At 35.2% G+C, this 144,179-nt stretch overlaps 1 protein-coding gene across 1 annotated transcript; it reads left to right on the top strand.

Annotated features, from left to right (window-relative positions):
• The first annotated feature begins 34,074 nt into the window (after window positions 1-34,074).
• On the top strand, window positions 34,075-105,650 carry chl1b (cell adhesion molecule L1 like b). Its single transcript, XM_088915691.1, has 30 exons — window positions 34,075-34,171; window positions 54,518-54,715; window positions 57,109-57,217; window positions 57,395-57,585; window positions 58,681-58,803; window positions 59,889-60,059; window positions 60,376-60,423; window positions 60,866-60,977; window positions 61,378-61,559; window positions 62,194-62,325; window positions 62,927-63,067; window positions 63,865-63,976; window positions 66,531-66,700; window positions 66,948-67,113; window positions 67,302-67,426; window positions 67,646-67,747; window positions 67,984-68,181; window positions 69,744-69,814; window positions 74,240-74,462; window positions 75,657-75,772; window positions 77,438-77,642; window positions 78,672-78,791; window positions 82,220-82,399; window positions 83,263-83,304; window positions 85,998-86,069; window positions 89,078-89,191; window positions 90,355-90,516; window positions 91,468-91,599; window positions 92,425-92,497; window positions 102,041-105,650. Exons 2-30 carry the CDS (start codon window positions 54,616-54,618, stop codon window positions 102,243-102,245), a joined length of 3,897 nt encoding a protein of 1,298 aa, XP_088771817.1. The 5' UTR covers window positions 34,075-34,171; window positions 54,518-54,615; the 3' UTR covers window positions 102,246-105,650.
• Window positions 105,651-144,179: the final 38,529 nt, after the last annotated feature.

Genomic DNA, 144,179 nt, shown 5'->3' on the forward strand with positions numbered 1-144,179 from the left:
AGGCACCATAAAAATGAACTTTAATATTGATCTGGAACGATTTCATACAAACCTGACATTCTATTTGAAAAAAAACGATAGGTAATTTAGGTTTTCCCATAGCTATATTTGCTTCTAATTCAGCTGACACTATATTAAAATCACTGAGCATGAAGGTGATTTTCATCTGAAATCCTTTTAGGAGACAAAGGCATTCTTATTTTAGACTGGGCACATTGCGTATAACCCTTAATATCGAATAAACACATGTCAGAAGTCATTCTTCTCTATAAAAGGAGACAAGATTTATAGTTAGATCTTGTTAGTTATTCAAGATGCTCAGCTAGCCATAACCACACAGCTTAGAAGACCATGGGTTTGTGTCCAAGACCAGTCTTGCACTTGTGCTGCATAATGAACTGTATCTGACGTAATGGACCATATATGGAAATAGCTGTCGATAATATGATTTCATCACCTGAAATGCAACCAAGAAACATAGGAGAATCCAGAATTACAGAAGTAATTCCGAGAAATGAATACATACTGTACACAATTTCTCACAACTTACAAAATGAAATGTTACAGCACATTGGTCTTCTAAATGTACAGTAACTACACAGCTACAGGAGATGGAACAAGATACATGTATAAAGCAAGTGTTTTTTACCATTTACAGTACAAATACACAAGAATCTTGTGTTTCTTAAAGCAAAGGTAGATATTTCTTGTATTTATATCACTTAAGATTCCATTTTGAAAGAATGTTGACAAAGATGGCTTTTAATATTTATTGCAATGTAATAAAATGTGAACATTTATTACTTTTTCATTCTTTATGATGATTTTGTATTTTTACACTAGGCATTGTGGCTTAATCAATTTTGACATCTGACAATTTGTTATTGCTGAGGTGCACCACTGGGTACTGCCCCTCTAAAATATTCTATGCTTTACAGAGAATGGAAAAAATAATACTTTGCACCTTAGAGTATCATTAGGTTGACTTTAGTCAATTCACAGTACAAAGCTATTTTTATACATATTGCTCTGGGGCAGTTAGTTCCATGTTGTTTTCTCGTTTTAAACACTATTGACAGTGCATAAAAATTATGCTGTTGCTGTCTAAGGTGCTGAAATATTATTCTCAGCTCAGAGAATAGTCCACATTAGTTGGTTTTCTAGTCTTTATTTATTTTCATAAATTTTCTGGGAAACAAGATTTGCCATTCACACATAGCTGGTGTGTTCACACATAGAACAGTTTGCAAGTTCTAAAACAGAATGATATACAGTACAGTATCACCGGTACTGCTTTAATCCCCCAAATATAAGCCACTTTTTTCAGTCTCATACTTGATCAGTTCATCTTGCACTTCATTTTATCCCCAGAAATGACTTCTCATTTCATGAGTGATGCTGATTACCATGACAAAGAAAGAAAAATAAAAATGTTTATACTTGACGAGAATAACAAGGGAAGGCACGCTGCTTTGCAATGTGTACCACACCATAAGTGGCCTCTGTGAACAGGATACTGTATGATCGTACTTGTTTTGGAAATATTTCATGACGCGTTTTAAAACATTAGCAAAAACATGTTTAATCGCGGATAGCCCTTCACCGTGCTAGAACACGCATTGTATTGTTTTTAACAATAAATGTGAGCCTATTTGTTCATGTTTTCAAATCCACAGAACGAAATAAAATGCATTGTACTTCGTTTTGCAAAGGAAAATCCTCAACATATGTGTGCTTTACACCAGTTCCTATTCTACCCTCTGAACGAGCTGCTCTCTTATGGGAGTGTTAAATCATTGCTGTTGTGAAGTCTGCTTCTCTAGAGAAATTTTGCAGGGTTTGCTTAGTTGCTATGGATTCCGTAAGGCTCTTGATGCTGGTCACGATTGGTGTCCTTCCTCTTAACGTCTTTGTAGGGGGAAACTGATTAATTTTTTAGTGCTAGTGTGATAGCATCTGGGGAGAAGCACATTCATGTGTCATAGCTCCTCCTGCCCAATTGTGTTCATTTTGTAGTTTACTAGTGTTCTGCTACAGGGAGAAAACAGAAGTGTTAAACGTGCTCTCAGTTGCTGCGGTGGAATTAACATTCCCTCAAGGTTAGAAAAGTGTTGTTGTTGTTTTTTTTACCGTTTTACATGTTGTTTTTGTGCTCATTGATTCAAAACTTTTCCTGTTGATCGTTATGTATAATTTCTTTCGGGACTTTGATGAAATCTCGTCTTACAGTATATGCATGATTGAGAAAAGTGATTTCTTTTTAAAAGTTGGCAGTGTTTTTCAGCTGACAGGTATTCAAATTACATTTTTCTTCGGTTCCGTAAGCTTTTGTTTACCTACAGGAAACCTACAGGTGAAAGGTGAAAACAAAATGTATTCCTTGAGAACTGAAGAAAATGTATATCTTAATAGAGAGAGGAAATAATAAATTACGATTTGAATGGTACTATGCAGTTGAAAGCGTTAAGCAGTGTTTGAACGTGTACTTTTGATAATGGAAAACTTGGTGTTTTGTGCTGCATGTGACAGTCGGATTCGGTGATAGATTTTAAAAGTTCATGTTTGCTAAACTCTGTCAGTCACAAGCGCCTCTTCTGTCTAATTTTTTGCCTGATATTTACTTTTTGTGTGTGTACACGCAAATACAATTTTAGAGTAACATCTCAAATGCATTTGCAAAATAAAACTTTATTGTTTAAAAATTGAGCTATAAACATCCTTTTATTGCTTATTTTAAATAATTATATCCATTAAGCATTCCATTTTATAAATTTAGAAGTTACCGTACTGTATGTATTAAGCATTATAATATTTGGCATAATATATGCGTGCATACCCAGAAACGAACGCGATAAAAGTCAATACCAATATGTTGCATAGCAACACCATCTTCAGCCTTATCGGTTTTTGATGTACAGTATTTACAAGAGAAGAAACCGAAGTCTCTTTCAAATGAATTTGGCATGTCAATATTTGGTGTTTCTTGTAGTCTACCCGTGCAGTGGTGTTGTTCTCCAAAATTATGGTAAAATCTATTTTTGTCAGACCAGTAATTTCAGAAACCTAATAGTTAACTGCATAAAAATGTCAAAGCATATTAAGGTAGACTGTCAGGAAAAGCATGTCTGAATAGTAGTGCCAGATCTGTTTTTTTTTCAATGGTGATGGAATCAACTTTTGTGGTGATCATGCCTGTATAGTAGGATTAGGTATTGTATATTAACTTAAATAAGCTGTTAGAATAGCTACAATAATGTAATTAAGAACAGTGATAAAAATCAATGTAGTCTTATGTTATTACATGATAACAGGTTATATAATACAGTATAATATTTTCTTTTATTTTCTACACCTGTGTTTTCTAGATTATTTTGGAACTACATTCTACAATTTAAATTAAATTTAAAAAATGCTCTTGGTGTATAAATTGGATTTGGAGATTTAATATGTGGGAGGAGTGATATACTTCATATGGATGAGTGCCATCCATTTTTCTGCTACTTGGTAACATGTGTACACTTGGTTACACATGTAGAATAATAGAGGCTTCTTATCAACTTTGGGACATTTCAGTGCTAGAAACCATCAAGAAATGAACAGAAAAAGAAAAAAGTAGGTCTGTTGCTTATCTTTTTATGCTGAAATACACTGATTTGGATTTTACTGTATGTACAGTACTGTCTCAAAATAAATCAAGATAGTTCAGGTATAAATTTGCTTATTTTTGAAGATTAAACAACCAGGTGTGTCTGGCATTGTCCATGCTTGCATGTGTACAGTATGTACTGTACATCTGCAAGGTGCACGCAAAAGGCTTATCTACCTTTAAAACGCAAATGTTGTATCAGATTCTTTATGGGATAGTAGTATTGTACAGAGATCAGATCTATTATTAATATTACCTCTTATTGTGCTAATGAAAGTTCTTGCTACCTAAAGGTAATTTTTAAAATTCTACATAGACTGCTCTGTCATACCAAATGAAATGCACAGACACTATTTGGGACAGTGTAGTGTCTTAAGTAAATGCTGAGAAAGGACATTTAACTTACTTCAGATTATTAGATGTTATTTCATCCTCCCACACCACAAATGGGCAACAACATTTATTAGCAAAAATTGTACCCAGTGTTCTTAACCTCCCCATTGTTTGTCAAACACAGTAGCCTAATCATTATAGGCTTAGTGGTACAATACTGTACTTTTGATCTGAAATACACTGAAGATCCAATGAAAATCAGATGAAAAATGATGATACTGGAATGGACTTGCTTGAACATAGATGTTTACCAACACAGCACATAATGACCCTTTCCTCTCTTCATTACTTATATTAACCACACTAAAGTCAAATGAGCTTATAGATGATTTTAAATAACTTTCAATACTTCTGGATCGCAGAACTGTTTGATGATGAGCTCTTTGATCACAGAATTCATGAAGATGAATTTGAATTTGTTTCTGCTGAAAATGTACAGGTGAGCGGATGACAACATGTAATTAGCATTGACAGTATCAACTTGAGAACACATCAAAGTACGTATGAGAAGAGGAAAACGTGAAAAAAACAATTTCTTCTTTAGGTGGAAATGATAGTAATGGCATCTGTGTTCTCTGTGTTTGGTCAATATTGAAACGTTTCAGAACGTGACAGTGACCCGGGCTTTCAGCAATTGTGTTTGTTAAATGAATACATTCCTTCAGCTATTTGATCTGCTTATTTTTTAAATGTTTTTGATTTTAGGAGATATACAGTATTTAACTCGTATAATCTTGATTTAGTATGCTTTTCCCTGCATCCATTGCCCTGCATCATAGAGTGGAAGCTGTCAGAATGGTTTTAGAGGATTGTAATTTAGAAAATGTTTTACCTTTGTCCTGTGATCTGTAGCACCTATCTTCCAGCTTTTTCATATCATTGAGTACCAGGATTTTCATAATCTGATAATAACCTGATGATCTGGAGATTATATGTCAAAATGTCACATTTCTAAAAAATGCCATTGAAAGTGTCTTTCAGCTCACATACTGTAGCTGAAAACAGGAATCCAACAGTATGCAGTGACTACCTTGATGTTTGAATACACTGTCTTGAATCACAGTATCAAGGATTTTTAAAAAGTGTGTGAAGTGTCTGACTGTTAAGGAGACATTAAATATATTTAGAAGTCCCACTACATCCATTCCAGCTCATTAAGATTTTTTTCCTGCATACTGTATAACGAAAAATAAAAATGCAGTTCAATATAGTTATTAGATATACAGTAAGCCTACAGTACATGGCTTTCCATGCTCTGACCTTGCTTGTGAGGTTAAAATGCTGTGTGAGGGTAAACTTGTTTGGCAAGCTGAAAAAGAAATGAAATATTATGCATTAAAATTCAATGTTATCATAGCATAAACGTAACATGGTTACATTCCATTTTAAAATATGTTTAAATGTAATCATGTCATAGTCCATGAATGTTCAATAAATATATAGGACAAATAATCATGGTCATAAGTCATCCTTGATGGGACATGAATGCCATATGTTTAAATTTGCTGGTTTAAATGAGACCTGAGATATATACTGTAAGGACCTCTTCTGTAATGCACAGAATTCTGTCACATTTAAGAAGATGTGATGCTATTAAGTTAGGTATCAAAAAGACTTATGCTGATTTATTACATCATAAATTCATTTTAAATTAATGCTTAACATCTGTTGTTTTTTTACTTGTGTTAAATAGCTTGGAAAAATACTTGTGTACTTCTATACTTAGGAGGGGATGCAGTTTGAGTATTTGTGTAACCCCAGAAATGACAGAAAATGAAGGTCATTATCTTACAAATAATCACATTGTATACCATTTAAGTAACATGCAGTTCAGTCTGATATTTTACTAATTGTGGTGGTCTGAACATGTTAGGAAATAGGGACTCCAGTAGTGCTGAAAAGACTTCTTTGTTTTCAGTGACACAATGGTTCTACGTTACGAGATAGAGATATGGCAACGCTCTGCTTCCAGTGATTCTTCTAAACACTCAAATAAAATCACTTGGAGCACTGGACTACATTTTAACATGTTTTGTAATGTCTTCAAGTACTTTTTAAAATTTCCACCTGGTTTAATTGCATGCCAGTATGTAAATGCTGTATAGATTATGGACAAATGTACAGTAAATGGCACTCATTCTTACTACATCACATTGGAAAGCAGCTTGTTAAATGCACATCATATAAATATATTTTAAGTATTACAAATACATTGAACTGTGGCATTTTTCAGGTTTGCTTTAGCTGAAAATAATTTCACATTGGTTAGGTTTTGTTTGATGTTCAGTATGAATGATGGGGGAATCTAAAAGGTACACTTGGATCTTGCTAAATTGCATGTACTGTATTTTAGAAATTTATTTTTAAAGAAATAACAGGTGGTAAAGGTGTGAAATTCAGGTACATGTAGTAATTATATTTCTGTGTTATAGTAAAGGAATTGAACATTTGTTAAAAGCTTAAGTGTATTATTCTCTGATGGCAAGAGTCTTACTATGATCACTGTGCATGAGAAAGAAGATCTGTGTGATGAATCATATATTGCTTGCTTCTGTGCCCATAATGATGTGATGCAGCTCGTTAATCTTGACAGTCCACTGTAAAATGGTAGCTGGAACACTATAATTTTCAGTGTCAGGAAGTTTATTATATTCTGGAACTGTAGTATCCAAGTTTTTGCTTCAGGGGCAAAATATTTTGAAGGCTGTGTTTCATGCCTTTCACTTTCATATTTTCTTGTATGCCTCATTTACTTTATATGTTGCTGTGTTGAGAATCGGTCCTGCAAGGATACTGTAGTATTTAAAAATGATATACAATGAAAATATTGAATCCTGGGACGGATTTTAAGGATTCTGCTGTAAGTTCTTTGCTTTTTAACTAGTAGATAATATGTGTACTCATAAAGATTATAAATTATTGAGACCCTGGAATATTGTTAAAGTGTTATTTCTTTTTAAAATATAATTTAATTTATTTTTAATATAAAGAATTTATTAACTTTAGAGTTAAAGAAACTGCATCACGTAGGTGCATGCTCCAGTTCCATGGTAAATGAAAAGGGTTCCCTTCCATATGTAAGGCACATTGCAATCTTTTAGGATGGCAACTGCTATAAAAATGCAATGAGTTATTCTAATGTTTATTAAGTATTATTATACTTGCCAAATTAATTTTGGATTCTCCAGATCTTCGTATTATTCTTTCATAATAACCAGTGAGACATTACAATATCTATTTTCAGCAAGTAATCATTTGAACTGTGAAATCGGAAAAAAAATGAAGTCTGTTTTTTTCTTCAGTCAGAGCAACCATAGAGCCCATATAGGTGGTTATGGTTTTCTGTTCCTCATATTGTATAGTCATTACTATGTGTAGGCTCAGAAGAAAAGCGGGAAGGAATAATTGCTCTTGTCTCTATGGCAGAATCTAGATTTTTAGCTCCTCCTAGTAGCAACTTGCATGGACCAAAATGAATATGCCTGTATTTTGGGACTTGCTCTCTGCTACAATACCTAGTGACACATGGTGCTGATGCCACCATCTCTATGGGCAGTCATGGCAGGCCTCCTGATGTGGATCGCCTTCCTTGAGAATGAGTGGGAGCCTTGGGCAATCCAGCAGATCCTTGTGCTCTGGTTGCTGGGCAGGGGATCCTCGTGATATGATGACTATGGTCATTTGCTGTAGCTTGGGCAAAGTTAAGGCCTCATTCTTCTCTCTTACCAGCTGTAGTCCTTTCAAGCACTCGTGTAGACTCAGAAGAGATAAAGGAACTATTGCTATTATGATTTTATTGAACATTAGTTACAATCTTACACTAGTTCACTCCACCTAGTGCAAAATTGCACCAACAATAAATGAATACATCCACTTCAGACAGATTCTCAATGGTAGTAACATTGGTTCCCACCAGCTGCTTGGAAGCGTTCCTTGTATTAGCCAGAGTAAGAGCTTGTTTATAAGTTTAGATTGTGAACCTGGGCTTACACCAGTGAGCTGTCCAATTAAGCAATGCCCCAGACTCACAATTTTCTAGCACTGTACATGTTTGCTGCAGTTGATTCACACCTATTGATTCACATTAATTTAAGTGTTCTAATGTCTCTGTGCAGATGATCACTGATAGTTGATGTTGTACACCATTTCATGAACTGCTTAATAGTTTCCCACCATTTTCTATTAGGATATAGGGTATGGTTTTGTTTGACTAGTTTTAACAATATTAATTATAGGTAAATGAATGAATGACAATGTAACATAGTAAAATTACATGCCTGTTTTGAAAAGCATGTGTGTGGAATGCATGAGCATTTTCTGTGGTTTTCTGTAGCAGTCAGAGATTTCCTGTTTTGCAAAAGAATCCTGTGATCAACCCTGAATTCCGTATTACTCTCTGTGCTGAAACATAATGAAGGCCTGGTGTACAGTACATTGTCAAAACAATTTCCAGTTACACCATCTATTTTCTAATTGCTTTATCCATTAGAGAGTCATGGGGGAGCTAGAGCCTATTTTGGCAAGCAATGGGCACAAGACAGGATACACCCCGAACAGAATACCAGTACATCACAGTGCACAAATAGACACAAAGAAGCACACAATTATACCAGGGCCAGTTTTCCCAGAAGCCAATTATCCCACCAGTATGTCTCTGGACTGTGGGAAGAATCCAGAGCACCTGGGGGAAACTCTTGTAAACATGAGAAGAACATTCAAAACTCCATGCAGACAGCACCCCAGGAATTGAACCCAGGGGTCAGCACCGTGAGGCAGCAGTGCTTAACCACTACACCATTGTTATGCCCTGTCAAACAATTTCCCTGAAGAAAGGGAAAAAATAGATGAAATTACTTTTTTATGATGTTTTTAGTGCTTTTCAGTGAAGGACATTTTATAAAAGAAGTTTGGGAGGAAGGTTAGATCCTAATCTTGCCTGGTTCTGCTCTCTTACATGTACAGTATAAACATCTTGCACCTGGGACTTCCCTTCATGTATCTCTGTCTCACCCCTTCTGGCACCCTGTCTACACCCTGGCAGCAACTCCCTAGCTCACTTCTTGCAGTAGTGAGGGAGGGTTTGGGCAGCCTCATGCTCATAGATAAGCTTCCGTTCTCTCAGCTAGGCAAGTTACATCAAATACCCTCCAAACATTTCACCTCTCTATGGCAGTCATTAGGATCTAAATGAATGACTGAAATAGATGCAGATAATGTGTGTCAAACAAAACTGTGCCAGCAAAGGTGTTTCAAATATGGAGATATTAATTTGATAATAAAACAAATTGTTATGTTATAATTAGTTTTGTAAGGATCATTATCGTTTTTCCTTTTCATAACCATAGCCAAAAATGTATTACAAGCTGAGTTTGGCAACTGAGCTTACATTCTAAAGTCAAACCAAAGTTGGCTTCATGATATAGGACACATCTCTTTAGGCACACAGCATCATTCATCTTCGAAAGCTTCTTTCTTAGGCTGTGGGTCCTACTTTGTGATGCAGAAAGTAGTAGGTTGAATTAGTCTTATTGCTGCTCAGTTGGATTGAGATCTGGTAATTGATCAAGGCAGGTACTGTATCTATAAACTCCCTGCTGTAATGTTTTAGACAATATTTAAACACACTGCCAAGTTATATTACTAATTGTCTTCATTGAAGTGTACACATCATGCACGATAGCAGAATTACTTCAGTTTTTCAGAAATCTGTGATTGTGTAGTTCAGATGATAATTTAAAATTATCTGCACATCCCAAAAGTTTTTGAAATCACTCTATCTGGATCTGCAAAGCCCTCAAATAAACTTACGTTGTAACGGGACTTTTCAATTAAGAGTCCGGGACCAGATAAAAATGCATTCATTGTCATAAAAGTAGGAATTAATTCAAGACTTTGTAACATATACAGTAGATCTACAGTATGTGTTGTGTTAAAACACATCAGGTTAATGTTGTGAAAATTACACTATACCACATTGTATTTAATATGGCCCTTTTAAAATAGAACCTACAGTATGTAGCCGCCTGGCACAGTGAGGCTAATTGCACTTCTCATAAATCTTCACTGGTGCAAGCAATTATAGTGATGAATCCATATCTGCTCCTCTAGGCACTCATAAAAATGCTGCTAAAGTACCTAAGGTTTTAACATTTTTACATCTACTTATGCTTTATGAAAAATGAAAGATATGCATTCTCATATGAGCATGCTTGGTTAGTTACTGTACTGTATGTGCAGTGTTTCTAAAACATTTAAGTATTTTATGCAATTTCCTGTTTTGCTTTTTTCCTCACAAATGAAGATGTTAACTACTGTAACATTTTTAAACGTCTACAAAAAAATTGCATTTCTTTTTTCTTCTGCTCAAAAATTGATTTGCTTTATGTTATATCAGGACAATAATTACTGCAATCATAATGGTTTGGGGTTGAGATTCCCCATCATATCAAATATAACAGAACGGAACATTAGTACAGCCAGTAGTTGAAAATGATCAATTACATTAATGCTGCATGGGCAATTAATTCGCAAAGGTAGGGCTCAAGGACGATCTGGAGGTGAGGTGAATGTTATTCCATGTATTCAAACTAACTGGAAACAAAGGAGGGGGCGATCTTGATTATCACGGATTGTTGATAAGGGACATTTGCGTTTTATATCATACAGTAATTTATACTCTACTTTACAAGAACATGCAGACACCTGTAATGGAATGTTTATTGCTTTGTCATTTTCTTAAATATTTTAATAGATACTTTAAACAAACATGGACTCCAGTGTTCAGTTATAAGTGACAATAGTCTTTGTTTGCAAAAGTAAAGTATTTCAATGTGTTTCATATTAAATAAAATACTTAATGGTACAGTATGATTGTGTTGAACCCAGCAGTTTATGGGTATGTTTTCAGAAAGTAGTCTTAAATTGTGAAAGAGAAAGGTAATATGATATACTGTAGTTAATATAGATTAACTATACTATACATTAGAGTTAATCTATAATGTTAGTATAGATTACTACTAAGATAAAGAAAAAAGAAAAGTAAAATCCGAAGTTCAATATACAGTAGTCCAAGGAACAGGAGGTCAGAGTAGGAGGCTCCTGTGGGACTTCATTAAGGTGTTTGTTGTTCCTGTGGGTGTAGTGAACAGGCTGTTTTGAGCCCTGCTGCATGTAACCTGACAAGCTGGCTTATGTTGGATAACTGATGTTCCTTTTTTTGTGTTGCAGATTTTGCTTGTGCTTTGCATATGACTATAGATTATAGTGTACTAGCACTTCAGCATCACATCTTTAACACAATTATAATATGATGCTCAGATGGCTATTCAGTACATTGTTTTGTTTAACAAAACTATTTTTATGGCATTCGTAGTTGCATTTATTTTTGAGAATCGGAATCATAAGCTGTTGAATTTCAATAATAAGGCAAACCATATCAAACGAATGATCATTACTTCATCAGCGATTTAACAAGAATCTAGTAAGAATGTTGTTAATGTTACTGTAACTAGACATTTCTGCAATGTACTGTAAGTTAGATGAGCTGATTTTGAGCAGTGTAGCACATAAAACACTTATTATGCCCTTTGTTTAAGACCACAGAAGCATGACCAGTTTACTGTAGTCAAATGTCAATAAAACAGTTTATGGATGTAATAAGAGTAGCAGCATAATATGAAAATCATTTTTGATCATTATATTTTTGTATATTTTCTGCTTTTTTTACCTGAGCATGTGAACAGTGGATTGTTCTGCCCTTTGGAATAAAGATATACAGTATGGTGTATGATTTAGACATAATTTAGTTTTGCTTACATTTTGCTAGGAACAGGCATACAGTATTCCAGGAGAAAGGGTGTAAAGGTTTTCTTTGGAACTCAAGTTATTTTTACTCATTATCTATAGGTAGCACAGTATATGCCAAGGTTATATTTTCAATTTAAAACTATATGTTCTGATACTGATTTATTCTTGCTGGAACAGTGTGACCAGACCATGTTTTAAATGACTTTTTGAGAAAGAAAACACTTTTAAAAATCACACCTGATCTTGGCTGAAACACATCGGTCGTAAAAATTGTCCTTGATATTGTGGAAGTGAAAGCTGTAAGAATTCCACATTTTTTTTTATAAATTACAAGTGCTGTGCAAGGGTAATGCCAAACTGTTTGGGGCCCAAACCATCCATCAGTTTTGTGCTAGAAGGCTGTTCTCTTCCCCATCTACTTTAATTTAATTCTAGGAAATGCCCGCAGCACTCTGCTCTTGCCCTTCTTCAATTTAAAATGTCTTGTGTCACTCAATAAGTTTTTATATTTAACAGAAATCTTCTGTAATTCCTTTTATATTTAATATTGCGTTCTAGGATATTGAATGTCTTTGCCTTATGGTTTTTAGGACTTTACTTGAAGTATGATATTTATTTTTAAATAACACTTCATTGTGGTCAGTGGGACTCTCAGAGTCCCACCTTGGCTGTTAAGATTAATCTCACAAGTCATTTCTTTGCTGGGGTATTGTGTATCTTGTTGAGTTCGAGATCATGTGCAAGGAATGCAAGGATAAGATCAGTTTCTAAACCAAATGTACCGCAAAATTTTTTCATCAGGAAATTCGATCTAATTTTGTGTAGCTCACCCTTACTCAGGCTTAGTAATGTAAAATCCAAATAATCAAAATCTGTTTATTTACTAATAATTTTAAAACTCTGTATTGAATGATCCTTTCCATTTGCTCAAAGACTGAGTTTCAGAGAAAACCATATTCCTACCCTAAACATAGCTCTAAACATAATGTACATTTTTAAAAATGTTATGAACACTTATAAGCCTGTTAAGATTTTCAAAATGATAGTTATAAAGGATTATGAATGTTGTTATACAGTTATATCTTGTGTAACCTCTAAGGAGGGACTTACACAAAGCCTAATTCAAAGGAAGCATAACCTTTATTTTTCTATGGACTGAAAATTTTTTTGACTGTCTTCTTTATCATATTATTGATGATTTAGAAAGTACCAAAGAACGTAATATCATATTGTTAGAATATAGAAAACAGCCTCTGATTAATTAGGTTTTCTAGCTAAATGAATGGTTAGTTTTAAGATTCACTTTACAATAAAAAATTACCTTATTTTGTTGTTGATGATCCCCTACAAAGGTGAGAACTGTAATGTGCGAAAGTAACTCTTAATCCAGTTAGCCCAAAATACATGATCCGAATAATAAATAGGGCAGCTCCTTTTTATCACCTGCAGTTTTTAATATAAGGATTACCAACATTTATTATGTGCAGTGATTTATTTTCTAGTGGGCATGTTCAACACTTACAGTACCTATAAACTGGAATATCTTGTTTAGTAAAAAGGAGAATAGCCAATTTAGGACCTTAATCTGGAAAAATCTTGTTTAACTATGAACATTAACATTTTCACGGCTTTTTCCCATACATTTTCAATCCTCCTAGGATTTTGACAGCAACAGCAATGCAATCATATGATCACAGTGTCTGTCAGATACACAGTAGCAATTTTTGCTACCCAATAAACAGTTCTAACATCAGACATTAATGGAATGAAAATTAGCATCTTTCTCTCAAAATGATCCATATTGTTTTATTTTCTTTCAATAAAACATATTTTGCTCTGTAAATTACATTATAAAATTATGTTAAAAATAAAGGTGGGTTTGATGCATTTGAAATTTGATAAAAAACGCAGGTGGATACAGTATGTATGGTCTTTAATAAAAAGATAGACCTGAAAAGGGACTCAGTGTCCTGTAAGAACGACACAAAGATAATATTTCCCATGCATATCTTGTTGGAAACAAATTTGCACAGCGGTAAATCTTCATTGGGTTTTCAGACTAATTCTTCTAATTATAAATCAACAGATAAAGGAACATAATGAAATCTGTCTCCATGATGGGCCAGGCTGCATTAGCTAATCAGTGCGGTGCAGGTTTTAATGTACGCAATAATGCTGAGGTTAAAAGGAAGCCCTAGGGTATAGTTTCTTTTGTATTGCATTCACAAGATGTCTCTTTGACATTTAGAATTGTCTATTTTAAAAATAATACTAGGTTTTAAAGTTAAAGATTTATGTTCTTAAACTGGGTAATCAAGAACAGTTCTCTCATTTTAATACCTAGCATTACTGAAAGTAAACCAAATGAAACAAAAAGCACTGCAGAAAATCAGAAAGTCATCCAAGGACTTGATGCATGAAGGTTTCATGTTGGCTACATGTTTCAGTCTAGCTAATTGTTGTATACTGTATGTGTGGAGATATATTTTGTTTCTTATTAAATAAAACCTAGAATAGCCCTGGTGCCCTGGTGTATTGGGTTTCTGCTAGTTATTTCTCTCACAAAATCTTCAAATGCCCTCATCAATCAAAAAATCACATATCTGATGTTATGATGGAAACCCACTGGGTATTTACTTTACTGTCCGTCTTATTATGAGATAACCCATGAGTTGGCATGTGGGTTCCTGCTGCTACATAAAAATGTGAGATCCCTGGGTTTCATTCTATCATTAGATACCTACTGTATCTGAGTGGAGTTTGCATATTCTCCTCATACTCGCTTGTATATTGCCTGAGAATTATGATTTTCTTTCACCTCTCAAGGCCATGCAGGAAAGATTTGATCAATTACTTCAAAGTGTCCTTCTAGGGGTTAAGTCCCTTGTCCCTGTGAGGAAGGGAACTGGTCGCCCTTTCTCATTAATCTGCCCTGTCAAGAGCAGCTTTGCTGCCCCTCTGTTCTGTGCTCAGAATCAAATACAGGTTCCACAGAAAGATAGAAAGCTAGCATCATGTGCTGATTTACAACGAGGATTGGCAGGCAGGTCAAAATCACAGAAAGATAGAAAGCTAGCATCGTGTGCTGAGTTTACAATGAGGATTGGCAGGCAGGTCAAAATCTTTTACTCAGTCTTGGCTGCTGATAACTAGAACATAAGAAATTAAGAAAGGTTGCAAATGAGAGGTCATTTGACCCATCTGTCTTGTTTTGGTTATTTTGCTATTAGAATTACAATGGGATCATGATTAAAGTGGTATTTGAGATGAGCTGTAAATAATAATTCAAAACTATTTACATGGTACACTCAGAGTAGATTAGTTATACAAAATAAACATTTTTTTTTCCACAAAGACATCACAATGATTTATCTGTTCTGGTCTCTTTATGTCTCTGTCAAGTGACACAATTTAGAAGAATTTTCTATAGACAAATACAAATGTCAACTATAATTAAGAAGGCAGAGTATAACATAAAGGAAAAAAAATATGCTCAAAGACATCTCATGCTGACAATACAGTATACTGTATAAAAGATAGCAAATCACTGCTTTTTAAAGTATTGTTTCTTTAGTATTGCTTCTTTCCACTGTTTATTCCTATCTTTTATACAGACGTTTTAAGGTAATTAGATAACTTGCCTTGTTAGTCTTTAATAGCATTTTGGTGGCGCTGATTTAGCTATTAACTATTTATCTAGAGAGCGTTGAACTCCAAGCACGAAGAAATAAACTGCCTCATGCATGGAGAATAGCACATGTGGGTATTGTCTTGTCTGCTCACTTAAGACATTGGCTGTCTAGAGCCAGAGACAAAGGAAAAGCAAAAAGCAGACAACCAAACAAGCATATTTTGGATTTAAACATTTAAAAATGTTCCACATGATGTCTTTCAGCTTTTATTAAACATTTTTCCTTCCTACTGTCATTGATACAATCTTTGCTTTTTATCATTCCTTTTGCATTCATGCCTTTGCACTGCAAATTAATATGCAGTCAAATGATATCAGTGCATTTCTGTCCAACTTTAGCTTATTTCTATGATCTCAATTTCCTTTGTAACCTTAGCATTACACCAAATCAAATAAGTTTACCAGGCCATTATCTCAGAATCCCACTTCTTTATGAAACATGTGATTGGTGTATACAGTACTTTAAAAATACATTGCCATAAAAAACCTTAGTTTAAGCTTCCAATATATGCAGTCATACAGTACATTCACATTTTATATACAGTAAAATAGCACATTGTATTTAAGAGACCTTTCTAAGAAAACAAAAAAAGGTTTTTGTTGTTAGTTTATGCAGAATGAAATCAGCCACAAATTTTATTAGCTGTATGTCTGCAATAGTTCCTTTTCATTTTAAGAATGTATCCTGCCCATTTTAACCATACTACTGCATTGTTATTGCCAGATCTCTTAGGCTTCTCTGACAGTTTGTAACCACAGTGCTACACTGCACCACACTGAGTTTACTTTGAATTTAATTGAGGAAAAATATGGAAATGTCAATAATATCCACTTCACATTCTTGACAATAATACTGTATGCACAAAGCAGAACACGCAACAAATAATAAAACATAGACTCTGCAAGATTATTTTTGATTCTGTGCAGTTTCAGTACTTTATATTTGTTTTTCTGAAAATGTTTCATTAGCTGAGACTTCTGAAATGATACAGTATAAAGGTTTCAATACTAAACAATAAACTGCTAATGATGCTTTGTTTTCTTTTCATGTCACAACACAGAAATACATTTTGACAAAGACCCCTTCGGTTTTAACAATCACCTTCAAAGGCAGCTGAAGCAAAACAAAAGCTTGTATCTTTTTGATGACGTGGTGAGACATTATATACCATGGGCTGTCAGTCCGCCAGCATTGAAGCGATTTTCAGGTTTGTTGTTGTAGTGTATAAAATGCAAATGGATCCATAAGTAGAATTGCGCTGATCTTCAAAGATCTAAAAATCTATGGGCTGCTGCACTTCCACCTGAAACAAAGTAAATTAAAAATATAAAAATGGTGTTGTTTTTTTGCTTTTTTTGTAAATCAGTAAAGATGTATTTGCTTGCTAAAGGTAAGAAATTCTAAATCACATATGCAAAATTACACAGTCAACAGCATCACACAGTCCTTGCATAGTCCATTTTACTCATATTCCTTTAGACTTCATTGTAACTTCAAGCCTTTAGGCAATTTCTTTCTTAAACGAAGTAAATCAATAAACAATAGAGAAGTTCTTAGAGAAATCTAGCTTTGAAGTCTAAAGCCATGGCAAAGGAAACATTCCCATCAGTGCTTTGCAAGAAGGAATGTTTTTGATAAAGCTGATACTCTTGGTCAGGTCTTTTGACAGCTCTAAAAGTTTCCCATCGTGCTGTTTCTACTGCACTGAACAAAGTAAGTGCCATATTTCATTTTGTAATTGGAACAGTTTGGAACTCTTGCACTGCATGGCTCATTTTGTACATGGTAATAAAGTTAAAAGTAGTCCAGCACTTGTTGTCAAGGTACTCATTTTACTCTCATTTACAAAAAAAACAATTAATACTGTACTTTTCAAGACCAATAATAACATTTTCAGAAAATGTTATTAAATATATGTATTGCTTAACTGCTTTATTGACACATTTAAATTTTTGTTAAATAATTATTAAATTATTGTTAAATAAAGAAGATAAAACAATTACTAGGAAAAAGTAATTGCAAATAATAATAATTGTAATCTGTTTTTTTAAAATGATCACTTACATTTTTGTGTTTTCAGCTTTTTGCCTGTTTATTAAGAATTAAAATATAATCTAAACATTGATTATTGTCAAAATAAAAGCAAGATTTACTGTAAAGCAATAATTAGTGTCTTGAAGTCAATATTTCCATCTGACTTTTGTTGCTGAAAAATGAGTTAGATTTTAGAGAAATCTCTTTTGAAGCAATCCTCCAGCAATGAAATGTACATCAGTCTACGGAGACATTCAAACCTATTGTAGATATTTACAATATAAGCAATAAACCTAGTCTGATTGTAAACTTCAGTTTAGTGTTTAAAACACCTGATATGCTCAGAAATGTTGTAATGTTATTGACTGTACTTCAGAAATACTCTAGCTCAGGTCACAACTTTTAACTTACTTGCCACTAAGTACTTGCAAGCAATACAGCTAGTATGTTATTCTACTATTAATTCTATCCACAGTGCCGTATTTCTAATATTCCATATGGGATTCCGTGATTGAAGCAAATGAAGAGCCCTAGAGTCCACATTCATGTATACCATATGTTTGCTTAGCGTTTATTCCACCCCAGGTCTCTTCAAAATATTCCATTATAATATGCAGGAGTGATATATTATGGTTAAATATTTTTTTATTTATTTCACATGTTTTGTGCCTTAGCCCTCTTTTAGCTTTAAAATATAGTCCTCTTGGCTTGCATTTCACATGAAGGAATTTCTGCTCCCGTGTAAGCTTGACATCTGAGACTGATTTTCTCAATTTCCAGGACATCTTTTATTCACCTACTGTATCTTCATTTCCTTCATATAACGTATCTGTAATCATAAACAAAAGCTGTGAACCTGTTGTCCATCCCTTAATAGAAAGTCATATATTTGTGGCAATTATCACAGTAAACTGAATCCTGTCTCAGAGGCATAGGGCAGGATGATGCCCTAGATGAGAATGAATGAAGCCAGTGAATCATAACATTCATCAGCTTATTTGTTTTAAAATAAAATATTTCCATGTAAAAATATTTTAAGATACTTGTGAATACTTTCTTCTTTCCATTGTTTTGCACTAATGAAAACATTAAATTATTAAATCCTTAAAAGGAAGAATAACACCTTGTATGTGCTTTTGCAGATTAATGAAAATGTGATAAAGCTCTAATTACTGAATATAAAAAAAGGGGCAGTCATTGTATGTTTACTGGCATGTAATCACAGTGATAGTGTTCAACAAAAGGAGTTGTAGTAGATTATGTTTCGATTTCTAAGAAAGGTGTTTAGGAAAGTTAATTTCTATGTGGGAAATTACCCAGGTATAATTTGCAATATCTTAAATTATGCCTCAGTCTTTCCTCATCTCCCCAACCCTCCCAGGTTTGCTGTATTTAACACATTTTCTCTTTTTATTTGCTGAAATGTCATTGGTTAAATCTGCACCAGTTTCCATTGGCAACCTGTATCTCAGGGGGCTTGCTTTGATGAAATCATCCCAGTTTGTGTTGCCTCTGGCACTGGTATACGTGTTCTTACACAAACCTGTCCATGGGCATTGATGTCTCTGGGGCTTGCTTTGTGCTTTTTAATTGTCTTATGTGTGTAAGACTTCTGGATGTAGTGCATTCTTCTTCTTCTCTTGCCTATTTGCAAGATGCGTGCTCAAAATAGCCAATGAGATTTCAAATACAATGTGCTGCTTGCCCTTTGTTGCTTGGATCCTACTCTTAGTATGGTGCCCTAATTTCCTGTATGTCTTAAAATCTCATGACGTTTCCTTATGAGCATGTGTATAGGCTAGAGACATCCACCTTGCCTGCTGTGTCATACAGTATATAATGTCTTTACCATCTCATAAAACATCTTGAAATAGCTTTAATATTTATTTTAAATTAATCAATTAGGGCAGACACTACTGCTCTTCCCTGGGACCACATAATGTATGGCTCCTGAGAACATGCCTTTGAGTTGATCTGAGTATGTATTCTTTCACCAATATGGTGAATTCCTCCAATATGAATGACACTCAGATTCGCACTTCTTCATTCATTAGGGAACAGACTCAATTCTTCCAGATGAATATGGACATGCTTTACTGCCCCTTGAAGTGTGTTTCACTACTTTCAGCTGGGCCTGCTTTCAGAACAGTGCCCTCAGTGTTTCCCCCAAAAAAACAAGTGAAGAAAGTTTGGCAACAGTACAGCAGCATGGACTAAATATGTTTCCAGTTAACAATGCTCCCCCAAAAACATGGACTTGAAGTAAACAAGTACAGTACTTCAGTTCAGTTTTTTTCAAATGTGTTCATTTTGTAGCTTGAATGACATATATTCATGAATGCATCTATTTATAACATTATAAAGCCATTACAGGCAATTGAAATTGAAAGTTATGTAAATGTACATAAACATAATTGTTTTAAATGTTTCATGAGTGAAATAGTATGCATGGAATTGTATTAGTTTGGAGATTTATATAAAGTAATATCTAGTGTTTACAAATGCTATAATATACAGGATATTGACTATCCGTATGCATACAGATTTGACAAGAGAGACCACTGTTTTAGCTATACACACAAGCAATTTTATAAATATGAGATACTGTACATGACAAAGTACTTTGTTTTACAGGGCATTTTTTAACTATAACAAAAGCCTGTCTTTGCAGTGTCGTTGAGTTAAAACATATGCACATTTTTCTTGGGAATCTCAGATAATTGCATCTCATAATAAGAAAGAAAGGAGTAATTAAATTAAAGGAGTGGAAGATTATGTATTTTGTATAGTATGTTGGTTTTAAAGGAGTAGTAGAATTTTGCTAGAGAAGGGACACTCTTCAGATGTGTTGAGATCTTTTAGGGAGGAGTGATATTGTATGTATTCTTGTTATTCTTAAATTTCATTATTAATTATTGTGTCTAAAATGGATGCTAGAGAATGCTCACCATTCAGGGCAGAGCAGTCCCCAAGGTTGGGGGCTGAACTTTAGGATATGTGTAAAAGATCTTAATGAAATAGAAACTGCTGTCATCTTTCAAAATGATCATTACCAAATACATTAAAGTCATTATAATGTACTGTATGACAAACACTAACTAAGATATCCATGTTTTATAATGTTTCCTGTTTTATAAAGTATAAAAACTATTCATTGTAAAATGTATTGTAAGCCATTGCTCTTTTAAAGTATAAGGTGAGGTAAAGTGTGAATGTGTGAGATATTAGATGTCACATATGTAGAATCAAAACAGGAGTACTGTATAATGAAACTGAGGATTTGTTAAAAGAACAGAAATTTCCTTTGCAGACTGAAGCTCTTGAGCTGACTGGTTACGTATTGACCTTTAGATGTCTCATGAGTGTTCTATAGTGTACAAAGCTTTCAATTCTCTGTATTGTGTCAGATAATACTGTGAGGTTGTTCTTATGCTTTCTTTCAAAACTGTTGCTAAGCATGAGTGACACATACAGAACATACTCATAGGGTCATACTGTCAATGCACCGCACCAGACAGCCATCACTGCTGAAAGAGAAAGGGATATTATTATAACGCAGACTGAACTTAGGTAGTAGTCCTTGATTAATGGCACCCTCTGTTTTTCTGCTGTGACAGACTCATTTGTAGATGACATGAAGAGAATAGTGTTTTATTCCTGGGCTAATGACCATGTAAAGTATTTCCTGTTAGAATCGATTGAGTGCTGCCGTTTTGATGCACATTCTACAAAACATACAGATGAAAACAGACAATTCCCATAGCATTCATTGAAAAGGTTACAGTTTTCAAAGAAAAAATCATGCCATCTGTTCAGTTAATAAATTTAATTAATATTTTAATACCTTCTACTTCACATCAGAAGACATTTTAAACAGGGTTTTTAAAGAGTAATATTTTAGTGTAGGGAAATGTGATTTCATTTTTTTCTACAGACTCCCAAAGTGATCTTAATCGTTGTCTCCATCCTCATTTATCTTCATTTAAGGTTGAAATGGGAAATCTATAGCATGGAAATTGTTTTGTTTACTGATACCAAAATTGTGTTGAAATTATGTCAGCAAGCATAATAGGGGTGTGTGGTGGGCAGTTTTGTTATCCCTAGACTCCCAATTAGTCTGAAACAAATCTGGTGTAAAACATCATTAATGTGTAGCATTTTGGGTAGAATTAAGCAGTAAGACAAGTCATACTGCTTAATCTCTATAATCTCTATAATAAATACTCTTTAATTTACAATATCTGTTATTACAATGTAATAATACAACACAAATGTGCTTTCTAGCTCTCTATACAGTACTGTACATGAATGCCACAGAAAATGGTTAGAACGAATTGTCATTTATACTGGCTCTTGAATGATATCCAGTTACTTTGCTCTACTAATTTGCTCCAGCTAATGCAGAAAACATTTTCAAATCAATCAGGCTTTTCTAATCTGTTTATTACCAGAATGCAATGCTCATAACACAATGATGAAGACTTCTTGATTTAGTCATGTGGATGTTAAAGCTTTAATGGCATAGTGATTAGCATTGCCATCTCATGACACTGGGGCCCTGTGTAAATTCCTGTGGTGGATTTTTACATGAAGTTTGTATCCCCCCCTGTGTTTATGTGAGTTTATACCTAGTGTTGCACTTCCTAGCTTCTGGGTAGACTGTAACGGGAGCCGATCCTGACTCCCGTGTAGTGCGTATTAAGGACCCTATACAGACGATCAAATCCAAAAGTGACTGGAGAAGGACTACAGGGAAAACAGAATGAGGAATAGAAGGAATGGCGAACAGGGGCGGTGAAACAGTGATCAGGTGCAAGGGGGGAGCGCTGGCAGACAAGTCCAGTGGGAGTCCAAAAGGGAAAAACAAGCGCAGTCCAAAATCCAAAACCAGGTGATCCATCCAAGATGAGACAAGGTTAAAATCCGGAATGGGATCCAGAACAGGAACGGGGGGTTAAAAACAGAATGACGAGGCCAGGTGCTCCGAGCCCCAGACTCAGCTAGGTCAGGACGCCAATTGGAAGCCTAAGCCTTCAAACCGCGGATGTAGGGAGACTTGATGCTAGGCGGGCCTCCGGGGCATCCGTCTTCAAATGCAGAGCCCCGAGCTTTCGGAGCACTGTATAAATAAGTGATGGAACAAGGGGCAGGTGAATGTGATAATGAAACTAAAATACAAAAGGGTCGGAGCTCCCTCTAGAGGAGGGATGACCATCGTGACAAGACTGGCCCTGGTGCGTGTGTGTTTTTATATGTGCCCTGTCATAGACGGGTATCCCTTCCAGGCTGTATTCAGCCTTTTGCCCATTGCTTGCAGGGATAGGCTCCGGCTCCCCTGAGACCCTGTATTGGATAAAACCATTGGAAAATGGATGGATGGATGTTAAAGCACATGATCCTCTAGGCATTTCTTTTTCAAAATCTTGAGTAGAGACTACAGCAAATTAAACTGGTGCTGTGTATTGGTTGCTGAGAAATGTTCATTTCCAGATTGTCTGAATAATACTTAGCTATAAGGATTTCCTTTGAATAACAAAGCAGTCTGGACTTGCCAATGCCCACAGAAGTTATCATTTCGACATAAAAACGTCCTCTATATCAAATTTTAATCTTCATATTTGCATAAAAGAATGTGGATGTTTGCCTGTTACAAGAAAAACTGCATTAAGCTTAGGTCATGAGAAATTATGTGTGAAGCTTCCTTTACTGACATTTTTATGGTGAACCTCTGATCACAAAGCTCATTTTATGTCACACTCTTTTCCATTATCTGTCAGCTTGATAAATTGTGCCTTGTGTTCCATGGAAATTGATCAGAAAAAAGGAAATAAAATGCTTCACAGATTTGAACATAAGAAAACAGTAAGGTGTTAACATTAAACATTAACATAGTTTAAGATCATATATTTACATTCAATAAACTTTTTAAAATCTAGTAAAAGGTAGAGATTTGGCTTCTACAATGTACTTTAATTTTGAAGTAATCTACATGAAAATTGGAGAGTGTTGTATATTAATAGACTATTTTACATGCGCAGATCTTGAAAGACACTCTCATAGATTTGCTGTTCTTTTATTATTTTAACATATTTGCTAGTCATGGTTCAATAGGTTAAGGAGCTTCTTTTGAAAGAGCTGGTTCACAACCAATATTTAATGGCTACTCAAAATAAAACATAACAAAGAGGTAGTTCTGAATGCACACATTCATATACAGCCATTGTGAAGAATAAGAGCACAAACAAGACTGAAAACGTTGTCTAACAGATTTGTATTCCAGTTGATAGTTTCTGTACTGTAACAACACTGGTTTCAATTAGCATTGCTGTCCACAGTGCATGTAGAGTATACATTCATAAATATTCTATATATTTAAAATCACTAGAAACTGTATAATATATATATACTGTATATAGTTGTATAATCTAAAGCTATACTGTACTTTATCCTTTCTATATACAGTATATACTGTATCAGAACACTTGACCTTTAAAAGGTTGTTTTGTTGTTTTTATTCAATTTTATTCAATTACGTTAGCCAGTTAAAGCATTGTAAGTTTTTGTTATCAGCTAATTAGAACACAACACATTGAAAACATAAAATATAACTATGTGATAACATAATAATGTTACTGAAAATAATGTGATTATATGTATTGGAATTTAATTCATCCAATATTCCATTTGTATTTAGTATTAAAGGTTAATAAATCTTATCATAATTATTAACAAGCACTTACATTTGTCACAGTGATGAAGATTGTAAAATTTCAAATGTATCTAAATGATTATTATTCAGTTTCTATGCTTTGTTTTTTTATTCTGTGTACAAATAAAATATTTAAACTGTGCCTTATATTAGAAATATGTGAGCATGCTTTGATGCTGCTTTAAGTCTGACAGGTTGTCGAAGGATAAAATGGAAGTGCTCCTGTTGGTTAACTTGCTGTCTATGCCTCACCACTTCTGTAGTTCTGCTCTTAAAAATGTAGTAAAGACAAAAGACTACCTATGTGCATAAATTGTCTTTTTGTTTATTTGTGTTGTATTTATTCTATACTATAATACAAATATTTTTGTCTTATAACCTTTGAAGAGAAAGGGGCAGAGTAAAAGGTATGTACTGTACTGTATGTACATCGGCTTTCAGCAGATATCAGTAATGGACAGCTCAGCGCTTTTTTATTTTCCAAAAGCAAAAATAAAACAAATAAAATAGAGCTGTTCTTGTTTGAATCCTCAATAAGCAAATATAAGACAAAACATCCCAAGATTAGCATCCAAACAAAGAGACAAAAGATACTTCAAAAGGCAAATTGCACAATACTGTACATGTGGCTGTAAACATTCCAGTTCCTTCCTTTACCTTGTTCGATTCTGCCATACATCCTCTCTAAAGTCATCAACAACCCAGATGTTTTTACTAATAACTGCTAATAATCTGTCATAAATAATACATCAAAAGCACCCTGTAGCGTTAAGGATGTGCAATTGGTGCAACATAAAATACTGTGTGTCAAACGTGGCTGGCGTGAAAACTATTTGCGAACTGCTGGAAATAGAGAGTTTAAAAAATGCTTGTTTTGCTAATAAGGTACCCGACAGAGTTAGCAGATGTCTGTAGTAAAGAGATCTAAGATCACAATGCTGTGGTAGGGTGAGGACTCATTTTCCTCTGTAAGTAAGGCACTTGAAGTGCCTGAAATGTTCACAACACAAATGGAAAGTAGTGTACTGTAATTATGGAAAAAATCATTATTGTTACAGTCAGGGCTGTCTTTTAAATGTATTGGGTGTAATTCTGAACATGTATATAAGATTTAAAACGTCTGAAACAAAAACAAAAAATCCATTATTGTCTACTGTGAAGTAAATAGTCGTGACTCCTGATACTGATGTATCGATAGCTCACACCTCCATTATCTCCTAGGAGTCTAATGCCCTTATGTCTCTCAACATTGTTTGAAGAGCTCCTGGATTTGAGTGTAATTTCTGTTTTTTTGTTGTTCACAAAATGATTTTTTTTAAATGTGCACTAAACTGTGGCTTGAAATGATGCCAATCTCTTCCCCCATCCCTGGGCAGAAGGATAATTCAAAGAAAAATACCCAATTCCCCCACCTACTCTACGTCTGCTGGTGAATGGTTTATGCACAGAAAGGGCCTTCAACTCCCATCCTTGATCAAATAAGAATACTGTATAAGAATTTGCAAAATCCAGCTAATTCCAATTTAAGTATCAAATCTATCCAGCTCCTGAAAAGAATTCATAGAATAAAACACAATGTCTGCAAAGGACTAATCCATTCAAGGGGATACCCTAACAGACAAGAGTTTTTTATTGCAGTGAGTCTTTGCTGGGAAGCGAGCATGCCATGGCTAGCAATACACAGTATAAAATCCATGTTTATAATGAATGTTATTATTGATAAACTAAACAATTACTTATATTATTCTAATATGGTTTACACCTGGGATTAGTAAAGATCCAGTCTTGATCCAGATCCAGAAAATCTGTTTATGATTTACATTTAATTGACAACAGAAGATCTGCAGGCATGACATAGATTGGGGGAAATGACACCATTCTGCAGTGAAGCTAAAACGTCTGACATGGTGTCAGCAAATATGTCCCACTAATCATGTTGCCATTTAAATGTGAAGTGACAACAAGTGAATTGACTGGGAAAGAAGTTTTTTTAATGTAAGTCACTTCCCACCTGACAAACCTTCAAGCAATCTGATAGGCTACTCTGGTAGGCTACTAAACATCTATTTTAGAAATCATAAAAAGGTAAAATATGACGTCTGAAGAGATCCAAGAGTAACTCACTCTTTTGCTTAAAATTCCTTTCTATCCAGCAGTCTCAATTTTAGAATGACCAAGGGAGAAAGATCTACAAAACTCTCATTAATAGACTCTTTCAGTAGGGCAGGGAGCAGAGAACAAATGGTTTCATTCATCTGTGTCCAAAATGCTAATGCTTCTGGCTCTTAACACTTTTATAGGGGTTCCCATGTCATGCTGCAGCTGATGAAACCACAATGACAGCCACAAGATGGTATACATCTGCATGCCTGAACTTCACATACTATATATTAGCTCTCTGTATTTATGGTTGAAGATATCTTAATTTTATGCATAAAAATTAAAATATTTTGAAAAACATGAATTTAATCCATATAGGCATGTTAAAATTAAATGTATTGAAATCATGCAAACTTTGACAGATTTTTTGTCATACTTACCATTGCAGACGGCTTACCTGCTACTGAAAAACAATTTACATATTCACCTATTTTAGTATGTGTTCAATACAAACGTCAAAATGACACCAACTAAAAAAAATAACTGTGACAAATCTGTAAAGTATTGTCCGTGAATGTAATATGTGTTTTAAATGACGATTACCCAGAGGTTTATTTTCAAATAATAGGTTTGCACTATTTGCCTGTTTTTTTTAGTTTCTACAGTATGTCTAAGTTCACTATATGAAGAACCTATATTTAGACATTCTGAATGTGACTGACATTGTTACAGTTTATAATTTGGGTTTTTTAGTCTGACTTTCATGGGCATTAAAAAATGTACTGTCGCAGCAAAAAAGGAAGTTAGAGATTTAATTGCTTTCTGTCAACAGGGGTCTAATCACCAGTCATCTTCAAATGTTCAATCTCAGCAGTACAGTATGCTTCATTAGAAGGAGTCTAATTATGTCAGTGAATGAAAGTGATAGTGTATTACAAAGCTTAAATTAAAATTACAATTTTCTAAATTGATTTAGTTTCCACAATAAAGTGTTTTACATTGTATTTCAGCAGTATATACTGTATATATTTCCATTCACAATCATAAATCCATTTGTTATTACACAAGAATCTTGGCATTATGAAGTACAGTACAGTATATTGATATACAGTACAGTGCATATTAACCTAAACAAAATGCACACATTACATTAAGACTCACTGAAACATGAACTGATTGATTTATGTCACTTCGTGGAACTTAAAGTGTTCCATTGTAATGCATATCACTTATCAAGACTATTTTGTTAGATCTAATACTGAATAATGAGCAGGTCTGGTCAAGGACAGGCATCAGACCATCCCAGTGAAATGGTTTTGCAATTATATTAATGATTTCAGTCGCTAAGTATCATTTTGAAGCTTTATGATTTTAACCCAAGAACTTTGATTGCTATCTCACATGTAGAATTACAGCTGTGCTGTGCCCTTGATCCTGTTTATGTGCTCAATAGCTGTGGAATCTAGCATTGTTCTAACATGCTGCTGCTGGCAGATGTCATGATATTTCTGGAATGCCATAAAAGAAAATGGTCAAATGGAAGGTGTCAAAGAGCATTTACTCTCGTGCATGCTGGGGCAAGTCTGTGTGAACAAATTTGATTTGCTTGCTTATAGGTTATACTGTAGATTGCAGTTACGAAACATTATGCACTTTGACAGTGATTTCATGTTTGTCTTTGCTAGCCATTTTTAAAAAAATCTTTGAGAGCTTTATTGTTAATAATTTTTCATTTACAATGCATTTTGGCTTACAGTCTCTTATATTTATTTCAGAATTTCAGAAATTTTTGTATTTAATTCTAATAATTTCACAAGATTCCTTTTATTCTTTTATAAGAACGTGTATGGTTTAGAAATGAAGAGTAAAACACATCCACGCTTTAGAGTGAGATAATTGTTGAATGATAGAAGAGTTCCCAGCTTTTCTTGAAATAATGTATATTCATTTATAGACAAAAGACATTTAAACCACTCTATATTCAGATGAAACACCAGATAGTATGTGATACTGTATAAACAGTAGATAGATTGTTGTAACTCTATAACTGCATAATTTTGCTAGCACTTTGGTATGCTTCATGGTGTGGGACTCCTGTGTAAAAGAATGTTAAGAATTGATTTAACTGTAGAAAATACTGAACTGGAAAATCTCAAATAAAAGTTCTCCTTTGTCATTCAGGGGTGAATACATATAGATTAACTATATTAATCCAATAAACTCACCAGTGCTTTCAGTGTTTTTGTTTCCTGTTAAACAAAGAGGGGAGAAAAATGAAATCACTATAGCTGTAACATTTGGCCCAATACATCATACTGACAAAGTTTTAGACTGCTCTCATGGAGAGACGTGTCGCTATAACAACGCCCCTGTTTCAAAGGATTTGTGACCATCTGTGTTGTTTAGAGGGGAACAGGGAACTTCTAGCAAAATTGAAACAGGTGCTGTTGTCATGACTTGAGGCAGTTACCAGGGATAAAATTGAATTCTAGGTTTCCCCATTTCAGTGACTTAATGAGTAAAAAAAGAGAATGTCTGGAGGATAGATTTTAAGCAAACTAATGAGTACAAAGGAACTGGGACAGTAGTAGGAGGCATCTGAAAGTAATTATTTCCTTATCTGGGGCTATAGAAATCCATGGATAAGACTGAAACTGCAGTAATGCTATCTAGGTCATAAGAGGCCTTCCAAAACTGAAGGAACATTAGCCCATGTTTAGTGGCATCTTAGTATTTGATGGAATTTCAAAATATTTATAGTGATCAGACCGTCTTTACATTAAGGATTTAAGACAGATGTTCTACTGGGCAATAAATGTAATGTATTTTTCAGGTTTATAGTTAAAGAGGGTAAAAATGCTTCCATTTTAAATATTTTTATTTGATAAACTGCTTGCTATCCCTTCAGAAACCGTGATATTTCTTGTAGCGTCATTATTATAACTCAACCAAGCAATGCGTGCTCCTGTGTGTGCCTGAGTCTGTTAACATTTTCACTTTACCTTTTGTGCTGATAAACTAAACACAGATGAATGTGGATTTAAGTCATGTAAAAGAATGCATACTCAGGTACAGCAGATGAAAATAAGCCAAACAGTCTAGATTAAATTAATGGCAGCATTTCAACCATTACTGGTAAAAAAGAAAAGTATTGCCTATTGAGAAATGGATCACACTGACAGATCATTTGAAAATCACACTTGGTGAGATGATCCCTAATTGTATCATGAGGTATATAAATCTGTGCCTCTGAATTTTTGTTCAGCACACAAGCCTCAATTGTCAAATATTCCTAAATATACGAATTTTAGGCTTCTTCAATAAATGGAGAACAACATTTTCTTCTAAAATTGTAATTTGAAGTAAGGCTTAATATTTTATAATTAAAGATTTCAAAGGTTTTCTTATTAGCATGCATACATTTTTATGAATGTTATCTTGGGACATAACCCATTTTCATCACCCATCACAGTTCCATCCTGTCTTTTCATGGTATATTCTAACAGAATATTCAGCTCATCTGATTTAGCATATGATTTATGATTCATCACTGTAATATCTATCCATTCATTTTCTAACTGCTTCGTGCTAGAGATGGGAGGGGTGAGATGGAGCCTTTCCTGGCAAGAAATGGGCGCAAGGCAGGATACACCCTGGATTGAGTGTCAGTCCCTTGCAGGACATGCACAGACATGCACACACTCACAACTAGGGACAATTTAAGGGACAGTTTTCCCAGAGGCCAGTTAACCTTCCATTGTGTCTTTGGTGATGCTGCGGTTAGCATTGCAGGCTCACAGCTAACTCCAGATATTACCCACTGTGGTGAAAATGTTTCAGCTTTTAACACGGTTTCTGGAGAGGTTTCCTAAGCCATTTTATAAGCTTTTCAAACTGATTAACATTTACAACATAGATATTACAGTGATAAATTGTAAATATTAAACACTAAAAGAGATGAACAGCACTACAGTAAATACTCAGTTGGAATATGACATGAAATGACAAGATGAAACTGTTGTGGTTGTTGTAAATTCTTTGAGTCCAAAGATATTCTTGCTTTAGTCTCGTAGATTGTCCTGAGGCACATGGCAAACCTGAGAAGGGCAGTGATGTTCTTTTTAGTGAGCAATCATTTCTTCATCGCCATCCTCCCATTAAAACCATTCACATTCAGTGATTTCTAGATGGATGAGACATGAACACCAACATTAGCTGCAGTGCAAGAGGCTTGCAGATCCTTAGATGTTATTGTTTTGTTCTTCGTGACATCTTACAGTAGATGATTTTCTAGGTTGTTCCTCGGGATATTTTGGCAGGAAATTTGGGCAAAGTTACCTTGGTCTTGAATATTTACATATACAATATGTAGACTATCGTTGCGAAGTTGATGGAGTCCCAAAAATTTTAAATGGTTTTGAAACTTAAGAAACTTTAGTAGCCGAAACTAGGAAAATACATTAATTAATTAATATTAATTTATGGATCTAAATATAATCTAGTTATATAGCTGGTAGTGGTACCATATTCAACTTTCTTGTTAACATCTGCATTGATTTCATTAACACATTCACTTATAGTTAGTTTGGAAACGAATTGACGTGTTTGTTTTAATTACATTCATAATAAGTAATAATTCAGTAATAATAAATAAGTCCTATAATTATACTGGGAGTACACAGACCTTTTCTGGGCCCTTTAATTATCTGGTTTACTGCTTTACTTACATACTGTACCTTTTTCTTCCCTGAGAACTAACGCCCCCACAACAAACGAATAGAGAAGGGATGTTGCGTAATCCCAAACTGACATGAATGTTCATGGCCACACAGTCTTTGAACTGGAGCAGCTCACGAAGCACTTGATGCGAAAAAATGATCTTAGCCACTTGTGAAGTGCAAGTTCAGTGCAGTCTTGTTTGTTGAAGAAATCTGCCAAGTTCAAGTTCAATTCAAGTTCTAAAGGTAGAGGGAATTTCAGTCATGCAGCAATCTGGGCTGATATACTGTAGAACTTTTAGAGTATCATCTAATAATTTAATTATTAATTACATATACTGTATATGCACTTTTTACCACAAAAGATCCCAAAGTACTTTATAAATAGTAGGGGAATCACTTCATTTACCACTGAAGTGCGGCACATACCTAGATGATGTGTGGTAACAAGTATGTGGCAGCAGCCCCACTACACAGCAGATCAGGTAGAAAAGTGAGTCAGTGGAAATAAGAGGGAACTGTAGGGAGGCTGGATGGAGCCATTCCATTGTGGAATTGAACTAGGACACCAAGGTTAATTAACATACCCACTCTTGTGAACTGTACCATACGAGTTTTATATATGAATTTCACAAGGAATAAAATAATCAAATAAGAAAATACTGTACATTTATGAATGCTTACTATGGAGGTTGGATATAAAAAGCTTTGGTTTAACCCATTGGACAACTGCTGTACATCAATGTAGTTCAAAGATGTGAGGACCCCATACATAAAGAGAGGTTAAAGGATAACTGCAAAGGTAGCCATGTGATGGAGGAAGGATAAAGAAAGATGAATGCCAGAAAAAGACAGGGTCTTGCTGTGGTGTTTATAGTTTGTTCAGGACATATTGTCATGGATAATTAAGAGATTGAATAGCAGAGGTGAATGAGACCTCCGTTGTTGTCATCCCTTCCGAACATTCTTTAAAAACTCCATATAGTCTGAATCACTGCTTTGATAGTGTACCAGTTGGGCCCAGATGGGATCCCTTTCCTGCATATTTTAATCCTGTTAGCATTGGAATTATACCTACAGGTATGGTATCTGGTAAACAAAATATGGTGAAAATTTGGAAAGATTTTGGTTATTGTTGACATTTGTCAAGTTTCATTTCAATCAGAACAGCTGCTCACAAGATCATTTTTAAATGGTTTAATTTGTGGATGCCATCTCCACTGACCCCACATTTTGACCTCAAACTTTTGATGTATTTGTCCCTTGTAGTAGAAAGGTAATCCAGATTTTGGTAATGCAAAATGAAAAATATTTACAACCAAGCCTATAAATAATAAAATACCAAAATTCACTTTCAGTTGCATGTCTGGAGGCTGTTAATCAGATATTTGTGCAGTGACCTATGCACTGGATAGGTCAAGTGTAGTATTTATGGAGTTAACCTCATTCAATATTTGTCTATCTTCCTCTTCTGAATGTAAGGCCCCACCTTATTTTGCTCATTTAAAAAAGAAAATCCTTATTTACAATCAGATCTGCATCTGGTTGCACACTTTTCTTACAGCTAGGTCCAATTTACCCCGTGTTATAATTTGGAGTAAAATACTTTGATTGTGATTGTTGTATTTTCATAAATGTTCTGAAAGATACAATGACAACATAGAAATTATGGCAGATGAACCAAAACTAGTAAACAACTGTATATAAAGTAGTTCAGATGGGTAGCTGTGTCAGCCTGCGTAGGCTGCAAAGGAGCAAGTAATAGGTTATTCCATGCTGAAAAGAGAAGAAAGAAAACAACGTTTCAGCCGTGGAGACAAAACTTTGGGAAACAAACAAAACTTTTGTTTTGGGAAACAAAACTAGCCTTTCTGTCATAATATTAAGGTATCAAATATAAGATCCTTCCAGGTTAAGTGGGGAAGTAAGAGCAACTCATAATTCATAATATCAATGTAAATGTATTTATCAAAGCAAAGTGTTGATTAATAGTAACTAAGAAACTATCAAAGATTGGTGCCTATGTAGCTTTGAAAAGTATAATAAGATTCCCATACTGTATAACATTTTTAACTTTATTATTTGTTCAAAAAATCTGCTGCAAATATGAATGATCGTGTAAACATAAAACTATTAGCCCTCGTTTGGTTGTGATTTTAATAACAGCACTAGGCACACCTTGTTACTGCAATTTAATAATGAGGTACAAAATTGGTTCCATGACCAAATATGTCACAGCAACAGTCAAACCTCTGCTTCAGGCATTTCAATTACTGCTTCGAGGAAACAAGTCCTAACAGTGTACTTAACCCTGCGAACCTTTCTGTTAGTTCTTGAATTCCCTTGGTATCAGCAATGTATAATACATGTGCTAGACCACTTTGACTGTGTTATTAATTAATTTTATGGATGAAACAACAGGTGGGTGAAAAACTGGGCTTAAATATGTAGTACGTATATTTTATTAAGCTTGTCAAAGCATGTCTAATAAGAAATTAATTTTATGTTTTTTTTCCCCAGATTTTAGAATACATGGTCTGAAATTCAGATAATTGTGGAATTTATAATGATACTGATAAGTAATAATTACATACAGAGTTCTATTAATTAACCACTTACTGTAAGTTGGGACTTATTTTCCCAAAGATTGGAGAGATGCCTTGCAATGGATGATTGGTGCAAATGATTGACAAGCAGTTGCTTCAGCACACCAACTATCATAAGACTGTTGCCAATAAGATGAGCCAGATGTGAAATGATTAAATTATTCTGTACTATGGAGTACTGAAAAACCTTTACTGTAAAATCACTCTAGATGTGTTTCCCATAATATTTTGATTCTCACCTGCCTCTTAGATATTTTACAGACAGTTTTTTAAAATGTCTATTAGCATGCTTCTACTGTATAATCTTTCTGGCTGCTTGTTGGAAATCATTTCATGATACTGGAAATACAGGTTTGGGTGGTTGTGTCTCGTGGCTTGTAGTAAATCTTAGTCCCAATAGTTGCAGTTTTTTACTCCTTCAAGTACTTGAGGAAAATGTGGGATGTGTACTGCTGCTGCCTTAAGAGGTAAGACTGTATTTCAGAATGTTGTTTTCTTGAGCATTGCATTCTTGAAATGAGAATAGATTCTGTAGTAGTAGACTAAGTGAAACAAGAGGTATTTTTAAAATAAAACTCCCAAAGACCTTTCTCTTCATACAGTACAAATCGTTCTGAGCTGAATACAAAATGTTTGATGTACAGTATGCTTGACAAAATTATCACATGAAAAACCCTCTGACTGGGAGTTTAAATGTTGCCTTTTGCTGTCTAGTCATAGAAAGCATAATCTTTCTTCTTTGTAAACAAGAAGTAGTAACAATAATTCCTATTTTGACAGCAGGTAGTTTAGATAAGCTTTGAAAATGTTTGGTTTTCTATGCTAAGTAATGTTGCACTGGTTCTGTATTAAAATATCATTAATCATAAGGATTGCCTAAAATATAGAAAATACAGCTTAAAATAATAATGTTAAGGGTTATTGTTTTATTTTTGGTTTTATGGATTTATGGCATTTATTAAAGTCCATAAATCTACTGTTAGATTAAAGTATTTAGTAAAATAATGAATGTAATAGGGCTATTAATGTTAATATTAATTAATGTTATTTAATATTAATTAGCTATTAATGTAATAGTCTATTACATTCGAGGAAAAACATCTTTATTATTATTATTATTATTATTATTATTATTATTATTATTATTATAATAAAGAGCTTGTACTGTAAATTTGAGGTGGCAAAGGTACATAATTTTAAGTTATCCTTTTAAAACAAAATCCCAATATTTTTACCAATGGACTTTAAGGACTTCTTTGCTTACTCAGAATTATGGACAGTTTCCAGTATTGGTTTTAATAAGGAACCCAATCAATACAGAAGGAAATCTTTAACAAAAAATAAATCCTTTACAGTGGAGTACAATAATGTATAAAATATGATGCGCTTTATTTTATTATTCTACAGGGTTTATTATTCTACAGAGTTTATTATTCTACAGGATTTATTAAGCAATGAGACATTATTGTTGCCTGATATATTACAATCAGTCTCTTTGTTGGTCTACATTGCTTTGTACTGTATGCAATTTTCCTCTGAAAACATTTATTTCAATTTCAGTTTTGTCCCTGCTGTACTCATCCCTACCATTCGCTAATGTGTACTGTCTAACACATTTGTCAAAAGGTGCTCCTGTTTCTCTTGGTGCACCAGAATTGAATCAGTGTAGACCAGTTAAACAAATCTTACTGATCATAGTACAATAAATCAAAGTGGTGTATTTTTGAATGAGCCAAGCCTTACGTCTTGAAATGAACGTATGAACTCGGGGGATCAAGGCAATAGAAAACTTCATGTCTGCGTGTGGGTTCTCATACTATCAAAATAGTGATAGAAGCATTCCTCTGTTTCTGCATCATTTCTGTAGGTATTCATGGTATGTAGTTTCAAAAATCAACAGAAGTACAATAAAATTAAATGTATTATTGCCTTTTTAATATCAGTCAATGCCATTGATGGAATGGAAATGCCATTCCAACTGATAGCAATTTCATTGACATTTCATTTATGTTTTCTTGCATACTTACTGTTTATACTTTTTATGTTATTACAATTTTACCTTTAAGGTGATGATGAGGTAAGTTTTTTGTTGCTGATGACAGATCTGCTCATACTTGCACTTTTCGTGTACTGTTCTCCGACAGCAAAAATACACTAATAGATTTTCGTTACAATACATCGCAGACCACTGAAGCAAAACAGTTTCTTTTGTTATACTTGTTTCTTAAATAATTTACATCCTGCAATGCCTTAATACCTATTTTATAATACATTATAAAACATTTCCTTTAACAAAAAATCAACAGCATGAAATTAATGAATAAAGTAGTAGACAAAGCGTATTGGCGAAAAAGTAGTCTAGCTAAAATAGTTTTACTAACACAGGGTTAAGAAAAAGGATCGTGTTTTCACTTTAACCATGTTTTTGCTTATACTGCAGGCAATATCTACACTCTTGGTTCTGTTCCCATTAGCTTTGTACTTAGGAAATACTCATATTAAAAATTTATTTTTTTATCAGGTGCAGCGTCTTTCTCACTGGAAGAATTTGATTTACATAATCAATCACATATACCCAGAAGTAGCATTTGCATACTAATGTAATTTTCCAGTAGGCTTACAATTTATAGAATTTTGCCTCTGGGCTTCTGTACCTGGCATTGGCTAATTGGCATATAGGAAGTTAAAGCAGCTGCATACTGAGAGCCCAAAGTAAGCAGTTTGTTTTCAGTAGCAGGTACTCAGTAGTCCATGGTGCCATAGTGTTTTTCAAGGTAAATTGCATAGGTGATAATTATGGAAAGGAACATTAAGAAAAAAATAACTGGATATTTATATATAATTAATTGAAGGATTATTTTATTCACTTATGAGAAGTGATAGAAATTATGTGAGGTCTGCCACACCATTGGACCTTTTTAACAGTGTAAAAATAAATTAAAATAAGCTCAAGTTCTTTCAGCATTTAAGCTGAAGAACACTTACATTTTGAATGTGTAACATCCGTCATCAAAATATTCTGGTCAGGAACAACACTGCATTTGCAATTGCTGCAGAAAGGTTTTAATCTCTTGTAACAAAATTTGAATTGTATCTGAATTTATTCAGAATATGACTGACAACTGCAAATTTCCCAAAATGTATTGTATTGATAAAGGCTTCAACTGGACAAAACTCATCTCCATATGTATACAAATGTAAAATGTTTCGTATTTCTGAAATAGTAAAGAAGAGGAATTTGCCGGCAGTAGTTATTCTCTTACTTTTCAATGCAAAGCATGTGCGCTGAAGTGAGGGCAGAAAGAAAATCAGAACTGAGTTATTCTCTAACCCAGGCTGCCATGCTCCACTAGAATTAATGAAGTCTAATAGTGCAGCTTTGAACCTCTTTGAACATGACAGTACCTCATGCTACGCATCACAATGTATGCACCCATCACACATTCCTGCTTCTGGAAGAATTACAATGCCCTGCTTACATGACCATTTTTAGATATTGCATGGCAGGTGCTTTGATCCCTCATTCCTCGATCCAAAGAGGCTGCCTGACTCTTGTGCCTTCCGAAGTGTATCACTTAGTGACATTTTGTGATTGCCAGATTTACACATACTCTAAATTAAGCTAGAAGAGATGAAGCATTAGAGCATTTACAGTACACTGACAGTAGACATGATTTTCCTTAAAAGGATTTGTACATTAATTGCTAGCCACGGTTTAATGACTGAATGACTTCAGAAACACTTAGATTGTCGAAGGAAGTTGGTCTATTTTTTTTCTCAGCTGTGTTCTGTATATTTCATGCAGCAATTCATGGACTTTTAAAACAAAAGTATGAGAGGGGGTCAAATTTTAATCTCGCTCACTTCTGCTCTCCTACTTTCACCTTCTAAGCACCCCTTTGCATATCTACAGTATTCTCACACTGCACCCCCCATCTCACCTCCACACTTGCAGCGGCTCCCTGGCTCATTCTTCACGAAGAGAGGGTGGTCCAGTGAGTTTTGTCCTTACAGTCAGGTTGCCATTTCTACAGCTAGGTGAGTATTTAGGTTTAGTGAGATTCGGCTGAGGGTAAGAGAGTACTGTATATGCATCTATCCATCCATCCCTCTATCCATCCATTTTGTCACAGCTACAATATATCCAATACGGAGTTGCAGGGGAGCCAGAACCTATCCTGGCAACCATCAGTTGCGCACTCACACCATGGCCAGCTTTCCCAGAAACCATTTTATGTACCTAACACAGGGAGAGCATACACGCACACAGATAGCACCCCAGGATTTGAACTCAGGGCCCCACCGCTGTGCGGCCATTTAGTTAGTAGTGCTAACTACTGTGTCACTGTGCTGCCCAAGAGAGTACATACTGTACAAGTTCAAATATTCTATAATTAATGAACTATAATTGGAACGATAAGACATTAGTTTCAATACTCTCTTGAATACCTTATTAATTGGAGAGCAAAATAAAGTTCGACAGGAGACTGATTTCAACTGAAGTTTTACTCGACCAATTATGCCTAAAAATGTAAGTGCTTGTTCTGCAGTTTCATTGTGGATTAGATTAAATCTACGCTTTAATTTAGTATGCTGTGTTTAGTATATCATTAGTATATCAGCATTTGTGAACAAGCACTTGGCTGGGAAAATGGTTTTTGCAATTAGATAGGATCATTATCACATAGAAAAATTGGCACGATCATATTATGTGCCATCTGGGAGTCTTTTTGGTAGTATTTGTGAATGATAGCATTGGTCTGGTATGGAAAAGAAAAGAACTCATTTCTTATTTAGAGATCTTCTCCTCAATGTAGATTTGAGGCACATTTCAAAATTCAGCGTTTGCAATGCTCTTTTTCTTACACTTTAAAATGTTTCAGATGTCAAAATAGAAATACAATGCTGCTAGAGTAGTGAAAGGAAATAATAATGGGTGGCTCCATTCACAGTTATCTGTTTGCCTTCTTAACTTAAAACAAATGACAAATGTGTACTCAAATCCTTCTTTATGTCTCAAAATTGCAAAGCACTGTGGTTTGCAAAAACTCTTTTACTGAAATGTTGCTTGGAAAAATAATATTATGTACAGGTGTAACAGTCCTTGTGGAGCCTCTTACATAGTGATACAAACCCCTAGGAAAAGTAGATGGCATTGTTTTTTCCCAAAGCATGAAGCCTAGCTGTTTTGGCGTAGAGGAATTCACCACTGTTAAAGGAGGCACTGTGTGTCAGTAGCATTCCTGACAGACCTTGAACAAATCCTGGCAGGAGCTGTGCATGGTACACTGGTTTTGTTTTGAATTGGTCCTGTACTGTATATCTTTCTAAAAGTCCACTATTTCTCAATTTATTTATCAATAAACCTGGTATCAGTATGCTTGGTAAAAAAGCACAAAACAGGAAGTAAACCTGATCCAAATTGAAATAACTATCAAAGTGTCAGAGATAATATAAAATAACACATTTTCTTGGAAAATGTGAATAGAGGTATTTCCAAATCGATCTGTTTGTTGTTAGTGGAATACAAAGCATGAAATTGCCCATTAAGTAATTAAGTAGTTCACCATAGACTCAGATCTACACAAACAACATCAAAGCTAAAGCAACATCAAAGGCTACAACTTACTTTTCTTAATCAAAAAGTACTCAGAATTCCATTTCTCTTAGTGCCATCTAATAAATTATATTGACATTACAAAAAATTAAAGGAAATATTGGCCAATAATCAATGGCTTCATGGGTACACATTTTGTCTGCTTTACTGAGACTATTGATTCATAAACCCTTTTTCTCCAAGGCAAAGTTTTCTTCCGCAATATCTTGGCATTTGTTAGAGCCTTTTTCCATTATCTCCGAAACAACTAAGGCAAAAACACCAATCTGTACTTAGGTGAAAAAGCATAAATATTTTTCTGCTCCTCTGAAGTCTGAAAATAGATTTCACCTTTATGGTCTGGTGCAAAATGTAAGATAATTTCATAGTAACTATTGTTGTTTAAATATTGTGAAGAAAGCATGTTTATGAAGATTATGATATCATGTATACTTAGGCATAATTCTAAAAGGTGTTTTATTTTGTGATCTTTAAAAGTTATTTTGTGGTTATTTTCTCACAAAAATCACGTTTCATTTTTAATACTTTTTGGTATGTTAAATAATTCCTGTACATTTATTGTGTGAAAATCCTATAAGACGTACTGTAGCTACATGCAGTATATAAAATGTTTTACAAACATATCACTTGTTTCTGGTGAAGATTCTGTAAATGTAAATGAGAACATCATGATCTTTATCATGTAAAGCTACCCCAACCCAGATATTTCTGAAAGAGGTTTTCTCTACAGGAACTCTTGAATTCCTGTCAAAACATTTAAACTAGGAGGATTAGGTGTGTCCGATGACAAAATAAAATGTATTTCTTGTCAGGTTTATTGTTCTTACCTAAACAAGATATAGCTTGCTTCTTTGAGTTGCTGGCTCAGATGAAATATGCTGTAACATTTTAGCTTTCTAGGCTGTGGTGATTCTGCATCTTGCAAAATTTTATTTATCCCCCTTTTCAACCCTTCAGTCTTAGCTTCAACAGGATTGCCTTATGAATCTCCTCATCTTTCAGTTTTTAATGTTCACTATTTCTTGTTAGGTTATTGATAAAATATGTCAACTGAAACACTCAGAGATGTAACCTGCACACTGCTGTTTCAGTCCTGTGTCATTTGCTTGTGGAATTAGATGTAAATATTCACCACATTATTCTTCACTACATTTTATGTGTCACATGGTGCATGTCCCCTGGTGGATGAAAAAAAAATCATAATTGTTTCTTCAGTTTCATAGCATCACAGATACATATAATATAACAATTAATGTATACTGTATTTCAGACCAATTACAGTAAATGGTCATCACTCTTTCTTTGCTATTAATGCAATACAGTTACCATACAGTACAGTATGTTACAAAGGTATATACAGTAATAACTATATTTATTTCTGTATGTTGTGATTATAATGGTGAGAAATAAATTAATGAAATGAAAAACAAAATGGGCTTTGATAAATGCTTTTCTTTGTTAGCCTTCCTGCTTGAAGGAAACTGTGTAACACTACCAGACATCTTTGACTAACTGAATAAACTGAAGTTGGTGTTAAAATGTTCTGGCAGCATAAGGCTGTTTTTCTTAGTGAAAAGGTGGGATGGCATTACCCTGGTCTTCTGAAGAACAATCTTGGGTCCACAGTGTCTTTATTACCGGAGCTTTCTGGGACTAAAATTGGCAGCTTGCCTCTATACCTCTACACATAGAAAACTTCCCCACAAAACATTCTTATCCCCAACACTAATACTTTGAGCAAAGTTCAAAATGTTTCTGCTTGTTTATACTCCTAATAGGACCACTTTATCCTCCATCTCCTGAAGAAAAGCTCTGCAGGTCTTTGTGAAATGAGAATAGTAACTGTAGAGCAGTGTACTTTAGAGTGCTCAAAGCTTAAATTCTCAAATTTATACAAAACAAAAGCAATTAATTAGAACTTTTATTTGCTTTTTACACAGCAATGGACCTACGTACGGTACATGGTAGTACATTTTAAAAAAGTTCAATATACATTGCTTACTGGATTTTTTTTATTTATATGGGTAGCACAGTCTACTGTAATATTATATATTTGTAAAAGTAGATTACATCTGTCCTCAACTCACAATGTGTTTTTAAGTCAGTTATTAGTTAAAAACATGATCAGCCCAATAGTTTTTGATAATTTGCTAATGATACAATCTGATCATGTGTTACTTATTATTTCTATGGACCATTAGTTAACAAGGACTGGAGAAAATCCTAGAAAAATAAATCCTAAAAAAAAAATAATTCACAGATGATGAAATAAAAAAAAAATAGCTGGAAATGGTGAATCTTGGCAAAATCATCCCTGCTAATTTGCTACAGTAATTGGTAATTAGAATATATGATCTAAGATTAAAACCAATGTGTACTTTGAGTAGTAACACATGTTTTAGTACATGCTAAATCTAAGAAAGAATGCTTAGATCATATTTTAATAAATCATGTACTTTACTGAATTTAAATGCTTGCACTCTATATCTTAGCCTTTTCTTGAAGATGTCAGAATATACTGAAACTATTCCTGTTAAAGTTGCTAATGGTTTTCTTGTAGCAGCTGGTTCAGAACGTGACAGAATGACGTAAAAGTGTGATATTCTAATTGCTTGGACGGTGAGTTTGTTTGTCAAGTCTGGTACTGACCTTGAGTGGTTTAAATATTATCTTGTTGAGTGCCAATATTTTATTTATTTATGTAGTTTTCATTCTAAGGTTGGGATGATTACACCTGGTGTTTCACAAGGCTTAAAACTGGTCTTTCAACTATTCTGCACTTACTCTACATTTCCCCTTTAAACAAATACTCAAATTGTCATTACTATTAAGATTGTATTCAAATCCATGTCCACATTTAACTTCACACAGAGGTGGCTGTTTTAGTAATTTATGATTACATTTCTCATATAAACACTTGGATGACACAACATATTTTGAATCTTGGTTGTGATAACACTATGGTCATTTTATTAGGTCCTCACATAAGTTATGATACCACTGTGGTTAACCTTTCAATTGATACATAGTGCTTGCATTTTAATTCATAAAGTGTTGGGTTGATCTTCGAACCTGGATTGACTTTGAAACCTCATGCGCAAGATACTATAAAGTCTTCCATATGAGAAATATTACCAGATTTCTTCCTCTTCTGGTTATGCCTGTAGCTGAAAAGGTGATAAATGCATTTGTGTTTTTTTCCCAAAAATCCAATATTGTAATATCTTTCTTGCAGAAATCTCTAAAATGTCACTAAACAAGTTTCAATATGTTTAGAATTTAACAGCTAGAAACCTATATAGATTACCTTCAAGTGAACCTGCTTTGGATTCCTTGCACTGGTGGTCATTTGTCAGGTTTCGAGTTGATTTTAAATTCCTCTTTTTTTCTAAGCAGGCACATGGGCCTATGCAGCACAATTCAGAATAAAAGCAATAGCTATCAAGAGGTAAACAATGTGTACTTAAGGAATCATCAATTATAGTAAAAAAGGAATGCCTTTGAGTCGATTGCAGTATGGCTAAGTGATAAAAATTCATGGTACTGTGAGAGACGTCATAGGTGCTGTCTAAACACCTGAGTCTTGAGGAGGAATGGCCGAATAGTGGTCAGGGAATGAGCAATTCTGATTTCAATAGGTAGTTCATTTCACCTCTTAGGAGGGTGAATGCAGATATTTCCCAGATTACTTAAAAACTAATTAACAAAAAATGCAAAGTAGTATAAAGTGTCCTTTCGCATAAATTCCTGAGTTTGTATTTTTTTTGGTATTGCTGACCTATTAACATAATTAGTAATGAGCTGTTGTCTGCTCCACTTCCCTGATCTCCTCCTTTTATTCTCCTTTTGGGGTCCAGAATACTGGACTATATAATGCATCATATTGAGTTTGAAAAAAATATAACTCAGTTTACTGTGTGGGAGCAGGTTCTACACTCCTATTTGACTGTAAGGGTTTTGAAACCTGTCTCTACACTGGGTTCAGTATGTTTAGACTGCAATGCAAACAGTCTTTTGATTCCCATATATGTGATATTTTTAATGGTAGAACTGCATTGTGTTAAGTGCTTACATCCGGTGCCAGAAAGAATCAGTGAACACACTGTTGCAAAAAAATGATAAAGAATAAATTAAAAAATTGCAATGCAAATAAAGTCTCTCCCATTTGTAATTTGGAAAAAGGATTCATCTCATAGTAAATGTTAACTTGTCCAAATACTCCAGTTGAGTGTTTTAACAAATTGTCAGACACATGTACAGTGGCCACTAAAAAAGCCAGTGATTTTTTTTTTAAAGTACGACAATCTGCACATCTGTGAAAAACATGCCAGCATTAGGGATCAAGGAGATTTGTGCTCAGAGAGAGAGGATTTGTTACTGATTTGTTGGTACACTGCAAAAAGGTTGACTGAATAATAGGAGTAAGTAAATGATGACAGTGTAAGCAGAGACAGGATATGTATTTGGTATGAACCTTGAAAAAATTCTGCAACCCTAGTCACTGCCCACAGACTTTTCATCACTAAATGCACAGAGGTAGACCTTAAACATTCTTCCTTGGCATTTTCTCACATTTGTACACAGACCAGTGAATAGTCTTTCATTCTGGCTTTGTTCAAATGATTGTCAGGAGCTTAATGAGCTTTTTTGCCAAGCCAATGGCTTTGGTAACATATGTCTCTGCACTGAATCTCCTTCCTGCTGACTGGTCATGTGCTGATACTTGCTAGGAGTGTTAGATCTGTCACTGTTCTTGAATAAGCTACTGTATCTCCTCAGCCTATACTGTATGTAATACTAAGCAAAGTACATTTAATGATTTTCCTAAAATTGGGCATGACTGCTTACAAGGCAAGAAGTTGAAAGATTGTGTAAACCATGTAGAGGATCTTCTGAAGAGAAGTCAGCTTACTTTCTTGTAAGTAGAAACATTTTATTCATTTATCTCCATGTATATCTATTGTAATGATTTATTTTTAACAATGCAGTACTTTGAAACATTTGAAAATACAATGTATGTAATATAAGGTATACTGTACCTTAAAAGCACAGCTGTTGATCTCTTAAAGCCATCATGACCAGCTTAATAGTTAATGTTGTTCTATACAGTACTTTTTATAGAGGTTTTAAGTAAATCATTTTGTCACTCATTTTACTATAGCTTGATCATGAAACTGCCTCATTGAAAAAGTTATGCAGTTCCTTCATCATCAAGGGAAAAGTTTTCTATTAGGCAGTGTCTATTCTTCAGTTTTCAGTGAAATACAGTACATTTTCAAGTTATTCCTTATTGATTTAAAATAAGCACATTTTGAAATAATTTAGAAGTAAATAAAGTTATAAAACAATATTTGTTAATCCTGCTCAAGGACTTTTTTAGAATATTTTAGTTTTAGAATGCCTTGAAAGGTTCTCTTGGTAATATGCTATCACAAGGGAGAATGGGGAACAGGTTTGAATTTTGGAAATGCCAAAGACAAATGATTTTTTTCTGTCTGAATTTGTGTTGCCTTACTACTGTATATGCTGGAGCTAACTGAACTATGATAATGATGGAGCAGCTGAATTTGTTATTCAGTCTGTGTTTTGAGAATTCTTTTGAGTGACAGTTATACAGCATCCGACATTTTGTATATGCCTTCTTTTTATCATTTTATTATTGATGATAAGCAATTATTAGGAATTATAGTTTAGGATAAGGGTATTAGGTATTAAATAGTGAATCAGATGTTTCACTGATCTTTGAAATTGTTTAAAGAAACATTAGCAACAACAGTGTAATTGTAATATTAGCATGATAAAAAACCTAATATACAGTATAATGTAGTAGATTTAAGAACACTGAAGATTTTATAAGCAGAAAAAAGCTGTGTTTATTTGATACTGCAATAACAGTATATACAGTGTTCTTTGCTTTCATCTGATCTTCAGTATCTTTACTGAATATGGGTTACACATAATTGGAGAATGTGAAAATAAGAATTTGTCATGATATCAGTTTCTAAAGAGGAGCTAGAACATTTCAAAGTATTAATAGTTTCTAAAAAGAAAATACTGTAATTTGTAGTGGAGTTACTGTACCACATAAAAATGCAAACCTTGATTGTGAATGCAGTACTGCCCTTAAAATGAAGTATGTGCATTATGTTGTACCTTAACAGTGATATGAAATATAACTGCCTTGTACAGTATAAAGCTGATTGGTTTGGGTTTTCACCCGACAAATCAATGTGTAATCTTAAGTCATATTCATTAAACCTGCTGTAATACATCATTTTAGAAATTGCTAACATCCGTCAGTCCCCTGTGAATGTGGACATGCTGCTTTAGTTTACTCACATAAAAATCAATTTCTCTGTAGCCCCTAATCAAATACTTAATACATTATTGTATTAGTTTAAATGCTAGTTTAAGACTTAAGACTTCCTAATGTACTAATATAATATGTTTGTGTTCCCTTTAAAGATTTAGGACATGAAATAAATCTTATCCTATTTGCAATTTTCTTTAGAAAACTCATTCAAAATATTTAATTAAGTAGCAAGTAAATTTTTAAAGAGATTTTCACCATCTTACTTGACATTAAATTAGACTTTTTGCATCTTTACTTGAATAACTGGCTATGAGTACATTGTCAATGGAATTTTACTGTACTTTCTGAGTGTCACAGAAACTACTTGTTCACTTTCATAATTATTATGTGCTTAATATTATTATGAACATATTCAGTAATTATGGCATTTTGTAGCAGAACTGCTGATTATGATTTTATACAGATGGACATCTGCAGACAATATTTAAAACCATTTCTGCTATATCAACTTTAAATAACATGCATAGTGTTATCTATGAAAGGGAATTCTCTGCTTTTTAAATTTTGCCTTTGCAGTGAGATTCTGAATTGAGATTACATTTAGTGATTTTTGAAGATGTTTAACTAAGCCAGTATATTAATATTTGATCTAAATTTCAGTACCTATAACATTCACATTACCTTCATGCTGTGCCATAATGAACAAGCACTGCAGGGTCCTAATTTTTCAGAGACAGGGACAAAATGATTGCTGTCAGCAGGCAGTATATTAGCAGCTGCTAGGGACAGGAAGAAAAGTAAATTCATTTTATTGAAAATGAATTAATAAAAGTATGATATCCAGATCCAATATATACATATAGTAGAATCAATGTATAATCGCAACTGCAGAATAATTTTCATTCTCCAACACTGCTTACATTCTAAACAGCTTGAAAAGAGTGCTGTCACACCCTGGATGAAAGCTACCTCATTTTCAGGGCTGAACATATGGCTTCATTATGGGTTTCATACAGCAGAATTATTTCTCATGGCACATAACCGTTTTTCATGACCTGCTGTTTTTTTTTTAAATCTGTATACTATTAATTACAGTTTTTTGTTTAATTACAAATTGGTTATTGTCAATGTTTTCCTGCCAACAGCAGCATTTTGTACACGGCACTTTTTTACTGGAAGCATGCATTGTCCGGCTGAGCTAGCATATTACGTCTGTTACACTAATAGTAATATTGTTAAATGAAATGGGATGTGTACTGTCTCTGACTGGTATCATTTATGTTTAAGGAACCAACAACTACGGTATGTGAAAAATGTGGATCTTAGTTTGAAAAATGGAAAATGACTAATGCGGGAGTGAAATCAAAATTAAATAACAATAAGGCCTTTTAACAAAACAAAGGTTAAATGTGTAACAAGCTCCCAAACTGAAGTCAATCAATCAAAAAGAGATGACATTTATTATAAAACCAAGCAGACCTGTAGACTAAAGAAATGTGTTTCGTTCCACAGCTTAGTACAGCTGATGTCCTGCAACTAATTGACTCATACTCTAACAAATTAAGAATGCTTTCACCAGGCCAGTCATTAGTGTCAGGTTATTTTTTTCAGAAGCTTTGTCTGTACTTCAGCTCATCTACCCCAAAGAGAGGTTTTTGAATGTCTAAAACACAAAACATAAATTGCGGATTTCATTTGAACAACCAACCTCAATTATTCTTGAAAATAATTCATAATTCTTGAGAGAAGCCAAGGTAGACTAAAGAAATGTGTTTCGTTCCACAGCTTAGTACAGCTGATGTCCTGCAACTAATTGACTCATACTCTAACAAATTAAGAATGCTTTCACCAGGCCAGTCATTAGTGTCAGGTTATTTTTTTCAGAAGCTTTGTCTGTACTTCAGCTCATCTACCCCAAAGAGAGGTTTTTGAATGTCTAAAACACAAAACATAAATTGCGGATTTCATTTGAACAACCAACCTCAATTATTCTTGAAAATAATTCATAATTCTTGAGAGAAGCCAAGGTAACAGTTTAAAAATATATTGACACCCAAAGAAGGCTCCACAGCTGAAAAGTTGTGTTTCCTTTCTTCTCTTTTCAGTATGGAATAAACCTATTACTTGTTCCTTTGCAGCCTACACATGCTGACACAGCTAATCACCTGAGCTACTTCAGTTTCAAAAATATGTTTGGGTAGTTTTTTGAAAAACCCTTTATATGAACCCTCTATATTCATCTCCCTGTTCTTCCCACTTGTGTTCTCTGATTGTTATTTCAGTTTTGATTCTGAATGGGTTGACTTTGTCAGTAACCATGAGGATTTTGATTACCTGAATCAAATGTGATCCCCTTTTTATTCTCCTCTGTTCACAAAGATTACATTTTCTTAACCTGCCAGAGTAGGGAGTTCCTTTAAACCCAGAATTGTGTTCTTTGGACTGAATTGAGAAGGACATTATCTGATTTGTGATATTGTAATCAAAAGTGCACATAGTATTATATTGTGGTCTGACTAGTGCTTTGTACAGGTGCATTGAGGAATTCTCTATGGCAAAGTACAGTGTGTTTGTGAATTTTTTTTAAAAAATGAAACATTGTATGATTAGAAATAATCTTTAATTTAAATTGGTGAATAGAATTTCAGTTTTTTTTTGTTTTGCTTCAGTCAACATTGTCTTGTTTCCTAATATCTTTTTTCATTACATTTTGTTTTGGTTGGAACATTTTAATCCTGGTGCCATTTTCACACATTGCATACTGTATGTGATCATCTCACAATATCAAAAATATCATTTTACCACCCACTAATAATTAATATTCTAGCATTTTTCATTGGTTGAATCCATAGAGCAAAATGTAGTATGCAGTCTTCCAGTATAAGGTCTCTGACATATGATGTCATAAAGCTTAATTGAGGTTCAAGGGATCTCCTTATTATGTGTCCTTCAGAATATACCAGCACTCATACAAACCCAGGAGTCGTTGCAAGGGTATTTCAGTTCACTGGGGATTCAAGACAATGACACCACAATGGCTTCTGTGATTCTGGATTTCACTTCCACCTACAGCATGTCCATTTACCAGCCAGTCATTCTTAGCCAATTTAGCTTACTCCAGATATTTCTCACTGCTAGCCAATTAACTGTACCCATTACAATATTCCATCACCTCACTGGTGTTCTAATGAAAACTGTTGACGGTTGAACTTTTATATCAGATGAACCAGGGATCAAGAAGAAAACAGACACTGTTGTAATAGTCTTCTAACATTTATAATAGAACAAAGAAAAAGATGACAAGAATGTTTTTCTAAAGTAGCTGAATGTGTAAAAAAGTAGAGAAGATGCAATTTGGGAGATTATAGGGCCATTTGTATTGTAGAAAATGGAGTCTTTCTCTTGTCAAAGAGTGTACAATACACTGTATGGTGTACAAAATATACAGTATGTGGATTTCTAAAAGAATTATATATAAACAAATTCATACATAATTGTTCTTTACAATCCTTACTGTTAATGTAGACTATAATTTATCATGTTATACCAAAACAGACATTGAATATAATTACTTAAATATTTTAAACAAGGGAATTGACCTGTTCTCTAGCTTTATGTGGTGCTGAGGCACTGAAAAAGAAAACTCCACAGCCCTGAGAACCGAGTTGAAAAATGCAGGATATACTGTTTGGTCCTATAACTAAGCTTTTCAGCTGCCTGCATGAAAGAAAAAATCAAATCGCCATTAGCAGAGGTAATTATTTAACATTGTTTTGGCATTGTAATCTCATTAAAGTTTATTTCAGTGTGTTGGTTGGTACATTTTAATAATACACTTTTAAAACAATACCGAGGATAGTTCATTACCAGTTTATGGTAATGATACTGTTTTTCATACCTTCCTTTTTATCGAAGAGAATAGATGTATCCTGCAGGTCACTGGGAAAACACAAATTATGTGGTAATACTTTTTTATCATTTACAGTACCTGTATTCAGTTAACTGCACTGTACAGCACATTTAACATTGATATGTGTTACTTTCACTATAGCACAATTTTTATACTGTGCAAACTGGAAATTTTAAATAAAGCCTAATAAACTAAACCATTTCTACAGATTGAATCTAAATGATACACAATAGATGAAATTCCTGTTCCAGTGACATCTGAAACAGAGTTCATCAGTATACTCTATACTGTGTCATTTTAAGCTACATTGTGTTTTTTCTTCAATTAATTTTGCTTTGAATTAACAATGTAAATTTTTCCTGAATATGTATAGTACATTACAGTATTATTAAAATCTATCATTACTTGTCTTCAGTAAGGTTGGAGACTGTTTCTTGGCTTTTAATGCAGAACTCTCATGGTGCACTGTAGGATATTTTAATCCTCCCTAACAAGACAGAGTCGCCTTAATCCTATTACAGGCTTGCCGATAAAACTACTGTGCAACATAAGGTGCATAATACTGTAATGGCTGTCGGGAGAGAGCATAATTCTGAAATTACTTTAAATGCAGTGTGACCACCAAAGGTCACGAGACCAAAAAGTAATAATTTTGTCACTTCCTTGGGATGAAGTTACAAAATTATTTTATGAAATACAACTTTTCATGAATTATGCTGCTTTCAAGTATCCCTGAATCTTTTAATCTTAAAAATGTTGATAGTTACAGTAAATTCATTTTACATTTGTCACACACTTACTGTACTCTTAATAATTGAAGGATAAATGAATGGCTTCAATCAATAATTCTGTGACTGTTTCCTCTGTGCCAAATCTAGTATCAAGCATCTGCAGCAGAAAGACAACCAGCAAAGCAAAAGTAACCCATCTTTTACATAAGATTGATAATACCACCATTGTGACAATGACTCATCCTTGCTGAGCGAGTTATTGTTTTCTAGGTTCAATAGGGTGACATTTAGAATTGGGAGGTGTACTTTGACTTTCTTATTTATTTCCATTCATAAGCTACAGTACCATTCTTTACATCAAAAGTATGGATTCCCTATAGCCTTTTCAAGAGGCAGATAAAGTGAAGGTTGTTTGAATTTGTATGACATATCACAAGCAGGTGTGTATCTGGTGCTCTTTTTAGTCTTACAGCTTTGCCTTCACTCACAAAGGATGTAATAAAATGCAGCTGTTGCTAATATATACAAAAACTGTAGTTTATAATTATATTGATCTTTGTGTTTACAGACATTTTGAAAGGATCCCATTAAAAAAAAAAGTGTTTCAGTGCAATAGTCTGGCATATGAAATGCAAGATGGAATTCATTTTAATGCTTAACTGTGCATTACCTTCTGAACTCACATTTTCTTTTATGAGTACACATGATGATGCAAGTCAGATGTCAGTGAAACCCAGTCTTCAGTATGTTGAAACCTGCAGTAAATCTTACAAGTATAATCTGATATACTTATACTAAGATGGCTTAAAGTTCTGCATGTATTTATGGAATTTTAAATGTGTTTCAAGTCATACACATTTATGAATGAAGGACTCTATGCTGAGTCCTCTCTTGTAACTCTCTTGATAATAAAATACAAAAATTTGCAATTTACATTGTATCTGTTTCTGCCTTGGTTTACTAACATATCATTCAGCTGCCAGATACCTAAATTTTCAAAATAAACCTTTTACATCAAAATAATACATTACTCTTAAAGATCCCTGTACTGCTGCACTCCAGTTAAGGTACAGTATATGGAGCTGATAGAAATGTTGAAGCACAACATGCTGTTTAAAACCATGCTTTAACTGTCTTAATCCCTTTACAAAGATTAATCCTATTAGTATTGATGTTTGATTTTAATCTCCAATACAATTGGAATTCAGTGAAATGAATTCAAATGATAAAAAAAAACTGTAGGAAATTACATTTCTACACTGTTTCTTCCGGATTAGTGACACAGAAAATAATAACGTTTTTGGCAAAGCCATACTGCCCATTGAATTAAATTAAGTCATCAAAAAAATATTAATGCAGCGCATGTTTGATATTTTTTAAGTTTTGGAAATCACCTGCAATGTAAGGTAATAGCTAAGCAGGACTGAGACACAAAGCAATGGCAGAGCTACTTCCATTATCAAGATACAAGTCATACCAAACAGTGTACAAATGTAACAAACACAGAATCCCACTGAGACTGATTCTGACAAAAAAGTGAATTGACTCTTTCCCTGGCTTGTCAATTATTCAATTACTAGTCAGGAACAAGCCCTTTGACCTTTCTGTTTTCTGTTGGATATTTGAGTTACACAAAAGGGGAAAAGGGAACACAGACTGTATTATTACAGAGACCAAGCTGCTGAAGAAAGGAAAGCTGTTTGAAAGAAAGCTGGGTAATCATCAAATTAGCTGTCTCTGCTAGTCTAGCGACTAGTAGCAAATAAAGAGCTTAGCACAGATGTTAAGCATGCAGAGATTTTAACCCATGCACAAAAACAAATTCTTTTGAAATGTTAAAGAATTTAGACAAGGTAATCAAAGAAATAGAGTTAAGGTCTACTTTTTTTTACCCAAACCAAAACCTCCTGTTGCTTTTGTAAATCTTTTTTTTGTTTGTTTAGTTCAATAAATAAATGATCAAGACAATATTCTCCTCACTGAGAATGATGGAAATTTAAATATATATATATTTTTACTTTCTGTTAATAAAAATAAACTAACCAATTTACGTCATCTCATTTCATCTTTGTTTTTCCTAAATGTCTGTTCTGCTGCCAGATGGCTGACCATATAAAATAAACGTTTTGCAAGAAAATAGTACCTTTGCCTTGGTAGTGCAGTGCTTAAATGGTGTCAGAATGAGCTGCAGACCTTCTAATTGGCATTGGGCTGATTAAATATGGGGCTGATAGGAATGGGAAAACACAACATGCTTATTTCCTGGGATTGTTTTCATTCTTAAACTGTCTTAATCCCTTTACGAAGTTTAACCGTATCAGTACAAATGTTTGATTTTATTCTTGGATACAGTCGTACTACCACTTGTGTGAAATGCACAAATGATAATCTACCGACAAAGTGACTTAAAAATGTTATAAAAAAAACTTTTAATTTGGTGTTTGTCTAAAACAAAATCAAAAAGCAAAACCACAAAGCAGTGGTAAAGCCATACTGCCACTTAAACTAAAGGAAACAATAGCAGAAAAACATAAAAATATAATCATTTCACATTTAAGTTTGGAATATCATTTGCAATGTCAGCCAAGAAAAACTAGGCAGTGCTCAGACAGGAGGCACTGACTGACTTAATTCCATTATGAAGATACAAAAGATAGGAAACAGAATACAAATGTTACAAACACAGAACCCCAAGAGACTGAGTCATTCCCTGGCTTGTCAATTATTCAATTATAAGTAATTAAGTGATCCTTTGACCCTTATGGTCAAGATACATTTTTTTTGTACTCAAACCAAAACCCTCTGTTGCATTTGTAAAATTTGTAATAGAGTGTAATGCATAAATTAAATGGTCTAGAAAGATTTTCCCTACTGAAAATGAGAGACGTCAAAATAGCTAAACGTTTTTGAAGAAAATGCTACTGTATCAGAACATTTGCTCAAAGAGAAAAAAAAATAACCTGTGTACTGTAATAAAATAAATGCCATGCAGCCAGACTGTGCAGTTATAGATATCCAGTATTCTTTGATGGTAGGGTGAACATGGCATGAAGATTGCGGGCTGTTGGTTACTTGGAGCAGTGTAGCTGATTTCTGACAAGTCCAATATAAAAGGGGTTTAAGAGATTGCAATGTCAGGGCTAGAAGATGTGTGGGAGATGGAAGTATATGTCAACAGCACATCAATCACAGGCGCGGATTTGTAGAAACTTGCTGAGCTTATCTGAAACCGTGCATTATCGTAGGTCTTATGGTGGCTTACAGACAAGCAGAAGGAACTTGAGAAAAAAAAATTAAAAATAGTGTAAGATATTTGTCTGCGTGACAGCTGGCCAAAGGATACAAGATTGGTTCAGTTAAACATACGGTATTGAAGCAAGCATAGCATGTCTGGTAGTGTTCATTATGGGAGATCGCTGACACTTTTACAATAGGGAAATGGGATTGCCATTGCTAATTATATAATCAAGTTAAACTAAAAAATCATTTTTACAGATGTTAGTTTTTGTAAAAAAGTATTTGTTAGCAGTGGCAACACAATCTTACTTTGGAAGAAAGGTTTTGTTCCTGTTTTACACTAAATGCACATGTACAGTACATGTGGCTATTGACCTAACAGTCATAAAAGCTGCTGTTAGAATTCATTTCCCAGGTCAGGTAATATACTGTACAAAGCTGTAGTAGTCTATTGAGCAGTTAAGGCTCTATAATATGATTGGAAATACAGTAATAAAGAACTTCTATCATTTGCACACAGCATGAATTAATAAAACTAATTACATTATTTTTCTATGTAGAAAATTATAGTTTTCTTTGTACTGTAGATAACAAGCACAATTTAAAATTAATACAGGTGTACTATAAAGCATGTTTACTCAGTCATAATATAATACCTAATTTTTTCTTCCATTGTACGGTGCAATGTAAATGTACAGTATATAGACATATAAAGTGACACAAACACTAACATAAATGTAACATTAAATCACAATTTGCAGCAAAAACACACAGTTCAAGGTAATATGACACCTCACACATTGGTTTTAGAACTCTGCACCCTGCAAATGGAGTGAAAATATATACTTTTAAAATGGCCAAAGAAGAAATCAATGTTAGACCTTAAAAAAAGAAACATATTTCTTGTCCGATTGGCACATCAAATTTTACAGCCACTGGGGTTTTCCTTAATTTACATTTCTTAGTGTGGGAGTATTAATGGAAATTTCATTTTTACACTTGCAGTGTCTCTTTCTGGACCCTTTACTGAGATGAACTGAAGCTGGAAAACGAATTGGATTGGCATTTCTTTGCAAATATTTGAGAACTTCAGCTGTCAAGTGATGAAGACGGTGTGGAATACAGGTGTTGCACTTTTAATTACTTTGTACACAGTGGTCAGCTTGCATCAGTGGACTACAGCCCTCGACATTCCGCTGGAAGGTAAGTTATAACTGCATGTTTTGTTTATATTGCTATTATTGATTTAATTGATGTGTTTAGGTAAAATAATACTTGGTTATTCTATTTAATTATTAATGGTAGTCTTTTACGGATAATGTGCATCATGTGAAAAGCAGAATGGCTCCAATGAAGCTTTCTGTCAAATGCTGTTTCATGATGAAGCCTGCACATCATGTTCATGATTGTAGTTCAAGACATGTTCCCACATTTCCAAATTCAGCCGTGTCCACCACATGTACAGTACCATTACCCTTGTTACGTAGGTACCAAATATTTTACCACTTTTTAAAGTAGAGATGATTTACATACCTTAATGTGCAACAAAGAAGCCTTTGTACCAGAAAACTGCATACAATAAAAAAAGATGTGTCTTTGTTAAATGAAACATGATTAGAAAAACAGTAATGTAAATCCCTGTTGGTACTCAAATCATTATAACAGGAGATAAGGGGCTGATATTTTAGTAATGATTTCTTGCCGTCTCCTTGGAAACCAGGGCATTTTTTTCCAGTTTCAACAGTGGATTCATATTTTTATCCTACCATATGAAGAATCAGTTTTTAAAATCTCCAAAAATTAATGTCAGCTTTTCTTGTGTTTTCATTAAAACAGCTGCATTATTCTTTGCCTTCTTCGTCTTCTTAAAAAAATCATCTAAGGCTGCTACTAAATGTTTCATTACCCGTCATGTGTGTGATTGAATATGACTGCTTAATGTCTTTTATAGAATTCTGGTCAATTTAATGAAGGTGAACCATGAGTATGGAATATTCATAAGTAATATATATATATAATTACTATAACATTTTAAAGTATGCATGTAAGTGAACAGAAACAACAATTAATGAAATGTAACACTTTTTCATTTTTTAATGCTTCCTTGGATTTTCTAGTTTTAAGTCAAGTGAACAGTAAGTTCCTTCCCATCTCAATATTACTTCACTTATTTACAATGCAATACTAATTTGACTTCACTAACAAATTAGATTTGGGGCAAATTGATACTTATATCAATAAAAGAAGGTTTTACTGTGGTCAGTTCTTCAATTTGTTTAATCATTTGGAGCATTATAGTGCATTGAACGTCTTGTATTTAGTATGTAAATACATAGTTAATACAAAAAAATATTATCCTCCATGAAAAAGATACTCCTTAAGGATACTCTTTAAGGCAAAGATGTGTAGAACGTAACCCATTTCAACTACATTGCATAAGCATTTAGAAATACATTTTGTGAATAGATTCAGTCTCACGTCATTGCCTCTTTCAGTCTATGTACAGTAGGTATGTTAATATTTTTGAGACATATTCAGGTAATTACTATATTATGGACTATAGGCTATTGATACAAGCATTTTAGAAACGTATTATAGTTCTGAATTATATACCATATACAGTATTAATCACTGCCAGGAGCCATGGAATTACCTGTGCTGTTTTAAATGCTCATACAGTATTTTGCAGGATTAAGAGTCATTATTTCCCTTCAAGATAGCAATTTAGCACATCAACACCACAAAGTATCCTAGCCCATTGAATAAAACAAAATTGTGAGTTACAAATATAATAAAGGTAATTGCATACGTAAAAAAGAAAAAAAGCCATCACACTTCACTTCCATAGATATAAATCAGATGGAGAAAATGTATGACAAATAAATGCACCATAACACAGTAAATCACTTTATAGGCTCTTTTTTTTGATGAAATGCACAAATGCAGATGAGTGGCTCTCACATAGAGTGCTCTTGCACTCTGTGGATATGATTTCAAGCACCCGCTGTGTCGGCTGCTAATGCTACTGTGTTGAACTCCTCAAGGAGCTTGGAAAGTGTTGTCCAATCAGTGCACTGGGACAGCTATTTGAGGTAACCACACACTCTCACCAAGGAATTTTAATACAAAAAATAAACCAGTACTGTACTATGTTACAGGAAATGTAGTTTTATCAGGTTGCTTGTAACAAAATATTAAGTAACTTTGTTTTGCACTCAATTTCTTCTAACAAATTCTGCTATTCTGTAGTCTTCTTGCAGAATGTAGCCTAGTGTACAGTATGTACTGTAGCTTGTAGGATACCTTTAGGCTAGTGTAGGTACTGTAGCTTGTAGGCTACCCTTTTAATCCTTTCATTGGAAGTATGTATATATACAGTACATAACCTTCAATGTGTTTACAGCTGTTTTTCAAGATCTTTATAAGACCAGTGAAAACTGCATGTGTGATGATACCTCTTTTGAAATCCACTGTGCTGGAGAATTGGATAATGTTGTGTGTACAGTATATCATGACACCCACTGATGATGCACTCCTTCTTTTTAAATACATACTTATTGCAAATATGTGATTATTGTTCTATTTGTCTTGTCCAGTTGAGCAACTTCCCACCATCACAGAGCAGTCCCCAACTTCCCAAATAGCATTCCCGTTTGATGAGAGCATTTCTATTAAGTGTGAAGCAAAAGGCAATCCAGAACCAGAGTAAGTATTTCAGTTAGTAAAATACTGTAAAACTCACTTTAGATATGCATATAATACAGAATGGTTTTGTTCAGTTTATAGGGAAATTAGAAAAATCTTTTAAAATTATAAAACCTTTTCTTTTTTAATTTGACTTTATCCTGTTCAATATTTCAAGGCACAATTGTTCTCTTTTAGATTTCAATGGACAAAGGATGGACTGGATTTCTTTCCTGATCAAGACAGCAGGCTGATAACACAGGAGAATTCAGGAACATTTGTCATTGTCAATAATGGAAACATTACGGAATTCCAGGGCAAATATCGCTGTTATGCATCAAACAAATTGGGAACAGCTGTTTCAGAAGAGATTGAATTCATTGTACCCAGTAAGTATTAATTTGTGATGTCAATATAAGTATTCTAGCTCTAAATGTGTGAACAATTAAATTATGTACATTATGTAAACTGTTGTAACAATGGGTGATGTTCTGTGATGGTATATTTTTGTCACAACACTACCTACTCTTTAAAGTTTTAAAGAGTTTAAAGTTTTATGATGTCAAAAACACGCACAATCAGAAATATTCACAGTATACTTATTACTCTGTTTTTCTTTCATAAATTGTCATATCTTATCAACATGTCTATCTTGTAATTCTTTTCTCTTATTTATTCAGAAATACTAAGAATTTAGCATATTGTGTAATCTTGCTCCACAAATCCTGTATATATGTTCCAAAGAAGTTTGAGATTGTTGTCATTTTATGATTCATTACTTAGAGGTAAGGCATTCTGGTAGTTAGTATAATTCTATAAGCTTTGTTTAGTGAGCCCTGTATGCATGTAGTACAGATCAGAGAAGTCAGTTTATTTCTAAGTGTAACACGCACTATATATTATATAGAGTATAAAATCTATATCAGGGGTCTCCTGAATGGCTCAGCTGGTTAAGAAATTCGCCCAAGCGAAGACTGGGCTGTGTGATTGCGGGTTTGAGCCTGGATCATGTCAGTAGCCAATTGTGACGGGGATTCTCCAAGCTGCTGTGCACAAATGGCTGAGCTCCTCTGATCTTGGTGTGGGTTTAGTCAGTCTGGGCTCGGAGATATCCATCTTCCCCAGTCATTATAAAACGTTGAGTGGTTTGAAGGTGGGTGGGTTGGAGGAGTCTGCCTGCACTTCCTTATTCTGTGGTCTTGGTGTTTATTGCTGTGATCTGAGATATGAAAAACACAATTGGCTAGTCCAAATCAGCTGTACTGTATATTACAAAAAAAAATGGTCAATTCCAAATTCTAAAACTATTACAGATTAAAAAAACTCGATTGCTTTAGCTAAGAAGAGCAGTTGAGAATGTTACATGCACTGTTTAACATGTTGATGTTAAAGTCAAGTTAAATTTTACACCTAATTACACTGTTAATAATACAAGAAGCTAAATTGTCCCTTCACGGCACTCTGTCTGCTTGTGCATTTTTTAGGTATTCCAAAATTTCCTAAAGAAAAGATTGACCCATTTATTGTTGAGGAGGGGCAGTCAGTCATTTTGAAGTGCAATCCACCTAAAGGCATTCCTCCTTTGCAAATATACTGGATGACAATTGGTGAGTATTGTCTCAGCACAACTGAATTTCTGAGCATCCTCTGTACTTGTTGTTGGTTAACTCTGGCAATTAGTATATTAACTGTTTTCACCTTTGAATCTCAGAAACTTTTTTGTTGTAATCATAGTGTTGGGAAAGTCCTAGAAGGCTCAATCTGCAGCTATGTGTTTAAGTACATGGCTCACCATCCCATATTGTTTCTAGTCCTTACCCACACCCTTCCCCACCCTCTTCATTGCCAAGAAGAAGGGGAGGGGCTGCTGCCTCACTGACCTTTTGACTGGTGTCTGAATTACTGGCTCAACAGAGGCTTAACCACAAAAGTATTCCAGCACAATCATCCTTACAAAATGCTATTGAAGCTGTGAAGTTTATGAACCTATTAAATGTTAAGGCGTTTTACTTAAAAAGCAGTGATACCGGGTAAGAAATTATAACTTGATGCTGAATCATATCAATAAAAAAAAATCGTTCTTGTAAAGGCTCAGGAATTAAAAAGTGGGAAAAATATGGTTTCAAACTGAACAACTGCACAGCCTTAACTTTCAAAAAGCAGACCTCTGTTGGATGTTACACATGGTCAATGTTTTATTTTGCTAACAGGTTTCAGGACAAAGGCATGTTTTTTTTAATTAAATGTTATAACCTGCTGAACTTGTTTTTGTAGAACATTGTTTTGTCTCAGTTAGTGAAGGGATAGAAATAGATTGGTGGTTATTCGTACTTATTGTATACATTATTTTGAGGGTGCTTACTTGCCTTGATTGTACAGACAAATTGTACTGGACCTTGCAAACTCTCTCAAATATATCAATAGAACTCCAGTCATTGCCAGAAAATCTAGTCAATGGGAAGTCTTGATCAAGGAACAATAAAAGTAATTATGGCTCTAAACCAGTTATAGTATCAATAGCTACTGATTATTTTATATGTTATATGGGTTTTTCAACTTGAATGAGCTTTAACCTGAATTCATTCATACAGCATAATATGGCATCAAGTTATAGAGAGCTATGTTTTATTTTGCACTGACTTCTTTTTGCTTTCCACATTCTTTTTTTCTTTCCTTCTTTCTCTTTCAACAGGTTTGCAGCATATCCAGCAGGATGAGAGGGTATCTATGGGCCTAAATGGAGACCTCTTCTTCTCCAATGCATTGGAGAAGGACAGTAGAAGTGACTACTGTTGTGTTGCTTCTTTTCCAAGAATTCGAACCATTTTACAAAAAACAGCAATGTCTTTAATTGTCAACAGAAGTAAGTTTCATGCTATAAAGATCTAGGCACACAATGTATTGATAATACTTTTGTAAGGACTATGGGAGGAACCTGGAGCACTTGAAGAAAACCCACATAAACATGGGGAAATTATGCAAACTCAACAGGCCAGAATCAATTCCAAGGCTCTACAGCAGCACTAAATACCAAAGCATAGTGACACCCATTATACCAACATAATACTGTTATTTTATTTTTTGTTCTGCATTTTCATATTCATTATCATATATTCATTATTATTTTCCGTGTGCTTTTTTTTCATGTTTGTCATTTCTTTTCCACATTTGTATTTCAGTTAGATCTGTCAATGGTACAGAGTCACGTGATATCACTGATGCTAGTGGTGAGTTAAGTTGTTAACAGCAATCTAATCTTGTTCCAACACATTTATGGAATGAGAATTCTGAACTCCTGTTACAATCAGTAAAAGCAGCATGCTTGACCAACATGAAATTGAATCCACTAAGTTAAAGGTACACCGTAAAACATGTCAAAAACTCAATATGGAAATACTCCTGGTACATAAAGTCACAGATTTCATATTTGGAATTAATAGTTACAGTTTGTAACCAGGTTTATCAAAACTACACATTATAAATCCTGTAGAGTGTAGATTTATTTTTTTAATTAACTGTAGAGCGACATGTTGCTGTTAAAAGTTTAAAAAGGCTTTATTAGTTGATTTACTAGTCAGTATACTTGATACTAAAATATTGTTTGATACTTAAAATAATCAAGATTTTCTTGTGTGTATGTTAATTGTAATCACTCCCCTCTATTTAAAGCAAACGCAATCTCAGAGAGAAAGCCAAGGCTTCTATCCCCCTCTGGTGGTCACTCTGAGATCCAGCTTGTGAAAGGAGATTTACTTCAGCTGGAGTGTATCGCAGAAGGACTGTGAGTAGCATGTTCTCTAATCTTCCATAATACAGCTTGTTATGTCCAAACAAACTATCTGAAATCCCTCTTCTTAAAGTTGTGCTTTTGACCTATAAAACGACTGTAATGTGCTTCCTCTTCATTTTCTTAACTTGCCGCCCTTATCTGTACTCCAGGTCTAAACAAACACTGTAACCCATTGACAGCTTCTTTGTCAACTTTCTTTCGTTGCCACAAGTGATATGGGATACAATTTAGTACAGTAATGGTGTGATAATAAAGTATATAATAAATATTATGAAAATAATTTTGGTGAAAAATGATAAAAAGAGGGTTTATACATTTAAACTGTTTCCCTTCATGTCACTAACAATTGTACAGTAACTGGAAAGAGTTTTTTTTTTGGTGATGCTGTCAGTCCAACTCCTTCGTATGAGTGGGTTAGAGTTGGAGCGGACATGCCTGAACAAGCAAGAAAGGAAAACCATGGCAAACTTCTAAGAATACCTAATGTGCAGGAAGAGGATGATGGTAAATACATGTGCAAAGCTAAGAATTTACTTGGAGAAGTACACCACTACTTCCACGTTACAGTTGAAGGTGAGTGATTCTGCACGTAGGAGTCATGAAATTTTAATATTATTTTGGTTTCCAGCAAATGAAAGCAGTTTAAATTTGAGGTGTATTAAGAAGAAAAAGGAATGACTGCTTCATATGATCGGCTTCATCCATAGCTATAAGCAAAACAGTTCTATAAAAGAGCTTGTACCCCACAATTATAATTGTGATTTATTCTAAACTACCTACAGTACAGTATACAGTAGATCACCTGGGATGTAGAATTTTGTTTGGGAAAACTCACCATCTAGTGGTTAGTGGTTGTAATGGTGTGCCACAAACAGTTTTCAGTTATACACCTTTGCTGCTTCCAACTAAAGATTTGAACTCCACTAAATAACTTAGAAATGATCATTTATGAGAAAAGACTTGCAAACGCAAATGATTAGATTTAACTTAATTTTAATATCATTACAGGGAAACCAGAATACATGTATTTTATCTTACATTATTTTGTAAGATAAAATATTAAACTTTTTATTTGTGTTTAATACATTGGTATTAGTATAGTGTTCTGAAATTGTCACCAAAAACACATACAGTATAGTACAAAATAAGTCTTATTAAGCAATATATTTAATATTTATTACTATGAATTTAATTATTTTCTTCCCAGAACCACCTCAATGGGATTTTAAACCTGAAAGCCAAATAAAAGTCATTGGGTCTGAAGCCCATATAAGGTGTTCTGCGACAGGTAAACCACAGCCAAGTATAAAGTGGACGATAAATGGGTTACCATTACATGGTAAGTAAAAAATAATCTGTAAGACTTGCATTATGAAATATACATGAAAAGTCTACTCTCAGAACTACAATGTTTTCCATTTATCTTGAAACAAAATTAATACCTTAAACAAAGAATAAAGGATAACTGTATGTTTTAATGCAAGGTTAACATTCAGACAGTGTCTGACAGAATTTAAGCTGTAAGTGGTTAAAAGTTAATTTAATCAGAATTTAATGCTTCTGCAAAATACCTTAACATTTGGAGTGTAGACCTTTAGAGCAGGTTTCTTGATGTTAAATTAAAAGGAGTTCAAAGCTTAGGAGGAGGAAAAGCCTCAGTTCCTACCAATCACTGGCTATAGAGTATAAACACAGGGCTCTAGACCACTATGTGCCACGTTTAGCAATGTTAACTCCAATCCATCATAACCTACTCTCTGGCCTTTGCAGCAACCTCTTGGTTTACCAGGAGGGGGCTCCATCTTCTTGATAATATGACCATGCAGTGCCTCAAACCAAGACTGTTAAAGCCAAAATATCAGTTAGGACCCTACAATCATTTTACTGTGGTTTCTCAGTGTATTATAAATTTCCTATTAATTCATTAATGATTATTTCAGATGTACCTGCATCCAACAGAAGAGTTTTAGGTGACACAGTCATACTTCATAATGTAAAGCCAAATGACAGTGCAGTCTATCAATGTCAAGCATCAAACAAACATGGGACCATCCTTGCCAATGCTAATATCATGGTAATGAGTAAGTACACCACTGTATTAATGTACTTTTGGATGTAAGAGTGAATTACTTTGAAAGCATTTCACTTTCAGGCCTAATTACTTTTCAGATGACTAAATGCTATAAGTTCAAGTTCTGTACAATATTGCTATCACTTTTTTAAATGAGTGCCTCTGCTTCTACTGTTTACCATTCTGTCCAACCTTATTGTATTAGCTATGGAGAAAAAAAGAAACGCCAACGTGATCATAAAATAGCTAAAGGATAGTAAACATCTATTTTCTTTGTTAATTGGAAAAAAAGTATGAATTATTTTAATTCCTTGTAATTCCTTAATTTTAAAGTGTAGCAAAGGGTGCCCTTAAATTAATATTACTGCCTGAGGAAAACTGCTGTTTTAGGATACTCTGTTTTAAGCGCCCTTTGTCTCAGTGGAACCTGGATGTGATTACTTTTAAATGCAAACGTGTTTCCACCATTAAACTATTATGCTTCAAGGAAGAAACATGACACTTTCATTCTTAATTTGTGGAGTTTTATGTCTTTCAAATACATAGAACATAGAGGAAAACAACATTTTGTTCATCAGGCATATTTTTTTCAGTGTTGCCCACGGTGTGTCCTGTACAGATCTTGATTATCCCCTATACAGTAAATAACCTTTGTCCCATTTATTTACAGTATCAGCATTTCATAGGTTTGCTCCTGAATACCCCAACACCACTAAATACACGACCATAATCAGTCCTAATTCAATGCACTCTAATAGCTGTATAAAATCCAGATGTCTTATTGTATTATGTTAACTTTCCTGTCAGACCTTCCTCCGATGATACTAACTGAGGATTTTCAGGAATATGCGGCTGTGGTAGGGAAGAGTGTCACCATGCACTGCAAAGTGTTCAGCTCCCCCACTTCGGCGATATCTTGGTAAGTGAGAGTTAAGGTCCATCTAAATTAGTGGAGATCTTCATTGTACTTTCCTTGCATATAAAACATAAACATCTTTTCATTCCCATTAATCTGAAAATGCAACAAACACATAATTGATTTTTTGACTTCATAAAATCTAAAAAACTCCAGTATAGTCCAACTTCTTACAATACATAGCAGTATAAAACAGATGCTTGATAATACAAGCCTAAGTTTTCAATAATATTTACTGTACATTTTGCAGGCATTGAACTTGTTGCAAAGCAAATGCATACAGAATGTCAACCCAATTCACTACGACAAGCAATGGTTATTTTCCAAGATCTGACAAGTTTACAAACAACTGAGTTTTGTACAGGAGATGCTGCAAAAGATTGTGAACTTAATGCAGAACCTGTAATTTTCATTTTCATGAAAGAACCCGAAAATGCTGATGCTTCAGTTCTTCAGTGATGGTTCGAGTGTGAGCATTGTTTGATCAAGTCCATTTGGATATGCATCATTTTGGAATACCATAGTGTGAAACATGTATGATGCAGGCAATGAACAGGTGGCAGTATTCAGCAGTATTAAGTGAAGCCTAAAGTAAAATGCATTGACACAGAAGTAGAACAAGAACAAGCATTGAGTTACCTTATGTTAAATACTACTGAATGGATGAAGATGGGTACTACACACAACCCCTCAGAAGAAACAAAAAATCAGTTAAAATGATTTTCTTAAGTGATGATCATGGAAAAAAACCCCATCAGTGTTAAGATTGAACAGAAGTCCAATGTGTTTGAGAGGCCACAAGCAGAAATCTTTGGGGTAAGGGGGAGAAGAGTCAAGGCCTTACACCGAACCAGTTGGACACCAGAGAAGATGGTTAAAGGGGGAAGTAAGGTGCTCGGGACACGACCTCAGCACTGGTACCAAGAAAGGCAATGGTTGTGAATTAGAAGTCCCATTGCAACACAGACTGATGCTATGCATTTGGGTCCTCGGAGTTGAGTGAACATCAGTAACTGGGTGATGAGGGGTGGGGATTGGGTAGGGAGCTGTGTAACTATGGATTGAGGAAAAAGGGAGTGGAAGGGAGAAAAAAGGGCAATGAGAGAGGAAGCAAATGCAGTTCTTTAGGAGTTCTGGGGAGAGGTGATGATATCTGGAGAACTGGAGAAAGAGCAAAAATTTTGACAGGAAAGACCTAATTGTTTCAAGAACAGACAAGAAGGAGACTCCTATACTGGCTTGGATGAGACGTACTGGCTAGGATGAGACATGTTCAGTTGAAAGAACAGTGACCAAGAGTAGATGATAAGGTTGGAGAGATGCAGGTGGGATAACAGTAAGAATATGAGACACCTTTGACTCGGACTCAGTTTGACAAACATTTTTTGCATGATCACAGGTAATTTTAAGAATATTGGTGTTATCTTTAATTTCATTCTGGAAAAAGTTTATTTTTCTGCTGACACAATGTCAGATTATTAAGATCTTCCCCCTCTTGATTGACCCAGTAATATGTAGTGACTTAAAGCCTGTTGTTTATCCTAGAATTTCTTTGCTTACAGCTATCTGTTTAATAATATTACTAATGTACTGTACTCTGAATTTGACTGTGATACTAATCACCAGGAATTCTTCAGAGCATATTCTTCTTTCTCCAGCTTCGTTTGTAGTAATTCCCACTGAAATATTGGGCTGCTTAAAAATAGCATTAAATTGGTTGATTACATCTTATGGAAATGAGTACCTTTCTGCCTTTATTTTTTATTACATTCTGTAATCTTCACTGGATGCAACGATGCTGCTTGTCTGAGCACTGTGTGGGGATCTGAACCTAAGTTGTTAGGATTGTAGTACACATGAACTACTGCTGTGTTGAAAGAGCTGACCTGCTAAGCTAGGTTACATGCTTTAGGCCACATCTTTTACTTAGTTCTTGGACCTAAATCAATACTGCCTTTCCACAGTCACAGACAATTCTGTTAGGCTTCCAGGTTCATGCTTCTCTTAAAAAACTACCAGAAATACTGAGCCTATTGCTGCTTTTGAATCTTTCTTTTAAAAAAATCACTTTGGCTTTTTGTTGTCATTTTTTATCATGCAAACAGTTCTTCTTAGTATTTTGTAAATATTATTCCTATTATATTTTCTGTCTTTAAAAGCATTCTTTGTAAAGTTATTTCTCCTCCATGTTTTGTAACATTCACCCTTACAGACTATAAAACACACAAATACTTTTAATACAGTAAATACAAATGCTTGACAAGAGTTGTTTAATGTCTTTGTAGGTCAAAGGATGAATCAGTTGATTCTCTTCAAGATGACAAAAGATTTGCTGTTCATAAAAATGGCTCGTTGGAGATTCATAGTGTTGTAAAAAAAGATAGTGGCCAATACATATATTATTCCTATTATATTTTCTGTCTTTAAAAGCATTCTTTGTAAAGTTATTTCTCCTCCATGTTTTGTAACATTCACCCTTACAGACTATAAAACACACAAATACTTTTAAATACAGTAAATACAAATGCTTGACAAGAGTTGTTTAATGTCTTTGTAGGTCAAAGGATGAATCAGTTGATTCTCTTCAAGATGACAAAAGATTTGCTGTTCATAAAAATGGCTCGTTGGAGATTCATAGTGTTGTAAAAAAAGATAGTGGCCAATACATATGCCTTGCTACCAACAACGAGGGAAAATCAGCAATTACTACATTATTAGATGTAAAAGGTATGTTGTAGCATACACTGTCATCCCTATTAGTCTAGTCATTAGCCAAACAAATTCTCATACAATATCAGCTCATTTTATTAAACAAATGTAAAATAATATTACTTTGTTTTCTGTCTAATTGAAGTAGTATCTGTACATTCAAAAGTAAAAAAAAAAAACTAAAACACTAAACACCATCCTTTACAGCTGGGGATTGACAAAATTAAAAATGAAAAAATAATGAAGTAGTTTTATAATTTTACAGATGCAACAAAAATAGTGGATGCTCCACAGCATTTAAAGGTGCTAAGAGGAACCACTGCACAACTGACTTGCCAGGCAGAATATGACAGCACCTTCAAAAGTACCTTTCGAACACTCTGGAAAAAAGATCAAGAGGAAATATCTTTTAACAATACAGAAAGCACTCGGTAAGATACGTGTTTTATAGAAGTTTTTTTGAAAATATTTCTTAAGTATTTGTATTCATTAGTACCAATATACAGTGTATTTTATTTACTTTAAACTGTGATATAAAAAGATAAAAATGTTTAGCAAATTCTAACTTGTTAGTTCAACTGCGAGAGGCATTGTATAATCTTGTCCTCTTAATGTTTAGATATTATGAGGATAGTGGGGTGTTGCAAATTATCAATGTAAACCATGAAGATGAGGCTGTATATACTTGTATAGCAATCACCCCTTTAGACCAAGATGAGGCAACTGCACAACTCATTGTACTTGGTAAGTAAGAAAAAAACTTTTTTATTTGACTTATCCACTATGACTGAAGCTGTGGGGTCCCAACAAAGAAATAATATCAACATTTTTTTGAGAAAGACTAATTATATTTCTATAAAGGAAGAATGGTAGTCAAATTATGAGTGTGTTGTTGTTGTTGTTATTACCACACCAAATCTCTGATCTAAAGATGGAATTATTTGGTATTTGCACAAACTGTAGATGTTCCTGATCCTCCTGTGGAGCTGGCACTTAGTGATCACAAAAACAGAAGTGTAAAACTAAAGTGGGATCCTGGGGATAGCCATAACAGTCCAATAACAGGTACAGTACTTCTACATCCAGGCAATCACATAAAACTATTAATACTCATTCTAATTCTTTGAACTTATACTGTATAAGCATGCTGTATTTTTTATTGGATCCAAGAACCTTTTGAAATAACATGCTCTTTAGGAAGGGTCAAATTTCATTCTGTGTCACGGCTGGAAAGAATTAGAAGGCCCAAAGGGAAATTGTGCTGTGCAGGACTTAATCTTAATATGTAATTCTTTAAATAGAGTTTATTGTTGAATATGAAGAAACCCGATGGGAGCCTGGGAAGTGGAAGGAATTGGTAAGAGTTCCTGGGAATCATGCTTCAGCGCTTTTAAAACTGCATGGCCATCTAGACTACCAGTTCCGTGTGTTAGCGGTTAATGAAGTTGGAAGAGGCCAACCAAGTGAACCAACAGAGAGATACAAAACTCCTCCAGCAGGTTTGTGTTCCTCAGCATCATTAGCATGCTTTTGAATCAACATTTAATTTCCAAATGATTAAATATTTATAATGTTTTTTTTCCTTTTGTACCTTTTTCTACTGCAATTCCATTTGTATACCCTCTTGATAATTGCTTAGAGGAAATACAGTACATACAGTATGTACACAGATCCAGCCATTCAGAATGCGCAGGGGATACTGCAGTAGTTTGTAGTTCAGGGGCTGCGGGCTACTGCAGCTTTTTAGAAATACTCAGTTGTGGGGCTGCACTACTGTGTAAAACCGCCAGGTGGAGCAGTGAAAGCTTAATGTGGTGTGTGGAGCATTTGGGCTATCGCCAGAAAATGCCTGGTTTCAAATCCCAGCCAATGCTGAGGGACAGTCTTTTTCCAATTATAGAACTTAAGTTGTATACTGTGTAGAAATCACTGAATGACCAGGTTCTTGAAGTGAGCAGGAAAGCAGACCTTTATGTATGCATACAGGAGCACAGTGTAAAATACAGTTCTGAATGGAGCTCAAATTGAATACAGCATTGTTTCCCATTTTATATAATGAGAATCACACCAATTTAGTCATACTGTATAAGAGGAAACCAAAACAATAGCAGATATTCCAGCAGAAAAACATAAGATATTTTCTTAGGTAGTTTCAATTGTTTGCATACCAAGAGAACATTTAGTTTCAAAACGGAATGTCTATTACCTGATAAAAGAGAGTCATGTGCAATTGCAGCTATCAACCAGCTACTCACCAAGTATAAGGATAATTATGAGAACAGGGCCTGTTGTTCTTTTCTCAAAGCACAAAATTATTAACCCTTTGGATTTCTTCAACTGTTTAGACTTTTATTAATTTTAAACTGACTGAATGTTAAACATTCAACTAATTAAAAAGTCGGTATATTTTATGAAACCAAGATTACGCAGTTGGATATATAAAAATAGTTTATTATTAAACTATAGCTTGTGAACATGATGTGCTTCTTTCAGGTTACATCCACATACAGAAAATCTAAAGGTAAATTTTGGAAGCTGAAAATAAAAACAGTAGAATAACGTAATACATACCTAATTTACACAAAGTAGATGGTAGGTGGTAGCTCAATATGAAAAAGTACACAACAGTATTCCACCTTCTTCATAAATATTTTATGCATCAAAGTCTTTAACTTGGTGACTTACAGTGGGTTATGGTTTTAATGTGCTTGTTCTAACATTAAAACATTTAAATACCGTACTTCATAAAAAGTTATAATGTTTTATACTTTTCTAAGAATATGTACAGTATATCACTACCTACACTGTATGTGTTCACAACATGCAACTTTTTGTGTATAGTATCTGGCCTTTTACTAACTTTGTCATCTTATTGTGTGGTTCAGTGTGGCAGATAGTCTTTGAGATAACAATAAACAGGAATAACAATAGTTTATTTCCTGGGGGCTTTAAAAAAAATTGAATGGCATACTCTACTTGCATTATATGGGCAATGCAATTTTCTAGTCATGCATTTGCTGCTATGGTGAAACACAAATTTCATATTTTGTTTCCTTTTTAGCTCCTGATAAGAACCCTGAAAATATCAAAATTGAAGGCCATTTGCCTAATGAATTAGATATTAATTGGGAGGTAAGAAAACACAAATGGGTCATTTTTTACTAAATACATTTTCTTCCTATTACAAAAAGTATATCTTATCACAATACATCTATTTACAACTATAATGGTAAGTGATATTTCTGTAGTGAATACGGAAATGTTTTTTTGTAATAATCTAGAAATAACCTTTCTGTAATTGTGTTCAATTTTATAATGTAAGGTGCTTTAACAGAAGATGGGAGCTTTATTTTGAAATTTGTACTCTGCAGAAGTTTCTTACTCCTTTGTGTCAGGTTTGAATACAGAGTGTTTAAAAATTGATGTAAAGTAACTGAATTCTACTTAACACTTCATTGTAGTGCTTTAAAAAGATAAATGGAAAGTGATATGAAGGTGATTTATTCATGTATTCAGTCTGGTCTTACTTCAAAGAGAACCCTTTTTTCTTTATTTCTCAACCCAGAGTGATATTAAAGAACCTACTGGATTTGTCCAGTCTGTCATTGTTAATGGCCAATTTTTGTGGACCATAATTGTATTTTATTATGTTTTCCACTGATATCCCAGTGTGAAGCATGCCAAATGATCTTTTGCTGTGCCTTTCTTCTTTTGATTCATAGAATGCTTTCAATGCTGTAGTAGAATATCACTTTGCTACAGTTCATTCTAATATCTTCAAGCCAGGCTGTACTAGCACAGCTTTCAGCTCACATCCCTGGAGAGCTATAGCTTGTTAGTGTCACTAATAAAAAATAAATAAATAAGAAAGATCCTGAGCTTGAAATAATTGCTTGTTTTAAAATACAGCTCACTTCTCTTACAGTAAATAAAATCTTATCCTATCTCTCTTTGGTAAAGAGGCATGTAGTATTTTTCTATTGAATGTTACATGCACTTTATATAAAATTGTGGTGTGTCATTAGAAGAAAGAAAAAATCCTTATCGTCTTAGTTTTTTTCTACGAAAATGCAATATACTGGGTTATATCTACTTATTTTGCAATAATCAGTGGCTTGTCCACATGGCTTCACAGTATGTTTAATCCCTGTATTGCACTGGGAATTAAAGGGGAACTGCAGTCCCAATTTCTCAGACCAGTTATTAATTTTCAGTAACAAAAATTGACGTTACAGAAAAAATTTACAGAGTTCGAACTAAGCGCAAAAACGTGAACTTTGTGAAAGTACTATGAGGTGCCATGTTATTGCAAACTCACATTCGAGTTCCCATGAACTGCAACATCATTCGGCCCTTCCTCCTCACTAGTCTCTGTAATGACTAATGTACTGTGATGTTCAAGCGAATAAAAACAGGTGGTGCAGCAGCCATTTCACTACAGAAATATTCCAATATGATCTGCACACACAGTTAACAAGTAAGTAGTATTTGTTGGCAAAACCATATTGAAATCGAAAGCAATATTTCTGTTGGATTTAAAGAGATGTACTGTATTCAAAAGCCTGCTTGTTTCCAATGTCATAGAGCTGCACACATCACCAGATGTTTTGTTGACTCATTCTAGGGTGAGTTTCCCAAAAACTATTAATCTTAGAGACTAACGAGCCACTTTACGATGTACGTATGTAACGTACGTGCTACTTTTTCATGTGTTTCCCAAAACCCCTCTTAATCGGTCATTTTACAAGTGAGTATAAAGTACTTCTTTGTTAACCCCGCCCCTGAAGTCGCTTAGCAAAAAGCATCACAAGTCGATTGAAAAACAATTAATTGACAATACTTTTATTATATGGTGTTGGTTTTGGTCCTTCAGTGGGATAAAATAAAGTTGTGAAAAGGAATATGAAGTCAACATGACATTATAATTTAACAACCATTTACTGTAAGTGAAAGCGTATAGACAGGCACAAAATGAGACATATTGTTTATAAGAGAAAATAAAAAAATGACTGACAACCAAGAAAAGAAAACCAAGATTGACTGTGTGGACAGTGTATGTGTCCTGCATGACGTCTTTAAAGCAATATTTAAAGCAATATTTTTTGGTGCACTGCCATTGTTAAGAATCACAGTGTTTCATGAGAAAATACTGTTGTTATTGGGTGTATTGGAACTCCATTTTAATTGGTATTATTAACATGATATCTGGAAAAATTAACTACTAAGCTTGGCATATGTCAATCAACAAATACAGGACCTATAATCACATTTAAAAACAAGTAGGTCTTAGCTTTACCATCAACAATCACGACAGAACATAAAACGGTATTCAAACTTTAAATATTGTATTGACCGCGAGCTTCGGTACGGAATGGAACAGACGTGGGACTCAGGGAATGGGGTTGAACAACACATTTAATAACCAGAAACAAGGAAAGGTACACACACAGGGACAGGGGTTACAGCGCTGCACATACACTAACACACACACACGAAGGGAAGAGACTGTCTCCCAGCCTCCGTCCCACTCTATACAGTTCTGTAGTCCCACACCCAGGGACTGTTCTCAGCCCACCTTGCGTGCGCATGGCTAAAGTGCCCTGCATGGCGTTACATTATAAATACATATTAGATCCAATGATTTAACTTAATGCATTACTGCATTTCATCATGAAAATCATCATCTAGTCAAGTATAAAACTTAACATTTTTTTGTTTTTTTAATTAAATGTATTGTAATGGATTGGGGTTCTCTGGGCATGTGCCCTCGCCGCTCCCATACAAATACAAGTAGAGGAGAAAATGCAGATACTGTAAAAGAAAGAAAACATAAACAGAACAAAAAAAAACAATTAACTGCCAGGGGTAATGAGGTAAATATTTATGTAATCAAGTTATATGTTTACATATATTAAATGTTTCCCTTGCTTTAGCATTTTTTACATTCTTTATGGAATTTAAATAAAATTTAAACTCCACCTCAAAAGTACTAAAGGAGGGAGTATTATTGGACCATTTGACTTACGAATATGAAATTTACCCAGGGTGACTAATAAATTAATTACTGTATAAATAAATGTTCTTTTTCCAAATTTCCTCTTACATGGTACAACAAAATATCAAAATCCTTAATATAAAATCTTAGTATTCTAAATTTCCAGAGAATTGTCATGATGTGAATTTAATGTGCTCTGTCTGGCGATCTCTGTCGCTAAAGTTGGCCCAAGAGGTAGCCAGTTTAAGAAGCACTTAGTGATTAATGAGTGGGTCGGGGAGCACGTAGATTACGAAGGATTTAACATGCTACTTTAGTTGCAATGGATTTTGGGAAACGCTCGTAAATTTACGATAGATCTTAAGATCGAGTTTACGATGTTCATAGCGCTACGATGCTTTCGGGAAACTCACCCCTAAATCGCAAAATCATATGGCACTGTACATTCCTTGAAATTTCATTTATTTTGTGGTGTAAATTGGAGATTTTACAAGTTACTGTATACATTTAACTTTTATTGCGGTTTGAAATGCTATCATCAATGCTGATTCTTTCTAACCCTGAAATCTGAAAATAGCATTGCAGTTCCCCTGTAAGTGGTATTTAAAGCTCTTGCTATGTTTTTTTCAGTATACGGTTCATAAAACCTGATCTGCATATTGGTAAACAACTTAGGGTGGAGTGGTGGCTCTGAGGCTAAGGATTGGAGCCTGTGACTGGAAGGTTGCTGGTTCAAATCCCGCGGCTGGCAGAGGAATCCTACTCTGTTGGGCCCCTGAGCAAGGCCCTTAACCCCAACTGCTCCAGGGGTGCTGTACAATGGCTGACCCTGCGCTCTGACCCCAAGCTTCTCTCTGTGTCTGTGTCTCATGGAGAAAAGCTGGGGTATGTAAAAAGATGAATTCCTAATGCAAGAAATTGTATAGGGCTAATAAAGAAACATTATTATTATTTGAGGCTCTATGCATCAGCTCTATGTATCAGAACAAAAATACATTTGTTTATATGCTTGTTGTTCACAACCAGTCATTTTTTTTCTGGTAGAAATAAATGTTTTGTGTTTTAAATGTTTTAGAAGTAAACCAAAGCATTTCCAAGAGAGTTTTATGCCTGTGAAAAACTGTCAGTATTATATCAGATTTTATGTATGAGCTAAAAAAAAACATTTCTCAGCAAATTTTAGAGGGAGGCAGGAGATAATGAATTGCTGTAACAAACTAATCTTTGAATAAGGTATTGGTGGACCAGAAGGTAGCACTTCTCCCTCTGGCAGTTCTCAACTCTTGAGTTCTCAAGGCAGTCCCCCAAAGTAATCACCAGTGACACTGTGCTCTAGGAGGTGCTGTCTTTCAGATGGGATATTAGACCAAGATCCTGTGGCACTGTCTGGGAAAGTAGGGGTGTCAACCCCAGTCTCCTTGTATAAATTCCAGTAAACCTGAATAATGTAGTCTACCTTAAAGTTCTCCACTTGTGCTATTACTGTAGGTAGTGGGGATGGATGCTGAAAATTTCATTGGAAAAAGCAATAATCCTTTTGTTGTTTTATGTTTTGCTCCTAGCCTCTGAAACCTATTGAACAAAATGGCCCTGGGCTTGAGTATAAAGTGAGCTTCAGGCAACAGGGGAGTGAGGAAGACTGGACAGATCGCTTCATTAAAAGGCATTCCTTTGTTGTCAAAAACACCCCAACATTTGTAGCATATGAAATAAAAATCCAAGCAAAGAATCATTACGGCTGGGGTCCAGCACCCCAAGTGGTAACTGGTTATTCTGGAGAAGACTGTAAGTGCTCTCAGCTTTTTTGTAAAACTATAGAAAGCAACTTTGGCCCCTAGAGGGCAGGCTTTAACGTGTCAATAGCTCACAGTGAGGGACTGCAAAAAAACAAACATTTTGACCAAAATATTGTATTGTGCAATTTCTTGGGGCTATAATAAGTACTGAACTACAGCTATTACATGCCATTTTCCTGAGAGTTAAAAAAGTGAATTGGGAGTTGTTGTTTTTTTAAGGAAAAGAATAAAGAACAAAAATATCAAACACTATTGATCAACCCATGTTCCTTACATTTAATCTCCCTTTCACATTCACCTGCTAAAATGATAACATCTTATACAAAAAATGTGAGTTGCATTTAAACTACCTGTGAAGGAAGGTCAGACAGTTGATTTCAACTGTTTAAGTACCAGCAATTTGATCTACGGTACTCTGCTTGTGTAGATTATTCTCCTTTATTTGGTACCAGACAATGTTGTCTCAAAATGCAATGTGTGACATTAATTAGATGAGCTACTTGAACAAGTCTATCCATAATTTCAGACAGAACAAACACACTACATTAGGTTAAAAACTGTTTTTTTTTAAGTTATACTGTACTGTATATCCTTTTCTTCGGCTTTCTTTTGGAGTTGCCTTCAGGATATTCCCAAGAAGTGTATTTGTGAGATGTAGTCAGCTTAGCTTTGTCCTCAGCCTTGTGCTAGGCTGTCCTGTGTTAGGATATTTTAATACATTTTTTCTGGTGGATTAGATCTCTTAAGTGTCTGGCAATTTATAGACATCGTTAGCATCCACAGTGTAGAAAATACTGTAACATAGTGGTTACCCATGACATTGAGGGTAATGAAAACTTTTAGTTTTGTGTCAGCTGCAGAGATGACTTTTAAACTTGTTTCAAGTTATATTTGTGCAAGACATCTATGAAGAAAATATTAGAAGACTGTTCTGTTCTGTCTAAAATTAGAAGACAATATAGAAGAAGCTAAATTCTTCATTAGTATGTAATGTTACATAGTCTCAAATTGTTTAGCTGTCTTCATGCATGCACAGTAAAGTAAGCTTATTATTAAAATACAAAAAAATCAAATTTAGTATTAAGCAGAATATGAAAAAATGGCATGCAAACCCAGTTACTCTATGAAGGTATCAGTAATATTAATCTACAGTATAATAACTTTTGATTATGATTGTTTTCAGTTCCGTCAGCTGCCCCTGACAATGTGGAAGTAAAAGTTCTTAACAGTACTTTAGCCAAAGTCAGCTGGTCAAAAGTTCCAAAGGACAAGATTAATGGACACCTTGGAGGGTATAAGGTAAAGAACACTGTCCAGCAACTTTTTGGGGCTATGATTATATATATATTTTAGGAATTGTAGAGTGTCTGCGATTATAAAAACATTTAGGTCACAAAATAATTAAGCTTTTTTTGCTTTTCCTGTTTTCCTTTAATTGAAAAAGAAAAGAAGATGATTAGCCATTTGAAATTCTATTTGAGAAACAATTATAACAATTATTAAAACTATAGTACAAACATTAATAACAAAATCATTTAAAGAAATTACTTCCTTGTGTGTGTGCCCACTATAAACCTTTTATACAAGATTAATACAAATGATACAGACACAGTACAGTAAAAGTAACAATCCTATTTTTTCTCATGGTTTTCAAGATGCAATGTATTGTAAATCCGATATAGCAAGAACCCACATATCTCTAATAAAGGAAAAGTATTAGAACATTTTTATATGCTCTAGTTTGTTTTTTGAAAATGTGATAAGCATTTAAATATACCATGCTGCTTTAAAGATAATTGATTTAAAGAACACAATAGTGTGTTACAGAAGCAAAATAATGGTGTATTGCATCAGTAGTAAGAAAACTACTTACCATACTATATTACAAAAAGCACAATCTGCTGTAACAACGATACTATATATAACAAAAATACAGCAAAAACCTGTAAAAGCAGCACCTATTATATGAGAAAAAATACAATCTGTAACAGCAGTACCTACTATGTTATCATAACAATGAGTGTTGACATAGTGTTTTAGTAGGTCAGTGTTGTTAATGTAATAACGGTGTAATAGAGATGTTTGTTTTGGTCTTCTTTGCTGTCCTCTTTATGAAGTTATTCTTTTCATCTTTTATCCATCCCCCCATGATCTGCCAAATTTTAAACTGCAAGCAACATCAACTTGTTCAGCATCATTTTTTGCTTGATCAATAGCTGCAAGCGTCTCTTCTTGAGGCACAACTTTGTTGATATTTTGTACACATACAGTCATCACTCAGCCACTTGTCTTTACTTTGAGCTCCAACAAATGAATCTGGCAATTGTTCAATTTCTATCACAGAGAACAATATTCAGTGGTGTGATTCAATGTACTATAAAAAATAAATGGGGTGATGGTGGGCCACTCCTGAGCTGCAATATAATGTATCTGTAGCTAGGGGCAATATAATATGGGTACTATAGGTATATCAAATAAATTCTTATTTCTGGTTCTTGGAATCCTGTTAGGTTAGATAAGAAATTTTGAAGGCATGGGAGAGCCCTTAACAATCACCAGTAATAACAATAGTAATAATCAATGTAGTTTAAGACATACCTGTATTGTCTAGCAGGGCAGTGCACTTACATATTTATAGGATTGAAATTTTAGAGTGTGAGGGAAGGTAACAGACTGTAAAGTTACAAATGTATTTTACATGAACTCTGCATACTTAATACAATACCATGATTGCTTAGTCGAACACATTTCATTAGAATAGTTACATTCCCAAGTCTGGGTTTCTTAAGTCTTTCTTAAGTCTTCGAAGAAGGGTAAAATGATAAATGTAGAATAGGCTGAGTTCAGGTGAAGATCATGTACATTAACCTTGAATGTTTCCACATGATCTTTATTCTGCATGTTTTGTTTTAAATGTTCTTTTTATTCTAATTGTCCGTATATTTTTTGCCTTCTTCTTTTCAGGTTAGCTGGTGGAGGATGAGGAGCTTGTTAGAATCTAAGAAAAGCCACGGCGAGAAACACATGTTAACATTTCCTGGGGACAGACATCATGGAATGGTCCCAGGCCTGAAGCCTTTCTCTGAGTACACTCTAATTGTCACGGCCTTCAATGGACGGGGCAGTGGTCCAGGCAGCCTCCCTGCCACATTCACAACTCCAGAGGGAGGTAAGAATGATGGTGCTACTGGATTGGCAATGGGTATAATAGCAGAAATAAGCCAGTCCTGCGTTTTAAGAATACATTTGTTGACTGCCCTCTCTAAACAGTTCAAAGAAAGGACAGAACACTTCACAGTCTGTGTTCTTGTGGCAGTCATAAAAGAAAACAAAAAATAACTTTTGAAACATCATTAAATGAATGAGGCTTGATGTATATCTTGTAACTTCAGCAGCCCCAGTGTCTATGTTATATATTTTCCTTTCCGGGGACTTTATAAGTCCCAAACCTCTTTACTCATATGTTTTTTCTTTTTAAAAATAGAATCAGCATTGTTTTCTGTTTTATACCTACTGTGTTTGGAAACACAATTTGGTAATGGTTAAACCTGCTGTGCTACAAAGGAAGAATGATGGTGAAACTCCAACTTTCCAAGTCATTCATAATTCCATACTCTGTGTGGTCCACAGTATCTTTAGATTAGAACCAACACTACAAGCCTGCAGAATTTGGGAGAACAATGAAACACCAAATTGTTCTTCACTGCTTTGCGAATCCCAGTCACAATCATCTAATGGTATGTTCCAATCTGAACGCAGAAGTGTCTCCTCCATGGAACTCAAGCCACACAAGCCTTTACTGCTTGATTCTCTAGGGATTCTTTCTGTGCTCTTCTTTAAAGGATTTTTACATATCCCTTTTTCACCTTGACCTCCCTTCACTCTAAATGCATTCCCACTTTTTTTATTTATGTACACATTGGCCTGAAATCCAGTCAATTACCCAGATATGTCATCTGTTGACCTCACTATTCAGGTCTCCCCTGTGGCCAGCCACATAAGAAAACTCATGGTTCACCAAGAGAAACTTGTAGAATTTCTCAGTACCTCAGTCTCTCTATTGCTTCACATCAAGAGAGTGGCAGTGTGATGGAAAAATAGTTATCTTATTTAGGTTTTACAGGAAATATTTGTGGAAACTTTATGGAAATATTTGTTCCTAACTTATTTGAATTTTTTTATTTTAATTATTTTCCAGTTCCTGAAAAAATCCAAATATTTCGTGGAAGCCCTCAGACGAATTCAGTAACTCTTGTATGGGCCCCACCACTGGAACCAAATGGAATCCTCACAGGATATCTTTTGCAGTATCAGATAAGTATGTAAAAATTAAACAAACCTAATCTCAGTCATTCAGAGCTAAGTCTCTATCTTTTTTCCTGACTATTACTAGCAAGGAGCACAATAGTATTTTGCATTGTAACAGATATGTTTTCAATATTTAAAATACTGTCGTTGTTATTTCATATGGAAGCGCATTGTTGTCATCAAGAAAAAAAATAACGAGTTAGATAGTCATTATGAGAAAATGATCTTGTATTTCAAGATAGCAGACTGTCTCGTAATAATGAGATACCTGTTGCAGATTATCTTGTTATTCTGGGATAGCAGATTATGTTGCAATTCGGAGGTTCTTGCATACTTTACGTGATCATCACGTGATAGCACAATTGTCATAAATACCCACATTATCAATAGCTGACTCAGTTTTAAGTAGTGGAATCGATTCTTCGGAACACTCATTCTTCTTTAAAGATACTGTATACAGTATGTGAGTGTCTTCATTGTTAAATGATGTGCACATTAGGTAGAAATTGTAACATTTCACTTTGAATAAACCCCAGTGGAAAGTAAGTCTGTGCACATTCGGCAGCGTTGAAATGTTTCAGAATGGTAAACCCACAGTTCCAACTGAGTTATCGGTAGCTTCTAGGTGCTGTCATTGCACAATATAACAGGTTGTTCATACACTCAAATGGTTGTTGTTATCTCGTAACTGCAAGATTTTCTTACTTGATAATGATGATCGGGATTTTTTTTCTTGGATGGCAGCAATGCGCTTCTGTAATCTCAAACCTCAGAAGTATTTATTTTTACCAGATACTTGTGGTTTTGTAACTTAATGAAAACAAAACCGGTTTGTGCATACAGTATCTATTTGCATTAATTATGTGACAAGTAAATGCTGGCTGTTATTCTTAAGAATGCTAGTACTGGATGCTAGTAATAATTGTTTTTATTTAATTTTAACTAAAACTTAATTTGATTGATGCAGTATGCTAGTATTGATTTACACAATTAAGAATTCCAACCATTGCTTAGACTTTACCACTGCATGATATTGCTATTTTGTTCTATTTTCTTTCATGTTTCAAATAATGATAAAAATAATTCTATGAAGTGCCCCACCAAACTGGGTGATGTGTGGCACCTTTTATGCACCACCACTTACTTAATTACCACTTACTTAATTATAATAAACAGATATCTTGTTCATCTCTTTAATTTAAATAATTCATTTTCAGAGACAATGAACATCTGTAGGAAAAGAACATTTTGTTTAAGCATGCCATGAAAAAAAAATTGTTTTAGTACAGGAGGCTTATGGGGTGCATAAATAAGCAATATACTTTTTATCATCAATTAAAAATGGATGTACACAGAGTCATAACTTCTTAAACGTAATACTGAAACCATTCCTACTATGATGACTAAGACTATGATGAATGGAATCAGTTTTGTTCTGTTATTTCCTTTTAAGCTTCCAAGCCTGTTTTATATTGGCTTGAAACATATTGATTTCCTCTGAAAACTTTTCAAGGCAGAAGCTACCAGGGAGGAAGTGACATCTCGAGCTGAAAGAGTTGGAGGTTTGCCTTCTGGCCTCTGCTTGTCAATTTTTTATTCTGATCAAAATAAGAGCTACATAAGCAGGGAGCTGGAGAGGGCTGTGCCTGGTTTTCCCAGTGCAGAAATCTCTGCCTCTAGGACAGACTTTCAATGAGAGAGTGAGACAGTGAGTGGAGCCTTCTGTCTCCTGAGACAGTATCAGTGACATCAAACAAGATATAGGGCTTGTTCTATAGCACTTCACTAATGATGCCAGGTCAAAACGTACAGCTCCACTGATTTCCCTTTTTGCTGACCACTGACAGGACACCGACATTTTTGAAGGAGAGGCATATGTTTCAAATTCATAGACAGTTACATTGGGAATTTCAACTTATTTTGCTTTACACCAGTAACAAATAATATGGGACCCATTTGTATATAATCAGCACTCTTGTTGGTGATAATGTAAAGTGAGCTCTTCAGCATTTACATTCAAACTACTTGCAACTGTTTTTCTATCTCACAATACAGTAAAGTACCACTAGACAAGAGCTGCAGTTGGAAATAAGGCAAATTAGTGTTTTAGGAACTGCTTGTAAATTCTCTTAATCATAGAGTTTGCTTTTTATGTTTTGGTTTCATGTAAAAAAGAACAACAGTATACAGTACAGTATATTATAAAACATACAACATGATAGAAAATTCCCAAAACATAACAAAGAACTCCAAAAAAAATATTTGTTTCATATTTTTTACATTACCAGACTCTTTTTAATTAAATTAGATATTGTGCATCACAGCACCATGTACTTTCTAAAGACGTATTTGAACTAGTGACGGCATGATAGCATAGTATCATTGCTGCCTCACAGCTCTGGGCCCCTGACTGGAGTTTGTATGTTCTCCCTGTGTCTGCATGGGTTTCCTCCAGGTCCTCTGATTTCTTCTCACTTAATTGGCTTCCGAAAAAAATTGGCCTTGGTGTGATTTTGTGCATGTCTGTGTCTGTGTACCTTCCAATGGACTTCCTGGGAGAATCCTGTTTTGCGCCTGCCCACTGCTTGCCAGGATGGGCTTTGGCTCCCTTGTGGTTGGATAAAGTGGTTAGAAAATGGATGGATGGATGCTTGAACTAATGAAAAGGAGTCCTGTGTAAAATGTGTACACGTGTCTGTATTGTATCCTAAGTGGCAACGGAATGTAATGCAGACACACAGGTGGTAAAAGACTAAATTGAACAGCTGAAAATATCATTAGATGAACATGGAAGGTGAAATCTCATATCACTGCACCATAATATATACCGTGAGCTTCAGCTCTTCGGATTGATTGAGTTAGTGTCACGACACTGTAAGAAGGTGTAAAATGATAGAATGAAGCTTACTCTGAGGTTAAAGTGAATTTAATTTGAATATTTTAATTGGTTTTAGTTCTGAGTTTTAACATTGAATAATAGATATACTGAGAGACTTCAAAAATAAAAAAAAAATATATTTAGAATCAATTGCATTTGTTGCATGTTAAAGCTTTCCAGTGCATTTGTATCTTTGCAACAAAAATGGTATGCATTTAACTACATCACCATTTTAGAAATGTGTTTAATTTGATTATAATTTCTATAAAAATACTATTCACTGAAAGAAATTATTTTCTTTATGTACATACACTGTAATTCAAACCAGAAATACTGAAAAATGGAGCTACTGTAGCTTAAATACGAACAATACCAGCCTTCAAGCAAACCGATTGTTTAACCTCATAATCGTTTGATCCTCAGGCATAAAGGAGCACTTTGGTTTTACCATCTCATGTTACTATTGTTTTTTTAATATATTAATGCAATATTAATTTAGAAATTAAGGGTTAAGAAAGCCTAACCAGATCAAACTTTTTTATTCTTGTTTTGGGCTTCAGTCAATGACACAGATGATCTTGGCAACCTGTACATAGTCAACATCACCAGTCCGACCACATCAAAGTGGGTGGTCCAGGACCTGCAGACCCACAGCAAGTACAAGTTCTACCTGAGTGCCTGTACCAGAGCGGGGTGTGGCAAAACAGTCACTGAGGAAACCGTAACCTTCATGGAAACACGTAAGTGATGAGTGAATGTGGAAGAGAGGGGGAGAGAGTAAGATCAGTGGTGTGTGCATGTGTACTGGGTCAGGGATTTAAACTCTGCCAAGCTGTTCAGATTATCATCACTGTACCTCTTTATTCATAGACATCTCATAAAGGGAGTGTGTTTGTGGTTCCTTTATCTTTTAATGAAAGTACACATTCATGGATTTGAAAGCAAAAACAAAATTCCAAAGTACTTGGAATGTAAAACACAATACAGTGTTATTTAAAAATACTTGTAATTCTGTGCCATAACGTATACAGGCTCTCTCCCTCTACAACACCCTGTTATTTTTCTTTTGTTCATCCTTATTTTGGTCTTTTTTTTTTCAAGTAGGAGATGTCATTTTTTGTTATAGATGACACAACTTTAAATACGGTTTCTCTTCCTTAAAATACAATAATGGCAATATCTTAGCATCTTGACTGAATGCAGTCTTTTTTTTAAAGGCAGATAAAAATGAAGTCATTTTTTTATAAAGAATTCATATTTGTAAAAGATCTCAAGGGATGTTGCGTAGTGTTGTGCAGTACTGTAATATTGTTGATCTGCCAGCAAGCAGGTTGTGATAGAAGTGAAAACCTGCCCAGTAATACAATGCTTTGCACAAGGAAAAATAAATAAAATATGGCATTTATGTGGAATTCTGTTTAGGTTTTTACATCTTCCATGTATTCAAGCATACTGTCTAGTATTTCTTTACTTTAATTCAAAAATCAGTGCAATGCATTAAAAATGACTGTTATTCTTTCTTGTGAAAATCATCGCATGCTATTAGCCTACAGTATATGCTTGAGAATACAGTATATCATTCTTCACTCTTTTCTTTCAAAAGATGTTACTTCACCTACGGAGGTGGCAGCTGATGTGAACTTCAGTATGTAGTTTTCAGATTCTTTACGATTAAAGTATAAAACAGCTACAACCTTTTTAACCTTTTTTTTACTTTCTGTTTTAATTATATCAACAGACATTATCCAGGGTTAGATATACTGTGTACATGAGCATCAGACAAAGCAAATACACTATCTATGTATCTAAGCCCCAAAGGTTATGAGAACGAATCTGATGTGGTTGTACAATTATATTTTTATATGCATATATTTCAAAGTCCTACTACTGGCACCATAAAGTCCATTAAAAATACTTTATTCACTCAAATTTAGGATGTCCTCCAATTTAAGATGCACCTTTAATTTATGATGAAAAAGTGTGTCCTAAATTTGAAGGAATACTACTATTCATTCAGAAACAGAAATGGGACTATTAAATTGGATCTCTAAATTATTAATGTTTGAGTTATGAAATATGCCTGGTGGTATAATTAAAATAGAATATATCCATTAAATGTAGTCTAGGAATAACATAACAGTAGATAACATCCCAGATTCCTAAGCAACTTTTTTGTTTTTCTGGAATACAGGCCCCTGGTACAGTTCTGCTTTCGTCAGAGATGTCTTATCAAATAAAAAAGGATACTGGCTTTACAGATCGTAATTAACACTAATCCAGGTCTACTTATTAATAATATCAGTAAAACAGTAATAACTGCTTTCTTACACGTTAAGACAATCAATTATTGAGAATCTTCATTGTGAATTAATTTTACAAATGATAGGTAGTGCAGTATAGTATATAAGCACTAGTTTTTGATCATGTATTCACATGTGTGTTCAACTTGGTACTGTATATCGCTGTTAATAGTTGTTCCAGATTGACCATGCTTTCATTGGATTATATGATTTAAAGGAATATCAAGAAATCCTTATTCAAGTGGTTGCCCCAAATTAAAAAAAAAAACTGCTGACTTTTAAGTGCATCTCTGATGAGTGGACTGTCATATTCCACTGGGATGATTAGCAAATGCTCTGATGTGTTCTGCTTTGACAGCAGAAATCACTAGAAAACTGGACGGAACTGCAGGGAAAAATGCATGTACATTTTCTTCAAAAGAAAGCATACTGTATCTCACTTAGGACTGTTACCATTTTAATTTTTGAGATCCAACCCATATTTAATGAAATTTTAAATGTTTTGAGAATTTTGCCTTTTCATTTATTTACATTGTTTTTTTTTTGCTTCTTACATTATAAAGCTATTTATTTTTTATGTATTCTGCAAGAGAATATATTTTAATACAAACATACAGTATATTGCCTGCAAAACAAAACACTTTTTCTATTTCAGAACTGTGCAGAAAATCCCAATAGCATTTGATAAATGCCCTTGAATTATATAGTGACAGTGTCTGTTGTTTCTGTTAAACATATTTGATAATAAATATTAATAGTCAATATTTCTGCCTTAAACATTTGTGGTTATACTGTATATTTTCGTTTTCTAAAATATAGTACAACACAAAATAACACATGAAGTATGGGAGCTTGCTGGCTATGCTTGCTTTTCTATGTGGGAAAATTAAAATAGCAGCTACACAGTTTCACCTTTTAACACATATATATGTGTTTTTATTTTAAATCGAGAATACAATTATGAGCTTTCTTCCAGAACACAGCAGTCTAGACCTTCTGTACTGCCTGTATGCAGGAAACAGGTACTCTTATTTAATCTCCACTTAAACCATGGTGATTTTAAAAGGTCTGAGACACTATTTAAATTATGCTTTGTCATTGGAAGTTGTGTTTCTGAGTTAGGTTACATGTAAGAAAAGTGAGGTTACATCTCAGAAAAGTAAAATGTGTCCTGTGTGACTAAGCTACTATAAGTTTTCACATATTAGAGACATTAATTGTAATAATTATATAAGTAATTTGCTACATGTTACATACAGTACAGTAAGAGCTCAAGATATTTTATTCAGTATATTGAAATGCATGGTCATACATCTAATTTACTTTTAATCTCACAACAAACCTCGATGTTCACCCTGTAGATTCATTTTCAACGAGGACTGCCCTTGAACATACTGTGCATTTGAAAAAGTTAAAATATTCAAAAATACTTACTGACTTTGCTTTAGTCTCATAATTGCTCAAATGTAATTGTGCCAAATGCCCATAGAGGAAATTAAGTTCTTTGACATTGTTTATGCTTGGCTAGAACACATTTCCTTTTTTTTCAAATCCGGTATTAATTTTAACGTAATAACACACAGCTAAATAATAGAATATAAACCACCAGTGATAAGTTTCTAACTCTTGTAGGGAAAAGAAAAAAACTGAAACAACTATAAAAAATTGTATAATGTACCTGTATTTTTCCCCTGTGCTGTATTGTAACTTTTCTTGAAATACATACAGTATTATGTATAAGTCTTCTGTGCAAATAAGAAACTTTCTAAAACTTGTATTTATGTACCTAACCTTAGATATTTTGTATTCAAATTGAACATACCTTGCTGATTATTTTTTCCAGAGTACAATAAGATGTGTGTTTATCCATGCTTATTAGATAAGATACTGTAGATACATTGTGTGGTTGTTAATGATGCCGGTAACACTAACCAATTGGATTAGGAATGGATTTCCATTGGTTCTGACTTTTCGCCATTTCTGTTGTCAAGTCATTCATCTGTGTATGATGCTCAACATATATCTTTCTTTTTTTCAGGGCAGCCCACCACTCTTTCTAGTCCAAGCACTGCTCTTTCCCCTGTTGCCAATGTCACCCTTTCTTCCATAGGTATAAAATACATTCCAAAATTCTACTTACCTATTACAGTTATGCAGCACTTCCACCAGTTTCTCTGTCAGAAACAAACTACTATTAAAATGATTGAGCACACACATACAGTAAATGTGTGTATGATCCCAGATTTTTAGCTAATTATCATGATTCTATGCATAGTAAATAGTACATTCCAGTGTCAATACATGTAAAAGAACGTTTATTAAGTAATTTTAAACTGTATTATTTTATAAATAATGGATCACATGCATCTGAAATGTCTGAAATGAACTGAGCAAATATACAGTACATTTAATATCTTTATGATGGGTTGAATCTCTTTACCACATACTATAAATGTGGTTTGTGTTAAGAACTGCACTGTTGTTAGATTTTACTTATCCAAACTAACAAGGTTGTGTCAAAAAAGTAAATACCAGCCAAGAAATAATCCAAGACTCCATTTGCCATTTAGATAAAAGGCCGGTTTTTAATCTACATTATATTTTCAAGTGGTATAAAATGATATTGAAGAACATGCTCTGTGGAAATCCCATCCTGTTCAGACTACACTACATTTAAATGTGGGCTGCTGAAAGCTGTACATTGGAATATTTTAGTAGTTTCAATTCTCCTATTAGTCAGATTTCTCACACTAGACACTAACATCTTTCATGATGTTGCTTCTTGATAGTGCAACCTGCTGTGCCAGCAGCTGCTTTCAGCAGGATTTAATATCAGTGAGTGCTGGAAGATGATAAACACTTGCTGTGATGGATATTTTTAGTTTTGGTCCTGTATCATAGTTTTGTGTACTTTCTAACTCCCATATGAAACCTATGATGAGTTTAATTATGAATGTTACAGCACCACAAGCTTGTCATTTGTAAATACATGCAATAACTGATTCTGATTCTGATGTACTTCCTTTTGTGTTTCTGCAGTAGTTGTAGTATTGACAGAGGGGTGTTTGTGTCAGTTACACAGAAATGCTTTTATGTTTTATACTGCATTGGTCATTAGATGTATACATTTATATTGCTAATGTTCAAAAGATTTACATCCATAAATGTTAGACATCTATGGATGCTGATGTTTTGAGGCTCCCACATTAAAGTAATCATACATTTATATTTGGCTAAATAAGAAGTTCAATATGTCTTGCAGCTCACCACCATTTGATACACAATTTTAACCATTATGTTTGGCATTTTAAAAATCCTTTGAACACTGTTTCAAGCATTATATTTGCATTCTTTTTGGCTTGGCAGACTTTTTTCATATAGTTGTTCTGAATGAATACTTATGTTTATAAATTAAAATTAAGGGTATTCTTGAAAATGATAAAGTTCTTTGTCTTATTGTACAAGAACTATAAGAAATACAGTCATTATGTATATACTATATGTTTATATACTTGGCAGTGGTGAAATAAACTAAAAAAAAGAAAGCAGTAGAAGTCAGCTGCATTGAACTATTAAAGTTTTTTAATGGTTGATTAGACTGCATGCCAGTGTTTGGGAAGGAATTCTGAAACAACCGTTTAAGCCTGCGTTCAATATGGGAGCAAAGTTTAAGAAAATATAATAAGGTATAGTGCTGCTTTCTGACTCATCCAGTCAAGTCCTTCACTCCAAGTGCAGGCTGTGCCAAGAGGGTCAGGCTGCATTTCACTACTTGTACCTCACTCAGGGCACAGGCTGTGACTGTGAGACTTCACTCACTGTACCGCATGTGACATTGTTACCTCAGGGAGCCAGACAACTAAGAAAAGCACAAAAGGATAGTATTGCTGTTTTTAACTGACACAAGAAACTAGTTTCTGTAATAAGGTAATCTGTACGAATACATTCCTCTGGATGCTAATTTGAAATGTTTGCAATCTGCAATTTCTTATACACGTTTAGTTAATTAAATGTACTTAATGTAATAACTTGTGTATTTGCGAGAGCTGTCAGTTGCATGGTATACCCAAGAGATATGATGAATGAGCTGTAATGTAGTGCATTCATCACCGAATTTCTTTATTAGTCACAAGGTGGTATCATATGTATGTGAGATCTGTAGGCTACACCTACAGTATAAACTTTTCATTTGTAACCTACAGTCTGGTGACCTCCATTTTGAACTTGTGCTGTGTCAATAGCTGAATATGACCAGGACGTCTCAAGGGTGGTATACAATTGAATGAACCAGAGGATACACATACTGTATAAACTAGAGGGACATTAAATTAGAACTGAGGATAGAAGTCACCTTTTTGTAAAAGGGTTGTGGGAATCTGGAGCAAACTACCTAGTCATGTTGCTGAAGCTGACAATCTAGCCTTTTTCAATAAGGCTGGGTGAGATCCTTGCATCGCTTAGAAAACAGCAACCATACAGTCTAAATGGGCCAAATGCCTTCATCATCTTTGTAACCTTCCTTTTGTTCTTAAAACTACAGTAAGTGTCAGGACCATACTGATTTAAGTCAGCAAGGTTATTGTCACCTTGACACTCAACAGTGGCTCCCATGACATGCCAGTTGCATGTGACTTCAAAGTGTTTTCAGTTCTCTATCCATTGTTTAATTCTATTGTTTGTAAAATGCAACCCAAGAACATTAGACAATTTTAAGACTGGGGGTAATATAGACTAAACATTTTTGGGGATAGCACATTTAAACATAAAATAGAGATTGCACTGTTTTTATCATGATTTATCATTTTTAAAGTGAAGATAGTGTCACCTACAGTGAATGCAATTGCACACACATGAAAGGTTGGCACACTATTGATTTTTGTTCTCCCATTGAGCGTAAACTAATGCGATTGTTTCAGAAAATGTTGAAATCTGGAGCTAATTCACATGTATATTAGCCAGAGCAAAACTAACAAATCACTGTAATGGAATTCTTAGTCACTGTGGTTCCTGCTGTGCATTTCTTCTTATTTTAATATTTTAGGATTTAACAGTGTTTATTTACTGTTAATAATGCTGCACTAACACTCTCTGCTTCTTCTTTCTTTGCCTCTTCATTAGTGCCTGCCTTATTCAATATTAGCTCTTCCGTTAATGATACCTATGCCAAAATCAGCTGGATTTCTGGAAACGAACAGAAGGACTCAGAGTTTTATGTTGCATATATTAATAATCGTAAGCTATTCTTCTTGGTAATAATGAAAATTATTGGATTTTATGTTTCTTTGTAAAGCAGCAACACTCCCATGTTTTGTAGTTTTTATTTAAATTTTGAATAACTGTAAAAAAGAAAACTTTACATTTTATAAGCAAAAGGTCAAAATCATAAAAAATAACACAAATCTGTTGCTGTAAATCCAGATGCAGAGATATCAAATTGTACTAACCTGAGAAAACAATATATGCAAACGGACAACATGGCATGTCCCCAATACTGTAGGAGTAAATGTATAAAATATATACAGTATTTAGTGATTTCTATTTAATATTCTAATATTTTTTTCACTTTAAATATTTAATTTGTATTTATGAATTTAAAAACTTACCGTATTTTGTTTAGGTTTTTAAAATGCACTTTGCTGATTTGAAACTATAGCCATTAAAATGTTACCCAGTGTGTTATTTTAAACATATTGGTGCTTGTTTTTTACTTTATCAGTCATTTGGAAGAAACACCTTTATGCCGCTACAGTAGATTAATTGTACAACCTGAAACAACTGTAACATGATTGCTCATAGCTGTTTTACACTGAAAAATGACTGTGCATACCTGTTAATACCTGTGCATACCTGGAAAGTATTTTAGAATGTTAGGTACAGTACAGAGACAGTTTTAGTTTTAAAGGTTTGCCTTTTATGGTAGCCAATGAATGGCATCGCCTCTCAGGCACTAACAATCATGTACTGTAGTACAGTATGTAGCACGTTGAAAACAGTACTACAGTACAGTATGTAACTTAAAATCAGGCATTATTAATATTTTCAATAAACATTTTACATGACACTGTTTGTGTAATAAAAGGTCGGTAATAAAACTGTTTAGGTAATAAGAGAAAAATTCTTAACACGTATAAAACATGAAAAAAGCATTTGAGTTTAATATGTCCAAATTCCAATCTTGATATCTTCAGCAGGTGATGTTTTAATAAACACATTTAAGAAACATCTTCACCTAAAAGACCAGGTTACTGGCACTTCTGTTTTAAAATAGATTGACTGATACATCAAGGATGTTGTTTCAAAAAGCAAAGTGTCATTTGTCCATTTTGTTCTTTAGTGGGGGGACCCAGAAATGTGATCTATGCATAATGACTGAATGAATTATGCACCTTTCATAGGTAAAGGTAACTGGAAGATTTCAGAAGCAGTTAATGCTTCAAAAAATTTCCACATCATTGAGGGGCTTGAGCCTGGATCTGAATACACAGTCCGCCTTTTGACTAAGAACTGGGTTGATAATGCTAGTATTTTTGAAGATGTTATCGAGACCAGAGGGAAAGGTGAGAAGTAAAGCTGCTGAAAAGTTTCAACTGGATTTCATGAATATTTAGACAGTGTACATATATACAGTACTGTATGTGATTCATTAAAAAACAGTTACTAATTATATCATTATGAAAATGAATGAACTATCATTGTTTGTTTTTTATTATGCCTGGGTTCCTAATGAATACAAACTAAAGAAAATATATATTTTTTAAATCTCATGCTTAAGTGCAAAGCAATACAGTACATACTTTTATGGCTCATTCAATGCATGTTAATATGTGTGTAGAAATAAATAGAATCAATATAACATTAAGATAATGCTTGTGCTAAATGTTGTGCTTATGTTGTAAAATGTAAAATATAATGTAAAATGCTGTTATACTGTTTATAAAGTAACTTTTTATATATCTTTTTTTTATATATCTTTTACTTGCCTTACAGTAGTTCCCTTTTCTTTTTCTATGGCATTCCTATTGTGTTAATTATTGAAACTGATGATATTATATCTTTGTATCACAAATGTTGGCATATTTGAATTTTGACTCAGATTGAATATTAGAAAATAGGCAGTTTTTTTTTTGCAATGCTAGCTAATTCAAAGGCAACATGAAATCTTTACATTAAAACTAACAATGTCATCAAAAAACATATTTTATGTAACCTTCGAAAAATTCTTGATTTACTTAACTCAATAACAATATGGTCAGCTATAAATTTTTACAGGCAAAAGGAGCTCCATTTTAATGTATCCACTTGCTATTAAATGCTGGTTTAATGCTCTGTAGGTTTAAAAGCTTTACCTCATGTTATGGAGGCTTTTTAATGAGTTTACATCAGTTCTTAAATGTCACAACAAAAGTTATGGTTACCAGAATCTGATCATTTTGCATATTTGATCACACTTTAATAAGTGTCTTAAAAATAATGCTGGAGGAATAATTGTAGAATTTTATATTCTACAGGTTTTGCAGGCATTTATGAAAGGATTTCTACACAAGGATGGTTCATTGGGCTGATGTGCGCGGTAGCCCTTCTAACTCTAATAATGTTAATCGCATGTTTTGTGAAAAGAAATAAAGGAGGAAAATATTCAGGTAAGTTTGAAGGGTTTCTTTTACAAAAAGAAGGATACCATTATTAACAGTTTTGAGCTTATGTCATTGTAGCACATCAGAAATAGTGGCCAATGACTTTGAAATGAGCGGAAGAGTGGAACTAGTGTTCATTTCACATGAGTTCTCTTGGGAGAAATGGTTTCAACACTATTTTTTTGGCTGATAATTACTTAACATGAAAATTAAATTGAGTTATTTTCTACATTCTCTGCCTTTGTTGTTATATCTGCCATATTCTTCACAAGGTATTAAAATGTAAGGTGAAAACAAGATATTTGTGTTTAATATGCAGCTGGATCTTTCATTATTTTTGCATGACCTTGAAGTAATCTTAAAATATTATCAACTTATCTTAACTCTTTTGTCTTGTTGACACTGGTATTATGTCATTCAAGTCTTAAGTACTGTATAATCATGTAATATAATAAGTCAGAACTGATAAAAAGAGATTAAAATAATTCTGGTGAGCATTCTAGTGGCTATATTGTTAATTTTGAAAAACAAAATTGCATCTCAGTGTGATTAGGTTTCTTGTGAAAATGTTCTTCAAAGTAAGGTGGATAATTCACCAAATAATAAAAAGTAGTTATTTAAATTATTCCTGTTTTTGAGCAAAATGTATAAAAAACAGGTTTGCTTTATTGTGCACTTTGTGAACCACATTGCATTTCTGTTTAATGTTCGTGCACTTGATTTTGTCATTATTTTTCTCTAGTAATACAATTTTTTGGAAAATAAGCTATATACATTTATCTATCACAACTCTATGTATGGATTATGCATGCATGTGTGTTTAATTTACAGTCAAAGAAAAAGAAGACTTGCATCCAGACATTGAATCCCAGGTTATGAATGATGATACTTTCTGTGAATACAGGTAAAAATTACATACATTTTACCCTTTTATGTGCCCTTTTCCTAGACTTTGCCAAGTGTTTCATTTTCTTTGTATAATACTGTTTTATTATTTCTTTTATTTTGAAAGCAAACCTTATATGCATGAATTTTATAAGGAACCTCACAGGCATCATTGATCAAGACACATTTTCAGCTGAGGCGCTGCTGAATGTAGGTGGTAAACAACAACTGATACCCAGGTATAGAAAGTTGTTGTTTAAATATCAGTTTTTAGAATGTGTCTGTTTTGTGCTGTGCAATCGGTAGATAGTGGTAGTTAAAGTCATTGGAAAAAAAAACATGCAAGTTAAAAAAAACATTTTTAAAATTATTTCCAAAATTATGGCTGCCTAAATCACAGCAGATATGGCATCTGTACGATTGTAAACAGTGAACCTTTGGGGCAGTAATATCTGTTTTTATCTAACTGTGTGAGCTATTTACAACACCAACATGGAACAAAGAGCACAGCTGTGAATGCAAAGCACAGCATTACAGTTTTATCACAGCTGGTAAACCACATTTTCTGAGCTCACTTCCAAATATTTCAGTACATTCTTACATGACTCAAAAGGTGTTACTCATTTGCTGGAAAGTGTTTTGGTAACAAATAGAATTGACAACCAAGTTTGGAATATGGATTCCAGATAGCCTCTGAAAGGTTCTCCTGAATAATTTCCTCACATGGATTTTTAGGAATGTGAGCAGGCTTTCTATTTGTCTTAACTAAACTACAAAACACAACTAAACTCAACACGATTTTCTTTGGAAGGCAAAATAGTAACAACATTTCCGTTATTATCCTTTGGTTTTCCCCAGCTTTGTAACTATGCAAAATAAAAGGCAAACAAGTAACTACTGTACAGGACAGAAGATTTGCAGCTAATGGTGTTATTTAGCAGAGGTTCAGGAGGAGGTTTTCTAATTTCACACCACCGCTCTCCACCACACCACCACCGCCCTACATACTGTACAGCTCTGCACCGATCTTTTCTAGCACTGGACATTTTGGTCTTATAGTGACATCTCTCACACTCTGCATTGCTAAGAACTTAACATAATTGTGATCTCCTCTTCCAAGCCAGGACTAGAGTCACTTTCTTGAATAAACAGCTGTTTAGTCTCAAATTCTCCGTGGACAACAACCCAACCGGCTGTGCTCCTGCCATGCTATCTGCTATTTTCTTTTCTTTCAGTTCCATTAATGTCATCAGCCCTCCCTGGAACTCTAAACATCCATTGCAGCTTTGTCACACTTTACCCTTCTCTCTTCTCTTATTTCTGCTCGATCTGCTGGCCCTCTCCCCCTTTATGGTCCTGGCTTCTATTAATCATTTAATCTTTTCCCTTTCTCCAATTCTTCTTTTTGCTGTCCCTGTAGGAGCCTCCCCAGTCTCTAACTCTTACTTTGCCCTATGGGTGTCAATTTGCACAGGGTTTGGGTCTCCTTGTTCATAGCCTTCACTGTCCTTGGCTGCTACAGGAATTGGTCCTCCCCTCCCTTGGTTCCCAACTGTTGTGGTGTCAACCCTCAATTTTCTCCCTTCCCAAAGCTTCCATCCACAAATATAGCTGATATCTGTTCTTCTTTTGGACGTTCAACTTCGAACACATCCTCATACAGTACATTCAGTCCTAGCAAACTTCAGCAAGCAGTAACAGTGTACCCACTGTGCTTTATTCCATGCTATGTGTGTATTTTCCTTGGTCCTGAGAAACTTTGCAGCTGAACCAGCTCATCCGTAGCTCTGTTAGAAGAAATATGCATTGGTGTTCTTTGGGGTTTCAACAAAAAGTGAAAAAATGAATCTGGCAACATTAGTGTGTATGTGGAGGAACAAATAAGGTTTATTCCATGCTGAAAAGAAAGAAAGGAAACACAACGTTTCGACACCAAACCACAGCCAAAACGTTGTGTTTCCTTTCTTCTCTTTTCAGCTTGGAATAAACCTTTACTTGTTCCTTTGTACCTATTGAGGTCCACCACTTTTACGTTTCCTTCTCCTAGCCAGAAACTTGGTTCATTAGTGGGTATGGCCAATATATCATTTAGATTTTGGTCTTCAGTGGGAGGTCTACCTTGAAGCTTGTCCGATCTCTAGGGTCTGGATTTCTCATAATCAATGGGAGCAAAACATTTGCTGTTAAAGCACTTATTTAGTGCCTCAGCTATTGAAGTGACAAACAGAGTTAGCTTCATAATCCCAAATCAGTTATTTGGTCAAATCCTAATAATCAAATTCTAATAATGATGAAACAAACATGCTTAATAATATAGATTTATATATGTCAGCGCTGGGCAAACATCAGACACTCCCCCAAGTTAGAAGGTATGAACCTAGTAGAATTGGATTGGAGCATTGAAGATGCTGATCAACTGGAAGACTACAGTATTTTAATGTGGAAACAGGAAGAGAGCTACCAGTTAGCAGGTACTAGCAAGTTTGAGATTGGAACTCATTGGTGGGCAGGAGAAGACACAGGGTGACTTGAAGAGTGGACATGTAAAGTGGATGAGAGTTGATGCTTGCTGAATTTAGCTAGATGATAAGAACATATTTTGAGCATATTTTGGACCCCAGCTGAAAGAAAGGACAAATGGAGACAGGAACCCATAACGGTAGCTGCCTAGGCCTGACTAGAGACATTGAGGGCGTGAATGAGGAAGCCTGGTGGTGGGTTGAATGCAGTGTGCCTCCAGTCCAGCATGAATGCAATGAAGTAAAGTGTTCCAGCAATGCCAAATGTGAGATGCATCCATCTGCTGCAAAGCGGTATGCAGAGCTCTGGAGAGGGCATGTGGTGTTCAGCTAGTGAGCTTTTGACGTTTTGAAGTGGAAGTGCAACTTTGAATTTGACCTCCGCCCAAATTATTATTATGCATAAAACCTAGTTCCCTCAAATAATTCCTATACAGTAAATGCTGGACCCCTATCCAGGACCCAATCCCAACCAGATATTAAACTCCCATATGAAAATAATTACATTAATTGATGTAAGATTTTTATGGAGTTATAATAAAAAAATAATTTTAAACTAAATGTTAATGTTTATCAGTTTCATGTGAAACATAAAAGGAAGTTGAAGTATTAAAGTTAAATGAAAGGTGGATGGTGTGGAAAATCCATGCGTTACATGTCTTAAGAGGTATCTTGACTGTACTTACAGTATGCACTTTTAAATGACATTTATTTTAAAGTCGCATAAGTAATGTATTTTTTCATTATTTAGGGTTTTAGTTGTTTAGTAACATGATTATTTTTTAATTGTTTTGTTTACTGAATGTTAAGCACAGGCTCCAGCTTTTGAAAATTATGTTTGTGTTGGTTTTTATTATTAAAGAAGGATTAATTAGCAGTAAGAACATGTTGAGGAAAATGTGTTCCTTCACGTTGTGCTCCTGCTAAATAACTGTGCAGTGTTCAGTGAAACAGAATCTCTGTGAAAAAGGGTTATCAAAATGAATTTAGTTTTTCTTAGCAAAAGTTAGCATTACACACAAATGAAACACTTGTCCTTAGACACATTTTACTAGAAACTTGATGATGACAAGGTGTACATGTTTTGAAACCTTTCCGCTACATGAGAAATCTGTCAAATTGTTGTTTTATTCAATAAATTAAGATTATTTTGCTTATTTTGGTGTTTAACAGATATTTAGGGGGATGACAGTTTCTAACATCACACTTTCACTCGCCTATACATAAATACTCCACAACTCTGCATGCATGTTTTCTTGCACTCATCATTGCAGTCTCATCAGAGACATACATGTTTCACACTCAGCATTACTGAGACCTTACCTTTATCTTGTTTACTTCCTAAAAGCAGAACCATTGTAGCTTCATCCCACATTTCCTTCCTTCTCTCTTCTCCTAATCCTGATCACTCTGCTTTTTCCTTCCTATTTTTTGCTCCATTTCTGGTCAGTCATACAGCCCAATGTCCCTTTGGCTTCAGCCTACATTTGTTGTTTTGTCTTTCCCCTTTTTCCCAGTCCTTCTTTCCATTGACCTTCCAGGAGTACCTCCAGTATTCAATTTTTTTTTCAATTCAAGGTGCTTTATTAGCATGACCAATGGGAACAATCAGTGTTGCCAAAGCAAATAAAATAATGAAATTCACATGAAACAAAACAAAAAATAAAAGAAATATAAAATCTACAGACATATTACAGACATTTACAACAAGGACATATTATAAAATATTTACATATAATGTAGACAGAAGGAGCATTATTGGGAGACAGGCTCACTGTTCCTCAGGCTGTGATAGGAGATCACATACTGGAAGTATGCTGACACTGTTACAGTATGTAGCTGAAACTGTTATGCCACGTCCCCAGAGGAATCGGCATTCCACCTCACATTCCAGCACAGTTCCCAATTAGCCCTTTTCCCCAGCCTATTTAATGCTGCCTCACACTCTTCCCGGTGCTCAGTATTAGGGTTTTCCTGGCTAGAGCTACTCCCAGTCTTACTGTTATTCCTTACTTGGTTTTTGGTTTCCTGACCCTGGTTTGTTCTCCGTCTACGTCTCCTGGTTTCGGTTTTGGTACTTTTGCTCTCGTTCTGGTTTTGACTCTCGGCTCCCTTACGGATTATGGCTCCGCCTCTGGTTATTTGTACTTTAGCACCGGCTAGTTTACCTACAGATGCAGCCATTCAAAATGCGCGGTAAAAACCCGCGGTACAGTAACCTACCCACAAGCCACCGCAGGGCACCGCGGTAAGTGATTGGCTGGCCAAAATGACCGACAGGGGCACTCGTGATGCATTGGTTGGTAGTGAAAAGATTTAATCATTTAATGTTTTTACTGTGCACATTTTAATCCGCTTAGTTTTGAATATTTATATGGAATTTTACCACTAAAGGGACATTTTAGTAGCTGAGCATAAAAAGAAGAGGAGCATAACGCATCTGAAGGTCATAAACGATATTAATTTAGGAAAATAAACATTACTGTATGTACATAAACTGTACTGTCTATGGCTGGTCTTGATAGTTTAAAGAAAAAATACACACCAGTCTTCCATTTCTCCCTAAACATTTTAAGCATGAAAGTTTTATGAAATGGTACCCAAATATGCGATTGCTGTATAGAATGAATTTTAATTTTAAAAAATTATTTAACACGAAAATTAAGCTGTTTACATCTTCCGCCTGAGAACAGTCACCCGTTGCTACCCAACGCAGAAACACAGCCACTAACTAGCAAAGAGAGGACATCAGCTAGCCAATATGATAAAGAAATAAATGATTATTTTGTTTATTTCTTTTGCACATTTATTTGAACATTTCCATCGATTGTACAAGCACTTGGAAACTGTCCAATCCCTAGTTCATCAGGCATTTTCTTTTACGCTGCAGGCATTCTCCCGGTCTGGCGCCGGTCTGTGTCTTCTAGGATATATTGCCAGAGAACTCTAGTTTTTATGTCCACTATAACAGACAATCTCCTTTGCTTTTAACCGAGCGTTTAATAATTTACTAAAATGAAAATGATTTACTTTATTTCCCTCACGGGATCAATAAAAGTATCTATCATCTGTCTAAACTATGGGACAGAATTCTGGGGTCTCCCCATACCAGAGATTATGGTAGGGCTTCAGAATGGTGATTGGCTGACACCATCTGACACCCCTCTGATTGGAGAAAAAAGACGTGCTGGTTTGCTATACATACAGTACTGTACCAGGAAGAGGATTTCTTTCTATTCGAAACGTGTATTTTAAAAGTTTAAGAAGTAAAAACCTTACAGCGTACACAGATTTCTAAACTGATCAGGATCGTTATCTTTGTCTTATGCATAATAATGTTCACCACAATGTCCAGCAAATTAAAAATAAACTTTATTTTATATAGCGTTTTAAACGAATAAGTAATTAGATTGCTCATAAACCTAATCACTTATTCTACATAAACACAGTGTAATTGCTCTCTGAAAATGCTTTTTCTTTTTATTTAGGCTCAGATTTCAACTATAGATCGTATTATTAATAACCATAATAACAACCAACCAACAAAAACAACCATATAAAGATAATACCAACCAAAAACATAGATAACAACCACAATACAAAATCAAATATATCAAACCATTATACTCTCGCAAATTCCTCCAATTATCATAATCCCGCCCCTTATGCAAAACCAAACCCTCCTCCCATTCCAGTTTATCCTCTTTATCATAAACAAAATCCACCTCAATTTTCAACATAAAGCATTACACAAAATCAATACCTCAACACTCCATACTCAACAACGATAATTCACAAACAGCCAGAACATGTAACTCCACATTCCCAAACATTTCCATAGCCCCGCCCCTTATGCAAAACCAACATCCCTCCCCTGTTCTCTCTCTCCCCTGGTGTTTGTAATCATTTTTATTTTCAAATAAATTTTAGCAAAGTCATGTATTTTAAAAATCTTAAGATTTCTATATTTATGTCTTTATTTAGTGGTTTCATTAGTGACAAAGGCTTAACTTTCTTGGAAAAATGTCTTTTATGTAAACCATGTTTGCTATTAATTCATTCAGGGCTAAAATATGTTCATTGTCTTCCAATGAAAGAAGGGTTCTTTCGCCGTAGTCGGGTTGACATTAGAAGCTTGCCACGCCCGGACTGTTACACCAACGCATTAGCATGTTAAAGCGATTTCATTGAGGAGCCTACAGTAGCTTTCTTAACTAGTAAGTATTGTACTTACTACTTTGAAAATACCTGTGAAACCGGTTTAATTCGTCACAGCCAGCACTCCCGCAGAGAGGGGGGTTGTACTTGCAGTGTATACAGTAGATGGGAAAGCCAGAGCCGACCTCTACGCCACCCACGTGTTATGCTCTTCGTTAATGTCTAAGCCGGAACACATCATTATATCTCATTTTGTATTTCTTAAAAAAAAAATTGTTTGCCCAGCCTAACTGTATTGTTGTTATTGCGTAAAGCGCTTTGAGGAGCCACCTTTAAAGGCGCCATATACAGTAAAGTTCATTATTATTACTATTGTTAATTTGCTGGACAGAGAGGTGAACATTATTACACAGAAGACAAAGATAGCGATTTACGTTGCATTGTCCATTGTGCTGCTGTAATACAGTTTTAAATAATTAAAAGTCTAAACAGTATCAGCTTTATTTATGGGTTTTAAATAAAGGCGATTTAAACGCGATTTAAATCAATATAAATGTTTATATTGTAACGCCTAGGTGACTATTCATTGTTATTAAAATGACTTAAATTCGATCATGTTGTGATATATAAATTTGTTTGGTGCGAGTGAGGTTTTAATTAATCTCTGACTCAGGAAACGTTTCATTTTTTCAAAGAAATGTTTGTTAAAAAAAATTCATTGCTCCAGTGGGATTCGATCACAGACCATGTGAGGTGGGAGTCAGGAACCTAACCCACAGCACCACCAGCAAGGTCACATGCAGAGTGCTGAAAAAGCACTACAGAAACATTATCAACAGACAATGTACAGCGTGTACTATTCTTGTGTTGTGGCACATTAATATAATTATATCGTTATTAATTTCTTTAGATACGCGATTCCATATTATATTCCCTTTTAATCAAATTCTAAAAGTATGCTTGTTGACTCCGGTATCACGTTAGTTAAAGACTTCGATGCTTAAAATGTTTAGGGAGAAATGGAATACTGTTGTGTATGTTTTCTTTAAAGTACCGAGACCAGCCATATACTGTATGTTTAAGTTCCAAAATTAATATCGTTTATGGCCTTCACACGCGTTGCAGTATGCTCCTATTCTTTTTATGCTCAGGCACTAAGATTTCCCTTCAATGGTAAAATTCCATATAAATATTCAATACTTAAACGGGCACAGTTAAGACATTAAATATACATATACATACTGTATACAGTACAGTTTGCATACGGTAATATGTTTATGTTCCTAAATCAATCTCTTTTATGAGCATGTGAAAGGCATGGTGAATCGATTCTCAAAAATTACTGTACTTTGCATGATTGGAAACAAATGCGTGATTGCGAAATGCTGTGGTGTTACTTTTACAAAGACGGTCAATGAAAAAAAGAATGTGGACCAGGGCAATACTTTGAGTTTACACTTACAGCTTGTCCAAGGTCATTCATTATTAATACTTTTAGTAATATCTTCGTTAAAGACTTTGATGGCGACAGCTCAAACATGAGAGGTTGAGCTTTATTAGCACCACCTTGCGGAAATTCCGGATACTATTATTTTGCTTACGGTAACTAGCGGTATTTACCGGTAACTCGCGGTAGACTGCGTACAGCGCACCGGAAAATAATGCGGTATCGCCCGCGCATTTTGAATGGCTGCATCTGTATGGCTTTCTGAGCTCGGATTGTTCTTTCAACTACGCGTTTTGGAGTTTGCCCTGGTTTTCTGCATAGGGTCCTCACTACTAATTCCTAAAAGACACCCCTTCCACCTTTGTGGAGTGCCTCATCCATTCCATTCTAGCAGCATTCAGCAAGCAGTAGGTCTCTTCCCATTCCTCTTCAGGCTCCTTTTCCAGATCACCACAATGTCTTCCACTGGCCACCACAGAGCTCCAGTCTCAAACTAGTCACTGCTGAGGCTGGTGCTGCCACCTTTCACTGACTTGTGTTCCATCTCCTGCCTCATACGTTCCTCCAAAACACTGCATATCCAAATCTACTGAATCAAACAAGTTCAAGCCTACATCATATGAGCTTTTCATTCATTCCATGCTGCACTCGTGTTCTGCTTAGTTCCTATGAAGCTTAGAGGCTGAACCGACTTGCTTAATGTTCAAAATCTTCATCCTGTTTTGGGGATCCTTTTTGAAAAGCTGTCATTTTCTTAGCCAGGCAAGTTAACACCAAAGTTTGAAGTGTATTTGTTGTCTCGTTTATTTGTTATTAGAATATAACAAATCTTCTGCAATGGTGTTTAAGTTTAGTAGTAGGTCAAATTCTAATGTTGCACTTCCACTTGCTAAGTATAAATACTGTACTCCCATACTTTGTTTTAGGGTTATTAATTTTACTTTTGTTTTATACAATATAAACAGAACATACAGACTAAGACAATAAAAGCTTTTTTATAGATAAACTATAAATACATAATATAATGTACAATGTGAGACAATAGGTGATGAACTGCTGCTGGAAGAACACTGAGACAAACTGTGCAGCTGTCTGTGTGTCAACCAAGTAACTCTATTCATCCTGGCAATCAACTAGGTACACATAATGTGTAACATCTGTGCTAAGAGAAGTGCTGCCAAGAACTACCTTTATTCTTTTCAATTATTATACTCTTATAGCTTTCCCTCTCAGTTTGTTGGGGCCTAGCCACTCCATTATTATTGACTCCTGGCTCATTTTGAGGAGCAGTGTGACAGAAATATTCAAAATATATTCATATACTTAACCTATATATAGTATTATATAGACAAAAAAATCACGGTATATGATATGCTTACTAATTAAATATAATAATCCAGTAAAGTAGTTAAACTATTTTCTCCTTTTTCGTTTGAAGTGACAATGATGAAAAACCACTGAAGGGAAGCCTTCAGTCACTCAATGGGAACATTAAAGCTGCTGACAGTGGAGACAGCCTGGTTGACTACGGAGAAGATGAGCCTGGCCAGTTCAATGAAGATGGGTCTTTTATTGGTGAATATGCTGGGCGCAAAGACAGGGGATCAATGGAAGTAAAAGGAACTAATCAAATTCAAGCATAAGCGAAAGGGAGAAATTTACAATTAAGCGTATAGAAAAAGGACAGCACTGTAATGCAATGAACTGAAGGGAAAAATGGCTTACCTGTATGTAAAGCACAACTTTATTTGAATGAAAAGTGGTGTAGAATTATCAGTCACACTGCCACCTTAACATTGCTGTATGGCAAAGTGCCTGCATACTGTAATGGGATAGTGATTGTTTTCCAATTTTTACATTTGTGGTTGGTTTTCTATATTTTTGGTAAATTTAAGGTACTTGGTAGTGGCTTCTGCCATTTCTGAATATGCAGCACCTGTTTCTATTCTATTCCATTTTACAAAAAAAGATCATTAGCTCCCATTGATATACCTATATGTACAAGAAAAAAACGTGTAATCTTATCATGTCAAGAATTTGTATCTCAAAAACAGGCATTATTTCAGCTTCAGATATCTTATTTCCAACTCATGGCATGTTTGTGTGTGTACAGATATGATGACAGTATTGATCTCTCACAGTATAGTACAACATGGAATGAGACACTGTTAGAACGAAGGGTAATAAAGACAGTATAATAAATACACAGATAAAAAAATACTCTTGAAAGATTTTCCTTTTACGTTTGAATATTGCATTAGCCCGAGGTGAATTGTACAGTACCTTAAAATTGCTTGAAAATCTTGCTTCAGATTTTATTTTGTTTTAGCCAATTTGAGGTAAATATAATCTACTTTAGAGAAAGCAATGCATGCCTAGTGTAAAAGACCAGATAATATTTATCTGAACCACTGTTAATTTTTCTTTTAATTTGTGTCTCTTGTTCTTTTTTAATAGCAATTTTACATTTTACAAAAAATATAATTAGCTATAGTACACATTTAGAAAATTAGAAAACAAATACAAATCACAGGAAAGCTTCCTGTCTTCAGTGGCTTTTCATAGAAAATATTGTATTCCTAAATTGAGACCTCAGGTAATGTAAAAAGTTGTGTTCATCAAGAACAGAAGAATTCCACAACGATTTGACATGACATTTCCTGCTCATTTGTTTCCTGTGTGTTTAAGAAAAGTTTGTATACAGTATGTACCCTTTCTTCTAGACGCATGACAAAGTGTTGGTCAGGTGTGTTTTGCTTTAAAATACAAACCTTAATTTTTATCATTTACAACTTTTACTAAATCAATTTATTCAGGCAAACAGACATGGTATTTCCAAATGTCACTAACAAACTACAGCTGGCATAAATATTAAGAATTTATGTTGGGGAATGACACTTGCACTTCATAAATAAGAAAATCTGAAGTATGCTAATAGTATGCAGTGGTCTTTCTGTTGGTTTTCGTATGTTTTTTATGTTAATTCTCTGTAGTACTGGTGTGCAGAAATCTTGGATCCAATACAGAGAAAGCTTGTTTTCATAAGGGTTGACAAAGGTTGCACTAAATAAAATAATTTTGAATAAAAAATGGAAACTGTATCAAGGAAGCTCTTTAGATTCATGCATATGAATTCAGCATACTTTTTTAAGCCCATACTAGCATCAACAGAATAGCAGATAACAGCATTGTAAAAGTTCAGGTCTGTGCACCCACTTGAAGACATTGTGATCTTTCATGTGTTTTTTCATAGAGTTGAATAAAATCCTGATGCTGAATTCAATAATACAATAATATTTGTTTATATTGTTTGTATTATTTATTTTCAGCTTTGTTTTAAGGCTTTCACTGCAGTTAGTAAACCAAAATTGTGAGAACTGACAATGACTAACGTGGAAACAACACTACTGAGTTAGAAAAAAAAAAGCTTAGGGATTTTTAATACATGGGTAAATTTTACATTTTTGGAACAGTATTTACACAGAAGGAAAAAAATGTAGCACTTTTTCTATATTTGCTTGTTACTTTGTCTTAGTGTAATTTACTTGGACAAATATATGTCTTCATGAATTAGATCTAGCCTGTGTACCATAGCTCATGTTGGAGAGCAAAAAAGAGCTGAGAGAAAAAGGTCACAGCAGCTGAAACTCAAGGTGAATTTCACTCAGAACCATCTACATTGAGATGTGCAGGAACATTTGGAGACAAAGCACTTCTACACTATTTCATCTAAATCTCATAAACTGTTATAAATAATGTAAAACTCAGGTCAAAGCAGGCATTTGACTAAAAGGCCTGATGAAGCCTTGCATAGTATAGGATTGAAATGAATAGCTGCTTTAACCTTAGAAGAAAAATGAGTTACCCCAAGGCATAAATCACAAGATCTTGCCAGTTAGAGGTTGTTTCACGCATTAAAGTTTGAGAGTTAAATGCACACTTCTTTGCTAGAGGATGGCCCTGAATGGGTATCCTCTTTTCAAACATTTCTAGGACTCCACACTGAAGTATGTTGCTCTTGTTCAAGCAATGATGTTAAAATCTGAGTATGCACACAAAATTCTAAATGTTGTGTGCATACTCAGATTTTCAATTTGGGACATCCCAAAGACAAATATTACTAGGTACTCTTCAGTATACAGGGACTGGAAGTCAATAATCTGTTTGGTTTACATTTCTCAAGATCCATCCATGCCTTATTTATTTACAAAATAAATTAATCTTTGTTGGTTTTAATTTAAAAGACCGTTTTCCTAATGGACTTACGTAGAACAAGATGCTAATTTAAAGCGGGAGTTTTTCAAATTATATTTGCTACAGCAGAAATATAAATGTATTGGACTTTGAGATTTCAAAAGAAATAAGTCTCATAATGCTCATAATTGAGACTGAACATTAATGTATTCCCTTTGTGACATTCTGTGCATGATGTGGCTTGAAAATGATAATGTCTTTTTAATTCAGTGTATAATCTGAACAATAAAATTGTCTTGAACATATTATCACTGCTGAATACTTAACATACTGATTACATTTTTGAGCAAGTTATGTTCAATGTTGCACACAAAATACTAATTTCATATTATTTTTTAGGGCTTTCGTATGATAGAACAAATTTATTTTATGACACTTCCTGTATAAACTTTATTTTAAAAGTGATGCAGTTCCATTTCTTTTATGAAGTATTTCACTGGCTTATTACTGTATATGTGAAGCTGCCATTTGGTAATGTAATTATTTTGTGGATGCATTTTGCACACCATTACTACACTGAAAAAAAAAACATATTTCTGTTTTTGAACCAAAGTATGATTTGTGTTATAATTGTACTATATAAATTTTTCATTACCTTGAACTTGCATCAAGTTTACTTTTGACCCATCTTTTTAGAGTTTGTACACTGACATTTGTAAAGTTTCATTGCTGACCATGTCTTTAAACACCCTAAATGTTAAATAAACATGGATGTTACACATTTTCAAATGGTGTCTTTTACCATGAAATGTACTGTGCTGTTATTTACAAAGAAATTAAACTATGTATTTCATTGATAAGCTTTGCCTGTGTTTTTTATGTGAAAGTGTTCAGTGGTTGAAAAAAATATAAAGAAAAGGTTACAAAATCTGATGATGAAACTGGTGGGGAATTGTTCAAGTTGTGGAATGAGGAAACAAATAATTAAACAGAGATTCCAGAACAGGTAGAAAGGGGGGCTATAGAGACACTATCCTGATTTTGTACTTAACCATGGTTTCACACTAACAAGTTGTTTAACAGGTTAGTAACCTTGTAATGAAAACTCTGAGATATGATAGTTACAGCTTAACTGTATTTAACTTTCACCAGTACGTATACTGTACAATTAAGGCTTCCATTATTTTTCACCTAGGCATTCAAGGTGGGGAATAATGCTTCATAGAGCTTGTCAAAGCATGCCTGGTGCAATAGCAATTTCTTTACTATTAGAATACTTTATAACTCTATCAAGGTGAAGTATCTTTCCGTGACGCAGCTTTCAGATATGGAAGTAAAGAAAATGTTATTATTGCCAGGCATACAGTATAACTGAAGAGTGAAAGCTCAAAAGAGAAAATTGGACTAATTTAGCATTTGTCTGAAACATTTTTGATGTCTTTGGTGGGCTGCTACTCAGTCAAAGCTGAAGTACTTTGGCAAATCAAAAGAAATGATCTTACCATATAGTACTTCCTCTGAAAATTAATAAGTGGACTGGTCTCTCATGCTGACAGCAACTCAATTTATATAGGAGGTTAATTTATCAACCTTTCTCCCCCTGTCAAACAACTTAAAATGCTTACAACTTGTATTTAACGTAAAGCCAAAACATATAATTGCCAATGTATAATTCAGTTGTTTGGTCAAACTCTAATTAAGATGGAGAAGGTGTGAATCAAATAGAGAGCTTTATCGTGCCAACGTTCTTGACTGAGGAGAACAACATCCCATCCATAAAGATGGGGCTATTGGAATCCTCTCACATAAGGGATTAGCCAAGTAATAGTTGCAAGGGCAAAGATGGGGCAGAGGCATGGATGCAAAAAGAAAATGAGCAAGCGAGTAAGCATTAAGTGTGATATTTTTTCACAGGTAGGTGGAAGAAGGTAGGATTAGGTTTTGACCTCCTCCCAAATAAAGAGTTTTATTTCAATTGGGGTAACTCATAACAATCTGTAAGGACAGAGCTGTGGCAGCCACCAAAAGAAATAAGACAGACTCCATAATTCTGTTTCAGAATTCTAATGCTATCTATGGATGCCTAAGGATTCAATGGGATGTGTTTGTCATGGTATATCAGTGTTAATATATGTTGTATGCATCTGGAACAAAGGCAGATATCAACATTATAGATTGGTTCTTGAGCATCTTAAAATTAAACATTTATCCATTTAACAAGACAGTGAACTACCTGCACTTCTCACACAACAAGATCTTAAAGGTGCAGTGCATTCAATGAATAAGGGCCAAGCTCCAGCTTTGGGTGGTTTGCATCCATATCTTTTGATTGTGATTTGGCAACAAATTGGCCCAATTCTATTTTGATACGATACAATAATATATCATTGTCTGATTTCTCTGAAATTTGTTTTAAAATAAATATAACACTATAAACAGATATCAACCATACATAGATATTATGCACCACTTCTATAAAAATCCTCACAGCTTATCGAAACCTAAGTTTATTCTCACACAATCACCTTAAGCCCCTATAATTACACAATACACTTTAATTTTTGCACAAAGCAACTAATAGCATTTACCCATTAACTAATGCTAATACTCCTTCATTGTGAATTCATGTATTGAGTAGTTTTATTGAATGTGGGATAAAGGAATTGATCATTTTGTATTGAGGCATTCTAAAACATCTGTTTGAAGTCAGTGGGTATTCTTCATGCATAACGTGTGAGGGATCATAGGAGATACTAACATGTAGTCTCAACATATTCTTAATGTAAGCAGTTTGAAAGCTCTATTCAAGTGGCCGTCCCACTATCTTAGAGCACATCCTTAAGATCCTCCATATCTTGACTTATTTTTGCACAGAAAGATCATTGTACCAGATAGTTGTTTAATACTGCATAAAACTTTGTACCACAGAAATTAAACCAAAGACAAAATCTGACTACTGCACAAAAAACAGTAACCTGTGAAGAATGTAAATTTGCTGTGTACCTTAGTACAAATAAAGTCAATACGTTCTTTCCAAGAGTTTAACATTGATTTATATTACCAGATTTTATCCTGTAGGCTGTAACTTCCTTAATGGACTAATTCCTAATGGATATTCATCCTGTTCAAAACCAAAAACAATTACTTCAATTTTTTTAATATTTAAAATCAAGACATTGCTTATAATATAGTATATTATAATATAGTACAATACTGAATAATAGATTATATTATTATCTAGATATGATATATATATATTGACATTACAATCGATCAATCATTCACTGTACATTGGATCATTTCATAGATACCAGAGAATGGCATTGATATCTCGTTTTCTGAGTGAAGGTAAGCCATCTAGATTCTAGAATTATGCAATGTTTTTGACTCAGCATCTGGATTCCTGTACACCCACTCCCCAGTTTCCCAGTTAATTAAGTCTCAAAATCCTCTCATGGCTCCCACAATAAAATTATTGTGTAATGGAAATTTTACATTAAATACAGTACGTGAAAAGTGAGTAGAGCTGTAATTTCCTTTAGTGGATTAATCTAGTGGAGTAAGCTTGTGTCTTGATTTCTTCACCATTTCCTTTGACAGGTGGCACAGAAAAATATTTTCCTCTCAGCTCCTTACTTTTTGCACAAGCGTACAGTATAAGCATTTCACTGCATTCATTAGAGCACAAGCTATTTGGCAAAGCACTGAGTTACTGTATATACCTACTGAGACTCAGGAATCTAAATTCTGTGTATTGTCAAAATATTGCTCTGTTTTCCAAAGTTTATACTTTACCTCTCTTTCTGGCATATTACACATCTTTTAAATTATAGGCTTTTTCCTGTTACATGGCTAACTGGGCTGAGTCAATCTACATGTCTTTGAAGTAACCTTATTTGGTAGGAGCCTTTGCTTCAGTGTATTCTGTTTTTACCTCTGCTGACACCTTCACATTCTCAGATATGAAAATCTATAACCCAGTTGCTAAGATTAAAAAGGAAAACTTCCAAAGCTGACCAAGATGCAGCTAGCTTTGATTATCAACCTGCACAGTAGGACAATAGTGATTAAAAATGAATGCTTTGCTGTGGGTTGACTTCCTGTTTGCTAAGCTACTGCTATTACTTTGTCCCAAATTCATCTGAAATATTAACTCACAATGTTCTTAATTTGCTTGTAGGGGTAAGAACTCCAGAATTTGATTTACACTTCAATGTCCCACAAAAGCAGAGAGACTTGTCTTGCCAAACTTCAAACATTAATATTGGGACTTTCAACTTAAGGCTGTTATTGTAATGGGAGATGGTTCAGACTCCCGTGTAGTGCGTATTTAGGACCTTATGCAGACGGTAAAATCCAGAAGAGACTGGAGAAGGACAACAGGGAAACACGGCAGGATCAGGACAGGATGACAGACAGGAGGGCGTGTTCCAGTGCTCGGGGGGCATGGCGCAGGTGAACATGTCCAAAACAATCCTGAAGGGGAAACCAGGAAGCAGTCCAAAGTCCACTGCAGGGAGATCCACCCAAACAGACACAGAAATGGGGGCGAGTAATCAGGAACAGGGAAGTTAAAATCATAACAGAGCTGGGTACTCCGAACCCCGGACTCAGATTGCCAGGACGCCAGGGAATAAGACCTGCCCTCGGGCTACCCTCAAGCCCAGGGGATAGGCAGGCCTTGTGGCGTCCATCTTCAAAAACCGAGCCCTGAAGCCCAGAGACACCAAACTTAAGTAGTGACAGGAAAATAGGAGACAGGTGCACGTAATAATGAAACTGAAATACAAAAAGGTCGGAGCGCCCTCTAGAGGAGGGATGAAGATTATGACAGGCTGTGTTTTTGTCCAGGTACACACCTCCATTGGAAACCCATAGAGAATGATATAGTGCGTTCTAATCAATTACAAGATCTTTCCTTCTTCTATAGAAGCATACAAATTTGTTACTGAGGATGGTCCATGTGATTGCCAACACCTTGTTAATAACATAATAGTTCATATACTCTGTCACCAATATGGGTGTGCCTTGAGATTCACCTCTGCTCATTTACCCACTGATGGATCAATTTAAATATACCTCCAATAAAAAAATATATTGTATGTTTGCTTTAGCAATATGCAGTATATATTTCTCTTCATATTATGCCCCTCCCTTTTCATACTGTTATTAATTTACAATGGAGAGCTGATTGATTAAGCGGAATAATTAAGCGGGTGATCAGAAGTAATATGTTAGCATCATCCAAAAACTTGCCATTTTCAACTTTATTAAGGTTCTATAATACTCCAGTTAGGAGAGTTCAGTTAAGGTTCTTTTCGACTATGGTAATGGACACTTATTTACCCGTGTTTCATAAGTGCCCCAAAATAAATGCATTCTGGAAATATGTAAGGTCTGTTTTGAGCTACAGTATATACAGATAAGGTATTATTCTCCCCCAGTTACCAGGAGTTATGTTACTCTCTGATATATCTCAGCTAACATTATAAGTTAGTGTTAGACAAGCAAGTTTTCTTAGTGATGATTGCAGCTACTGTTCAAGGAGTTGGATAAAACCTGCTGTATCTTGGGTTTGTTTATGATTTTCATGATATTTTGCTTCTAGAAAGGTTCATCGCTTGGCTGCATTCAACCTCTAACGCTAGATGGGCAGCTTGAGAAATTGCTATTGATGAAGTAGCTCAGATGACATGATGTTTCTTCTCTTTTTCTTTCTCTTCTGTTTTTGACTATCACAGTTTAATGTACAGTACATTGCAAATTACAATAAAACCTGATTTACATTCTTTATTTTAAAATAAAGAGGTGGGTGTCAACATATAGATTATGAAAAGCTGGCCACCTGAAGTGACTGTAAGTGAAAAATTAGAGAAATTGTGTACACCTTCTGTCAAGCTCTTCCTGCTGGCATCTCTAAACATCAGTTGAATGGCTTCAGCTTGCACAAGAATAGTTCTGCTCAAGGTATTAATGGAATCTTTCTGTTTTAATCTGATATTTTGATGTGAAATTGAGTGATTTTTAGATTTTACTGTTAAATTAGATAAGCCTTTTATTTATTATTTTTTTATCTATAATGTGTATGATTTACTGAGTGAATGATGACAGATTTTGGCTCCAAGTGAAACCCCAAGAAAGAGTAGTGATGACAAGGTTCAATTCACAAAATGCTACAGAGGAAACAGGGAAGTTTAATGTATCAAGGGGGACACAAGCTACTTTCATCTTTAAGACACAAAAGTCTATGGACAGTGTGGTGCTGGGAAAAAGTTTGAGATCTTCAGGATACAGAAGTAGTCATTTTAGAAAAATTATGCCTTTTCTTTGTCTGAAAGGCAGGAGCCATAACTTAAAATCCACCAGGCAGTTGGTGTAAGGGATGACATTAAGAGTACTTGGTTGGACCCTACAGGTATGTGGCACTGAGTCTGTAGGCAGCTAGTGTTTGGTTTCCAAATCTCAAGGGCAAAAGGCAGAAGGCAAAAGTCGTAGTCAAGGTAGAATAGCTAGGTCGGGTATCACAAGAGTCAGGTCGAGAGTCTTCAAATCCAAAATGAGAAACAAGACAAAGTTGAAGCCGGAGGAAAAACAAGGTTGGCTAGCCAGAAATCAGGTCAAGAATAGTAAACATGCACAAAAGAAAGCCAAAGGTTATTCTCAATAGTGAGCGGGCAATGAGTGGAGTGAGTGGGTATAAATAGGGAAGAGCATGAGGAATGACAATTGATTAATTAGTGCACGGGTGTTAGCGGTGAGAGGTGCTCGTAGGAATGTGCTTCGTGACAGTTGGGGTCTGGGTTAACGGGTTGATTTCAAGGCTTTGCAGGAGAACCTTAGCAACATTCACTTGGAAAAAACTGAAGACAGATTTGGCTGCTGGAAAAACTGAAAGTAGACTGCTGTGGCTGGATAGGAATAGCCAGAGGTTGGAGTTGTGACACAAAGACCTTTTGTTTTACTTTCGCTTTCAAATCAGCTGGAGGTCCATGGCTTACTGAGTCAGTTGAAATGCTGTTGAAATGTTGAAATGAAAGCAAAAGAGGAGCTATGGAGAGTAACATGGTAAGGGTTGTCTCTGGTGAGAGCACATGGCAAATGTGAAAATGAAACATGCAGGCCAAATAAGCAAGATACATGATATTTATACTGTATGTAGTGTAATGCCCCCTGAGGCATGGGATGCCAAGTGGTGGAGCTGGACTGCCTCTGAATTAATGCAGCTGTAGAAAGTACAGTATGTGATCTGGTACAGCTGTGGGTGGCCTTACAAGTACAGACTGTGTACTTCCTTGAGAGTTGAGCAAGCCTGAGCGTCAGGCTGAGCTAGCCTCAGGACTGAGAGGAAAAAAAAACATGTCTTCTGTTTGTTTCCCTAGTGAAATGTACTGCAATGAGTAGTTCACCCAGCAAATGCAGGACAAGGTAAAAGATATAGTAAAGGCAGAGCAAATGTATTGCCAGTATGAGTGTAGTTATGTGTCAGTCTGATCATGCAAAGGCACAGCAGTGAGACTGAATGGATCGAAGCTGAGAGAGAGCAGGACTATTTTAGTTTTTGTACAGCATCAGCTCAGCTAGTGACTGCTGTAGTTGTCTGTGTTGTATTGTGAGAGAGCCAGTCTTCCATGTATGAGTGTAGACTGCTATACGTACTGTACTCTATGTAGTGAGTCAGTCTGTAGTTTAGGATCCACTTCAGCATAAGGCTGGCAGCTGCACATTTTGTGGGAAGCCAGCAAGCAGAGCAGATTGCTGCCTCCTCTGAAAGGGGAATGAATTAAGATCTAGGGGATCTGTCTGTGAGAATTTTATAACAGCCAGTTCTGTAGGTGTGCCAAAGGAGCAGGGTTATTGGAGCTGCAAGGTTGCTTATTCTGTTTGTCATGCCTGAGTGTGCTAGAAGTCTATATGAGCAAAGCTCTTTGTTTGAGTAACTGTACAGTAGGTGTTACAAACAGTTCTTTCCGGGCCCTATGCGGACGACACGATCCGGAATGTGAGGATACAATTGGGAAAATAGTCATGCAGGAGAAGGGTCAGGAGTCGGGGGCGTGTCCGAGGAGTGCAGGTGTCCAGGGGGAGTGAATCCAGGGCGAACAATCCAAGAGTAAATCCAGAGGGGGAATCCAAGACGGGAGGTTTAGTCCAAGACCAAGGGATCCATCCGAAGTTAAAACCAGAACCGGGTCAGGACCGGCGGGGCAGGGAATCAGGAACAGGAAACTAAAACCATAACGGAGCCAGACGCGGCAGGACGGCTCTCACGATGCGGAAATCAATGAGAAGCCTCGGGCAAATGCCTGCGTCTGGCTTTAAAGGTGGAACTAAAGAGGGGCTGGAATAAGGAACAGGTCTGGGGAATGGGACAGAACGAGAAAGAGCTGGAGCGCCCTTAAGAGGAGGAGTAACGATCGTGACAGTAGGTTTCTGTGTCATCAGTGTGATTGAGTAAATTAGTGAGTGAGGGCCAGAGAACAGGGGTGTGGTCAGAGAGAGCCTTACTCTTCACATGGAGTACAGGGTGCAATAAGGGTGTTACTTCCCTTTAGGTCATTGTGTGGTTGTAAGCTTGCAGTGGTGATGAGATGAACAGGGGTCATGTCCTATGTTCCCTCTAATGTTTTTTCCTGCTAAGCAAATAAGTTAATAACCTGAGCGGCATAAAAAAGCTGTAGTGCACGATGTACAGGGCTTCAAACGGTTCTGTGTGAGAACGTGGTGATTGACCGAAAAAACCAAAGGCAAGGCCCAAGGGTCATAATGACGTATTGCTGTTGCTGATTTTGTGAAAGTTTGCAATAGTTTGCCAGCTAAACTAAAGGAAGTATCTACAATATGTACTGTAGTTTTTCAAATACTACCCATTGAGTTGACCGATTATTTATTGCAAAATTGTGTTATTTAATGACTCACATGAAGGCTTATTTGTTTTGCCATATTATCAAACACAAGAAAAGCAGTTTGAAACTGCGGATTCATTCATTTCTTTCTTTCTTTACAGACGATCTGCTGAACAACGTACAAACTGTTCTAATAAATGTTTCAATGTCTGCCATTAAAGATACATATTTGCAAGGGTCTTCTATACCTAAATCTTCGCAATGAGCTACAGTACGCAGTGCTGCTCCAGCAGATTTGTAATGCTACGACGAAGCACTGCATCAATGCCATTGTTCTTCCCTAACATAACTGATGCACCATCTGAAGTAAACATACTGTAACCATTTTCTGCATGCTTAATGAATTGTCTTTGTAAAACTTCTCTATTGGTGATGCTATTGAACTGCTGTCACACATAGTTAAACTTAAAATCCCAACAAACTGTCATTTAAAAAAAGTTGTCACGAGGCCAAAACTTTGCATATAAGCATTTTTGTTACTGATATGTTGGTGCTCCTCTACGTGCTGCCTGCAGGTTTTTCTGTCTCAGCTGCCTCTCACCCAGCACTTGGTTTCATTCTAAGCCTCAAGATCCCACCTCTATCTGTGGTGTCAAAGAGTAGGGAGGTTCCCGACAGGGGGACAAGAAAGTCATCGAGGAGGATGGCAAGGCTCCGATCAGTGCTACTGTATGCCAGGCTGCCAAAAAGATAAAGGCGGTTCCAACCAAATGGTTCCAGCTTCCACCGCTACTTCCCAGAAGAGACTTGTGAGTGAAGATTAAGATGGATATAGTTCACTGAGCCAGGATACTGTGAGCAAAGGACTCAGCAATGTTTAGTAGATCCTTGAGCTGATCTCTGGGAGGTCATGGAATGGAGACATACTGTATGTGTACAAGGACATATGGAATGCTGTGGTAGATGGAATGTTTGAAGTACAGGTCTCTGACTTTGGGAATGCATGAGAGAAGGGCTCAGAGAACCTTAGTGAAGTTATAGCTGAGAGGGAATGAGAGGAAGAAAATGTTTCAGAGGTTATCTGACCCAAGCGTTGTACTCCTTGAGTCCAAGATGTTCCCTAATGAAGGGGCAAGAGACAACACTACCCTTGGAGGAGAGTATGTGAAAAAAGGAAAAGATATTGTGAAAATGCTTCCCCAGTGGACTGTGACATGTCAATTGCCATGGGCCTGCCTGGATCATGCCTTTTAGTGGTTGTCAATGTACAGTAGATAGGTAGAAGTGGAACTCCTCTTTAACTTTTGAAATTTGGATGAGCAGCTGCCGTTGAGAATCTACTTTGTTTCTAGTTCATTGAGTGCTTGATACTTTGGCTATATCTCTGCTAAGAGAAAGCAGATTGTACACATAAAGCAAAGATGTTGCTTTATTTATAAACAACTATGCGATTACTGTACATCATCTTCATTCTTTTTGATGTTTTTGATTTAGCTTGGTTATTTGCCTTATGTACTGTATAATGCACAAACACATTCATAGGCTAAGGGTTATTATATTAGTGAATAACAGAATTAAACCGCAGAATATTTTTTCTTGCTCCAGTAATCAATAGAAATGCTAGACATTTCCTACTTTTTAATAATGAAAATGTCATGCATTTCTGTTTGCGGGATTAGTTAATCCTAATATTATAATGAAGTAGAAGGGCAAGTGTCTGCGATGACTGATGTTGTAAAGAATGATTGATAACACCATACCGCTCTAGAACTTTTTTTGCTTTCCATGTTTCTCTTCAGACCTGGCAGCCCTGTCTTGGCTTCATTTGTAGCAGCAACGGTACAACCACTTCAGTACTGAAAATTTAGGCCACAGAGGATACATATTGCTAGCCAAAGATGGGACAACTCCCTTAGGGCAGAGACAGATGGAGTAGTGACTCTGTATGTGTGATCATTCCAAATGACTTCAAAAGCAGGTCGAGATGCATTAATACGAGGTCAGCCTGGTATGGAATTTTCACAAGTCATACACAAAATAACCAGTGTACCACTAACCAGCAAAGGTGGATGGTCTCAGATACAGGTCTTTACAGGTCTTTCTTAAACTGAAATCAAGTACATCATTTTTCTATCTTTATGTTACAGTCCATATTTTAGCAAAATGTCACAGGCTGCCAGGTTTTCAAGTATGATCAATAAATGCATAATATAACAAATTTGAGAACAATAAATCCTTATTTACTTGGGGGTTAATGACAAACAAGTGGTTTGTTAACTATAGAGAAACATGAACATCTCTGCTATAACAATGAATGGTTCTGCCCCAATCCATCCTAGTAAAAACAAAATATTTTAGTAAAAAAATTGTAATACCCTAAAACAATTCTATTGTTAATGATTTCAGAAACTATCTGGGAAAAAAAACAGCTGATTCTGAATTCAGTTTACAAAATTCTAAATCAAAGTTTAATTTCTTTCATAAAGAATTAAAAAAATAGACTGATTTGAATGTCTCATTAAAATATACATTTAATCTTATGTTTATCTAGAAAAAGAATGTTCTGAATGGAATAAACAATATTATGAAATAAATATAACAACATTTTTATTAAATCCACAGGCCAGAGCATTGCTTAAAAGGAAGCAACTTCCATTGTTATTTGTTAATATATAAAACTCACGGAGAAAATACATTTTCTTCAGATGTGCTTGAAGAGGTATTTAATTGTTTAATCACCAAAATCAAAATGCAATTTGCTACACACTGTAACAGAACCACATATGGACCACTCCTGGTTCAAGGAATGGATCCTGACATCAGTGCAAGATGCACTGATGTGCTTAGTACCCCTTTTTTAAAACAGTAAAATATACATACAGGCAGTAATTCTTAGAGAAACAATTTATGATTTAAATTTTATGACCTAATCCAACAATCCTGCAGGGAATTTGAAAGTATCATTTGATCATGTGGGCAGCATTCCACCCTGCTGAATAAATTGCAGCACTGCCTAGAGCTATGAATGTAATGAAGTAAAGGCAATTTTAAGAACTGGTGAATTATTTAAGAGTTATCCTCTTTAAACATCCTTGTAGCATTACTTTGGTTGAATGTTCCCATGACACTTTTAGAAAGAATAGGTTCTGAAAGAGTTAACTCCCGATTTCTGGCATTATTCCACACTGGGATTACACAAGCTATCCTTTCAAAAGTTACCCCTTAGTTTCTCAGTTCTTCTCCTGATCTACTGTGTAGTTGGGCTGATGGCACATAAAAGTTGCTGCAAATCTCTGGCATGGGTGCTACACAGCAGTGGTAGATTAAATGGATTCCCTTCTATGTGTAAAGTGCTTTGGGATCCTTTGGGATGAAAAGTGCTATAAACATGTAAGGATTATTACTAAATCAATAACTTCACCTAACTATCTTGTCAATAGTCAAAAATTTTCCTTATCATTTAACAAAATAAATGGTGTATAGGCGGACAAAACTGTTATCACTGAAAGTAATCAGTACTGGCTTTTTCATGGCTGATAATGACCAATTCAAAATACTACACTATATTTTACCCCCTGAATGTATGTGTGAATACTCTATATGCATTTAATAATTTACCACCAACAAATGAAGATGTTATTACTTTTTTTGCTGCATATTGACCGTGAATTTTAAGAAGTTCATTACACTGCCATAGATGCTAATGGGCATAATATATAATCTTTGAGTACTCCAGCATTTTTTCTCATGTTGATTTACTGCAGAGATGGAAAAAAATGAGATGTCACATATCAATAAAACATGTATGCTGCATTAATTTAAAGTGTAGGATAGGCAGTATGGTGGAAAACACTATTATGTAGATAAATAGAGTTAATTGAGCAAAACAGTGCCAGGATTTATTGAACAATTTCTATTTCAGCATTTCAAAAGTGCACATCCAATGCAAAGAGTTGCATAGCTAAGAGTATAAGGGAATTAAGTCTTTTTGCATCTCTGAGTCTCGGTGACATTCAGTGATGGTGAAATTAAGGTTTTCTTATTTATGACTTGTTTCCATCATGATGTAATGTAAATCATTGACTTTCATGCGTGTTAAAGAACACTAGTAGTACAACTCACAGTAACACAGAGTGCGCAGATGTTCATGAATTCCATTGGTCCTTTCAACCAGCTCAAACTCTATTTACCAATGCCTGCAGGATGAATACAAGACTTGAAGATTTATGGTAGATGCTATTTCAGTATGAGGAGATAAGTAGCGGCTGTTGATCATGAAGAATTCTCTTTGCATCTACACCTGGCATCCTGGAATGCAGTCTGCTCTAACCAAATGCACTGTGAGTCTCAGATCTTTGGTATATCTCAATACCATACACACTTTTTAGATCTGTATGGTATACAGTGCATTTATACATACTGTACAGGAGGATTTGTGAAGAAAAAATGAATAGCATTCAGAGCTAAAACTGCCTGAAGTGCCTGAAGTCAATTAAAAAGTATGAATTCCATTGTTCAGGCTGCGCCAATAAACTGTTTTAATCTATTTAAATAAAAACATATTTGATTTGCTTCAAAGCTTAATTGCCATATCTGCGATTCTAAATTAATCTTGTACTGTTACAGCTAAGGGCGTTACCACAGGAAACAACTATTTCCTAAGAAAACAAAATAATATAGACTTCTCATGCTTCTGACTTAGATGTGGAACACTGATAATGATGAAAATGATAATGATGATAATGATATCATTGGTCATAATATCAGAGGTGGTAGTAACAGTAGCAGTGTTAGTATAGTGTCATTTCCACTAGAGGTCACTGCAACCAATACAATTTAAATTAAATAATTATTTTTCAAAGTTAAAAAGTATCCAAACCTCAATTAAACTTAATTATCAGCTCGAGTTGAGGGAAAAGGTAAGAGGCAATCAGGTTAATTGCTCATGAAACTGATATCATCGTGTGACACATATCAGGTGGTAGTTCAAGGCATCTGTCAGCCTGTTCAAGAGAAACACATGCCTCCACATTCCAGCATGAGTCTTTTGCTACAAAAGCATCTGAATTAAAAAAGGTACTAATACATACAGGCATGTATGCATATGCATACTTCATAGCTATGCATGAAAATATTCAAGAAAAGGATGCAATTGATGGGGATAAAATGTAATAGAATATTCTTTCCTTATATGTACAGTACCTAGATTTGTGCTATTGCACCACTTATTTCCTGCTCTTTTGAAAATCTTGTTTTTTCTTTTCTGGAACACAGCTGCAGAGAGTTCATTAGTCTGAGCAGAGCAAGACAGGTGTCACCAATCAGTGTTATGAGAAGACAGTATGACCCCACTCGACAAGTCACAGTAGATATGTATGGCAAGGAAAGGTGCACATTATTATCCTTGGTTTAGAAAAAAAATGTCACCTAAGATTATTAATAAACCTCATGGTGTTTCCTCTCCAGTCAGGTATTGGGTGTTGTAAGTTTTCTAGATATATTGCATAAATCTGACAACATTTGACAATGGCTGTTTTAATCATAGATGTTAAAGGCAAAATTTTGATTAAATGGAATGCAAACACATGTGTTAGGTATCTGTATCTGTATTTTACTTTCTGCAGATGTATTTGTAGAAAAACATTCACCCATTTTTAAGAATCATTTTTAAATTCTTTTTTTTGGATAATGCCAATTATTTTTCTGAGGATGAAAAGGATAGCTTATAGCTTGTGCGTGTACAGATGCAGCCATCTAGAATGTATGTCAAAATTCATATTAGCAGAAAGCAATCTGCAGTAATCTTCAGTTTTGTTCACCATGCTGAATTCTGACGTTCTCTGCTCAACAAAGATCAATAGATGGTACAGTATGTGTTGTGTTAGAGTTGTGTTACTGAAACAGTAGCTTCATTTCATTTGTTTTTTCTTAATCTAATAATCATATTTCTTGACAATATAACTTATAAAATATATCGGAACAAGTAATAGGTTTATTCCATGCTGAAAAAAAAGAAGAAAGAAAACACGATGTTTCAGCCGTTGAGCCTTCTTCAGGTGTGAGAAAGACAAGGCAGTAAGCAAAGGTAATGTAGCTGGAGAACAAAGGCTGGGAGAGAGGAGGAGCGAGAGGTGGGAGCAGGGGACAGAAAGAGAGGCCAATCAAGAGGTGTGATGTCAGAATAGGTGTAGAGAAGAGTGAAATGAAACCTCCAATGGAGAAAATTTAGAAGAAAAGTAGTCTGTCATTAAGAGAAGGGGGAAGGTGTGATCCTAGCTGCAGGATAATTTTGGTTTCTGTAGTCCTTCTGATGTATGAGTTTGGAAAACCGTCTTTGAGAACGCAGACGGAGAGATTAGAGTGGTCATGGCCATCAGAGGTGAAATGGGAAACAATGGGCATGGAGAAATCTTTAATCTTCACAGCCCTGTCATGTTCTCTGAAATGGTCTCCGAATCTCCTTCCTGTTTCCCCAATGTAGATGGCTGGGCATTTACTGCAAGAGATACAGTAAATAAGGTTTCTGGAGGTACAAGATGTCATCTGAGTGATCTGGAATTTTCCTGAGGGGCCTTGAATGAGTGTGGTGTTAGATATGTACTTGCAGATGATACAGCGAGATCTGTTGCAAGGGAAAGTGCCTGGTGTGGATGGTTGATGAGGGTGGTCAAGGGAGTTGTGAACAAGAAGATTACGCAGATTAGGTGTTCGGCAATATGAGATGATGGGGTGGTCAGAAAAGAGGGCCCCAATGGAGGGATCATCCTGTAGGATGGAAAAGTTGTCATTAATAGTCCTAGGGATAGGAAGTGTGTTGGGGTGGTAGGGAAGCACCAAAGGAATGCGGTTGTTACAGCGGGAGTTGGTCGAGTTGATGGTCCAAGGGGTGTTTTTGGCTCGGGCAAGGGCCCTGTCAATAATACTGTTAGGGTATCCTCTGTTGATGAAAAAAGAGTACATTTTGAGGGCTTGATTCTGGAAATCTCGCTGCAGAGTCATCGTAGCCAAAGGAACTGTGAAAAAGGGAGAGAGTTTTTAGTGTGTTTGGGGTGAAATGAGCTATACAGGAAATACTGTAGTTGTATGTATCAGTGGGTTTGTAATAGACTAAAGTAAAGAGTTGGGGGTAGTTAATAGAGAAGTTGATGTCTAGAAATGGAAGAGTAGTGGAAGATATGTTAACTTTATATTTGAGGGACAGGTGGAAGTGGGTAAAATGATGCAGAAAGTGCTCAAGCTGGTCGTTAGAGCATGTGGCAGCACCGACGCAGTCATCAATGTATCGCTTGTAGAGGTCAGGGACAAAACCAATGTAGGAAGCGAAGAAGCGTTCTTCTACCCAGCCTACAAAAATATTGTTATAGGTGGGTCCAATTCTGGTGCCCATGGTGACTCCACTAACCTGTTGATAAAAAAGGTTATTGAATGAGAAAGCATTCAGCATGAGAACCAATTCTGCAAGGCATACCAGGGTGTGGGTGGGTGGATCAAGTACTGTGTGTTTGTCCAGCGTGTAGTTGAGGGCTGTAAAACCGTCATTATGGGGAGTGAAGGTGTAAAGAGATGTGATGTCCATGGTAAAAATGTAGCATTTGGGGCCCTGAAATTGTAAATCATTAAAAAGTTGGAGCGTGTGGTTGGTGTCCTTGATGTAAGAGCGAAGACCTTCAACCAGCGGTCTCATAAGGTTGTCGAGAAAGGCCGAGATGTAAGTAGTTGGACAGTTGCATGCTGATACAAAGGGGTGTCCAGGGGTGTCCAGTTTGTGAATTTTGGGGAGGAGGTAAAATTGAGACACCTGGGTTCAATCCTTATTGCTGATAAGAAGGGAGATGGTGGATACCACTTCCTTTTGGTAGTCAGTGGTAGGGTCCTGTTGGAGAGGGAGGTAGGCAGAAGTGTCAGTTAGTTGTCTAGAGGTTTCAAAAATATATACAGTAGGTATTTACACCACACCACAACACCTGTAAGGTGAAGTTTAATGTACTGTATATAAGACAAGGTTTTGTAAGCAGTTAGTAAACTATAAACTGAACTATAAATACAAAATGGGAAATGCAGAGGATACTTATAAAAAATATTATGTTTACTAAGTTTTGGGGCAGTTATTTTAAATAATCATGTTTGTGAGTTATAATATGCTGTTTTGGTGTTTTCTGAGTAATTTCACTATAAATTTTCATTCTTTTCATTGTAATTTTAAAATCTGATTCGTTTGGTTTGGTGAAATCAATTACAGTATAACATCAGTAATCTTAATTATTTGTTGTGCATATATACTATTTATATATAGTATATATAATGTTTCTTTGCAATGAAAAAGAAAACTGCATTTTAAATAAACCCAGCACTAAGACAAACTTGTAGTTTTTAAGATATTTAATATAGCTCATGGCACGGAGTATATACCTCCTTCTTACCTCCCACAAATTTAGTCATTCAATCAAAATGATGCATTACTGCAATGATGTGTAGTGTACAGATCCAGCCATTCAAAAAGGGCGAGGTACGCTGTGTTAATATGCCGTGGACGTACTGTAGTGCAACATACTGCAACTTACCGTATGTTTTTTGAAATAGGATAATAGTACCCTGAAGTACTTTGTTAAACCGCCAGGTGGAGCTAATAAAGCTTAACGTCTCATGTACAGCATTTGACCTGTTGCCAAAAAACAAGGTTTCAAATATCAGTCACTGCTGAGGGACATCTTTTTCCAATTAAGAATTAGTCATATACTGTTTAGACTTTTAATAATTTTAGACTGTGTATTACAGCATGTTAAATATTAAACATTAAAAAGTCAGTATATTTTATAAAAGCAAGATTTCTCAGTTGGACAAAAGTACACAACCTTCCACCTTCATCATAAATAATTTAATTATGCATATATATTTTATGCATTAAAGTCTTTAACTTGGTAAATTACAGTGGGTTCTGGTTTTAATGTGCTTGTTCTAACATTATTAAGCTTATATTCTGTACTTCATAAAAAGTTATAAGGTTTTATCCTTTTCTAAGAATACATAGAACACCACTTGCTTTTATTGTAAAAAGGTAAATGTTATAGTGATTTAACATGACTAGAGAGTTATATTAATATTAATATCTAAGCAGCTAAAGTATCACAAGTGAATGTTTTGGAAACATTTTGAGATTTGTTTCTTTTAAAAAAAATTATATTGTCCTTGTAGTGGTAATGAGCACTGTAATGTAGCAAGCTGCACCCAGGCGGTTCAAAGCGCAATCAGAGCATTATGTTTGGTTTGTTTCTCATATAGCCGAATGCATAAAAATAGTCCAGTATTATAGCTTATTGTGACCATGATGTGTCTCTTTCAGGTTTACATCCGAATTGAGAAAATCTATTTTTTGTCTTAATCCAAATGTCAGCAGCCAGCAATTAAAAACAACAATTTTTGGAATTAAAAAAGCTGTACTATATAGTACACCACCTGTCCAACAGAGGCATTCAACAGGGAACTAGCTGGATGAATTATTATACATGATGGTTTTGTGTTTAAGGATTTCTTCACAGAAATCTTTCAATTAAACTAGGGAGGGGGGAAGGGTTATTTTTTACAATTGCCAGTAATCGGGGAGCGGCTTATCAACACAATGGGCAAATGATTTTTTAAAATTTTTACAAATGAAATAAAAAATAAGATACAGTGATGTGTTCCTGCCAAAACTCAAACATTGCATGACTTTAAAAGCTGTAAAAACTGGTTTAAATACAGGTAAAAACCACTTTTTACGCGCGACAAACAGGTGATTTTTTCTTCCTCGTGATCAGCTTAGAATCTTTGTGGACGCTGTATGATTTTTACTTTTAAATTAAAAGTTTAAAATACTTGAATTTCATAAAAGTTGTACCGATTTAATACCTCTTGATAGTAATATTAATATGGAGTTGTGTAACTAAACAGCTAAAATATCACAAGGGGACATTTTGGAAACATTTGATGTTTGTTATAAATTATTTAAATGCAGTACAGAATATGTTATTAATAATATCGTAAGAAATTCAGGTTCTTGGGCTTGTGCTCTCGCTGCTCCTGTCCCAGTTCATCCTTCACCACATGGGCTCAAAACCAGGTCTCCTGCGTCGCTTGACAGAGGTTTTTCCAGCTGAGCTACAGAAGACCTTCAGCCTAGGCAACCGACATCCCTGTTATGCGCAGGAGTAGAGGGCTGTACTGTCACCGCGCTACAGCCGGCTTGTACCATTTGTATGCCTGCCATTCGTTAAAATATTAATAACAAATTACCATGGACGAGCTTTAAACTGAAGAGTTAGAGAAGACACGTTGAGTCTTGTCTTTTCAGCTTGGAATTTAACCTTTACAGTGATCCTTTTGGCTATATTTTTTTACATAGCCGGATGAGTAAAAATAGATTGGGTTAATAACTGGAGTAAGAAAAGATATTTCACACATACTTTGAAACCATATGGCTTTGGCGAGACCCGGCAGGGATGGGGGGGGTGGGTGGTATTTTGATTTTCCTGCGTGAACCGTATTTGCTACAATGCAATAGGCATTTCATTCAAATTTCGGAATTATAAAAAATATATACTATTTGCACAAAAGACAAAAGGTACCTTCTGAGAAGGCATGTACTGCTTGCAAAGTAGCTGATTTTGACAAACAGCTCATTTTGCTTGAAGAATTTAAAATCTGTTTGTACTGTAGCTTTATTTAATTGAGCAGAAAGTCACCTTGCTCTTACAGCCTTCTTGCTGAGACCAAGCCAACATGCACCATCAGGGTGAACTTCAGGGGCACTCCAGATATCCGAGCTGAGAGAGTCATCTGCTGAGTTTGGATCCGAAGGCTTCTCTTATGTGCTCAGAAGCCTGAACGAGCTCTGTACAGCACAGGCAAGGGCAGAGCTCCCAGGTGGAGCCCAGGGGAAGCACTGAAACTGGAAGCCAGGAACAGGAAGGGCTCCACTAGGATACTGTTAGGTGACTCAGGAGTGAAGTGATGTTAACATCAGTGGCAGATCACCAAGAAGAGACTGAGCAGGATTTCACTACCCTAGAGACTTCTCACTACAGCAAGGTGCTCTGCATATCCTGTCTCTTCAGTGGTCTGGGCAGAGCAGAAGCATGGCCGGCTGTGACATACCCTACTGTGGTATAGTGGGCGAGCATAACAACACCCCACTGTGATACAGCAGGGCAACTGTAACAGTAATAAAACAAAAACAGAGGCTTAAATCGAACATTATATAAACTAAAACACAAACCAAGAGATATTTCTTCTGCAAAGCCAGCTACAGTATACGGCTTTGGAGCAGTTTGCAACCATGTTTGTTTTCTTCAAAATGCAAAAATGAGGTGTAATGGAAAATGCAACTTAAACCCAGTACATTTCATGCAATACATTGTACTGTAGATATATGATGATTTTTAAAAAATGTTTTATTCTCTGTGATATACAGTAAAGTAAGTATCTGATATGTCCCCAATACAAACTATGATTCACAACAGCTATCGGTGGAGAGGTGGACAGAGCAATAAAGCCAATTCATAGATGGGGATTATTAGGAGGCCATAATTGATAAAGGCCATGTAAAATTTGGCCAGGACACTGGGGTATCACCCCTACTCTTTTAGAAAAATGCCCTGGGATGTTTATTGACCACAGAGAGTCAGTACCTTGGTTTTACGTCTCATCCGAAGGATGGCACCATTTTACAGTATAGTGTCCCTGTCACTCTACTGGTGTGTTAGGACCCACACAGGCCATAGGGTGAGCTACCCCTACTAGTCCAACTAATACCACTTCCAGCATCTGCTTAGCTTCAGTAGGTAGCCAGTTGTGAGTTGCAGGGTGATATGGTTGCTGGCCAAATATCATTAAAAAAAAGCCATGACACGTAGCTGTCCATGATATTACAGGGCATACAGCAGTATAGCGACTGACACCTCACACATTCTAGATGGCTGCATTTGTATGGACAAAGTTATCTAAAAAACATCCTTACCAAGGTTAGATAATGACAACTTTTTTTGTTTTCTCTGCCTTAGCAACATACAAACCTGCTGACAGTGTTCCAAAGCCTGGGTTTAGCTCATAGCCTTTATAGCCTCTCAGTTGGGCACTCAGCTTGCTGTTTTCTAAAAGCCCCAAGTGTGGCTAATAAGCTAATCAAACTCACTGTTTGAATGACCACAGCTTCAGTTACTTGCATCAGTCACAGTTGGTATGGGGCTCTTCATAAAAACAGCAAGCAGACAGATTTTCTCAGATGCAATCAAGGAAGAGCCCTGTTATCTGTTTTATTCGACCCTTCAACAGAGCACATTCAAGAGGACTCAAGAAGGTCAGGAAAGCAAAGGAGAAATAAGGGTTCTGTCATTTGTTTTTATGTGCTTTCATGATTCACTCATCTGGAAACTGAGTAACAGGAAACAAGACGTTTGCACTGATACTGCAACGTGTTCCTGCTTGATGCAATTCCTTGAGGCAAGCAAATTTAATTTGTTTATCTCTATCACAACTCGCACACAAAAGAAGGCGTGTGAGGTTTAAATTGGCACCAAAAAGCATTGCCAAAGCATTGTTTTAGGTATTGCTTTTAAGAAAATTACTGTAAGAGGTATTTATTTACATAATAATATTTGGCACATCATGGATAGCAAATGTGTAAGTATGAGTCTTCTTTCAAGAAACAGCTGGATAAGATCCTCAGATCAATTAGCTGCTAAAAACCTAATAAGCTACTGAAGATGGTTTGAATGGCCTCCTCTCATTTAAAAGTCTCAAACACTTTTACTGTTTATAAGATTTATTTGGTTTTATACCTGTCGTCTTTAAAATATAGTGTGTTTAACTTTTGAATTTGCTCATGCTTCATACAGTATATTACACATTCACAGAATAAATAACAAGCAGTAATAAGCAGATATAATTTTCCAGTAATAAGGGGCTCATGATACCTTATAAATGATATATAAAGTAATGTGTTGCAAAAAGGTTAGCTTTTCTTAAAACGAAGAAAACTGAAAGTTTGCTATAAGTAAGATGTTCTAAAGGAATTATTCACATATTTTGAGTACCATATTGCTTCAATCAGCCCATTCTGTTATGCAATCAGTTCTGCCCCCTTCAACAGCACTTCTGTACTGCACTGAATCATTTCAAGATTCATAATTCTTTAAATCAGCTTTGCAAACCCCCTCAATAATGTTAATCTTAGACAATCACTATCACACTACTTAAGGATTACAATTCAGTTAGAAGAATACAGTTTCCATAATTTTTTTGTGGACTTACAATATTTAATCTTTCAGAGACCCTTCAAAAGACAGTCTCAAAGACAATACAAGACAATGTCTAGTATTAAAATCTTTAAATATAGTACTTCCTTCATGTGAAAAATGTGCCTGACAAAAAATACACGTATTTTTTAAATGATGTGTATTCAGTACTGCTCTTCATAATCAAAGTAAATGGACCGTCTTCCCAATCTATTTCTCTGTGCAGTAGGGATGGTGAAATCATTTCTCTTTCTGTGCAGTAGGGAAGCTGAAGTCATTTCCCCACAGATCTGCAAATCCACCAGGAGTTTTGCATTTGGTTTGATTTTTCTGGGTGTTCTGGGACCAAACTTTTTAATCAGAGGAGCATCATAAACAGGTGTTCTATCAAATACAGATTTGTGTCATTGGACTCATTAGAATGCATTTTTGGCATGAAATTGAGACTTGGCAAGCCCTGGTTCCATTTGGAGTGACATTGTATGCAGATTTAAAAAATAGATTAAAAATGAAAGAGGTGATGTAGACTCAAGTTACCAATGATTTTATTTCTCATTTCCTTCTTGTCTCGGTGCAACAAAACGCAATCTTTAATTTAACATTCACAGTATTGACCACAATAATAGCAATATAAAAATTTTAATAAAATTCTCATATCTGGGGGGTGGAATCTACTTGTATTACCTGTGTTAGTTGGATGGCTGACTCTCGTCTTGTGTAACTTGACTTGTGCTTAGGCTGTACAAGACTGTATCTGATACCCCAAGAGATAAAAGCATTAGGTCAAAGCTTTTAAAATTTGGAAATAAAAACTTAGTATTCTTTTCTTTTTGACTGAAAAAGATAAAATATAGGTATAAAATATAGGAACACACATGTCCTCATGTGCTCTGTTTTGACTCTATTTCCATTCTTCTCCAAAACGTTTTCTGTTTAATAATTTTTAGATTTTGAGTACTTTTGCGTATATTTTCAAACACTGCAGAATACTCATGGTGATAATTTTAAGCTTTTGAATGTTTTTAAAAAAATTAATATGATAAAAATGAAGACATGACCAGAACTGACCAGAAAGATTCATAATATAATTTCTTTAATTCGTCATGCAGTCTTGTAATCCCACTATAGTCATGAAGCAGGAGGAAGTAGATTTCACAAGCTTTTGTAATCTTCACTGGATGTCACTTCACTAGAGCATGACATTGAGTTTGAGTTATTACAAAGTGCTCTAAGTATTAAGCATTCTGTCATTTATGACACTTTGTGTGGAAAATAGTAATATTCTGTAGTCTTTCATAGATTAATGATATAATAAATAATGAATCTTCTATTAGAATGTTTAGCAGCACAAGGCAACTAAAACCCAGTATGAGCACACAGACATATTGTGACATTACACTAATTTAACAAGATTATTTTCTTCTTTTTTATGAAAAATTATGGAAAAACAAGTATCCAGTCACCAATTAATTTGAGACAATAACCTAGAGCAAGTTATATTTTTTCCTTGGAAATGTAAATATATTACAGGAATAAATTCTTGTGATCCTTGTGTAAAAAAGCAGATTTTGTCCTTCACCTGTTATCGAAAGAGTTCAAAGAAGATCAGAAATAATAATTCCAGTGCTAAAAGCAGTGTCACACACATCAGTACTTAAAGGAACTGAATGTTTACAGTTTTGGGCAGAGAAGATTACCTATGTACTTAAAACAAGTATTCAAAATGTGAAAGGTAGTGACAATGAATTACTTTAGAGGGAAAAACAAGAACACAAGGACACGACACAAGGAGACACTTTTTGTGCCAAGACACTTTGTTGATATAAATTGCCTGTTCAGTAGGCTCCATAGTTCGGTCTAATAATGACAAAAAAAAGTGGTTGATTACAATGGAATACAGTAGTGCACTTGTGCTTTGATGTTATCTCTTCTGGCCGAGGAAATTATTGTGCCAGCAGAAGGTCAGAGGTGTCGCATCCCCTCCCTTATGAAGAATGAACTAGGGAGCTGCTACAGAGGTTCAGTTGGGGTGAAAGGAGGTAGGGTTGGCCCTTGTCTTAGATGAACTCAATGACTGCCTACTGTAGGTCACCGAGGCCACCAGCAGGCCCCCTAAATGTGCAATGCAACACTTTTTAATGGTACATTCAAATATGAATAAAAAATTCCTGCCAGTCTCTTTCTGTTGCCGACAGCTAATCTCGGCTGTTAAAGTTTGATAGTATTGATAATAATGATAATATCATTAGTATTATTAGTTGTGAATGTAAGTGTAGTGGTTTCAGTCAGTGTTGGTGTAGTAAATGACTCTCATCTTTGCTGTAAGATGACACTATCAGACTACTTGAGGTGCTATACAATAAGTTCACTGATTCACGTTCCTCGTTACATTCAATATTAAATACGTTATCTTTGTAAAATGTGTGCTTCGTGTTCTTGCTTGTTATTTATTTTGTCTTCTTCAAAGCTGGTTAATAAACATTTTCTGGTTATAAACTTCATTTACGTACTGTACTACTTAATTGTTCTAAATAGTATAATAAGTTTGGGATGGGAGTTGATAATAGTAGTGTATGCACACATTTTGATGTGGAGGGGTTCCCTTTTCAAGATCTTTCCTTAGAGCCACCTAAAAATCTAGGGCTGCACAAGGACGCACAAAGCTGTGGGCAGCCAGATAGTCTTCATACACTGGAGAGGGAAATTACAATTTGACCTTCTTCTGCAAATAACACCATAATGATAAGATGGATCAATAAGCTAATAGCAATTGAAAAGAACATGATGGGTTGAATGTATATTTATAACACTATTGTATCCCTATTAGTAATTTCATAACAGTTTGAGGTGGCTGTGTCCCTTCCAATTAAATAAATATATTTCCTACTACATACGGATGGATAGTGTCACATTAAAGCTGACCTTTATATTTTTTTAACAGGATCTACTCTGTTTTGGGTTTGGAATACATTTATGCTTATTATAAGTGACAGAACTTAATATTCAAACAATATGTTCACTAATAAAATATGTTAACTAATAAAATATAAATGGTATTAAACATTGCAAGGCTGGTCAGCTATCCCCTAAAGACTGCTTTTTTGCACAAAAGGTAAGTGCCTTATTTATTAACAGCTGTTACATGAGTAGATTTTGCTATAAAAAAATATAGAAGTAAGATTTATTCCTGATTTATCTTTTGGTCTCTGGCTTTGTGGTTTATTTTCTGTTTTATTATGGACAGGTATAATGTTTTTTCATTTTTATACAGTCTGTGAATCACACCTTTCCTAAGTTCTTAACCTTTCATTTCCCTGGGCAGAATAATGTCCCAGTGAGTCCTAATCACATTTACAGTACTCATGCTTTTTATTTCTGAAACAAATTTATTCTTGACCTTTGCCACTTGAGCTATAGAATAATACATTTTGCAAACTTGTAAAATACATGTAAATCTTGTTATTCTCATGGGAACATTTTCCATTCCTGTAAAGACTATGCAAGAGAACATTTTAAATTTTAGAAGAAAAAAGCTTTATGGGTTTTGATATTGATTACATTTTTTTGTCATTTTAAATAATTTATCATTCATGAATGACTGTGTTACACTGATTTTTTTTTGCACTAAATCATCCCCTTATGACGGAGAGAGTTGATTGGGCAGACAATGAGCTAACTTAACATGTTGATTATCAAGCATGGTGACAATCAAGAAAGAAAAATAAGTATGAAAAGGTCTGGGCATAAGTATTGTATTGTTTTGCTACACTCTTTACTTTGATGGTACAAAGTATGCATTGCAGATATACAGTTTGTTTTCATTTCAGCAGTGGTCACACTAGGTACTAGCCCATGATTTTTACAGTAGACCCCCAGTGCATCAACACTGATGACAAATGTTAATCAGCATTATGAATTTACCTACAATATGTCATGCTAGTTTAACAAAATGCCAGGGCTATGAAATGTCACCTGCAGTAAAAAAATGATTTCATCAGTCTTTTTTCCAGACAATAATTTAAATTGTTGTAGTTATACAATAAGTGGTATGTTTATTTAGATGCATAGTACCTGTATATGTGCAGAGAACTGGATTCAGGAGAGATAATTTTGTGACATTAGATTTGACATAAATAATGAACTCTATTTTGTTTATACTGTAGATTCAATCTGTGCTTGTAATAATTGTCTGGTGTGTTGTCACCCACTCTGGGTTTCAGACATGGATGGGGGCCTTATGCGTATAAACTAAATCATGTTAAATTTTATTTATAATGCACCATTTCATGCCTTGCATTTGAAGGCACTCTATACAGATTACCTTAAAGCGTACATTAAGAGCATGATCATTTAGAAAATGCAGAACAAAATAAGACAGTTGAAAGTGGGTGTCTGGTTGAGTTTTAAAAAAACGTATGGAGTACGTGATACGGCAAGTTATTACGAACCCTATGTAGGTCTCAAAGAGAGTCTGAATGGCTTTGAGTCAGAGAGGGGTGAGGCAGCAGAGTAGTCAGCAGTTTCAGGCGAGGTTGAATCCGGATAGAGAGAATAACAAGGCAAACAAATCTGAGAGGGGCGAGATGAAAGGGTTGTCGAGAGGTCCAAGGCTAGTACGAAGAGTCTTTGTAACGGTGGTCAAAGGTAGAGGACGATGCGAGCGCAGTAGGCAGATTGATTCCTAAAACCGAGCGATGATTCAGAGTGAACAGAGGGTTTAGTGAAGGAAGGGGTGTGTATTGGAAATTGGATAGTGAGGGTTAATTGACCCCAGCTGCACCCATAACAGTAAGTTTCATATGAACAGTGACATGGAATTCCAAAGATTATTGCATTAAAAGAAAAGGCTCACTCTCACATACTCTGAAGCACAGACAGCAGAGCAACATCTGCAGTAGGGCATGAATAGAGAGACTGTAGGGTTGCAAAATATGCCCTCAAATAAAGTGCAGCAATACCACACAAATCTTTATCTAATTTAACAGTAAAATCTGAAAACCACTCTATTACAAATGTGTCAAAATCAGAATGTAGTTTATTGGTTGGGAACATGAGCAGAACTATTCTTGTGCAAGCTGAAGCCATTCAACCGATGTTTAGAGATGCCAGCAGGAAGAGCTTGACAGAAGGTCTACACAGGTTTCTCTAATTACTCACTTACAGACACTTCAGGTGGCCAGCTTTTCATAATCTGTATGTTGACACCCACCTCTGTATTTTAAAATAAATAATGCTCATTAGGTTTTATAGTAATTTTCCATACATTGTGCACACCATATGCTATAATTTTTATATGTGAAAAGCAAGAATAAGTGAAAGAATGACATAGATTTATAGTAACAGTTGTTTCCTAGGTTCACAGTTTTTTAGGGAAATTAAAAGATTATACATATACATTTACAGCATACAGTATTTACTGTATCTCAGCCTATACTGTTAGTAGTGTAAGAGGACCCGGGGAAGGGTCATTTATAACCGGTATTTCCGGAACGAAACACTGAAAATACTCGATATAGACCTGGGCAAGATGGGCACCCAGGATAACCAGCTGACCTGCTATTGGAAAAAGCCTATGCAGTGAAACAAGGAGACACAGCTGAACTACATCAGGAAACAGGATATAAATGCCCCAGAAGCGATTAGCCAGTGTGGAAGCCGATAAGGTGAAAGCGTTTCGAAGGAAGGAGAGATTTAGGAGTGTGCTGGAAGGTATTTAAGAATAACGGACTATTGGATACGGGTTTTTGACTAGGATTACGGATTACGGCTTGGATACGGCGCAGAGTAGTGTGGACATACGGATTTGGGAACTTGGATCGTTTAAGGATACTGGCAACGGATTGCGGAACAGATTTGGGGAGACATACGGACGAAGAACACAGAAGAACAGTGTGGTGTGTGTTAGATCTCTTTTACACCTATTTTCCCCCGGCGACACCACAATTGGTGGTGGATGCGGGCAACTCCCGCTCGGGTTTGAGAATCGAAGAAAGCAAGTTTTTTTTTTGTGTGTGTGTAGGTTTCGCTTTGCGTGTGTGGAGAAAAACCATGGAACAATTAATACAGCAATTGTCCCAGGCCACCCTCGCCCAATTTCAGGCATTAAAAGGACAGCAAGAAGCTATCCAAGCGCAACGGGAGGCGAATCAAATTCAAAGCGAAACTAACAAACGAATTATAGAGGAGCAAAAATTAGTACGCGAAGAATTGCACAGATTAGGGGAAGAAATCCGGCAGGCCCCAGTAGCGGGGAGAGACACCGCTCAGGCTGAAAAAATTGCGCTACAAAAAATGACAGACCTTGATGATGTGGAAGCGGATTTAACCACCTTTGAAAGAACTGCATCTCGAAATGCATGGCCCAAAGAGCAATGGGCCGGGAGAGCAGCCCCTTATTTAATTGGAGAAGCCCAAAAAGCATATTATGATTTAAAAGAGGTAGATGCAGAGAATTATGAGACTCTGAAAAAGGAGATATTGGCAAGACTAGGGGTAACCATGGCGATGTGAGCGGTCCGGTTTCACAATTGGAGATACCAGATGAGCAAGCCTACGAGGTCTCAGATGTTTGACCTGGTACATCTGGCAAAGAAATGGCTCCAGCCAGAAGAATTAAACCCAGGACAGGTGGTAGAAAGGGTGGTGTTGGATCACTTCGTGAGGAGTCTGCCTGTTCACCTGAAAAGGAAAGTAAGTGAAGGGGATCCCCAGACACTAGATCAGGCAGTGGATTTGGTGGACAGACACCATGCCACAGAGGCCCTGATTAGGGAGGAAAAGGGGGACTTTCGGAAAGAGGAGAGAAGAAGCCCCAAGAGTCTGGAAACTGAAATGAAGTATCGGCCAATAAAGTATAGTGATTATCGTGGACCTATACAATTTAAAAAATCCCTTCGGGAAAGGTCTGACTCAAGGCCCCGACCATGGAAAGAAACCCGATGATGTTTTAATTCTCAGGAAGAAGGGCATTTAGCCAGCCATTGCCCCGGCCTGTCCGAACCCATGCAGGTAGACCCCAGAGACGAAGCCAAATGTAACTACCTTACAGCACGGGTCCCGACCTGCGAGGATCCCCATCGTACAAAAGTTGAGATGGGGGAGAACCCGTCGAGGCCTTGTTGGACTCTGGCAGTACTGTGACCCTGGTGACCCCTACAATACTTCCGGGAGAACTGGAGATCCAGAGAACAGAGGGAATACCTATTACTTGCATTCACGGGGACACCAAGGTCTATCCGACGGTAGAAATGAGCATCTCTACGGAACAGGGGACCTACCGTTCAAGGTAGGAGTGGTTGAGCAGTTGCCATACCCTGTCGTACTGGGACGAGACTGTCCCCACTTCCTCCAGATTTGGAACACTGTCCAAACAGCTAGGCTAAGACCAATCCCCTGCCCTGAAGACCGGGGTGACGCCCCTACCGACGACCCTGATGAGACGGACCCACAAGAAGGAGGAGCTGAACTTGGAGTTGAGTTTGAAAATATAGATTTACCGGACTGGGAACCCCCAGAACGTCTTGGTAAGTTTGGGTCGGCCCAATTAGAAGATGGAAACTTGAGGTATGCGTGGGGACATGTCAGGAAAATTGATGGGAAGTGGTGTACCCTTTGATTCCCCTCCCAATTATTGAAAACCCCTTTCTAACGGATTGGGATGGATTTGGTGGGGCCCCTGATCAGAACCACCAAAGGTCACCAGTATATTTAAGTAATAGTGGACTATGCTACAAGGTACCCCGAAGCCATTCAGTTGAGAGCTGCCACCGCCAAAAACATAGCTAGGGAGCTAGTACAACTGTTCGCTAGGGTCGGAATTCCTAAAGAGATCTAACTCACACCACACTGTTCTTCTGTGTTCTTCGTCTGTATGTCTCCCCAAATCCGTTCCACAATCCGTTGCCAATATCCTTAAACGATCCAAGTTCCCAAATCCGTATGTCCACTCTACTCTGCGCCGTATCCAAGCCGTAATCCGTAATCCTAGTCAAAAACCCGTATCCAATAGTCCGTTATTCTTAAATACCTTCCAGCACACTCCTAAATCTCTCCTTCCTCCGAAACGCTTTCACCTTCCGCTTCCGCTTCCGCTAATCGCTAATTGCTAATCCCTTCTGGAGCATTTATATCCTGTTTCCTGATGTAGTTCAGCTGTGTCTCCTTGTTTCGCTGCATAGGCTTTTTCCAATAGCAGGTCAGCTGGTTATCCTGGGTGGCCATCTTGCCCAGGTCTATATCGAGTATTTTCAGTGTTTCGTTCTGGAAATACCGGTTATAAATGACCCTTCCCCAGGTCCTCTTACAGTAGTTTCAGCCAAGACTGGGAATAAAGTGGGGGTACTGCAACCTTCAGTTACACAACATACTTACTATGTATGTTTTATTATGGCTGAAGCTGAGACACAAGTCCCACACAAATGGAAATTAGTAAATGACCTTTAATGTCACATAAATTTACCTGAATCTCACACGAAAGTACAACTTACCTCAGTGAACACTTTAGCCATTTTTTCCTATCCATTGTCAGAAACGACACCTATTCCTAACACGTGCTCTGGTCACCCAGAGCCAATATGAGAAGCACACATACTGTATACTCTATATTGGAAGCAAGACTGCATGCTGCATGCTAGATGGTGACACTCCATCACAGGGCACACACACAAACATGGATAATTTATAAACATCAACAAACAAATAGGTAAAATTTTAAAATATCAGGTAATATTGCCAATATGTCATTGGAAGGTGAGAGAAATCTGGGAAACCCACATAAACATCCAAAAGGCATCCCAGTCAAGAACCATACCCAGCTCAGACAAAGCAGTGCTACCCTTATAGCTGAAGTGCTATCCCAATAGCTGTTTATTACTTGTATGGGCAGTATTTGACCAGCAATACAGTACATGACAAGATATTTGTGCACATTGCACAGTTGTGAAGGAAAAAAAGCCCTCATGTACACTATAATTCAGTCTTTTAACAAAGGTGCCATTTAAATGCCATCATTAAAAGAAAAACAAGCTTAGAAACTTGTTTTCTTTCAACATTAACAATCTGGGTCAACTTAAATCAGAGCTCTTCCTAGCTGTACACTCAGGTAATAAATGACATTGCCACCTGTGAATTCCCTACCTATTAATCACATGACCTAATTAAGGCATTCTGCACTAAAACATGAAAACAAAACATTTTATATACATAGAAAACAAATATAAAATCGTATATTTTTTTAAAAAGACATTACATTACTACATTCTATACACAAACAATAATTTCCTAATCAAATTCCCAAAGTCTTATCAGTGCAGCATGCTATTGATAGAAGAATGGAAGTAATACACATGTGTATTCTTTTGATGAAATGGGAAAAACAGCACAAAGCAAACATAGATGAAGCAAGGGAATGAATAGAGTTTTACCTATTAACAGTAATGAAGGTAATTTAAAAAGCATCTGGTTGTGACTGCAAGATTTTTTAAAAGACTAAGTCAGGATTTAGAACTGGGAATTGCTGCTAGCAGTGCTTGCTATCACTAATTGCTGGTGATTAATTGCAAGGAGTTTTTCTAATCTGTTTTATCAGTTTACTACTGGCAATCTAGCGCATTTTCCATTTTCAAGATTGGGAGAAAACTGTGATTTCCAGATCTTTCCAACTGATCTGCATTGATTCATCTGAAAACTGAGATAAGTCCACTAATCTCTTGTTACATTAGATATGCTCATAACAATTAATCAAAAACCACTCCAAGTCTCGGATCAATATTTCAATAATACTCACAACTATTGCTTGGAATAAATTGATACCAATAACTGAAAACTCAAACTTATAGACGTTTGGTACTACATTTTCTAATGGCACAAAGTATGCAAGATTGATTGTAAAATTACTAAGTGTCTTGAGTTTTAGAAATGCAATGAAAAAAAGTTCTTAAACTCTTAATTTGCCAAGACATTGCTTATAACATTGTTAATAATAAACTGGTAGGGGCAAATCTGAAAACATTTGGTATAGATAAAAATAGTGTAGAATCTATAAGAAAAAAAAACAAATCAGATTTTAGAGCACAATTTTTCTATTATTAATAGAAATGGTGCCAGCAAACCTATCAATAGCCTGTAGGTACTGTCATTGCAAATGTAACAGGTTGTGCATGCACTGATATGATCGTTGCTACTGTATCTCATAATTATGAGATAATTTGTTGTTTTTTTCTTTGGTGGCTTCAATGTGCTTCAATATTAAGGCAAGTGATATATTAACTATTAGAAATAACACATTTTATCATTGTTGTAACAGAAAGAATAAGGTTCTGGATCCCGAGATGAAGTAAAACAGATGAGTTTATTGCATGCAAGGAACAATAAAGCCGAAGTCTTGTTTCCCACAAGAAACAACAAAACCGAAGTATTCTTCAATGTGCCGGTACAAACTTTTAGGTTATATAGTATTTTCTTTTCCGTTTCTGACGTCACTCGGTTTTATGGTAAAGAGGAGGGGGGGGTCATGGTATTTGGCCAGTTAAGAGATCTTGGCCAAATGGTCAGTTTAAGATTACACCTCTAGGGGGGTTCCTAGCTTGTATCTGGAATCCTTATCAGTTAACCCCCTTCCTGCCATAAACTCCAGCCTTAGAAGTCTAATCTTCATGCAGAAAGGACTTAAAATTAACCCCGTTTTCACATCTTACTTCAAATATATTATCTCTAAGTGTTATTATTTGCGCTCAGTCTTTTGAAGTAACCTTGTAGTATGTTTTTGTAGAAATGGTTATACAGCAATTTTGGAAGTTCAAAAACTTCTTGAGTATTTGAAAAGCGTACTGTATGCTTTCTCCAACATTAAAAATGACAGATTGAAGGTTTCTTGTATGCTTCAGATAAAAGGGAAAAATATTTCAAAGACCCCTAACATAGAGCATGCAGAAAATCTAGCTTGTTTACCCTCTGTAAGTGAAAATGAATTAATTTAAGGAGTAAAGATTGTATATACTGTGACTTGCTTTTGAGGCCTTCAAAGAAAAGGGCCAAAAGTTAAATGCTGTTCTAAGAGCTTCATATCAGAACACATTAGCTCTTTGCCCAGGGTGACAGTTTTCATTTTTCAAAAAGTGTGCATTGCTAGGTTTTTTGAAACAAACACACATTGTCTGTCTTGTGGCTAAATACAGAATGGCAAGTTATGAAATTTTCTTTATATTGCTGTGACAGATAACTGCACCTGTTTCCTTAAAATGTAATAATGGGTGTGATTACCTGCTGATTGAGAGGAGATGGACCTATCTTTCAGTGTAGCAGTTTACTTCAATTGATTCCAAACTAATAATATTCCATTGAAATAAACTAGAAAAGCCTTCTTATCTGATGCTGAATTCAGGTGGTCGAGAATTTTAAATAGATCATAGGATTTTACCTTTAATAACTGACCTATGTTGGGTGTATTTTAAACCTGAGTTTACTAAATCAGATTTTGGTTCCATGTCTCAAGCTCTGAAAATGGAATAAAAAAATAAGTAAACACTAATTTTATGTACTGTAGTTATACTGTATAATTGTGAATCAAGGCTTTTACCTTCAATACATATTTAGAACAGATTTGCTTGCTGCTGGAGTGATGAATTGAAAACATCAATCCAATGTAAGTTCACAGGAAATTAAATATCTAGGAATAAAAAATATCCTTCGGCTCAAATAACACAAAGACAAGTTTACTGTATGAAAAGGGAAGAAACGGATGCTTTATCACTGGAAAGAAAAATGAATCCTTAGAAGAGTGGGTCAAAGGACTGTAAGCTGTTTTCACTGAAACTCAGACATTTTCATCTGAGAATTTATATAGCCATAATTACAGAGGTTTTCACTGAACCAGGAGAAATTAATATCACAAAGAACTGTTGCAGCAAAAGTGCAGCTGGAAAGACTGACACAGAAGTCATTTATAGTGTGTCTATTTGTCTACGTCTTTCATCATGCTTCTATTCATTGAGAGGGTAAAGATTACGCGAACCTTAGTTTTTGACTTTTCAGAACTCTGCTGGAAACAGACATTTGAAGCCGTGCTGCCAGATTGCATAACAGATTGCATCATTTGCTGATTAACTCACTGTCTACGATGTAAATCAAGCTCAGCAATTTAAAAACAAGAGCAAAAGAAAAAAAATGATGTATCAATCTGTATTCAAGTGTTAGGGATGCCTAAACATAAAAGAGGGGGTGGGATCATAGGATAATATCAAATAAAATTATTTAAGCCTGGTCTGATATTAATGAAAAAGGAATTTAAACCACCAGGAATATTCATGTTACAATTCATTGAAAAGGCAATGATGTATAAATAGAGGCAGGCAGCAGATAGCAAATTGCTTTACTTATCTACTGGAGTATTGTGTGATGCCATCTGTAATTTTATGGTTGATTTAAAAGTCTTTTTCCCCTTTATTGCTAAGACTTTGTGCTCTTCACAATCACGTACATAGAGTGTCCTTCAGTATTAATCTAGAGTTTGCAGCTGCATCAAGGACAATTTGATTGCCATAGCAATAGATCTTTAGACTATCAAAACTGCATGCTCTGCGGTAAAATGTGTAATCTCCATATGTCTTATTTTTTGCCTGACCCCCATCATTTAAGGCCTATTTAAGTCTTTATTTTCAACAGATGTATATGCATTTGTACTAAAATATAAAAAGATGCAGCATACGTAGCAATTAGAGATGTTGCCAAACATTTTTCCTTCAAAAAACAGCAATGTGAAAAGAAAAGGTCTGAAGTGTGGGAAACAGTTTAATTTGTGTGACATCATTCAATTCCAGTGTTCTATTTGTATGCAAAATAAACATCTCTATGTTGAATCACAGTTAGAAGTATTAAACTGTAGTTTGTTCTGTGACATTTTGATAAACTGTGTAAAACTGAAATTCTCAGCAGTGTACAGGCCTTCTTTTGCCTTTTGTAACATTTTTTTACTACGTTTTGAGAATTCTCTTTTAAGGTGTTCATTCAATTGGTGTAATCTGTCTATCTTTCAGTATGCCAAACCCCATTTAATTTAACCTTCCTATAGTATGGTTTTAATATTACAGGATCTAAGATACAGTACATGACAGTACACAGTATATGTACAGTATATGGCAGTACATGTGACATATTTCTTTATAGATCATGAAAATAAAGTATGCATATGCAATGTTGAACTATATCTTCAATGTTATTTCATAACTTACTCTCCCATTCACTGACTTATATATTAATGTTTGCTTAAGATTTATTCAATATTGGATTCTAATGTAAATACAGGTATGTATTGGATGCAGATTAAGATGTAGTAATTTGAAAGAAAGAAGCTGTTGACATGATGTGATCTGTGTGTAGATGAATTCTCAGAAGCAGAACGTGGTATGAGACTAATAACATCATGCAATCCAGATTCAAGACGTTAGCTCTCCCATTGGTTGTGCATAAAAGGAAGAAAGGACAAGAGGGGATATGTTTATTCCTAATCCTCTTATTCAGAAGGTCACTGAGTGATTCTTTAAAGTTACAAGTTCTCAGTGACCAAGGAAACAAAGGCAGGAGCTGATAGGAGAACATTATTGAATGACAATGAATAAAGGAAGTAGACAGAAAACAGATACCATCTTAATAAAAAGTGAACATCGTAATTCTCTCAATGCTGAAAAGATGCCTAATTTGCATTTCTCTGGCATTTCAAGTACAAAATCAATTGTCAGTTTATTTACATGAAATGCTTACTAAGATGTAGAAGACAGCTATTAAATGGGTTATTTCAATGTCCAGGCAGGAAAGACAAACATAGGAGAAACAACATGCCTTTTCCCTTTAATTCATGACTTCCGATAAACATTCCTTACAGTACCTTAGACATCCCAGGAAAAAATAACCAATTAAGAAAGTGAATGAAAAAAATACATCTTAGTACATAGTGTTTTGTCTTCACAATTCGTGCAAGAATTGCAGTTATGTGAACTTGATTTTCTAGTGTTTTCCTTGAATAGAAATTAAAACTTATTTACATCTATTTAAAATAGGAAAACATCATGGTAAAAACAGCCACAGGCAACAACAACAAAAATATACATATCTGCTTCAATGAGAAGGATAATTGTGTCAATTTTACAAAACTTAACGGGTATTCATGTAGACGCGATGATTATTTTGTTGTGTTCTTCTTGGAATAGCTTAGCATAATTCCTTAACATTTGCATTAATGATGTACTCTTCATTTTTAAATATAGCCAGCAAGCTAATTAGTAGGCCATTTCTGTGCACTACGCTATTTCCTTTTAATATTATCAGCAATGAGACCCCAACATGATTCAGTTGATTTATAAGGAAATTCAAGAGCAGATAATGCTTTCTGCCCCAAGGGCACAATGATGTGCTCAGGTGGTATTTTTAGCTAATTAGACTATATTTCACTCTTTATAGAAAACAAAAAATAGCAAAAAATATATAGGTATGTCTAAGTATTCAGTACAAAAAACACAGACTTCTAAACATGTTTGTACACCAACTGAAAACTCCTGCTGAGGGTCATTTGAGGAGGACCTAAAGAAATGTACAGTATATACTGTAAAACTAAAAGGCTCCAAGGAATGCTTAGAAGACAAACATGAAATACTAAAAAAGTGTTGGTTTTTGACTTTTCCTGAGCTATATAAAACACACATACAGCATGAACTGTCACAAATTTATACAGTATATGAATTTGTACATATTCCTATATAGAATGCTCTTAAAATTGAGGACACTCAGGATGTCCAACAACCTGCACCAGAAAAACACAGATGGATCAGTATCACTTACCTCTTTACTCATCTTCAGTGTGCAATTGCAAAAGCTAGAATACACCAATGTGACAGCATCTATGAGTTGCAGATGCCTTTCAGTCGTTGTGTTAATGGTGGCTGTGCGTTGATAGTCTTGCGATGATATTCGGACCAATACATAGAACTTAAAGACTTGAATAATTGAGCTACAATATAAACGCAGTTTTAAGAATTACTTCTTCCAGTGCTGATTTTGTTATACACCGTATACCTCAACAATACAGTTTATTTTGTAGGGCAGTGTCTCTTTGCCACAACAATTTTACTCACATTGGTGTTTGCCGTTTTCCTATCCTTGGTGCTTTCCCCTCAATGAGATGTTACTTTCTTTCTGAAAAATAATTTTAAATAAAAAAAAAACAGTCTCTACTGTGGAATTGCTTGATTTATTTAAACTCTTCTTCTTCATATGATGTGCATAGCGTACAAGCTGTGAAATGATCAATAAGCTATGAAAGCAAACCAGATAAAAGAGTCGACATATCTTTGTGACAAACTTAAATCATGCATTATTTAGAAGCCCAGTGTTGCGGAATCAGCTCTGCAAATTTAATATAACTGCAAAACAACCAATTAAGTATCTGTGAAGCAGCACAGCAAGGTAAAAGTGAAAAGCTATGAAACATATTTTATTGTTGAAGTTGTTTCTTTGTGTTATTCTTTTAATTTACTTAGTGGGGGAAAATACTATTGTCTTTCTTCTGAGATGTGATTTGGTACTGTATATTGTGATTGTGCTTGCATGTTTTCATATTTAAAACACAGACACCTTAATAAAGCAAATTCCCAGCTCATATCTAATAAATCTCTTTTCCTTTTTTTTTCTACACAAAATCCTTAAAAAGATACTTAAAAATACTTTTGGTAAGATGAATCTCACAGTAGGCATCTCGGTCTTATGGAGAAGACAGACATTTTGTATTCTGCTTCATTAATTATCATGCTTCATAAAGCTTTTGCTGGTGAGGTATATCAGCATCATGTAGTGGTGGTAAACACAGGTAAACTTATTTTGTGCAATCATACTAGTTTTGGCTATATGGCTATATTGGCTACAGTATATGGCAATTACCGCTTTTCAGGTAGAGGTTACTAATAGTAGTTGGACTGATATCCATTTAATACATCGCAATTCATATCCATTTACAAGTATTTAATGTACAGTTTCATCCAGTTAGTCAGCCTTTGGCTTACAAACACAATTTGGCACAATTGGCAAGTGCATAACATACCATCTGGTTGCAAGTGTTCATAAACAACTATTTACACTTTTGTTCTAGAGTGATTTTTTGTGCAGCAAGGCTAATTTCCCTCATTTGGTAAACAACAAAGTAACCTTTTATTTTCTTTTTAACACCCTCACACACTTCTTATAATTCACCATGACATTTCATTTGCCAATCCATCACTTTGGGAGTGCATGTAGCATAAATGTTAAGTATTATGATTCACAAGGCAGTGTCATCAGGAGCAATACATGTACACTCAAAACATTCAGTCATTATTTTGAGTTTAACATTCTGTTCTTAGATTTTTTTCTAGACCTGGTAAACATTTTGTGTTAAATTAGAAAAAAGGTATAAAAGAAATATTCTTAAATTTGAAAGTATTTAAGATTTTCCAGTCATCACTACTGCTACGAATGTATTTTGCCACCAGATTTGCTACAGTACATTCAATATGAAAAGGAATACCTGCGCTCATGTTTAATCCAGTTGATGTATTATCATGAACAAAGAATTGCAACACTCAGGTCTGAATATGCTTAAGAAAACATCACAGAAAATGTAAATTAAAACAGAGAACAATTGAATCATGGTAGGTTTTCAGTTATCCAATGTAACACGTAACACATTGGAAAAATGACAACATTGCAAAATTAGTGTGAAGTTTGATTGCCCTGATTATTCTGTCCCTGCAACCTTTATGCATTGACTGCTGTTGGATGTTCTGCTGCTCTGCCTGTGCATCGGAATCAGCAGCTTGGTTCCATGGGTGTACTATTGGATCCTGGTCAGGGGAAAAGATTTCCATGGTAAAACCTTACAACTGTATTTCTGAAGTCATGGTCTTGTAATCCTTGCACTGTGTGATCTTGTATTGTCCTAACAGAAATTCTGGACAAGATGATTGGCTTGTAGGGATGGAAAAACAGTTGGGTCAAGAAATGTGTTAATATTTCACTGAGAGGTAAGATAGCCCTTAATCTACTCCAAAGGAACTCTTGTGTTAATCAAAATGTCTCCTCACATTATTAAACATCCACAGCAACAGTTAGTACAACATTCATTATGATGTCTCGACACCCATCATCTTCCACCTGGTCTATCATAGGCAAAATTCATTGCTGAATAAGACACTCTACCTCTCTCTCTGTCTCTGCCTCAAATGTTCTCTGGCTCAAGGCAGACTGTGATTTA

The sequence above is a fragment of the Atractosteus spatula genome, chromosome 5 (assembly GCF_055471065.1).
Source record: "Atractosteus spatula isolate fAtrSpa1 chromosome 5, fAtrSpa1.hap1, whole genome shotgun sequence".
NCBI lineage: Eukaryota > Metazoa > Chordata > Actinopteri > Semionotiformes > Lepisosteidae > Atractosteus > Atractosteus spatula.

Coding starts and splice junctions, on each gene's coding strand:
- chl1b (XM_088915691.1), top strand. CDS start 54,616: ATGAAGACGGTGTGGAATACAGGTGTTGCACTTTTAATTACTTTGTAC. Junction 90,517..91,467: donor TATCGAGACCAGAGGGAAAG/GTGAGAAGTAAA, acceptor TATATTCTACAG/GTTTTGCAGGCATTTATGAA. Junction 92,498..102,040: donor GATACTTTCTGTGAATACAG/GTAAAAATTACA, acceptor TTTCGTTTGAAG/TGACAATGATGAAAAACCAC.